General features: G+C 38.2%; 2 protein-coding genes, 1 long non-coding RNA gene and 2 pseudogenes across 3 annotated transcripts; all 5 read right to left on the reverse strand.

The window, feature by feature from the left end:
• Positions 1-20,880: 20,880 nt before the first annotated feature.
• LOC140161808 (uncharacterized) lies at positions 20,881-21,495 on the reverse strand. The gene has a single exon (XM_072185109.1). It carries the CDS (start codon positions 21,493-21,495, stop codon positions 20,881-20,883), a length of 615 nt encoding a protein of 204 aa, XP_072041210.1.
• A 5,757-nt stretch (positions 21,496-27,252) lies between these two features.
• Positions 27,253-81,348, reverse strand: LOC140161816 (uncharacterized; annotated as a pseudogene).
• LOC140149260 (uncharacterized) lies at positions 42,013-42,770 on the reverse strand. The gene is made up of 2 exons (XR_011858571.1): positions 42,432-42,770; positions 42,013-42,260 (listed from the first exon to the last, which is right to left on the reverse strand). It is a non-coding gene; the product is annotated as an uncharacterized lncRNA (long non-coding RNA).
• Positions 59,566-64,350, reverse strand: LOC140168282 (uncharacterized). Its single transcript, XM_072191639.1, is given in 6 exon segments — positions 59,566-59,670; positions 60,722-60,846; positions 61,343-61,400; positions 63,222-63,412; positions 63,415-63,795; positions 64,257-64,350. Coding segments are annotated over 6 exon segments (954 nt in total).
• A 4,299-nt stretch (positions 81,349-85,647) lies between the features above and the next one.
• On the reverse strand, positions 85,648-96,362 carry LOC140161827 (uncharacterized; annotated as a pseudogene).
• Positions 96,363-144,179: the final 47,817 nt, after the last annotated feature.

Raw genomic sequence — 144,179 nt, forward strand, 5'->3', positions numbered from 1 at the left:
GCAGATGAACAATTTGCTGCCATTTTCAAGAAAATCGACAACTTTATTTTGTTTACCCTGTACAAATAGAAGAGTTACCTCTGACCTTTTAAGCCACTTAACGTTAGAACCACAGGTCGGATTGAAAAAGCAAATATATTTTTGAAATCCATGAGCCAAAACGAATAATTTGGTATATTTTGAAGTAAAATTTAAGCACTTTTAATTTTGCCCCCCCCCTCCCCACAGGCAATTTTGGGGTCATTTATCTTAAAATGCTCAATGATGCCAAAGTGGTATCAGCCGGATTCCTTGTCAGGGGATGCCAGAGATACAAAATCAGCAAAAAAATCGCATATATGTACCATTTTTCAAGGTCACTGCATTGGTCTAATTATTCATCATTTGGACTAACATGTCTAACGTGGTCTACTGAAATAGCGTAGAGGCAATAATAGAAAGCATAACTATGTGTTGACTTGAGTGTGGTATTATGTCATAGGTCTGCATGTACTATATTCAGTGGATAGTAGTGCCAGAAAGCATACTCAGGGGTCCGGGATTACCTGCATCCACCCTATAGCTCAAGGATGTAAGTTAAGCTACGATTTGGCTATCTTCTGTAGAGGCAACGGATAGCCAAACCAGAGTTTACGCTGCAATGCTATCTTCAGTAGATATCAATACCAGAGTGTACAATGCTCTCTATTAAGTGTGTATAGCAGCAGTAGACAGTAATACCTGAGTGTATGTTAGAATTACATAGGCCTATTATCAGTAGATAGTAATTATAACAGACACTCTAATGTGTGTGCTATTCAGTGTAGCTACTGCTGCTATACACACTCTATTAAGTGTGTATAGCAGCAGTAGACAGTAATACCTGAGTGTATGTTAGAATTACGTCGGCCTAGTATCAGTAGATAGTAATTATAACATAGTGTCTGCTAATGTGTGTGCTATCGTCAGTAGATAGCAATACAGATATGAATATTTCAATTCAGTATTCAGTGCTGGTAGACAATTCAACTATCATGTATCGCGTAGTCAATGCTTGTCAAGTATCCCTTGCTAAATTCTTGCGTCTTATGCAAGTTTCTTTACTGTTACCAGCAGCGTGCTTGCGTGTGCTTGCAAAGTACTTGCAAGTAAGTGTGTTGTCATTTTTTTGAAGGGGGATGGTTGTCATGAAAATACTGGAGGGTCACAGTATTTTGTTAAACAAAGAATAAGGGGGGGTTATAGATTTTCTACACCAAAAATAGGGGGTCATAAAATTATTGAGGGTCTTGTGAATATTACCAGCAACATTTTTCCAATAAGCTACTACGGTAATAAATATATAGCACACTCAAAAATTTCATTTGCCTACCCAAGCGGACAAAGAAAAAGACTACTTTGCACTACCTCTGATGTCTCGTTCACACGTTATTTGATCAAAATGTCACAGGTCACCATTGAGTCAATGGTTAAATAACTTTTGTTTTCTCCTATCTCAGCAACTTGACATTGTAGATAGTGCAAACTATTATTTTTCTGAATCTCCTCTGGCAGATGAACAATTTGCTGCCATTTTCAAGAAAATCGGAGCATCTTTATTTTTTTACCCCTGTACAAATAGAAGAGTTACCTCTGACCTTTTAAGCCATAACGTTAGAACCACAGGTCGGATTGAAAAGCATCCTCAGGGGTCCGGGATTACCTGCATCCACCCTATAGCTTGAGGATGTAAGTTTAGCTCTGATTTGGCTATCTTCTGCAGAGGCAACTGATAGCCAAACGGGAGTTTACGCTGCAATGCTATCTTCAGTAGATAGCAATACCAGAGTGTACAATGCTCTCTATAAAGTGTGTATAGCAGCAGTAGACAGTAATACCTGAGTGTATGTTAGAGTGAGGTAGGCCTATTATCAGTAGATAGTAATTATAACAGAGTGTCTGCTAATGTGTGAGCTATCGTCAGTAGATAGCAATACAGATATGAATAATGAAATTCAGTATTCAGTGCTGGTAGACAATTCAACTATCGTAGTCAATGATTGTCAAGTATCCCTTGCTATATACTTGCGTCTTATGCAAGTTTCTTTACTGTTACCGGCAGCGTGCTTTGCGTGTGCTTGCAAAAGTACTTGCAAGTAAGTGTGTTGTCATTTTTTTTAAGGAGGGTGGGTGTCATGAAAATACTGGAGGAGTCACAATATTTTTAAGCAAAGAATAAGGGGGGGTTATAGATTTTCTACACCAAAAAGAGTGGGGGTCATAAAATTATTTAGGTCACATGTTATTTGATCAAAATATCACAGGTCACCATTGAGTCCATGGTCAATTAGCTTTGTTTTCTCGTATCTCGGCAACTTGACATTGATTGTAGATAGAGCAAACTATTATTTATTTGAATCTCCTCTGGCAGATGAATAATTTCCTGCCATTTTCAAGAAAAATTTTTTACCCCTGTACAAATAGAATAGTTACCTCTGACCTTTTATAAGCCACTTAACGTGAGAACCATAGGTCGGATTGAAAAAGCAAATATATTTTTGAAATCCATAAGCCAAAATGAATAATTTGGTATATTTTGAAGCGAAATTTGAGCACTTTTAATTTTAGCCCCCCCCCCAGCAATTTTGGGGTCATTTATCTCAAAATGCTCAATGATGCCAAAGTGGTATCAGCCGGATTCCTTGTTAGGGGATGCCAAAGAAACGAAATCAGCAAAAAAAATGGCATATGTACCATTTTCCAAGGTTACTGTATTGGTCTATTGTTTATCATTTGGACTAACATGTCTAATGTGTTCTACTGAAATAGCATAGAGGCAATAATAGAAAGCATAACTATGTGTTGACTTGAGTGTGTTATTATGTCATAGGTCTACATGTACTATCTTCAGTGGATAGTAGTGCCAGAAAGCATCCTCAGGGGTCCGGGATTACCTGCATCCACCCTATAGCTCAAGGATGTAAGTTAAGCTACGATTTGGCTATCTTCTGTAGAGGCAAGCGGATAGCCAAACCAGAGTTTACGCTGCAATGCTATCTTCAGTAGATAGCAATACCAGAGTGTACAATGCTCTCTATTTTGTGTATAGCAGCAGTAGACAGTAATACCTGAGTGTATGTTAGAATTACGTAGGCCTATTATCAGTAGATAGTAATTAAAATCAGCAAAGAAATATGGCATATGTACCATTTTTCAAGGTTACTGTATTGGTCTATTGTTTGTCATTTGGACTAACATGTCTAATGTGTTCTACTGAAATAGCATAGAGGCAATAATAGAAAGCATAACTATGTGTTGAGTTGAGTGTGTTATTATGTCATAGGTCTACATGTACTATCTTCAGTGGATAGTAGTGCCAGAAAGCATCCTCAGGTGTCTGGGATTACCTGTATCCATCCTATAGCTCGAGGATGTAAAGTTTAGCTACGATTTGGCTATCTTCTGTAGAGGCAACAGATAGCCAAACCGAAGTTTAAGCTGCAATGCTATCTTCAGTAGATAGCAATACCAGAGTGTACAATGCTCTCTATTAAGGTGGAATCCCCGGTTGTGGTCAAAAAGTTAACTTTACAAATTGGAGTTAAGGAAAAAATACCTTTCTTTTGCTTTTTGTTTGACAACAATCAGACTTCCATTCAAAAGTTATATTCAAAAACGTAACTTCGCGAGGCAATTTTTTTTAAATTAATTCTAATGTATTTTATTGTTTTCTCAAGCTGCTATATTTAACGTTTCTCCCTTTAAATATTCATATCTCAAAAAATAATCAAGATTTTGACCTCCAATCTTCACTATTATTTGTGATAATTCAAGTGTGTCTTTTCCAAATCAAAATTAAAGTAAAACAGTGTTACTAAAATATAAAAATCCTAAAAGAGTGTTTCTAGACTAAAGTTCACTAAATTGCTGATTTGCGAACGCATGTCCACACGGAACATAATATCTCAAAAAGTATTTGAGGTATGGACTTCAAATTTGAACTGAGTGTTGCTGATATGCAGGGATATAAATTGAACTAGAAATTTATAATTCCAAGCTTGGGAACTATGTTGTTGCTATGGCAGCATCAAAATAGCATACAACAATAATTATTAAATTTTGAATTTGACCTTTGACCTCCCAGTAGACCCCCAAGATTATCATAATTCTAGTTCAGATTCGAGTCCTGCCAATGAAAAACACATTCTCATAATTTAATTTCTATTGATAAAATACTTTTTGAGATATCATGTTCCAAAGATCTCTACCTTTGAAATTTACCAAATCGAATATGGCGGCCGTTACCATGGCAACGGGTGAAATGACTAACAATCTAAGTATTGGATTTGAATAAAAATTGTTTAAGTTATACATGCCATCTAGTTATGCGAAGTTTCATTCACTAAGTTAACCTATACAAGCTTTAGATGCCAGATCACCCAAACCGGGGGGATTCCACCTTAAGTGTGTATAGCAGTAGTAGGCAGTAATATCTGAGTCTATGTTAGAATTACGTAGGCCTATTATCAGTAGATAGTAATTATAACAGAGTGTCTGCTAATGTGTGTGTTATCGTCAGTAGATAGCAATACAGATATGAATATTTAAATTCAGTATTCAGTGGTGGTAGACAATTCAACTATCAGGTATTGCGTAGTCAATGATTGTCAAGTATCCCTTGCTAAATACTTGCGTCTTAATATGCAAGTTTCTTTACTGTTACCGGCAGCGTGCTTGCGTGTGCTTGCAAAGTACTTGCAAGTAAGTGTGTTGTCATTTTTAAGGGGGGAGGGTGTCATGAAAATACTGGAGGGTCACAGTATTTTTTAAACAAAGAATAAGGGGGGTTATAGATTTTTACACAAAAAATAGTGGGGTCATAAAATTATTGAGGGTCTTAATTATGAGTATTACCAGCAAAATTTTTCCAATAACCTACTACGGTAATAAATATATAGCACACTCAAAAATTTTGTTTGGCTACCCAAGCGGACAAAAGAAAAAGACTACTTTGCACTACCTCTGATGTCTCGTTCACGTGTTATTTGATCAAAATGTCACAGGTCACCATTGAGTCAATGATTAATAACATTTGTTTTCTCCTATCTCTGCAACTTGACATTGTAGAGTGTAGACATAGTGCAAACTATTATTTTTCTTAATCTCCTCTGGCAGAAGAACAATTTGCTGCAATTTTCAGAGCAAAAATCAGAGCAATTTGATTTTTTTACCCTTGTACAAATAGAATAGTTTCCTCTGACCTTATAAGCCACTTAACGTGAGAACCATAGGTCGCATTGAAAAAGCAAATACATTTTTAGAATCCATGAGCCAAATCGAATAACTTGGTATATTTTAAAGTGAAATGTGAGCACTCTTAATTTTTCTGAATCTCCTCTGGCAGATGAACAATTTGCTGCCATTTTCAAAAAAATTGGAGCAACTTTTTTTTACCCCTGTACAAATGTGAGCACTTTTAATTTTTGCCCCTTATAATAAATGGCCCTATAGGGGCAATTTTGGAGTCACTGATCTCAAAATGCTCAATAATTCCAAAGCGGTATCAGCCGGATTCCTTGCCAGAGAAACAAAATCAGCAAAAAAATCGCACATGTACCCTTTTTCAAGGTTACTGTTTTGATCTATTGGGCTATTCCAGATAAAACATGCACCCCCTATAGAGGGCAAATAAATTTATTCTAAAATGTCTGGAATTCCAAAGCATACTTGAGAAAGAAACCTGGATTTCGGACACCCTTTTGTGCATAAAGTATAGAGGGTTTTAAAAATACTAAAAAAAGTTGGACTTTTTCAATTGACTAACCAACAAAATTTGGAAATCCAGAGAGGGGTATAGAGGGTTTTTTAAAATACCCAAATAAAAAGATGGAATTTTTCAATGACTAGCAAACTGGAATTTCATGGAGGGGTATAGAGGGTTTCTAAAATTACACCAATAAAAAGATGGAATTTTTTAATTGACTACCAAAAAAGTCTGGAATTCCACAGAGGGTACAGAGGGTTTCTAAAATTACAAATAAAAGTTGGAATTTTTCAGTTCACTTCCAAAAGAATCTGGAATTCCATGTTAGCGTGTATAGAGTTATTGTATTTTCTCTGGTCTTTTCTGCTTCTATTTTGGAGATTGATAATAAAAGACATAGGCCTAATGTATTATTTTGGTACAAGTCTAATTTTGTTCTTCTTTTTTGTCAAAAATTATTACATAATATTGGTAACACTTCATCTGTCAAGGGGGTCTTCTGATCATTTTAACTAAGCGAAAATAAGTAAAAAGTAGGTAAAAAGTATTTTTAAAACTGACTTAGCCACGTAACTGTGGAGCTCTGGGGATCCCAGTTTTATTATAAAAACTCTTATTTTACTTCAGGCTTAGTCTTTTACATGGTATTTCAGATAGCATTAGGCAATACAATCATGTAAAAAGTACAAATTTGAGCAAAATGTGCAGCAAATGATAGCTTTACTGTACCAGAAGATGAAGAAGTATCTCTTCTGCTGATCAAGCAGTACCAGTTTTAACCAGATCTAATCGATTGGGTGTGCATAGCCTGGTCTGAAGACTGCATGTATTATACACAAGTATGTGTATCTTTGTTTGCCAGAGTCATGGAACCTATGTGTTTGAAGAGCATAATTATCTTTATCCATGGTTTAAAAACAAACAACCATGAACAAGATTTGGTTCAGTTACAATGTACTGCACTGTGGTTAAAGTTTTTGTAAGTTACCAGTTTAATTTGATTTTGCTAATCTTTTTTTAATCTCCATGTGTTATTCAACTTTTTTTCTGTTCACTCAGAATGTGTATGTTAACAAATGAAAGTTCTGTAATTTTTTTAAATTCTTCAATGCTAAGTATTCTTTTGGATATCATCAAATTGTAAATTTGTGTTGAAATTGTTGCTAAATATTGAGTATAAAATGCTTCCTCAAATGCAAACCTTCAGAATAGGTCTAGAGGTTCTCCAAAGTCGCTAAAAACTTTGAAAAAAATAAGAAAAAATGGATTTAAAAAAATAATAAAATTAACCTTTGTATTGTATTGTGCATCATATCAGAATACGTCTAGTGGTTCTCCAAAGTCAACAAAAACTTTGACATTTTTTTTTAAATGGATTTTTTTTTCTGAATTTTCAACTTTGTATTGTGCATCATATGTCCTATCAGTCATGTAGGCCTTGTTATAAAGCCAAAAAATCGCTTCAATGAATGTTCCTTATATACAAAAGTATAGGAAACTACATTTTTAAAAGCACATCCTCAAAGTGTATAAAAGCCTATGGCTTCATTTTCACCTTGTTATATGTATTTTTGTTTTTCTATAAAATGTGTCTTCTGTGAAGGTGCTTATAAGGGTTTTTACAGTGTAGAAACCCTCTAGCTTTGGGGGCTTTGCCCTCTCAACCCCACGGTGCTTTGCCCTGTACCCCCCACTGTCAGGGGCGATACTACGTTCGCCATGGACTCTGTTTTCTAGGTTTACAATGTTGGCAGGTATGCTCGTTTTGAGGTCTTATATTTGTTGGTGGACCGCGTAGCGGGAACACCTTAATAATATTAGTGTATGTTATAGTTAGCTTACTTTACTAGCTAAACTGACTACCCATTAGGTCTTAAATGGGCATATCCGGGGGAGGGGGGAGCACTCCCATATATTGACGGTCATGTGCTTATGAAAAGACCCCGGTATATTGGGCAAATCCTACACTCAATGACCCGTTTTTTCAGTAGCATACACTGAATGACCCCTTCCTTGAACAATTAGTCCTCAAAAATAAGATTTCGATGTGCTTCATGCACATTATGACCAAAATAAATGAGTTTTTTCTACTTTGTACTATAAAATTGGGTAAAAAGCTATTTTTGATTGTCAATGATGTGAAATTTTAGGCGCTCCCATAGAAAATCACCCCATTTTGACATTGCCAACACTGAATGACCCCCTTTTTCAGAAAATTTGGTGGGCACAGGTACGTCACTTTCATATCTCGAAATGCAACGAAGATATCGTATTCCAATGAATTTTCCGCTTTGTGACCAGACAATATTCGGCATGTACTTGCATTATAACACCAATGCTTGCGAACAAATGCCAGCACACTGCGAGTAAAATGCAAATCAAGGGTATTGATTTTAGTATCTCTGCTGTACCAAGTAATTATTAGCCAGGCGATGTTGGTGTGTCCGGGGACCATGTTGGCCGTCTCCAAACAGGGATTTTCCTTTTAACAAAAGAGCACCAGCGCAGTACAACGCAATGCCGCGTGTAGAATAGGCCTTATATATCGGCATAATCAAAATAACTGTCAATCATCAGAATAGTTAGATTGTGCCCTTTTTTCATACATGTACATGATTAATATTACAATAAATATAGGTGTGGTGTTTGCTAGACATCAGTGATTTGCAAAGAAAAAAAAAGACAATCAGGAGGTTAATTTAATTCAATTAATTTAATGCAAGATTGATCATTAATGGCAAAGTTGAACTTCACGCTTTTGGCTTGTGGCTAATCACGGCTTATTATGCAATTGTATGAATTACCGACATATGTTAATAGGCCCTTTAATCAACATTGATTTGACAATGATTTACAGACGAGATACAGATTAATTATACAGCATAATTATAAATCATATCTGTCAATCATTTCCGTATTGTGATTAGGGTTTTACTTTTTTATTGGCCTAGTGAAAGAAAGAAAGATCATTAAAAATATTTGAACTTGTCAATCTTTTCAATTGTGCTTTGACACTAATCATATAAATGATCATGATAATTAGGCCTACATGCATTTTAAATAGAAAAAGGAAAAAAAAATCTTCCAAATCTGAGTGTGTGTGAAATAGGTTTTGCAAAGGCCAGAAAGAATCATTTTGGGGTTCTTGCAATTTCTCATAACCTACACACTATTCTCTTTAGCTGTCCTGTAATACCCTTTTCTGACTGAAATACAGAAATTGAAAGAAGGGCTCTTTTCTTCCCTTTGGAAAGGTCTAATGGCGTCGGCAGGGGGTCGTGCCTGCCCGCCTTTGGCAATGACACTGATGCCTATTAAATAGTAGGCCTAAGTGCTAAAAACAGGGCGTGCTTTTTATAGGCCCGTCTAATAGTTGATGAGGCGTTTGTGATGCTATTATAATATAGTGAGCTCAAAAGGTACTTTTCCGCATAATGAGCTCAACATCTACCATCTATGCGCACAACACCAAAATACCTGACTTAAGAAATAATTAGGACAATCGTAGGAAAGAATCAGAGGATTTTTTGAATTCCTCATCAAATTTTCATCCAAAAAATTTAAACTTTTACAGCAGTGGGATAATTCCTTCAAGAAATATGGCCTTCAGAATATTTCGGAGCATAAATGAATACTTAACACAGTAACGTATAGGAAAAGCCTCGAACACATGACACAGAATGCAGCACACTTGCAACAAATTAACTTAGCTTGGAGTAAAACTGGTTACATTTCAAACTAGACATAAATACAAAAGCAATGCTACATAATCCATCTCAATACCTTGCTAGTTACAGTAAAAAATATATTTGTGAGGCACTGAAAATCAACATTCCCTATACTATGACACATGCCTCAACTGTAGGATCCTCTGTCAAGTTGCCGAGATACGAGAAAACAAAGGTTATTAACCATGGACTCAATGGTGACCTGTGACATTTTGATCAAGTAACATGTGAACTAAATAATTTTATGACCCCCACTCTTTTTGGTGTAGAAAATCTATAACCCCCCCCCCCTTATTCTTTGCTTAAAAAAATACTGTGACCCCTCCAGTATTTTCATGACACCCACCCTCCTTAAAAAAAATGACAACACACTTACTTGCAAGTACTTTTGCAAGCACACGCAAGCACGCTGCCGGTAACAGTAAAGAAACTTGCATAAGGCATGAAGTATTTAGCAAGGGATACTTGACAATCATTGACTCACATAATACATGATAGTTGAATTGTCTACCAGCACTGAATACTGAATTCAAATATTCATATCTGTATTGCTATCTACTGACGATAGCACACACATTAGCAGACACTCTGTTATAATTACTATCTACTGATAATAGGCCTATGTAATTCTAACATACACTCAGGTATTACTGTCTACTGCTGCTATACACACTTAATAGAGAGCATTGTACACTCTGGTATTGCTATCTACTGAAGATAGCATTGCAGCGTAAACTCCCGTTTGGCTATCAGTTGCCTCTGCAGAAGATAGCCAAATCGTAGCTAAACTTACATCCTCAAGCTATAGGGTGGATGCAGGTAATCCCGGACCCCTGAGGATGCTTTTCAATCCGACCTGTGGTTCTAACGTTAAGTGGCTTAAAAGGTCAGAGGTAACTCTTCTATTTGTACAGGGTAAAAAAATAAAGATGCTCGATTTTCTTGAAAATGGCAGCAAATTGTTCATCTGCCAGAGGAGATTCAGAAAAATAATAGTTTGTACTATCTACAATGTCAAGTTGACGAGATAGGAGAAAACAAAGGTTATTAACCATGACTCAATGGTGACCTGTGACATTTTGATCAAATAACACATGAACGAGACATCAGAGGTAGTGCAAAGTAGTCTTTTCTTTGTCCGCTTGGGTAGGCAAATGAAATATTTGAGTGTGCTATATATTTACTACCGTAGAAGCTTATTGGAAAAATTTTGCTGGTAATATTCACAAGACCCTCAATAGATTTATGACCCCCTATTTTTGGTGTAGAAAATCTGTAACCCCACCCCCCCTTATTCTTTGTTTAACAAAATACTGTGACCCCTCCAGTATTTTCATGACACCCATCCCCTTTAAAAAATGACAACAAACTGACTTGCAAGTACTTTGCAAGCACACTGCATAAGCACGCTACGGGTAACAGTAAAGAAACTTGCATAAGACGCAAGTATTTAGCAAGGGATACTTGACAATCATTGACTACATAATACATGATAGTTGAATTGTCTACCAGCACTGAATACTGAATTGAAATATTCATATCTGTATTGCTATCTACTGACGATAGCACACACATTAGCAGACACTCTGTTATAATTACTATCTACTGATAATAGGCCTATGTAATTCTAACATACACTCAGGTATTACTGTCTGCTGCTGCTATACACACTTAATAGAGAGCATTGTACACTCTGGTATTGCTATCTACTGAAGATAGCATTGCAGCGTAAACTCTGGTTTGGCTATCCGTTGCCTCTACAGAAGATAGCCAAATCGTAGCTTAACTTACATCCTTGAGCTATAGGGTGGATGCAGGTAATCCCGGACCCCTGAGGATGGTTTCTGGCACTACTATCCACTGAAGATAGTACATGTAGACCTATGACATAATACCACACTCAAGTCAACACATAGTTATGCTTTCTATTATTGCCTCTACGCTATTTCAGTAGACCACATTAGACATGTAAGTCCAAATGATAAACAATAGAAAATTAAAAGTGCTCAAATTTCACTTCAAAATATACCAAATTATTCGTTTTGGCTTATGGATTTCAAAAATATATTTGCTTTTTCAATCCGATCTATGGTTCTCACGTTAAGTGGCTTAAAAGGTCAGAGGTAACTATTCTATTTGTACAGGGGTAAAAAAATAAAGATGCTCCGATTTTCTTGAAAATGGCAGGAAATTATTCATCTGCCAGAGGAGATTCAAATGAATAATAGTTTGCTCTATCTACTATCAATGTCAAGTTGCCGAGATACGAGAAAACAAAAGGTTATTAACCATGGACTCAATGGTGACCTGTGACATTTTGATCAAATAACATGTGAACTAAATAATTTTATGACCCCCCACTCTTTTTGGTGTAGAAAATCTATAACACCCCCCTTATTCTTTGTTTAAAAAAATACTGTGACCCCTCCAGTATTTTCATGACACCCACCCTCCTTCAAAAAAAATGAAAACAAACTGACTTGCAAGTACTTTGCAAGCACACGCAAGCACGCTGCCGGTAACAGTAAAGAAACTAGCATAAGGCGCAAGTATTTAGCAAGGGATACTTGACAATCATTGGCTACATAATACATGATAGTTGAATTGTCTACCAGCACTGAATACTGAATTTCATTATTCATATCTGTATTGCTATCTACTGACGATAGCACACATATTAGCAGACACTCTGTTATAATTACTATCTACTGATAATAGGCCTACGAAATTCTAACATACACTCAGGTATTACTGTCTACTGCTGCTATACACACTTTATAGAGTGCATTGTACACTCTGGTATTGCTATCTACTGAAGATAGCATTGCAGCGTAAACTCCTGTTTGGCTATCAGTTGCCTCTGCAGAAGATAGCCAAATCGTAGCTAAACTTACATCCTCGAGCTATAGGGTGGATGCAGGTAACCCCTGAGGATGCTTTTCAATCCGACCTGTGGTTCTAACGTTAAGTGGCTTAAAAGGTCAGAGGTAACTCTTCTATTTGTACAGGAGTAAAAAAATAAAGATGCTCTGATTTTCTTGAAAATGGCAGCAAATTGTTCATCTGCCAGAGGAGATTCAGAAAAAAAATAGTTTGCACTATCTACAATGTCAAGTTGCAGAGATAGGAGAAAACAAAGGTTATTAACCATTGACTCAATGGTGACCTGTGACATTTTGATCAAATAACATGTGAACGAGACATCAGAGGTAGTTCAAAGTAGTCTTTTTCTTTGTCCGCTTGGGTAGGCAAATGAAATTGTTGAGTGTGCTATATATTTATTACCGTAGTAGCTTATTGGAAACATTTTGCTGGTAATATTCACAAGACCCTCAATAATTTTATGACCCCCTATTTTTGTGTAGAAAATCTATAACCCCCCCTTATTCTTTGTTTAACAAAATACTGTGACCCCTCCAGTATTTTCATGACACCCATCCCCTTAAAAAAATGACAACAAACTGACTTGCAAGTACTTTGCAAGCACTGCAAGCACGCCGCCGGTAACAGTAAAGAAACTTGCATAAGACGCAAGTATTTAGCAAGGGATACTTGACAATCATTGACTCCGCAATACAGTGATAGTTTAATTGTCTACCAGCACTGAATACTGAATTTAAATATCTGTATTGCTATCTACTGACGATAGCAAACACATAAGCAGACACCCTGTTATAATTACTATCTACTGATAATAGGCCTCACGTAATTCTAACATACACTCAGGTATTACTGTCTACTGCTGCTATACACACTTAATAGAGAACATTGTACACTCTGGTATTGCTATCTACTGAAGATAGCATTGCAGCGTAAACTCTGGTTTGGCTATCCATTGCCTCTACAGAAGATAGCCAAATCGTAGCTTAACTTACATCCTTGAGCTATAGGGTGGATGCAGGTAATCCCGGACCCCTGAGGATGGTTTCTGGCACTACTATCCACTGAAGATAGTACATGGTTATTGTAGACCTATGACATAATACCACACTCAAGTCAACACATAGTTATGCTTTCTATTATTGCTCTCACGCTATTTCAGTAGACCACATTAGACATGTTAGTCCAAATGATAAACAATAGACCAATACAGTAACCTTGAAAATGGTACATATGCCATTTTCTTTGCTGATTTTGTTTCTTTGGCATCCCCTGACAAGGAATCCGGCTGATACCACTTTGGCATCATTGAGCATTTTGAGATAAATGACCCCAAAATTGCTGGGGGGCTAAAATTAAAAGTGCTCAAATTTCGCTTCAAAATATACCAAATTATTCGTTTTGGCTTATGGATTTCAAAAATATATTTGCTTTTTCAATCTGATCTATGGTTCTCACGTTAAGTGGCTTAAAAGGTCAGAGGTATTTATTCTATTTGTACAGGGGTAAAAAAATAAAGATGCTCTGATTTTCTTGAAAATGGCAGGAAATTATTCATCTGCCAGAGGAGATTCAAATAAATAATAGTTTGCTCTATCTACAATCAATGTCAAGTTGCGAGATACGAGAAAACAAAGGTTATTAACCATGGACTCAATGGTGACCTGTGATATTTTGATCAAATAACATGTGAACTAAATAATTTTATGACCCCCCACTCTTTTTGGTGTAGAAAATCTATAACACCCCCCCCCCCCTTATTCTTTACTTAAAAATACTGTGACCCCTCCAGTATTTCATGACACCCACCCTCCTTCAAAAAAAATGAAAACACACTTACTTGCAAGTACTTTGCAAGCACACGCATAAGCACGCTGCGGTAACAGTAAAGAAACTAGCATAAGACGCAAGTATTTAGCAAGGGATACTTGACAATCATTGACTACATAATACATGATAGTTGAATTGTCTACCAGCACTGAATACTGAATTTCATTATTCATATCTGTATTGCTATCTACTGGCTATTGCTTACACATATTAGCAGACACTCTGTTATAATTACTATCTACTGATAATAGGCCTACGTAATTCTAACATACACTCAGGTATTACTGTCTACTGCTGCTATACACACTTTATAGAGAGCATTGTACACTCTGGTATTGCTATCTACTGAAGATAGCATTGCAGCGTAAACTCCCGTTTGGCTATCAGTTGCCTCTGCAGAAGATAGCCAAATCGTAGCTAAACTTACATCCTCAAGCTATAGGGTGGATGCAGGTAATCCCGGACCCTGAGGATGCTTTTCAATCCAACCCGTAGTTCTAACGTTAAGTGGCTTAAAAGGTCTTCTATTTGTACAGTGGTAAAAAAATAAAGATGCTCCGATTTTCTTGAAAATGGCAGCAAATTGTTCATCTGCCAGAGATTCAGAAAAATAATAGTTTGCACTATCTACAATGTCAAGTTGCCGAGTGTTTTGCGTGTGCTTGCAAAGTACTTGCAAGTAAGTGTGTTGTCATTTTTTTTTTGAAGGGGGATGGTTGTCATGAAAATACTGGAGGGGTCACAGTATTTTGTTAAACAAAGAATAAGGGGGGTGGGTTATAGATATTTTCTGCGCCAAAAATAAGGGGTCATAAAATTATTGAGGGTCTTGTGAGTATTAGCAGCAAAATTTTTCCAATAATCTACTACGGTAATAAATATATAGCACACTCAACAATTTCATTTGCCTACCCAAGCGGACAAAGAGAAAGACTACTTTGCACTACCTCTGATGTCTCGTTCACGCGTTATTTGATCAAAATGTCACACCAAATGTTATTGAGAATATCACATTTTTGACCAAAATTCACATTTTGACCAAAAATCACTTTTTGACCAAAAATAACATTTAAAACCAAAATTACATTTTTTGACCAAAAATATACTTTTTGATCAAAAATCAGGCAGTGTTGCCGTCATATTGTCTGTTTTGTTTACGCTATTGGCTGTTGCTGCATTAAATGACTGTCGGCCACCATCGTCTGGCTATTAAGCTTAATGCCTACATCTTTCACCAAATGCAATTGTGTTCCAAATCTTTTCAAGGTCATCAGAGGTCACTTCAAGGTCACGGCTGGACTTGAAGGCTGCAGTATATCTAGTTATGTTTTCTATTATTGCCTCGGCGCTTATTTCAGTAGACCACATTAGACATTAATCCAGATGATGAACAAGAGACCAACACAGTAACCTTGAAAAATGGTACATATGCGATTTTTTGGTGATTTTGTTTCTCTGGCATCCTATGACAAGGAATCCGGCTGATCAAATATGGCCATAAAGGGGGCAAAAATTAAAAATGCTCAATTCTCATTTTAAAATATATCAAATTATTTGCCTTGGCTCAGGGGTTTTGTTCCGAAAGGTTATTACTCCAAATCAGAGAAACAGACTTTTGGAACAAAATACCTACCTACGGAGCAAAAAACTTTTGGGAAAATACCATTGGGAATAAAAAAATTTTCGATTAAAAACCTTTGGGAATTAAAATCTTTTGGAACAATTAATTAACTTTGGATTAAAAACCTTTCGGATCAAATTGCACTTCAGAATCAAATCCCTTCGAAACAAATAACTTCTGGAACAAAAAGCTTTTGGAGCAAACATCTTTCGGAACAAAAATCTTTCAGAATATTGACCTGCAACCCATGAATGATCGTTTAGATAGGAGAGATGGCCAACAGAAGCTAACAGAGACATCTGCATGGGTTGTTTTGCAATGACAATACCAAATATTGATCATTACGCCACTGCTTTCTACTGAAGATAGCACAAAATCAAGCACATCTTAGGGGCTGTCATTTTTTTTGGGCAGAGGGGTCATGTATTATGTCGGTGACCAGAGACATTTTTATGACCCCTTATCTCGCATTGAAATATTTTATGATCCCCTATCATAGTTTGAAACAAAATTATGACATCCCCAACACACACCACAAATATTATACAAAAATGTCAAGAAATACATTATATATATTTTGTTCCCCTATAAGTTTACCCGAAAAGAATGTGCGTGCATCACACAGAATTTTTGAGTGTGCTCTATATTTATTACCGTAGTAGCTTATTGGAAAAATTTTGCTGGTAATACTCACAAGACCGTCAATAATGTTTTGACCCCCACTATTTTTGGTGTAAAAATCTATAACCCCCTTATTTTTGGTCAAAAAAACTGCGAACCTGGACAGTATTTTCATGACACCCACCCCCCCACCCCTTCAGAAAAAAAAAAGACAACCCACTTACTTGCAAGTACTTCTGGAGCACACACAAGCACGCTGCGGTAACAGGAAAGAAACTTGCATAAGGCGTAAGTTCTAGCGAGGACACTTGACAATCATTGACTACGCAATACCTGATAGTTGAATGGTCTACTTGCACTGAATACCCGCATTTATTCATTTATGTATTGCTATCTACTGACGATAACACATAAATTAGCAGACACACTGAACTTTCAGAACAAAAACCTTCGGAGTAAAAACCTTTCGCAAAAATAACCTTTCGGAAAAAATTCTTCGGATTAAAAACCTTTTGGAGTTAAAACTTTTCAGAACAATTAACTTTGGATCAAAAACATTTCGGATCAAAAGACATTCGGAGCAAAAAACTTCCACTCAAATTGCACTTCAGAATAAAAAAAACCTTCGGATACGATTAATATCAGAAATGGCAAATAGAAGTCATTGAAAGTTATTTTACAGGAGAAAAACTAAACTAAAAATAATAAAAATTCCTTACAAAAAGGCAGGCGTCCAATGGAAGCTTTGATGTGATGTGTCGATGTGTTGTGTAACAGTTTGGATAATAAAATTTAGTAAGCAAAGAAAAATTAGAAAATGTAAAGCATATTTATTGCAGTAGGAGAGGTGTAAAATCATACAGCATTGGATGTGAGAGGATTGGTTTCAAATAAAAGGAATAAAGCTCAGGTTACCATTTAGGTTACTAAATATAGTATAATGTACAGGGATTGTTGGAGTAGAATGATTTTATTCAGAATTATAAGGTTTGCATAATTCTTGGATTCCTTTCCAAGCGGGAGTATTTAGTTCTTATGAATGACTCCATCGATAAAGAAGACAAGAACAAACAATCTGAAAAGTGTTATTTAGTGATTTAAACTGAAAGAGATAAGAATACTAACATTTAAATAACAATGCTTTATACAAGACATACTAATCCTAGATAGAAATAGATCATATTTTAGAACTAAAAATTTTATGAATTTTATAAAAGTTTTTCACAAAATATTCAATACAGAATGGCTTATGTTCAGGGTATACATGTATGCCACATGCTTGTTATAGGCTTTTCAGCCTGGCTCAAGTTATAGGCCTATAATTTTCAATTTTGAACAGTGAACTTGGGCCTATCGCATGCAAACATGAGCTCACCCCAGCAAAGATCAAGTACCATGCATGAAACTTGAGTGCCTGCTCATCAGCTGCCCATGGACGCTTAATGGCAGTGTTAATTGACTGACACTGAGCCTCAATGTTTGTGAAAGACAAAATCTTGCTAATCAGAGTCCACACCGCTTGTCTGGCGATAAAGGCCGGGGATAAAGGGAGTATAATGACAGTAAGGCTGGTGCAGATCACACTCATGACGCTGTTGAAAAAAAACCCACTATGCCATTTTAAGTTAGTATGCAGGCAGCATTACAAATCAGTGGAAGCAGGGTCCGAAGCAGGGCTATGCACAGTCGATTTTTTTTTTATTTCAGAGATGTTGAGAGGGACAGAAGAACTTTAATAATGTAGTAAAATAGTAAATTTCATCACAGATTTTGATTATTTAAACTTCCGATCTCTGTTTGGAATATCAAAATTCAGAACTTTTTATGCACTGGTGTCATTGCAGTGGGCCGGGTCACTGCACACAAAATCACAGTAGCACTGTAAGAAGATTGATTGAAACTGAGATTATTTCCATTGTAAAATCTTGTTTCAGGTCAGCGTCAGCGGTCTTGCGATTAGGGCGTTTGTCAGGTTGAGTTTTGATTTTCCCTACCATAATTATGCAATGGTTATAGATTTCTAAGTTCTAGTCTCTAAAAAAATCCATGACTCTCAATCTTCTTTGTGTACATAATTCAGTTACTTGAGGTCACATAAATGAAGTCCTCTGATCCATTTATGTATAGACAACTCAACAGACATCATGCAGCTTAGGCAAAACAGAGCTCTGAACAGGGGTAGATGACCAAATTACAAATTAGCATATAACAGGGCAAGAACAATAATTGACAGGTGTCAATTATGAAACCTTGCATATATTTGCATAAAATTGCATAAAAAAGTCAAGTAAAATGCAAGTTGGTTACACTCCTCATGACCGTGGTCACTCAAGATTCACTCAAGAGACTTAAAAAATTAAAAAAAAGTGTCCGAAATACTAGCATTTGGATGCAAGCATTTGCAAGTATTTGAAAGTTTCCTTTGTTCTGAGGGTCAAGAACTTGCGCAAGAACTGATACTTGCATCCTCATTTTTACTAGGGTAGTTATTTTGGCTGTTTTGTTCTATAGGTTATAATTTCATGAATTATGACTTTATGTCGAACTTTGTTCTGTTGACCTACAAATACAACAATTTTGGCTGATTCCATTTAGGTGCAAGTTGGGACGGGTTTGGAAAAAAATTAACCAAATTCATATTATAAGATTGTACATTATGGCTTTAACCTAATCAGTGCTTAAAAGGTCTTACATGGTTCCCTGTGATTAAAACAGATTTACCTACATTTTTGTTGACATGTCTGACCTATTTGGACTTTTAATTATATAATATCATAGAGTTTGCTTTTAGTTATATTTTGAAACATTTTCAGGGGTATACATATGAAGCAATAATCAGGTGGCCCTTCAGGCTAGCTATGAAGGTTTCCAGCTGGCCCAAGGGCAAATCCACTGGCCCAGATTTGTTCTGCATTTTTGGGGGAGATCAATCTACACTTTATATATATTTAAACAAAAATATAGACCTTTCTTTGTAATACTGCAATACAAATATATCTTCTCTATACAATGCCTATTGAAAGAGAATTGTTTCTCACAGTCTGCATTTTTTCTTTGCCTTGTTTAGATTTCTTTGTTCCCGGCTCACTGTGGCTGGGTCCTCCTTGCAATTTGTACCCAAATAAAAATCATTCCATAGTAATTGTTCATTTAATAATCTGTGAAATAAAAGAGGAAAATTGCTCAACAATTGTAAAAAGTACCACAATAACTGCATCACTATGGTTACCTGTGGTGAGGGGGGTGCAGCTGCAGCACTAGCATAGTCTTTACCTGTGGTTACCTGTGGTGAGGGGGTACAGCCGCAGCACTAGCATAGTCTTTACCTTTGGTTACCTGTGGTGAGGGAGGTGCAGCTGCAGCATTAGCATAGTCTTTACCTGTGGTTACCTGTGGTGAGGGGGTGCAGCTGCAGCACTAGCAAAGTCTTTACCTGTGGTTACCTGTAGTGAGGGGGGTGCAGCTGCAGCACTAGTGAAGTCTTTACCTGTGGTTACCTGTAGTGAGGGGGGTGCAGCTGCAGCACTAGCAAAGTCTTTACCTGTGGTGAAGGGGTGCAGCTGCATCACTAGCAAAGTCTTTACCTGTGGTTACCTGTAGTGAGGGGGGTGCAGTTGCAGCACTAGCAAAGTCTTTACCTGTGGTGAGGGGGGTACAGATGCAGCACTAGCATAGTCTTTACCTGTGGTTAACTGTGGTGGGGGGTGCAGCCACAGCACTAGCATAGTCTTTACCTTTGGTTACCTGTGGTGAGCGGGGTGCAGCTGTAGAACTAGCATAGTTTTCATCTGTGGTTACCTGTGGTGACTGCAAATGTGCCGACTTAGATTGCTCTTTCCGATAAACAGTAACAAAGCCGTCAGCAGCCCTTATTTTTTAAGAAAAACCAGCAGATTTTTGACTTTTCCCTTGGCAAGTGTCCGACGATTCCGTCTTTTTTCAGAACTGCCATTGACTCCTTCGGCCATCAAATCTTGAATAACCCCAAGTCCCCTGCATGCAACTGCTTCGGAACCCCACTGTCTGCTACAATTTCCTTATCAGATTTTGAACCGGGCGGGATACAAGTCGCTGACAAATGTAATAACACCATTTGGTGCAACACCCACCAGCGCTTTAAAAGTGTTTCTTGATTTGTAGTTTGAGTATGTTTGTTTCTGTGTGTCCATATTGTCCCTTGCATTCGCTACCTGGAATTCTGTACAATCCTGGATTATCCTGCAGTTGGAAAACTCTGCAAAGCATCCAGATAGGCTTACTTAGCGAGTCTCTGCCATAGAACAGACTATTTTTAATGTGATTTTAAAGAGATTTCAATGATGTTGTTCTTGACCTATGCTGAGGTTTGAATAAAATATGATTGTCTTCAGAGTCCTTGAACCTTGAGTATGTTTTGATGTACATTCTTAATCAATGTTTATTTGGAATATAATAAGTGTCACACACACAAAAAGCATGCCTATAAATGATGCAAAACTTCACTTTGCATCCTCTCCACCCTCGTACTGTCCTGAAACTTCACTGATGAGTAGGTTCTGCAGATTCACAAGAGCAGCGCATACCTTAAACATAATTGAAGCATAGCAGCGCATATGTGAGGGAATTAAGTCCAAGACGGCGTATCTCTTTATGCGTCCAATTGCACGTTCAACATGAATTCTCGCTCTTGCAATTTTGATCATAAAAACCGATTCCTGTTTGGTGAACACACCATTTGTCAGAAATGGTGGTAAGTTGAGAGAGTCTCCATGGGGCATCAAATCTTGAATAAGGGACCCTTTGTCTGCTAACACAAGGTCCCCTGCATACAACTGCTTCAGAACCCCGCTGTCTGCCACAATTTCCTTATCAGATTTTGAACCGGGATACAAGTCGCTGACAAATGTAATAACACCATTTGGTGCAACACCCACCAGCGCTTTAAAAGTGTTTCTTGATTTGTAGTTCGAGTACGTTTGTTTCTGTGTGTCCATATTGTCCCTTGCGTTCGCTACCTGGAATTCTGTACAATCCAGGGTTATCCTGCAGTTGGAAAACTCTGCAAAGCATCCAGGTAGGCAAGCCTGATTCTTTTTCAGCAATGGTAACGTCATGAAATCAAGGACTAAAATCTCATTCAGCACATAAAACCAAGTATGAAACACATTGGCCACAGTTGGTTCTTGCAACCACCGTGAATGTCTTCAAGATTTGTCCTTTTTACATTTCTTCATCAAAGGTGTATTGTCCACATTGAGAGTTCCAACTGTTTTTTTGTTGTAAGTGTAAGTGTTCCTTAACAAGATATGCATTTCTCAACTAAGCAGGTCCAGCCATCAACCATGTGTACAACATTTACTTATCATACATCTAGTGTAAAGTTCTATAATCAAACAAGTATTTTACCTAGCATTGCCCTTTCTGCTCTTCTGAAAAGCTTTGGCAGTTCAGGTTTTAACATATTTGTAAGTTTGTGGGCTGATCCTGTTGTCCCATATGCTTGATGGGCTCTCGATCTGGTTCCCTGCGGGCCCCGGTATAATATCACCACATCATATTTGTGAGAATGGCCTTGGGACTCGCTAGCAGCCCCCGTAGGGACCGCCTGCTCGTCCGGGACCGGAGCCCCAGTGGTAGCTTTAGCGTGGCCCTTGGAAGCAGCCACACTTGAACCTACCTGATCAGTCTTACCTGCAGTTTTGGTCTTCTTGGGCTTCGTTTTGTCTTTATATAAATTTCTAAATAAATAAATTTTGGATTTATAAAGCGCCTTTCTCCAGATCTTAGAGGAATCAAAGCGCTGTAATTTCGCTGCAATGGTGAATCATCACAATCAGATCGCATCAACTAGGTTGCTGCGAGCAGCGCACACCTATCCGCATTTAGATTGTAACATCCACCAATTATCTGTGCAGCTCCCCAAATTCCATTGGGTGAAGGAAGTTTTGATAACCAAACAACTAATCACCGATTTTTGCGATACAGGAGGAAACCGGAGATCCCGGAGAAAACCTGCGAGAGCGAGCATGGAATCGGGACAAACCAAGTGCACATGAGTCCTTGGGCCGCGTCGGGGCTTGAACCCGGGACCTCCGTGGTGCAAAGCGCGGGAATCACCGCTGCGCTAACTCGCCCTCCCTTTATGACGATGGCGAAGGCCTAGTCGAGTACTGCTTTCTAGGTCATCGAAGTGAACCTCCGACAGACCTACACATAAAGAAGAACATCTGTTATGTCTGGAACACTCCCTGTGAGTGTAGCAGAGTGGATGTGGGTCCCACTTTTTGGCCTGTAGTTAGAATAATTAAACACAATTATATCATTCAGCTAATTAAATTAATATCTTAAATGTAAGCATAATGTACAGTACAACTTCTTCTTCAACCAAGAAGGTTTTTTTTGTACTCCCCAAGTTCCTTTTCTTCACAAAATCCTGTGAAAACATTCCCATGACAATGTTTTTTATTTGTATTTTCAGTTTGATACCAAAATCATGTCTGTGTTCATATGTTCATATTATCTAGGAAGGCGACAAATTCTCTTGGGTCTTCTTTCCCATTTTTAAAGAGAGCTTGTTCATTTACAGGACTTCTCCTCTAAATTCTTCAAGCTTTTAAATGGTTGAGTTAACATGAAGCAATTGAGTCTAAAGGATGTAAATGTCAGTACAGTTCATTCATTCAGAGATTTGCCCCACCCCCTATTGACTATCCTGATAGCAGCATGGTTAGATGCACACTAATGTTGTCTATCATCTTTTATCTGGTGTCTTGGAAATCATCTTGCCAGTTGAAATAAGTGTAAGTTTCACACAAATTGTCAATAGTATCACAGATATGTTGTGCATAGTCTTCGGCAATCCTACCAGCTAATTCATCAACAGCAGCAGCAACAGGCTCATCTTTGGTTGTGATACTGTTTACGTGGACCTCTTCTTGGGTTGTTGCATCAAAACCAACTGTCACATCCTAAGTACATCTGTAGCTGCTAGTTTGGCATTCTGGAAGCTGAAGTCCATCAAAACTCGCCTTTGGATAGATCATCCAAGTCAGACTTTTCATAACTATTTTTCCCAGCCGTTCTGCTCTCTGGCCTTCCATCTTCATCCGTTGTGCCATTACCATTACCATGGATGCCAGGTGAATTACTGTCAGAGTCATTCTCAGACTTTTCAGGTTCTCCTACTACTGGGGGATCATGAGGCAGCTTCAATGCGTCAGGTGATATGGGTTTCTTCTACGACTCGCTGGGCACTTTCTGTCCTTTCAGCGTTGACTTGTACAGGGAGTAGTTGTTATCTGTTGGTCAACAAAGATTGAAAATCATTATCATGATATTTAGATTATAAATGTAACTAAATTTAGTAACTTATTGAGTAACATGCGAATACATTGCACATTACATACTCGTACTGGTGTCCGCATTTTGCAGTTTTGAGTCCCCTGACATCTGACTAATGGGGTCTCTGGTTGCCTTAAGGTCATTGTAAAAATCCAATATGGCCTTGATGTTACAGATAGCTTCCTTCTCATGACGATAATGTCTACATGTATTCTCATTCACATTTTGTATCTAAAATGTCATTTGTCTGAAAAAGTTGGTTTCACTATTCAGGTTGGATTCAAATAGGTACTGACTATCAATGTTGTTGGTGCGGGCCGCCATAGACCTGTTGTGCACATTCCAAAACCTTGCTTACTTTCCATAAGCCTATTTATCCGCTGCTTGTTCAATTTGATTGATTTTGCCATATTTGTGGCTCATTCAAGCAGTTCTTTGTGCATAGTGCCATTAGTTGTGGCTATGCTGTTGTCCTTCGCTTCTTTGTCATTCAAATATGATTTGTGGTGCTTTTTTTTCTAGTTTGCCTTGATTTAAGCATATTACTGATGAAATATTCAAGATGTATTCACAGTCATTGTGGCAGATGGTTTTGTTGATCAATTTGCCTGCATCTTCTATAACCTGTGTGAATATTCTCCCATTTTGAAGTTTCAACCCTCTTTCCTCAAAAAGTGATACATACTTTGTGTCTGTCACACCTGGGCAAGTCACTCTATCATTAGCAAATCTGTGCAGTTCTTATGCCTGTGAGTTTAATTGTACAGGAATTTTTTTCTCATACTTTTTTAGTTAAATTACATCCGAGCAGATCACACATGTATGTCAATGGTGACACACCCAAATTAGCCGGCCCGTTCACTGTTGAAATTTGGCCTAGACCCACATTGCCAATACTACCTAGAAAATTCATTGAAAATGTTCTCTCACCAGTCACGTTTCCTGGCTGAAACACAGTATCAGCTTCCTGAGCCATCTCTTATTGTTGTTGCATAAAATCGTCTCGATATTCTGGCATTGGTGGGCCTCCGTCTCCTTGAATTTCGATGTTTCCTACCCCCGCCATCTCAACGCCACCCGCTTCAGCCATGGAACCTTGCATCATCACATCGTCATTCACAACACTCGCTGTAGCCCTGGTAGATAAAGCATTGGCCGCTACAGTCGCCGACCCAGCACTTGTTGCTATGGTTACTTGTGGTACGGCATTTGTGGCATGCATTGTACTATTCATGTTGTTGTTTACTTGACCCGTCAGTCGCTGTATGGCCCTTGACTGGGATCTGGTTTGCCTCTCTGGCGGATTGGTACTCACACAACTCGTATCTTGATTAAAACACCCACGGCCACAACCACCTCTAGAACCTCTTCTTGCACCTCTATTAGTTCTTTTCCTTTTCCCCATCTTCGTAATGTTTTGAGTAAGGGTGTGAGAGAGTCCCGGGATTTTGAGTCCCGCCCGAGAATCCTTACCCAGGCATGAAATTCCCTGCCGGGTACCCGAAATTTAAAAAAAAATGATATCAAAATGCATTCAAATTCAATGCATTTTGATATCATTAATAGAGTTTGACATGAATACAAATTATCAATTTTCATATTAAAAACACAAAAGTTGTGCAAAAAACAAACAAATAGTGTATGTATAGAGCACAAACGTTTACCTAACCTTGCTTTTTATAGATTTTGCCTCATCTTAGCATGTTGTGGTCTCATGAAGATTCCTCCACAACTGAAGGCACGTTCAACTGTTGCGCCAATAGCACACAGGGACAACACCTTTGTTGCTAGTTTAAATAGACTGGGGAACAGGGATGCATTTGTTGCCCAGAAACAAAGAGGATAAGTGGTTGAACTTGTCACTTCATAGGCATCGCAAATCTCAAAATATCGCTTAACCTGTCCATCAGAACTGCAGCTTTCTGGATGCTGAAGTCCATCATATACTATGGTGTCAGCGTTTTGCAGTCTCAAATCCCCTGACATCTGACTAATGGGGTATCTGGTTGCCTTAAGGTCATTGTAAAAATCCAATATTGCCTTTGTGTTATAGATAAGTTTTCTAGCTTCCTTCTCATGACGATAATGTCCATTCTTATTCACATAGTCGAGTTTCTTGTACTCAAGATTCTTTGCTTCACAAAATCCTGTGAAAACATTCCCATGACAATGTTCTTTACTTGGCAATCTGTTGGGATAAGTGCTTAATCCAGGGACCTCGCTCTATGCGCCGATACCAACCGCCCAGTCTGGTTATTGCAAAGTGGTTCACACTTTGGGCATGTGTCATCTGACAGATCGGGGAAAACTTTTTTGATGTTAATTGGATCCACCTCTTTTCGACTTCCTTCCTGCCTTTCTCCCTTTTTTTTCTGCCGATTATTGGCTGCTCTTCTGGAGATTGCAGCTGCAATCTCACCCTTTCTTTTCTTGTGAGTTGCATGTTTGTTCCTGGCTTGCCTGATTGACCAGTTCACAACTCTCTCACACTTATTCTGGTACATCATCAAGCCATGGTACGACATCATTGGTTAAATATCAAAGAATAAAGAATACTAAAGTTGTCAGCTATGGCCAAATGGTACTGACAGGGTCAAAATCCCAACATATTTTAACCCCTTATGTAATCTAATACTTACCAACAGCAATACGATGCGCTAGTATAAGGTATTTATGATGTTTCGTATTCCAAAACAGAATGATGTAGATTTCCCATTGGATGGCCAAGAAGTCACCATGATTTTCCTTTTGGGCATCTATGTGTACGAGCTGTAGAAGACTGTACCAGGCCATGCCTCTGGCATATTCGTTAAGGTGGTCTGGTGAAGTTGTGCATTTGATTTGAGCTTGTCTACAGCCTGTACTACGATACCAATCCCCTTTTGAAAAAGATTGATATAACTCCGCCAAATACACATTACTGGTACTTAATTATAGGAAGAAGCAATTCTCAGAATTTGGAGATTAAATTAAGCAAATAAAACACATATGAAATTGTTGCATTCACCCCCATATTCACTGTCTTGTGGAGCACCCCACTACGGGTTTCATCAAGATTGTCAAGATAGTTGACGGTTTTGATCTTGCTTTCATGTATTCTGCAGGATAAATAACACATGGTGGCATTAGGACACTTAGATTTTGCAGAGCTGAACATGCCCATTATTTCTTCTGCATCAATGTTATGAGACCTTTGATAATGCAGTCTCCTCCTGTAACGTTTGAGTGATATCAAATTCAAAGTACTTGGTGTACTGTCTTTATAAGACAGTGATGACTGCTTGGAGGCAGCTCATCATAATTGAGGTACATTGGGGATCCATTGGTAGACTGAAGGGCTGTAAAGGTGGCATCAGCATGCACCTGCTAAACAATGAAATTCTCAGTTGCCATAATCAGATTCACTGGGTTTTTTGAGGCTTTCTTCAGAGGGCCTGTCAGAAGGTTCCCAAGTAATCCTAACACCTGTAGTTGCACGTTGGAACTACAATGAAATTCTCATTTGCCATTATCAGGTTCATTGGGGTTTTTTAGGCTTCCTTCAGAGCTTCAACCACCCTTTTGACCTCTCTGATGTCGTCAACATGGTTGATTTGATATTGGCTGGACGTATAAAATCGCTGCATCCAAGGGCCTGTCAGAAGTTTTCCAAGTAATCCTAACACCTGTAGTTCCACATTGGCTGTACTCTTGGTGAAGTCAGACAGAATTGCACTTCTCAAACCTCACGATGTTCATGTGTTCAACAAAGTTATAATATTGTAATGTTCTATTAACTTTCCACTTATGAAGAACAGAACGTACAATCTGTTGCCACGGTAGCGTGGCAGGACACCTCTGTGGATGTTTATATCATCCAGGAAGGTGACAAATCCTCTTGGGTCACCTTTGCGATTTTTTGTCGTGGAGCTTGTTCATCTGCAGGACTATGTTTCCAGCTATATGGTCTTTCCCAAACACTTTGCCTCTAGATTCTTCAAGGTTTTAAGGGCTGAGTGAACAGATGAAGCAATTGAGTCTAAAGGATGCAAATGTCAGTACAGTTCATTCAGAGATTTGCCCCACCCGCTATTGACTATCCTGATAGCAGCATGGTTAGATGCACACCGGTCAGTAAGTGTATTACTGATGTTGTCTATCATCTTTTATCTGGTGTCTTGGAAATCAGCTTGCTCCTTGAAATAAGTGTAAGTTTCACACAAATTGTCAATAGTATCACAGATATGTTGTGCATAGTCCTCGGCAGTCCTACCAGCTAATTCTTCAACAGCAGCAGCAACACATTAATCTTTGGTTGTGAAGTGCATACTGTTAATGTGGACCTCTTATGGGTTGTTACAACTCAGCACTTGCCCCTAGCTCTCGAGCCATAAGTTCGACTGCACTGCATTGAGGAACACTTGGGGGTGCATAATGCTGTTGGTGAAAGATTCAAATATTACCTGCCTTCAAAATACTCTGCTGATATTTCTTTCAGCCTTTGGCTCCAAACTATGCACATGCCTGCAAGTATTAAGCAGGTCTTGATGTAACTGGTGCATCATAGAAGAAATTTCCACAAGGTTTGCTAAAGGCTTTTTCTTTTGCCGCCTTATACTTATTTTGGAAAAGGAATATTCACTATTCAGAAGTCTTTCTGCACAATTTCTTTTCTCAGACACAGATTTCAGGAAGGCATTTGTCGCTCTAAGTTGTTGACCTACATTGACTACATCAGTAGTCATGTCTTTAATCATACAGAGACATGGGCTTCTAAACTGCACAGCTTTGTGCATCTGCATCTTTCTGGATGCTGAAGTACATCATATACTACATGTATGGTGTTAGCATTTTGGAAGTCTCGAGTCCCCTGACATCTGACTAATGGGGTCTCTGGTTGCCTTATAAGGTCATTGTAAAAATTCAATATTGCCTTTGTGTTATAGATAAGTTTTCCAGCTTCTATTCTTTCTCATGGCGATAATGTCCATTCTTATTCACATAGTCGAGTTTCTTGTACTCGAGTTTCTTTTCTTCACAAAATCCTGTGAAAACATTCCCATGACAATGTTCTTTACTTGAATTTGTTGGGATAAGCGCTCAATTGAGCAACCTAGCTTAATCAAGTGACCTCAATCTATGCGCCGATACCAACCGCCCAGTCTAGTGATGTCAAAGTGGTTCTCACTTTGGGCATTGAGATCAGACAGGCATTGTCCTCTTCAGAAAATTTCATATCAGCGGTACTCAATGTGACTAGGTGTCGCCACGGCTTGCTGTGATGTCTTGCCTTCATCATGGTCATCTTGCTGGTATTTATTTGTTTCTTTTAAATGTGTCTGAACACCAACATTTCATTTGGCAGTAGATTTGGCTTGCTGACGTTGAGGGCATTTGCATATTCTAGTGAACGCCAATTTCTTCTGACTCCATTTGACCAGGTTGGTATTGTATCAACAGAAACTTCTGCTTCAGTTGTGTAGTGGATAGATTTTAAGATCTCTTTTGATCTTTTAAAGTATGCATCTGTTTTGTCTTTCCCCTTCCTGGCAAGAAATCACTGTCCATATGTATATCATAAACTCAAATGGTAAAGACAGAATGCCAGTACTGAATCTGTATAGAGTTAATGGACATATCACAAGACAAGTTCTACATATTTAACTTTGAGAATACCAGAAATCAAGTTACTTTGACAGTATTCAGAAAACAATCAAAACCATTCTGAGAGATGCAAAACCCTCCAACATACTGTAGTAGTAGACAGAGAAGGCAATATAGATGTGTGATTTTGATATCAGTTGTCAACAAGTAGATTCTATCACAACAACTAAGGTTGCTACCAACCTTATATGGCACCATAAAGAATAGACCCAACAGCTTCCAAACAAGGCTATAAAACTAAGTCAGATGTATGGATTCTTGGGATCACATTGAGACACTCCCATATAAGACAAAAAAAAACATGTTTGTTTCCTGAAGCTCTTCCAAAAAATGCAATGCAGAATGTGTTATTTTTTTTACTATTACAAAATCAGCAATGAGCAAGCACACTGGTTACATCACCATTTTTAGTGCCGCAATTGCTCGCTTCATTTAAGTCATTTCCCATTTCCGTTGCAGCTCTCGTTTGGTGGGTTTGTAGTTTTTGACCATTCTGTAGGAAGAAAAAGAAACAAAAAAATTTAAATATAAGTTTACATGAATTTCATGATAATAATAAAACATCTGTAACCTAAAACTGTAATTAACACATTTGATTCAACTGTAAAATGGCAAAACATAAAACATTAATTCCTTCAGCATGACTGATCTCGCTTTCTGAGCTTGTATAGAACTTCTGCATCCACTGGCCACAGAGCAGCTTGCCAATGAGACCTAGAACTTGCATTTCAGTACATGCGACAGTGCTACTGAAATCATTTATAAGACTCTTTACGAGACCACCACATGATACAGCTCCATTAGTAAAAAATTCTAGAAACAGTTTTATTGGTTCATTGTTTACCTGAACTTTGTTAACTTAGCCTATTCTGTTGTATTATACATTCAAATAAATCAAAAATGTATCATTAACATAATAAATGGTGAATTCAGTGAATAATATATTACCTTAGTGGTATTTGTTTACACAGGAGGCTATTTTTAAATCCAGACTGCTCCATACCAGGCACACCAACAACTTTGAGACTTTTGTAACTTGAAGAGCTGCATCAGGTAGTCTGTAATACTCCCTGCAACTTTGAGACTTTTGTAACTTGAAGAGCTTCGTCAGGTAGTCTGTAATACTCCCTGCAACTTTGAGACTTTTGTCACTTGAAGAGCTGCGTCAGGTAGTCTGTAATACTCCCTGCAACTTTGAGACTTTTGTAACTTGAAGTGCAGCATCAGGTAGTCTGTAATACTCCCTGCAACTTTGAGACTTTTGTCACTTGAAGAGCTGCATCAGGTAGTCTGTAATACTCCCTGTAACTTTGAGACTTTTGTCACTTGAAGAGCTGCATCAGGTAGTCTGTAATACTCCCTGCAACTTTGAGACTTTTGCCACTTGAAGAGCTGCATCAGGTAGTCTGTAATACTCCCTGCAACTTTGAGACTTTTGTAACTTGAAGAGCTGCGTCAGGTAGTCTGTAATACTCCCTGCAACTTTGAGACTTTTGTAACTTGAAGAGCTGCATCAGGTAGTCTGTAATACTCCCTGCAACTTTGAGACTTTTGTCACTTGAAGAGCTGCATCAGGTAGTCTGTAATACTCCCTGCAACTTTGAGACTTTTGTCACTTGAAGAGCTGCATCAGGTAGTCTGTAATACTCCCTGCAACTTTGAGACTTTTGTCACTTGAAGAGCTGCATTAGGTAGTCTGTAATACTCCCTGCAACTTTGAGACTTTTGTCACTTGAAGAGTAGCATCAGGTAGTCTGTAATACTCCCTGCAACTTTGAGACTTTTGTCACTTGAAGAGCTGCATCAGGTAGTCTGTAATACTCCCTGCAACTTTGAGACTTTTGTCACTTGAAGAGCTGCATCAGGCAGTCGATAATACTCTCTGTACCTGCACATCATGTCCTAGAAAGTTTGCAAGCACATCCAGCTCATTGTCCTTCAGATTCATGACCTGTGACACAACTGCAATATGCTTCCTTATACTTGTGGATCTTAGTAAGTCAGGTTTCTTGGCATTACACACCAAGGAAAATGTATGTAGAGTATCAGATCCATGGATGTGATATAATGGCAAATACAAAGATGTTGCTTGGGTTAACCCCCACACTTTGCATGTACTTGGTCAAGAAATCTACCTGCTGTTTCAATCAACAGAACTGGCTCAATATGTGGCCTCTCCCCTGTGCTTTTTCCAAATATTTCACACCGCCACATGACTTTCACTAGTTCCTGCTAAAATTTACTCATGAAGGTTGTATCAAACACCTCACTCTCACCATACTTTACATTACTGTAATCTTCTAGGGTTCGTTTTGACATCTCCCCTGCCATCTACGGTTGAACAGGATATTGCTCAGCCAGAGTAACTTTTGACAAGAAAGTTGTATCAAACACCTCACTCTCACCATACTTTACATTACTGTAATCTTCTAGGGTTCGTTTTGACATCTCTCCTGCCATCTACGGTTGAACAGGATATTGCTCAGCCAGAATAACTTTTGACAAGAAAGTTGTATCAAACACCTCACTCTCACCATACTTTACATTACTGTAATCTTCTAGGGTTCGTTTTGACATCTCCCCTGCCATCTACGGTTGAACAGGATTTTGCTCAGCCAGAGTAACTTTTGACAAGAAAGTTGTATCAAACACCTCACTCTCACCATACTTTACATTACTGTAATCTTCTAGGTTTCGTTTTGACATCTCCCCTGCCATCTACGGTTGAACAGGATATTGCTCAGCCAGAGTAACTTTTGACAAGAAAGTTGTATCAAACACTTCACTCTCTTCAGGTCTCTAGGAAGCCGGTGAATAGTGTGTCCGCCTTACAACACCAACATCCCCACTCAAACTTGGAATAAATCCAGCTGTTCCTCGCGTGTTGGATTTGGATTTCGCTATGCTATCATGTTTATCGGATCCGATGTGTCGGCCAGCATCATTGCGCCCACCGTATTTTACAGAGACATCACAAGAACATATCATGCAAAATGTGTATAGTTCACTCTTTGAAGATTTTCTGATACACAGCCATTCTTCATGGTATGCATCCTTGTACTTCTGCGAGTATTTCGGCTTTTTTTCTCGGGTTCTGTTCCTCCGGCACTTTCATTATGTGACGCCATTTTGTTTGTTGTGAAAATCCCATGCATTAGGCTAAGTCCTCCAATCAAATAACCTTTACGCACGATCGTTGCGCCGTGCTTTGCACACGCCATCAGCATTGTATGGAGTACATTATATACAGATAACATACACTTAGGCTAAATTTGTTTGTATTTTATTAAACATTACGCTTGGTAATTATTGCAGTAAATTCAGACACACAGACATACATGTAATTAATTTGTAATTTATTCATTGAGAACATTGAGAAGGATTGTTGTAAGCTGGTACATGTAGATCGCTGTTCTCCATCCCCACCAGACATGGCTTGTTGACGCCAATTGTTGAATTAGCCTGTCACATCTCTACAAGGTCCTCTAAACAATTAACATGTCAGTTCTTGTACAGTGTAGGCCAATCTGGTGCAAATTTTGTATGACCTGCGATCAGAAAATGAAGGTGAATAACTGTGTGCATCTTGTCCTTCATGCCAGATACCAAAGGCCGTATTTGTTTTTATTCTGGCCACTGCAGTTATCACAATGCAAGTGAACTCTGGTTTCTCTAAACCTGCACATGAGAAAAATAAGTCATATACGGAGGAAATGACTGAGTTTGATCCCTTGCTTACCACCATGCCTTCATCTTCTAAAATATATCAACAGCTATTGCACAGCCTCTCAACATGTACGGTACTCCAAAATATACCACACTTTGGGGGGGGGGGGCAAGAAATATATTGGCCCTGCTTGCTGGGGGTCTGATGGAAAAATGCGCTTGTCGTGCAAAATCAAAACCGTAGTTTATGGTGATTGAGCAGGGTGCTGTCTTAGAGTCTAGTGTGGATTTATTGCTGTATTGGCATCCTCATCCATTTGCCGGTAAATATCTCATTCACGGTCTACATGCATGAGATGTGCACATTGTGCATCAAGTTACAGCTGCTCTGCATCCCCCATGTATGACACGTGTAGGGCACTTTTAAGTGCCCTAAAACAAATGATAACAATATTGCAATTTTTGTAGGTTTGTACACATACATTGCTGTTCTCCATCTCCCCAGACATGGCTTGTTGACGCCTATTGTTGAACTAGCCTGTCACATCTCTACAAGGTCCTCTAAACAGTTAACATCTCAGTTCTTATAGGACTTTTTCAATAACCCAAAGCACCAATCTGGCGCTAATTTTGCATGACCTGCGATCAGAAAATGAAGGTGAATAACTGTGTTGCATCTTATCCTCCATGCCAGATACCAAAGGGGGCATTTGTTTTTATTCTGGCCACTGCGGTTATCGCAATGCAAGTGAACTTGTTCTACATCCCCACCAGACAGTTGACGCCTATTGTTGAACTATCCTGCCACATCTCTACAAGGTCCTCTAAACAGTTAACATGTCAGTTCTTGTAGGACTTTTTCAATAACCCAAAGCATCAATCTGGTGCAAATTTCATATAACCTGCGATCAGAAAATTAAGGTGAATAACTGTGTGCATCTTGTCTTCCATGCCAGATACCAAAAGGGGTATTTGTTTTTATTCTGGCCACTACAGTTATCACCATGCAAGTTGACACTTGTTTCTCTAAACCTGTGCATGAGAAAAAAATCTTATACAGAGGAAATGACTGAGTTTGATCCCTTGCTGACCACCATGCCTTTATCAATCAAATATATCTCTTGCTATGGCACAGCTTCTCTACATACGCCAAATATACCACACTTTCTTCAATGAAGATAGGTGGTCTTACAGCGGGCCGATCAGCTGCAATTCCTTTGCTCAAACTTTTAGCTAGTGTGGATTTAGGAACACCATACTGTTTACGCAGCTGCTTGTATAGTAAGTTTCTTGCAGAGTTTATATTGCCTAATTCTGTTTCCCAGAGTGTTGAGAGTTGCCCACCTCTCGCTTTCATTATTTCTCCATGAGGGCTGAGGGGTTTTTAGTTCATGTTTGTTGGCAAGGTTTATTAATCTTGTTTATGGCACCTGAAGTTTCTAGTATTAGATTATAGAGTGAGGTCAGCATTGTTGTTTAGCAGTCTGCTTAAGAGGCCTTCGTTTTTATTGGAGGAATATAGCAGCCCATCAGGTGTGCAGGCAGGTAAGTTGTGCCACCTTTTGACCTCTCATTTAAGCATTCTATCCATGATAATAAAGTTGCATTCTATGCCTTCACCTCCCTCTTTGAATCTGTATAGGATCTTGGGTAGTAGGAATTTGTTTAAAATGACATTTATCTACTTTTTTGAGTAGGTTCATTAATTGATCAGTGATGGTCACTCTGTCTGTGTCATGCCAAATTCCAACGCCACCTCCGTCACCCTCCTGTGGATGTGCCATTCTGACGCCACCTCCTCCGCCCTCTGGATGTGCCATTCAGACGCCACCTCCTTCACACTCCTGTGGATGTGCCATTCCGACGCCACCTCCTTCACCCTCCTGTGGATGTGCCATTTCAATGCCACCTCCTTCATTTTGAAATATGTCCCGCCCCCTGGTGTTTGCCTAACCACCACTTCCACCCCCTTCTGGTCAGCTCTTCCAGCTCCATGATTACAGGCTCAGACATTCTAAAACAAAAGAAAACAATTAATAGGTGGGGGGGGGGCAATGATTATTGGCAGGCTGAGGGGGAGGTGCTCTCTTCTATATCGGTCAAAAAACCAAAAAAAATTAATTTAAGAAAGTGTAGGCCTAACACCAATTGACATTTACTTTGGCATGAGGTTTATTTTAATTAAAAATAATCTTTTGTTTAAATCATAAAATATAAGACCATGAGAGAAAGTAAAAGCAGAATTGAAAAAGGGTGCAAGAAATTTATTGATAGTATTGTTATTTCGTATTTATTTATTTATTAGGCAAAAAAAAAGTGTGTCTCAAAGCTCACGAGTGGTTTGAAAACAAATGCGAAATGCAACTGGACTCACATTTTTTAGGTGTTTTGGGAAAAAAATCCATATCTTTCATGAAAAATCTTAACATGATCTGAAGTCTGAACATGTTGTCTGGATTTCCTCAGAGCCAATCCAGCTTCTCGAATGAGTAGTACCCTTTCTGATACATTTGGACTGCGTCAGTTCATGTCAGGACGATTATCAGATGAAGCACTTCCGGAGAGAGTAGAGGTTGTTGGCTTATTTCTGAGACCGTCATGGCCCGTTGCCTTTTAATTTGATCATAAGAGGATTCATGTTTAGTGCCAGCTTTGTAAGATGTTCAATGTTCTCTGAAGTTGTAAAGTGAATGATGCATTTCATTTTTGACTGGTGGAAATCAGTTAAGAGGATGGTGCTATCATTGACAAGACTTTCTGATGGAGTCTGGTGTACATTTGTCTGTGTAAAGAATGTTGATATCATTCTATATCTTCTGCATTAGAGGTGATGTGATTTGTTGATATATAGCCCATCTCTCTCATCCCAGCTAAAATGATGTCGTCTACCCAATAATAATTATGTTGATCGACTCAACACAAATGATTCATCAAATTCTGGTGTTCGGATGACTGAAACATTCAGTCATAAGATGAAATCTGTTAAAATTAATGATCACATTTTCTGGCCAATCGAGATGCCAATGTTAGGACGGGTTTGTCCAAATTGGATCCATCTTTTTATGTTAATCATAAAATTCTGTATGAAAGAGATAGTCTTCTGCAGCTTTGGCACATATGCCAGATTGAATACATAAAATGTAGCAGCTAAGTGCAGTAGTGATGTTATCTGTAGCACAGATCTCCATTTCTTCGGCCACAATTTTGAACTCTTCTGATTCAAAGATTCCTTTGAGTCCTTCCTTGCTCGTTTGAATATACACAGAGTTCATGTTCTGGTCATCCTGAAAAAAAAATGGTAGTAGTGGTGTTATTGAGGGAAAAGAGGGACAGGTGGCCCATGTGCTACCTTAGGATCAGGACCACCAAAAGATTTCTAACATATTTGAGAAAAGCTTTGTAACTATGTATACATGAAGTTCAATTTTGAAAAGTTTGAAAGCAATCTCTGTTTGAAATTACTTTCCTGATCAGCTATTGTAGACCTGCAAGGCTGCACCAAAATTTAGACCTGGTCTTGGAGAAATTTTGTCATCTTACTCAAATCTCTTCCTAAAGTAATTATCTGAAGATTCAGATATTACAGAATGACTATGGGAAACAATGGAACAAGTAATATGCTTTTTGGCAGAACTAAATTTCATTTAGACCAGGTCTCATTCTTTTTAATATGCATACGTACCATAGGGTTTCTAGCATCTCAACACACTACATTTGCATCAAAACCCTTCCCCATTTGCTACTGAGCTACTGAATGATCTTTTTCTACTTTGTGATTTGTTGATATATAGCCCATCTCTCTCATCCCAGCTAAAATGATGTCGTCTGGTTAAAGTCAAGACATTTGATGAACATTTCCTCACTCTTTCAATCAAGGGAGACACAGAGTGTGTTAAAATGTTGTCTGTGGTGATATGTAGCTGAGGAGTTGTGAAAAAGGCACAATGAACATGTTACCGCTGTAAGACTGGTGATGAGACTTGCATTGATTGTGGTGTGTATTGAGAATAGATCATAAAAGATTTTACATGAATATTAATTATCGGATATTAAATTTGCACAGTATTTTTGTGGGAGCTGAGAGTACATCAGACATATCGAATTGCATCCTGAATACGAGGAATGTCCTGATATCAAATAATTTAATTTTAATTTGTACTTTGAAGTTAAGGGATGGGGTATGAATGTTTGGACAGTATTTATTTTGGGACATTAGAGCACATCAGACATATCGAATCGCGTTCTGAATCGAAGAATGTCATTCTGATATCAAATAATTTTCATTTTTGAAATTGCAATTTAATACACATTTTATGGCAAATCATTAAAATTGATATTTTTGATATTTAACAGTACTTGAAGTAAACTTTATAAATCTGATGATTTATACTTAAAGTGTATGTAGGTGGAATGAAAAGCCGACGATCAATTGAAAATTTTGACCTTCGTATTGAAGATATGGATTTTTTTTCCCAAAACACCAAAAAAATTAGGTCTTTTGGGAAAAAAATCCATATCTTCAATATGAAAGGTCAAAATTTTCAATTGACTGTCTGCTTTTCCTCCCTGCTACATACACTTTAAGAATATATCATTAGATTTATATAATTTACTTCGAGGACTGTTATATATCAAATATTTGAAAAATATCAAATTTTTATAATTTGTCATAAAATTTGTATTATATTGTGATTTTCAAAAATGAAAATTATTTGATATCAGAAAGACATGCTTCAGTATTCAGAATGCAATTCGATAGGTCTGAGGTGCTCTCATGTCCCACAAAAAAAAATACTGTCGAAACATAATAAACGCTCATTTTAGATCCCTTAAACTGACCCCATCATTTTCATGCTACAATCCAGGAAAAAAAGGTTGGCACAGTTTGCCTGTCTTTTGGTATATCTCTGCCCCGCTCCCCCAATTCAATGTTGGACCAAGCCATGTTGTCAACAGGTCCGTGAGACCCTCCAACATTGAATGATGGGGAGTGGGGAAGGGTGAGATATAGGGGGGAGTCTGTACTTTCAATATAGTGCATGCATGTTTCTCTCGCCTCCCCAATTTTAATAGGGCACGCATATCCATTGTTTAGTGCAGGTGTGCCAACTATTAATTTCGCGGGTTGTCCGAATCAATTCCAAAAAAATGTATCTAATTTCATATTTTGGCTTGTAAAATTAAAACCATTAAAGGTATGGCCACCAAATTTTCAGGGAATAATCCTCACATTCATATTAATATATGAAATTAATATTAACAAAAAATATTGTGAAATAAGGTATAAGTCAAAAGAATATTATATAATTGCTGATTATTTTCGAAGTTTAAAGCCATGATAACTCGTCCAAAAATATGCATCTAATTTCATATTTTGGTTTATAAAATAAAAACCATAAAATGTATGACCACCAAATTTGTAGGGAGTAATCCACACATTCATATCAATATGTAAAGTTCATATTGATAAAAAACATATTGTGAAATAAGGGATTAGTCAAAAGAATATTATATGATTGCCGATTATTTTCGTAGTTTAAAGCTATGATAATTCTTCCAAAAATGATCGATTATCGATAATCAATCAATCCTTTTTAATATTCCATGTTTAAAAATGTATAGGCATATGCAAGCAACAAAACTGTATATCTGCAGAAATTTGAAAATATGACTTTCTCCTCAGTGCTATAAAAGCATCATTTTTTTCACCATTTATATGCACATCATATCTCATGCAACCTGAAGGAACGAAACTTGTTTCCGGTTTGGATTGTAACACCTTAAAATTCACATTTTTCGTAAAATACGGCTCAAATATTTTTTTCTGAATTGAAAAATCTCTCATCGTATATAATGGCCATATTAGACATTGTGATTGTCAATTTCAAACTTTTTTTTAGTTCAATCATCATGGCCGTGGACACGTGATGCTCTGTTTTGAAAGCCATCTCCGAGTTTCCATTTTGACAAACAACTCGGTGCGGCAATTATGGTGATATTTGTACAGTACCGTAAAATAAAGGTAGAAATACAGAAAAAAAAAAGAAGGACGGACATTGGCAAAAATTAATAGAATGACGAATATAACTGAATCATTAACTGAATATTTATCATATAGCAGGTGTTGGCTGACATTGTGCTCCACATTTAGTTCATTTTTTGTCCGGGATAAATAATTACGGGACAAAATCGGACGGTATACACGTCTTTAAAGAGTAACAAATTTTAATATAATATTACTTTATTTTTTATTTTTACAAACTTGTATATCGTTCGCTTTTGTCCCAAAATCATTTTACCTGTGGCAGATGCCGTATCCATTACGCCACAGAGCTGTGTTACTTCAACAGGCTTAAACTGTAATGCTATTCAAGATGCATGTATATAAATTTACGCTCTACAGACGGTAAACAGTCAAACAAATCACACTTTTACGGCATTTGTTTCATTAACTGAATATTTATCATATAGCAGGTGTTGGCTGACATTGTGCTCCACATTTATTTCAGTTTTGGGCCGGGGTAAAATGATTTTGGGACAAAAGCGAACGATATACACGTAAAAAAAAAAAAAATAAAGTAATATTATATTAAAATTCTTTACTCTTTAAAGACGTGTATACCGTCCGATTTTGTCCCGTAGTCATTTATCCCGGACAAAAAATGAACTAAATGTGTTGCACAATGTCAGCCAACACCTGCTATATGATAAATATTCAGTTAATGAAACAAATGCCGTAAAAAATGTATTTTTTTGGACTGTATATCGTATGTAGAGCGTATATTTATATACATGCATCTTGAATAGCATTATATTATAGTTTAAGCCTGTTGAAGTTACGCAGCTCTGTGGCGCAATGGATACGGCATCTGCCACAGGCGCAGTGGAACACGGGTTCGAGCCCCTGAATGTATTTAGATTTCTTTTTCATTATTATTTTACAATATTATTCATCATATTATATTTGTCATTCTATTAATCTTTGCCAATGTTCTCTTTTTTCTGTATGTCTACCTATATTTTACGCCACTGTACAAATATCATCGTAATTTCCGCACTGATGATGTTTTTATATTGACATACGTAAAATTGCCCTATCTATGATACGGGTGCAATTACCCCCAGACAGAAATAATTCGACCACAAACACCAATTGCGTATCTGTCAGGCATTCAGACAGACATTCATATATTTATTTGCATCAAATATCATATGTTACAATAAATTAGCATGCACATTAAGAAAACAGCTTCCACAATACTTTGAAAATATAGTTAGTATTATTACCAGGACCTAGATGAACCTACCTAAGATACCTCCCCAGTGAACTATCTACCTGGGAGCTGATTAAGTCATAACAAAACTATATTATTGGATATACCGCCCCAGTGAACAATCTACCTGGAATCTAGTACCTCCCCAGTGAACAATCTACCTGGGAGCTGAATTGATCATGAATCAGGACCTAGATGAACCTACCTAAGTTACCTCAACCCAGTGAACAACCTACCTGGGAACTGATCATGTCATAATGAATATATTATTGGATATACCGTCCCAGTGAACAATCTACCTGGAATCTAGTACCTCCCCAGTGAACAATCTACCTGGGAGCTGAATTGATCATGAATCAGGAGCTGATCATGTCATAACTAAACAAATGAATAATTATATTAGTGAATAGTGGGCTGAATCTTTACGATAACTGTGCATGAATACTGTTCTTCCAAGAGATTGCTTCCTGGAATCCTAGGAGAGAAATTCCTGAAAGGTTAATTTGGATATAAAATAGTATATTAATCCAATATGAAAATATATAAAGTATACATGTACATAATTAAATACATGTTAGAAAACATTGCCTTACTTGACTGTTTTAACATTGAGTAATCCTTGATAATATTATAGTGAAAGTTAAATCACACCCATAGAACAGTTCATTCAACATGTTAAACTAGCTCAGAGAAGAGTTACCGCTAAACTACTTTTTTCTACAAGATGAAGTACCTGCAAAATTTATTCTTTAATATAGCCAAGCACAGGGTGGTCTTATGACATTTTTATCGCAACGAACTTTGCTGATACCGCCATCATAATTATAAAAGAGCCCAGAGCATATGAATATATGTCAAATTGCACACCCCTAACTCTTGTAAGTAATTACATATTTCATTTCATTTTATTCGCCAGAAAAACGTTATAAAATACATATATTGCCCATCTATAAGCACTACATCAAAAACAATTAGATATTTAAAATGATTAAATAAGCCCTTGAAAAGATCATCAGGACTGTTAGATAACATACCAATGGTAAACTGCTCCACGAGTCCAACAATTCGATATTAATACATCTTTGCTATAATTGCTACTGGTACCACACTTATGTAGATAATATCCTGGTGTAGGTTATTCACCCAGTAGTTTAAATGAACAAACAAAGCAAAGTGAGTTGCACATTTTTTGTTAGAGTATTAAATTTAATTTACAATATAATCTTATTCAGATAATGTCACATATTTTATTAAATTTTCTTTGATTATCCAAGATTATTCTTTCTTATACATCAACATTTTTTAATTAGCCATAAACTTTCGGCTTTTATTATACTATTTTCAAACCTTTAATGGCTTTAAATGCACACCTTGCAATAGGGAGTGGTGGGTGGGAGAAAAATTCACCACATGACTTGTCTGCATGAATGTTGACAGAATAATGGTGGTACATACACACACACAAGAATCAAGCCTTGTTAAAGGTGATCGCTGATTGGCCCAATGAACACTGATGGTGCCCATGATAAACAAATAGACAATACACATGTATCACCTCATATTGATCTTATATCACTTCATATTGATCTTTTAGCAATAAACTAACAGGACCAAACCATTATTTCTGCAGGGGTCAAACTGGTTTTTAACCTGGTGGTTCAAAACGTTATTACCCCCAGACAGAAATAATTCGACCACAAACACCAATTGCGTATCTGTCAGGCATTCAGACAGACATTCATATATTTATTTGCATCAAATATCATATGTTACAATAAATTAGCATGCACATTAAGAAAACAGCTTCCACAATACTTTGAAAATATAGTTAGTATTATTACCAGGACCTAGATGAACCTACCTAAGATACCTCCCCAGTGAACTATCTACCTGGGAGCTGATTAAGTCATAACAAAACTATATTATTGGATATACCGCCCCAGTGAACAATCTACCTGGAATCTAGTACCTCCCAGTGAACAATCTACCTGGGAGCTGAATTGATCATGAATCAGGACCTAGATGAACCTACCTAAGTTACCTCAACCCAGTGAACAACCTACCTGGGAACTGATCATGTCATAATGAATATATTATTGGATATACCGTCCCAGTGAACAATCTACCTGGAATCTAGTACCTCCCCAGTGAACAATCTACCTGGGAGCTGAATTGATCATGAATCAGGAGCTGATCATGTCATAACTAAACAAATGAATAATTATATTAGTGAATAGTGGGCTGAATCTTTACGATAACTGTGCATGAATACTGTTCTTCCAAGAGATTGCTTCCTGGAATCCTAGGAGAGAAATTCCTGAAAGGTTAATTTGGATATAAAATAGTATATTAATCCAATATGAAAATATATAAAGTATACATGTACATAATTAAATACATGTTAGAAAACATTGCCAAAGGAGGCACTAGTCATACATTAAAATGTATGCAAGTGACTCCCTTAGCCCCCCTTTTTTTTTTTTTTTTCCCCCCCCCCTCCAGACCGCATAGTTTTGGTGCTCTTCCTTTTTTTTTTTTTTTTTTTTTTTTTGCATTATTTGGTATTGCCAAGAAATAGATGAGTGCATTTGAGTAACAAGTGTTAATAATCCAAGCAGTATCACCTGCATAATACGATTAACTTTAATACATTCATCGTCAATACAATGTAACTGTGGCTGAATAGTTATAGATGGAAAATTCGGCTAAACGTTATATTGTGAATACCTTTTGGTCAAACAATTTGTGAGTTTTTGTGACCCATTTGTAATCCATACCTTATAAAACTTTATAAAGTTTTGTAGCCAACATATTGTAGCCAACATATTGCGAGGGCCTTTTATAGATCTGTTATCGCCCGTTATGCATGATTATCAGATTATCAGCAACTTAATCTTATATAGCGCATTATATCAAAGACCACAAGGCGCTTTACAATTAAAACATGAGTACGTAAAAACAAAATGCCCATAGAACTATAAATATACATCATTAAAAATAACAATTAAATTTTAAATGAGGAACACGATGAACATTGCACAAAAGGGATTGCACGGAAAAATACATGCAAAATGAGCAAAGAAACAACTATGTGAAATGTTTAAAGTGACGGCAAAAGCAATAAAGCAAAATAAGCTTAACCAAAGTAATTTTTTATAAACAACGGCAATATACTGCAAACAGATATCAAACAGAAGATGAAATTAGAATCATAAAACACAATTTTTTTTTTTTTTTTTTTTTTTTTTAAAGCCAAGCTGTACACTACATAGATAACACGTGAGTTGAAAACTAAAAAATGAAAATGAAGTATACCATAAAGCAATTAAACACATGATCAATTCAATGCAATATCAAAATGGCAATTTAACACAGTATCAAATTAAATATGAAAAATTCCAAACAAATGGATACTTAACACAAACAATACCAAAGTGGTGAAACAAACATATTTACACCAGGTATAATACTCAATGAAAAGAGCAATCACGAGAACAACCAAGAAAATAACTTGAGTGAGTAGGAAAAATATTATGCGAAACATATTGCACACTTTTTTAAATATAATTAATAACCAAAATTGCACAATTATTAATAATACAATAATATCAAAATATGAACTAACAATACCAAAGTGGCGAAGCAAACATATCTACACCAGGTATAATGTTTAAATGAAAAGAGCAAGACACATCACGAGAGCGACCAAATACTATATCTGAAAACAATCTTGAAATTTGCGGGCACCGTAATTCTGTTTCTTAAGTTTCTGGAGAAAATGTGAAAATGTAGTTTGGTCACTGACTAACTTACGCCAACCTGACAATTGAATTCTTAATAATTATTGTTCTTGTACAATGTAAGTTATCCACTGCACAGTGTCAGCAAATGTAAACTTATAACTTGAGCACTCCAATTGCTAAATATACTTTCTCCATACTTCCATTAAGCAGACATTTGGAGTATACCGATACACAGCAACTGAAAGTAATATTTGATAATGCTGTATAATACATGCTGGTGAGCCAGTCAAATGTTCCGATAAATTGAATCACACGCAATTCCAGTACTTTGGTCCCATCTCAATAAGAAGTGAGTACATGTTTTTTTTTTTTTTTTTTTTTTAATACATGATTGCATGCCGTTTTATTTTATGCTTATTAACCCAAGCAATCGAAACAGTCCTTGTGTAGCTTATAAATGCAACATGCAATACTATACAATTTCTTCTTCACCTAGGCAGAAGTGCATCTATAGTGTTTAATTATACCATTATCATGTTAATCGAGTATATTTATTAATCTGTGCTGAATATATTGTACGCTGTTCTTGTATCATCCTTTGACTGCTTAATAACGGACCATGCAGTAACTTCTTCAGTGGTATTTGCATCCATCCTTAGCCTCCTTCGTAACATTCCATGTTATGTGCAAAACTATACCGGTCAATATAAGTCATTGTTATATGTGGCTAAAGTAAGCCCCTGTAGGTATTGTAGGTTAATGATGGGATCAACGTCAAGTAGCTGTGGTAATTGCGACTCTTAAAACAGGCAAAGCATCTTCCCTTCTGCTACCCGACTAGAAGTATTTAATCTGCAATGAAGAAGAGAGAAACAAGGAGGAGCAAATTGTGCAAGCATATAGTCCTTCACCTACATATACACACAAGCCTAATGAAAATACCTTACTCAAAGAAAAAACAAAATATTTACTCATTTTTTGAAAATCCGTACATAAAGATGTCACCGAGTGGAGTAAACAATTGAAGTAAACTATGCCGAGTTGGAACTCATTGATCAATAAGCATTCGGCAAATTAGCTGGAAGAATTCACCACATGACTTGTCTGCATGAATGTTGACAGAATAATGGTGGTACATACACACACACAAGAATCAAGCCTTGTTAAAGGTGATCGCTGATTGGCCCAATGAACACTGATGGTGCCCATGATAAACAAATAGACAATACACATGTATCACCTCATATTGATCTTATATCACTTCATATTGATCTTTTAGCAATAAACTAACAGGACCAAACCATTATTTCTGCAGGGGTCAAACTGGTTTTTAACCTGGTGGTTCAAAACGTTATTGGTCGTGTGTCTTGAGCTCGCCACCAAAAAAGGTGGCGACGTTACATTTTGCCAAAGTCGACTCAAAACAAATGATGATATCTCTGTCAAGCAAGAAGTTATTGTCATGCTTGTGGTCTCATTTTATTGCTAAATAAAATGCACTTTCAACCCTGTAAAAAGAAATACTTGAACTTTTTCAATACTGACACTGTGCTTCATAGAATTCAGAATGGGCAGGGTGGCGGTGGTGGGGATGTGGTGGTGGGGATGTGGTACACACAAACTCTATGGGATTGGTATTTTAGTGCGTAATCTGCTTCTGTAAAGGCTGTAAATTGGATTTGGACTCTATTTAGCATCTAAACGACTCACGGCCTTACAGCTAAACAATTCTACTAATTGTTTTTAATCATTTATGATTGGTGTAGTGTAGAAAATACACACTTTTCCATACAAAACTACCCGTTGTCATATTAAACACTGTAGTAAGTAATGCAGATGTCTTCAAAATCTGAAAGTTACTGTAAAATTTTAATTACTTATCCTATCATAGTCAAAGTATAGATTTTCTGAAGGAAATTTGATGAGGAATCTAAATATGGACATATTTTTTCTGTATGGGTTAGGGGAAAATGTTTAGGTTCAAAATATGTTGAATTGTAAAAAATCTAACATACTTTGGGACACCCTATATTCGAGATTACCAAACAGCTGTGATTTTGGTTTCTTCCGAAGTCAGTTGGCTCTCCATTTCCTCTAACCAAATGAATGTTGTTTACTTCCAGTTTATTACTGTAAGTTGGTAATAAGCAATGCATTGAGTGACCCATTTTTATCAAAATCCTTTTTATTCCACCCTGTATAACTTGCAGGTCACCCTGTATAATGAGTTGAAATGTATATATTGGAATTGCTGATGCCTTCAGCTTTCCAAAAATGTATACTTTTGCTAGTTTAGGGTTGATGATTGTCGAGATAATCTAATTAGAAACCCGGTTGGTGTAAACATTCATAATATTTGTCATGTAACGCTAAGGGTGGCGAGTTCAGGACACACGGCCTATTACATTAATTTTATGTAATAATAGCTGCTTGAAAATTGCTCATTCAGTTCTTCTTATTTATCATTTGAATTAGAAGCAATTCGATGTAATACTACATTTAAAAATCGTTCTTTCTTTTTTTGTCAAAGAGTTCTCGCGTAATTCAGGCCCAAGCCATGACGCAAAACCAGGCATTAGCGGTGTTTTTAATGACCACCCCCTAAAGAAACAAATACATTTTTTCAATTTTTTTTTTTTATCGTAAAGCCCTATCACTTATATGTTTTTGTGTGAAATATGAAGATAATACAATATTCCGTTGCAAAGTTATTGAGTAAAAACGGAAAACAGATGCAATATTTAGGATTTGACTCGGACAATCCAGGAAAAAAGGTTGGCACAGTTTGCCTGTCTTTTGGTATATCTCTGCCCCGCTCCCCCAATTCAATGTTGGACCAAGCCATGTTGTCAACAGGTCCGTGAGACCCTCCAACATTGAATGATGGGGAGTGGGGAAGGGTGAGATATAGGGGGGAGTCTGTACTTTCAATATAGTGCATGCATGTTTCTCTCGCCTCCCCAATTTTAATAGGGCACGCATATCCATTGTTTAGTGCAGGTGTGCCAACTATTAATTTCGCGGGTTGTAGCTTCTCCACTCTGAAAAGTTTTAACATAGACAATTTCCCTCTCATTGGTTGACTTATCCATTGTGCCGTCAGTGGAAATGGAGTGGTAGCAGTATTTTGTAGTTGGTGATGTCAGCAACTCTTGAAGAGGCTGACGAATTATTTGAGCATTGTGTTTGGTCAATTTTTTGCAAGCCAGGTTGTTATTATGATAAGCAGTACCCAGGTCAACATTAGGCCAAAAAAAAAAAATTGTGTTTTTTTTTTAATGTAAAGACTTTTTACAATGTGCCACGGCCCATTTGACCAGGCCGCTACCTGCACGTGTTTCAGTTCAAAATTCGCTAAACCATCTACGCTACCAGCTTCCACCCTTTCTCCATATATTTCTTGCAAGGTTTTCGTCAAAGATACAGTTTTGACAAAGCTAAATATGTGTTTTAGAGCCAGCAGTTGCAGTTATACATACCACGAAATCCATGGTAACGGTACATGTACCATAAACAACACGAATTCCGTATGCGAGATGCATCACATACTTTTTAATTTTGAAAATATATTTATGAACATTTGGAAGCGGTAAATACTATATAAATCATTTTCTTCATATTTTTATTCATCAATAAACATTTCAAGAATATTTTAGTGTATTTGGAGTAAAAATATTACATATTTATTTATTTTCTTCTTGAATTTTGATTTGATAAATTAATGAATATACAGATTAACAAAATATTACGCTTAATATTCCGATAGGCTTTAACACAGACTGGCTTGCACGTGGCGTGCACAGTTCGCGATCGAGAATTCAAGCAAGTGACAAGAGACTAGCTATGTACACAAAACAAGTCAGATTCATTGACGTTCGTTTTAAATTCGATCCACCGAGTCGGCAAGATTTTCAGTGAAAAACGGGGAAAAACACGTAAATATGAAAAATATGAGAAAAAGTGTATACAAAAATAAAAAATAAAAATAAAAATGCCGGTCGGGAATTTTCAAAATTTACGACCGGGCGCGTGAGTTAACACAACAACTTTTTTTTTTTTGGCCTTATGAAGCTTCTGTAGGGATACTAGTTATGACATGTGCATGAAAAGTAGTTCCTGTTTCGCTATGTAGTATGTGAAACAACCTCACAAATTTGTCAAATGCATTGCGATGTATGCATAGCGGAGTGCATTCTAATGGCACTGTAACTTGACACTGTAACTTTGTTAAAGGATGACTCCGGCAATCACAACATTATGCCATATGTTAAAAAAATATTTATCAAGCACGAATCACATAGTTTTATTTAAAACAAAGTCCTATATTGACAATAAAAATGAATAAATTTCGGCTCTGGAAATTTTAAATATTGCGTGTTGAGAGACTGCTGTATTACCCCAGATGAAATAAGGCACATTTTATTCAAAAAGTTTTGCTAGGCATATCCGTCTATCCGTCAAAGGAGTATCTCCATTTATTTGTAATCCAGAATTGGATTTAACTTCAGCTTATCCAATAAAATACGGACCCAAAGGGTACCGTTCCAATACATCAAACGTAGCTTAATTTTTCCAGAGAAAACTTCTCAAGAGAAGTTTACATACAAGTGCTTAATACATTAATCCTACTTTCCTGAAGCCGGAAACATTCAGGAAAGTAATCTGGATATTTGACATATTTCATTCAACTTCTCATGGAATTTCCTTTGTTGTCATCACATTGTCAGCTTGTTCTGGTTTGTTTAGTTTTTCAGTCTCTTCAAAATTTCTTAGTTTAGTTTTGAAGGTGGGGAATGTTATTTCTTCCTGGCTCTGGGACGCATTAATTGCGAAAGGCCATGGCCACCATCAACCCGTCACTAAGGGTTTCCCCTGCATTTCTTAGAGCTGTCATTATCTTTTTTGCTTTGATTATATAATCTGTTTTAGTGTCACCATTGTCCTTGGTTAGTCTAGTTAGTTCAATATGTTCAGTGTACAATGTTATCACTCTTGGTTTGCTACACCTGGCGTAATGGGATCTCAGAATTTATAAGGCTTTTCTCCCATCATCGGGAGCATCTCTCATGATAAGGCAAAAAAAAAAAGGTTTGTTTGTCCATAGAGGCTTATGAAACAGTTGGGTCGGTAGGTCAGATTTTTTTTTTTTACAGATATTGCACTTGAAACTGACAATTTGAAGACTGGTAAATAAGTCAAAACACACAGCACTTTACTGGTTTAACTCTTGAGATGGTTCTGCATGTTATACTGTTCATTTTCTTTACATTTTCTTTCTTTAAATTTATACTAACCACTGTTTTACTAGCACATTCAACGCAAATTAAAAAAAAGAAGAAAAAAAGACACGGTCGGGACCAGAGTACACGGTCGGTCGGACGTGGACAAACAAACAATTTTTTGGGGGGGCCTAAGGGCAAGGCTTTTATTGTCTAGGAGGTTTACTAATTCTGCATACCCACATTCATTTTTATGTATTTCTGCTGCAGCTTCTGGTGGTTGTTCTGCTACGATCACATCCCGAATATTCAGAGTACGCAGGTGGGATAAGAATCGAATTTGCCATATCTCGTACTTCTCACCGTCTCTGTTAAATGTCAATTTTTTCCACTTGTCAGCGTTGCTGGGCCCATAACCTGTTGACGTCGCCATCCCGAATATGTATACCAGGGGAATTAATAAAACATGATCTTACTCTGGAATATTAAAAGCTCATTTTTCTGTACTCAGCCAGAACACAATCCCTCCTGGGGGTGTAGGCCTACAATGTACTAATTTGTTGTCTGGCAGTTCTCAAATCTGTCCTTCTGGCCTCATATGCCTCAGCTTTGTTGGCGGCAAGCTTATCATTGGCATTGTGAAGACGGTCAGTTAGGCGTAATTATCTTGTATTGTGAGTGGAATGTATCTTGGGCAGACTGACATTGTAAATATCTTTGACAAGCAAGTCCTTCTGATGTACATACATGCTGTGTTGGTCCTTTAGTTTCTTATCCATTTCTTGATTAAGTTGGTGAATTTTAGACAAGTAATCGGTAGTACTTTTGGTAGATTTTAGTTTATCGACATCAACCTGGAGATTTACATTTTCCTGTTTTAAGTTGTTGGGGGATTCAATTAGCCTTTTCAAGATATGACTGCCCTCCTTTTTTGTGTACTGAAATACTTTGAAAAGGCTAATGGCTGCAGTGAGATCTTTGTGAACAAGGTTTAATTTGAGCTCATAGTTTTCTGCCATAACTCCACAGAGTTTATCAACTAGAGACTTCTCCAGATCCCTTACAGCTTGCAGAAAAGGTACTACTGCCTGTAACTATATCACACTATGTCTGAGTATCCTGGTTGAAAATAAAATGCCAGAAAGAATGCAGTTTGCAAATCATAAATTTATTGCATTTTTAATGCATCAGCTAGAAATGACCAATTTTCACAATTTTTTTTATGCACCCGCTTTCCAACAATTGTGTCAGTAGCAGTAATGAATGAATGTAGCTGATGCGGTGGGTTTGTTCTGTTATGTCCAAGAATTATTTATTTAACTTTAACATAACAACAAGTATTTATATGTGCCTTTGCCTAGGGATTCAAGGCACAAGAAAACAGAAAACAAACAAATTTAAACAAAAATACAGAAAGCAATGGCAGCAAAAACTTAAGGAATAAGTGAGTTTTGATCAATGACTTAAATGAGTCCAGGCTGATAGCATTCTTGATTGTAGATAGTAAGCCATTCCAAAACTTTGGAGCAGTCACTGAAGAGGCTCTATCCCCAGCACATTTCCTATAGATTATTATTGGCCAATGAAAAGTTATTATAGGCACCAAACAAGAGTGCTCAAATAATTAAATAAGTTTAGTAATACATGACCACTACCACTACTCAAGAGCACTGCATGTGGGGCCTGATCAAGTTCCGTTATATAGTACTCATCATTGTCTTCATCAATAATGGAGACACTGGCATTTGTTACAGTGATAATGCTAACATCTTCGATACGAAGTTTTCTTGTCTTTGCCTCCGTCATTATTTTTGCTAGTCTTTCCCCATGGCTGTTTTTTCCCGTCCTATTGGTCTTTTGAGGGTATCGTCTCCACCTTTGTCAGCACGATGAGAGGAAAGAGGATTGGGCTTAAACGGTGTTTGGTTGGGAGGAGTTGGACCCCCTTGTCCTGTCTTTTGCTGCTCCGTCAATTCCTCTGGTACTAGTCTGTTATTTTTCTATTCTGGTGTAATTCTACCTCCTGATTTCTTTCAGGCAATGATTTGCCTTTTCCTCTAGTAACCTTAAAAGATGAGGAGAAACATCTCAATTGGGCTTGCAATTTGAAACTTTTGCTGACATCATAGATGGCGGCCTCCAGGATGGATAGCCCCACACCTCCACTGGCGGCCATAGAGGAGTTTGACACTTCTGTCTGGTTGGTGTTCGGGGCATTGTCCATCCGGAAGGCATCCCTGACATGATTCCGTCTGCGATCCCACCATTCCAACCATGTCATCAGGTGGGAAATATGGGAATTAGTATTATTGGTTCATGTAAAAGGCAAATAATGCATTCAGGATGCCACTCACATGTCCCACTCTGTCTTCATCTTTGAAGGCATCTTTGGCTGCCAATTCCAGGCGCTGGTTCTGACAATGTATAACAATTAACCAAGGTCGCAGGGGGGGGAGGGGTCTGAATTCCCCACGGCCACTCCATTTCTTCGGCACATATTCACTGTAACTCCATCAGAACAGAAGGCTGTCATGCATTGTCATTTAGTCCATATTCAAGTAGTGTTGCATTGATGCATGATATTACCCCGAAGGCAGTGACATTTACAACAGGTTTTATGGCCAAGTACTTCATGTTTGGTTTTCCATCTTTGATATACAAGACGTACATTAATTCCTTCTCTTCGACGGACATGTCAGTGCTACCATCAATAAATAAGCTGTAGTATGAACTTTTTGCGAGATCTGCTTTAAGGTCATCTTCCATTACATTACATGATAGAGAGAAAAAAATATATAGTACATAAAGAACATATAGAACTTTTTCTCAAAAACCTAATTCATTGTATTCTGGGTTTCTGGCATCACCATCTTCTGTGATTTTCCTGATGAACCAACATGCACAAAACAATTTAGACTAGGTTTAATTATTATCTGGTGGTGGTTAGCCTATCAATGTTAGAAATATCTGTTGCCAGTTCTGCAAACTTACAGATGCTTCTGGAAATTCAACTCTTACAGATTAAAGTGGTAGTAAACCATGAATTCTCTAATGTTACCAGATTCTTTGGTAAATGCTGTCTCATAGACAATAATGTCCAGAAACTGCCAGAGAGCAGTATCCTGTGCTGGATATGCTAAGTAAAGGATTTGGTACATCTTATACCCAAGATGTATAGCATTCATCAGTATTGCGCATTGAAAAGCGGTCTTCTCCATTATTACAAAGCACTGTCCTGGATTCAACTTTCTTCCACAAATGACAAGTATGAATGGCTGTGTGCGTGCAGTGAAGCGAGGAACAAGTCCAAACCTGTGCATTCCTAAAATAAAAAATGTTATAAAGGACATTAAAGTCATAGGTTGTAAACATTCAAGTGAAATAAAGTTTCATCCATTACCTCCTCCTCAAGATCAGGAAATTTTCTTGGCCAGGTCCCTAATTGCTTTTAAGTTAATTTGCATCTTCTCTTTCTTTAGTTGTGGTTTCCTTCTGCACCATACTCACGCCTTGCAATCCAAGATTCAAGTCGGACATTACACATTCTGCTGGATTTTTCCACGAGTGATGTGGTGGCATTTGAACTAAAATCAAAAGATTCAAATTTCTATCCAAAAAATAGGCAAGCTGCCCAAGCTGTGTACGAGTAAATATGAAGTTGTGGTCTGGACCCCCATTATGGTAGTGGCACTCTATTGGATTTGAGGTCCCATCTGACATATGGCAAATTCAACTCTGTTGCATGGCGTAAAGCTGATGATGCTTCAAAAGCATTTTCTTTGCGTCCAACATGCACTTGGCCATGATGAAAACTTTCTTCTATTGTCTCGGGTACGTCCACGACCAGACTAACTGATGGGGACAGGGAGAATTTGGTGAAGTCATGATCTCCCACCTGAAGCGACCGATTTAGTCCTACTAGAACACATTGGCCCCTTTCAACTGCAGCTACTGGGAAGCTGTGTTCTCCTACTTTTATTGTGTGTTTATCATCTTTACACACACATATGTCGTGAGGTGGCGGAATCTGACAGCAAACTCTTTTTGGTATCTAGACATGGCAGATGCATATAGTGGGATGATTTGATGCATGCGCCACCTTATAGTGCTGCATAATGGTGAATCATAGCAAAAAAATTGTTCAATTTTTGTGAAAAGTGTGAAATTTGGCTCAGATGTAGTATTCAATCTGGTGAACAATTCTAGTTGTCTAATTCTGTTGTTTAAGACATTTCAAATCATGATATTCATGACCATCACGTTTAGGGCATACGGTACTCTTGACCATTTCATGGACATCTCCAAAGATACGTCCTATTTGCTTTTGTTTTTTTTAGTTCATTAATGCTCTAAATGCTTTCCTTCCCCTGACACTTACCTGACAGCAGCAAAGTTCCAAGTCACGCTGTGTAGCTGGACGAACAAAGAAAGGCGTGCACCACCTGAAGGTGCTTTCACTCGCTTTAACATCAGGGTTTTTTTGAAATAAAATCATCATATGAAGAGCTTTGTTGCAAAACCCCTTACATCCACTTTTGACTTTTTGAGAAAAACAGCTTTTTTTAATTGTGCAAGTATTACTTGTTCGATTTGATTCAATTTGGATTTAGATAAAGTGTTAATGAATAGAAACTAAAAGAATAGGTTTGGTATAATTTTCAAGCCTTCCTATTTTTTTTATTATTTCTTTTATATCGCACATTTTGTGGATGTAAGGGGTTTTGCAACAAATTGAATTTACCCCTTTTCTAGTAACCACCTTTGCAATCAAATTTGAGCCCATTTGTTTGCACTACTTTATGTAACTTGACTAATGCTATCAAAATCAAAAAGAAAAATTGAAATATCTCATTTACTTTTTTAATTATGAATTTTTAATTAAATTCAGGAAAATGGCATTTTTTGGATAATTCCGAAGCTACACCTTTTGTTAATTAAAATGATTGTTTTCAAACATAGTGACCCAAAAACAGTTCCTTTTGGTTTTAATTGGTAAAGAACATTCCAGGCTACTATTATACATCAAAAAATTAAAACAAAGCAATTCTATATTCATTTTAAGTTCAGATTTCGGAAATTCCTAAGATTTCCCAAACGGAAATATACGATATCTCGGAAGGGAAAGTGGTATGAAGGTCAAACTACCACCAAAATGTGTATTTTTACCCACACTATAATGTCATGTCAATAACTCAATTTCAGCCAAAAGTGGATGTAAGGGCTTTTGAAACAGAGCTCTTCATATACCTCCCTATATGATTTAATACAAACACGCGTGTGAGACTTGCACCCCATGTCTGGAGCAGGCTTTCCTGCATCTTGTGCAGCTTTCAGTATTTTCAAATACCGATTCAATGACACATGATGCACATAATATAATTTCCTACCTTCAAATATGTCCAGTAGATCTTCAAAACCCCAATCCACAAGCTTTGCAGCAACCCCTAATCGGCCATCTTGTTGTCTGTAATGCATTTGCATATTTTCTGCACAACACAAATGACCAATCACAGTTCGTATGTGACCATGGTTGGGCAAAACCATACTTTGCCCAACTTGATTGGCGGGAAAAGAATGTTCTTGACCAAGGTTGGTAAAAATATCATGAACTTTTAACCAACATTGGTAATTTTGAACTCTGAATTCGCCCAACCTACAATCCCCGAAATATGTCTTGAAACATAAAAGCGTCTTTAGGGGAAAGTAAGTCCCCCCACTCCCCCGTGCAATGTTGAAACGTGCAAATATGTTCAGCGTGTCTCCAAAGTATCGCAACATTGAATGATGGGGGTGGGGAAGGAAAAAATGTTAATTGATGGCCCAGCTTTCTTCTAATTCCAAATATTGAACATTTTTATCCACATTAAAAATACACCTTTGATTTCATTCAAGATGCCTAAAGCGTTTCAACGACATATTTCGGGGATTGTAGGTAAATACCATATTGACAGGTCCATTTAAACTGTATTTTGGCTAACTTCAAGAATCTTAACCATTGTTGGGCATTTTGTAACCAACTGTTTGCTGCCCATCCGTTTTTTATCCAATGTTCTGAGAGTGAATGCCTGGTAAAAAGAGTTCAAAAGGTGAAATATGGATTTTTTTTATATTTTATTCATTTGGCAACAAACATCAAAAATAGAAAATAACATAAAGGAGGCCTCCTGAGCTGCCAGGGAGCACTGAAAAGCACAGGAAAGCACTGTCGCCAAAAGGCGCAGTGGCCCCAACTCAGCAAACCTCAAAATAAATTTACACAAAAGTTATATACAATTTAACACAAGAGACTAGGAAAAAAAATGGCTACAGTGATGGAAAAAATTGAAGTTGAAGCTATGAGATGTTGTTTAGAAAAGCCCTGAGTTGTTTTTTGAATGTGGTAAAGGTGCACGTGACAAGTGAATTCCTGGTATCATTATTTATATTTGACCATATGGCTGGAAAAGAAACAAGCAATGTGTTTTTAAATGCATCTGTTTTGGCTGTGATTTCCTGTTTAAAAATGAGACTTCCATGCCGTTCATTTACACTCCACCTTATCAACTTCAACCTCATTTTCATCTTGCTCTCCTCCCTCATTGTCATCATCTCCCTTATCAACTTAACCTCATTTTCATCTTGCTCTCCTCCCTCATTGTCATCATCTCCATTCAACCCAAAGACTGTCTTGAAATGGCACACTATTTTGACAAGGACCCTCTTAGTGAACTTTGGTGTTCCATATAACGGGTGATTGGGTGTATGAAAGGGTACCCCTGATAGCCAGATACCTGGCACTGGAAGATCCTTCCACGATGACTTGTTAAGGGCATCTTTTCCTTTCACAACGACCGTAATGATATGCCTTAAAATTGGAACAGAATGCTTTATAGTTGGAATTTGGAGCAAGTCCTTGACAGTAGCTGCATTACTTTCAAAATCTTCTGTAATATCTGGTGCAGAGTTTGCTGATTGATGAGAGCCCATTCTTGACATCACATGTTGAGGAATTACCTCAGCTACCTCATTTTCCACTTGTTTCAGCACAGAGATCACAGGCTGTGCTCCAGCATAGCAAAATCTTTTGTCGGCCGAGATGTACGCAACGGTTCCGACACTTACATTATGCGCTCTTGAAAAGGAATTTATTCGTTTCTGTAGTTTCGTCCAGGCTCTTTTGGCCCTAGTTTCGGGTGTTTTTGGTGGCCACTTCGGCATTCTTGATGTTTTAAAGCCAGTCTCAGAATTCTATAAAATATATTCCAAAATATTTGGATACGAAAATAGTAGAGGTAGTCCACATCATTATATGATATAGATTTCTACTATAGATTATACACGAATTGGCACATCTATAACTCTTACCAAGTTGAGTACATCCTTGTATCTTGGAATGGAAGCAATTGGATGATCTCAGTAACTGAATCTTTACCTTTGATTTTTGCCTGCCGATACTGATGTGTCTGCACAAAATATTCTCTGATAGTTTGGAAGTTTTCTTTCGATAGGTTTGCATACTTAATCCACTCAACCTACAAAGTCAATAAATCCGGCCAATAAATATGAACTAAATTTTAGGTGGGGACAGAAGCACTTTTTTAAATCTTTTAAATTCAAGAGAAAAACACAACAAAAGTCTAATTCTTGCAGTTTTGATGGTTGCGTAGCATGGAGTTTATTAATTAGGGGAACATTTTCTAATCATTGTAATATGATTGATTTCCATGCACCTGGGCTAGGGCCCTATGACTCAAAATTATTCCCAGTTGATATAGCGGATTTTGGAAAGAATATTCTCCCCTGTATTGACCAGGGCTTTCCATTTTCTTGCCTCAGTGTCTTCCAATAATGCATCATCTATAGCTGCTTCTTCTTCATCATTTAGTGTCTTAGCCGATCTCTTCCTCATTCGCTTCTCCTGCAGTGTTCTTGAGTTCTTAATGTAAAATAAATTTGTTCAACTACTTTTTTCTTTTCAGTACTATTTCGCATAGGGCGGGCTTCTTCACCTGATGAAAAGTTGTCACAATTGTACTTGAAGTAAAAGTTTAGCATTATTACAGCCGTCCTCCATGCCTCATTCCTTTTGTTTAAAGAACATAAATCCAGTCTGTAGATGATAAAATATTTCTTTTCTATACATAAGTTTCATTTCTTGCTTGAAGTTGAGTATGATTTTGCCTTAGGGAGTAATTTATGTTTTTATCTTTAAGAGTCCATATGTATATTCACTGAGGGCGGTGGCATTTCTCTTTGTTTCATGTTTGAATTATGATAAATGTCCAGCATAGTGAGATTTAAATGAGTTCTCTGTAAGTCCTATGTAGATCTCAGAATTGTTATTGTCTTCACTGGTAACTAGCCTGGTAACAGCCTGGTTTGGCATTTCTTGTTGAGTGGGCATTGTAGTTTATCTCTGCAGTTACAATCCTTTTGTGGTTTATCTGTTTGTTTTGGTTCACATTTTTTGATAACAGATTTGTTGTATTTAGTGATGATGTTCTTCATATTCGGCATACAGCTATAACTAAGCTTTACTGTGCTCTTGATCTAATTATACTCAGTAAGGAGTGAAAGTCAGTTCACTCTTGACAACGAGTGAAAATTTCACTCTTTTACATTTAGAGAGTACAGTTGTAAGTAATAACCTGTGCCACTTCTGCTAAAATTCCTTGGGTTGATAAGATCTTTTGCACAACTGACATTTTCAGCCACTTCACGGGTATTTCCAGCAGCCTTGCCGCTTCGCATATTTTCTGCGAAACATAGTTATTGCAGCTTGGTGTATGTCCTGCCTTTTGCCTTCCCAATTTACAGATAAAATCATTATTTCTGATGATAAGCGTGATCTTGTCCTGATCCATACCTGTCAATATTTTGCGTAATTTCTTTGACACTTCGATGTTCAAAGGCATCAGTGCTGCCCCAGCACGTTGATGTCTCTGGTTCTCTCCAGTCTTATTTTTCTTCTTTCGCTTTCGGCATACTTTCTTGTGTCTGTAGAGACTCTTCTTCTTATACATACCAAGACAGTCACTACAGTATGTATACACCTTCATTGACCTTGTCGTGCCAGTCCGGTCTTTTATGCACAACTAGTTCTCCTTTGATTTCACCTTTAAGTACTAGCAGAGGGCTGACAGTAAATTTCGCTGATCCCTCCTTTTTTTTCTATGTAGATTTAAACACACGATTCCCACTGTTGTTTTGGTTCCACTTTAGCACCCCCGGTACACGCATGGAGGTCGCCATTTGAGGTTTTAGCACCCGGCTACCTTGACTACTGCGTTCAGCATCGCGTACAGTTCGCGTTCCCAACTGTCAATCATTGGAGGTCAATCACCTCGAGCTTGACAACGATATCTGAATAGGCTATCGCCAAGTCTTACGGGTATGCGCGAAATTTAGGTTAATTTTCGTGGTTGAAACAGTATTTTTCTTGTATAAATCTTGGCCCGAATAGCGGGATTGTTGGTTGATTTAATGCATTTGATAAATTAAGTTCATGGATGCGCTAAAAAATATAATTAAAAGTATCAAAAAAGCTGTTCAACATTTGAAAAAAAATGCACTGTAGCAGGCTTGAACAAGTCTAATCGTGGATGCAGCAAGCGCGATTTTTCATGACTTGAACGCGGAGCACGGACACGATTTAGCCGGTAGAAATCGCGGTAGTGTTCCAGGCCTACGCGATGGAAGGGTAATGGCGGCTTCCATACTTGTATTACTATTATAATGAGCTGTCTACCGCCTGGTACTAGTGTGTTGTGCATGTAATCCCCCTCCTTTTTCAGGTTGCCAATTGCTTCTCTTCTCTGCTTACTCCATTTCTTCATTGAGAGTATACGACAAACATCTGCTTCTGTATCATGCTTAACTTCCCAATGTTCAACTAATTTCTTTCAACCTTGATTGCAATATTTGCAGTAATGTACTTTGTCCCACACTCTTCTACCTGGGCGACTCGGTGCCTTTGACTTAATGAATGATCATTCGTTTTTGTAGGTGACGATCTCCTTTTTTTTCTTTCAGTTCTTTCATATGAGATGATGATTTTCTCTTTTTCCTTTTTGTTTTGTTGGTTTTGTTGATGTTACTTTGACTCTTTCATTTGATCTGTTAGAAGCAAAGGAACTCCTCGGTCCTTTTTGCCCCGAATATACACACAACTCAACCTCTGTATGCTCAACTGTTCAGAGAGAGGCAAAGCCTCCAACACATCTTTGTGTGCATTGGCACCCTTTGATAGTTTTTGTCTCACCTGAATGTTCAGGGAGTACTTAGTAATCACTGTGGTGTGTGTGTCCGTTCTCACAAGGCTATGCTTGTGTCTTTTTGTTGTTGTCACTGGTTGTTGCTTGTGTGCCTTTTTTAATACCTTCAAAAATGAGCTCTATACCCCCTGCAAGATCTTGCTTCTGTGCCTAGACACACAAGAAAAAATTGACACACAAGCCAGTTTTGTACTCAAAGAAAGGCACACAAGCATAGCCTCGTGAGAACGGACACACACACACCATAGTGATTACTAAGTCTCTCCCTGATCAAAGGGTGCCAATGCACACAAAGTCATAGTATGTATTGTTCTGTGTTTCATTGTCATTTTGAGTGGTCTCATTTGTACCTTTGTCAGTGGGTGTGCCCTGGGATAAAGCTTCCTATCCTATCCTATCCTATCATGTACATGTAAGGTGCCTGTCTCTGCATGTACATGTGTATCATCTTGTGGTGTGTGGTTGTCAAGTTCTGCACTGTCAGGTGCTGTATTGTAAGCTTCCATGTCAATTACAGCCTGTGTCCGGCTGCTTCATTCTGAACTCAACGTCACATCCTGTCCAGGCTTCAGTAATGAAACCTAATGTATAAGAGCGGATTGACGCAATATATTTCAAAGGCTCCTGACCTCTATGTGCATGCTTCAGCATGTAAACCCCCATAAAAATGATAAATGCATTGATCCAAGTACCAATATCTTTTATTTCCTTCTTAGATTGGAGTGTATGCTGGGCCACTAAAGCCCCCCCCCCCCCACCTGCTGAAAACACCAAGAGGTGGCTGAAACTGATGCCTGGCTATTTACTAACATTGCTGACATAGGTACATAATCCCCTTTTCAGTTTTTTCTTTTGTTGCCATTGCAATAAAGAAGATCCTTCAGAGGTTTGCCTTCGACCTGTGACGTAATATCCTCTTCACAGGTGAACAAACTTTTGCCGCATTAACATCAGTTGGCCTGATGATGCATCCGAGATAGGATGTGAAATATTGCCACTCACAAAAATGTAAGTCCAGTAGATCAGATTATAACTCATAGTTTTTTTTATTTCATAGTTTTTTATACCTGCATGAATGATAATCTTCATAATCGTATTTGTTGCCATTGGTAAATTTGCCCCTTCCAAGATCAATACTACGCTGTTTTGGACCCGCTTCGACAGTACCCTCCTGTCCAGAAAGTAGCAATGCTCCCCCTACTTGAGGGACATCACCCTGGCTCTCATGCATAGCCATATATGTGCCTACTGCAGTGTTATCTTGCCTAAGTCCAAGCACTACCACACCTGACTCACCTGGCGAGGACAACGTCTGCCCTGTGATATCTGGTGGATTTGTGTTAGCATTTGATGGTGGGTTATTAACTGAACCGTCACTCCTTCTGGAGCGACCCCGCTTGTTGCTGACTTTCTTTACATTTCATTGTTTGCATTTCGGCATGATATAATCTGTTTGAAGGAAAAATACAATTAGCGATGTATTCAAAAATTGTTTTCACCTATTGCTATGGTAGTTAATCTGATTACAATGTATTACGTTACTTCGCCATAATAATATAATATAATAAAAATTCCTGTCATCAGCTGCAATCAATGTAAGAATTCACTAGAAACTTACTGTTCATCAACTTCGGTTACTTCTATTTCACAGGTGATGGTCTCTTCTTCCAGGTGTTCTTCAACTTTCTGTATTGTTGTTATATGTCTGTGCTGTGTACTTCAACAGTTTTGTCTTTCTTGTTTACATTTGCTTCAACACAGTTGAATACATACTTTTGGTTCTCTTCAAGATCACTTAAGGTCTTTTCCCCCCAAAGCTTACACTTGATAGTGTCACTGGACTGATCAGTTAGCGTCAAGCAACATAATACGTTACCAAGCTGCAAGAAAAGGACCAGATGAGAAGTATTGTGATTTAGCTTTGTTTAGCAGACTATTGAGGCAAAAGAAAAGGCACAATAGAATGAAATTAGTGCTAGAATGTTTCGTTTTTGGCGCATAAATAATTTTGCTTTTAGCAGCTGTAGTGCATATAATTGTGCAATTTGTTTCCTGTAGCTCTTCCAAAAATGCAATACGGAATGTGTTAATTTTATTGGAATTTATTTTAGGATATAAAATTGCCAAAATTTGCGCCAAAACGCATGAAAAATAACTTTGGCAAAAGTTCCAAATTAGTAACAGCAAAGATAACCTTTCAATATCGATACTCAATGTTTTTCAACTAAAAAACCCTGTTTCTACATGGAAAAAGGCTGCCAAAATGCAATGTGGGGGCAATAGGAAATAAACTTTCTTTTGGGGGGGGGGGGGCTAACACAGGTGATACCATTATTCAGTAGAGGTGGAACTGAGTTATTATGAATAAGAGATAGATTGACAGCAATGTCAAATTCAAAATGGATTAAAAAATTGGTTTTAAAAACTAAACTTACTTTGACTGATGTCAGTATTGTAGTTTGTAAGGAATTTAAACTCCTGATGGTATCAATTTCTAAATTGTAAATGCTAAATTCGTATCCGTCGATTTGTTTAACGCCTTCAGCATATTTTCCCCAAAGTTTAATTTGCATTGGTGTTTGAGTACTTCCATCGCGGATTTTGATGATCCGGAATGTCCACCCAGTTCCTTTTTTGATCTCTTGAATCTAAAAATTTTAAATGAATATTCATTAATTTGTATGAATATTTTGATATTAATGAATATATTAAGATATTTAAAGCTTTAATGTACGATTTCTTTCAAATTTCAAATTTGTTATTATACTCAAAATGCTGATATAATGTTGGTAATAATTATGGGGAAGGGTTTCTGTCCATTTTGAGCTGAAATAACAGGTAAATTGAAAGAAACCTTGTTGGACATTTAACATGCAGTTCTATAGGAGGACATAATGTCATAATTCTTGAATTATGTCGGACTTGGCTCTGTTGACGTACAAACCCAACAAATTTGACCGATTCTATTTAGGTGTAAGTTGGGACATGTGTAAACATTACAAATATGCCAAAAAAATCCGGTTTGAAAAAAAATTAACCAATATGATATTATAAGATCGTACATTATGGCTTTAACACTTCGCAGTAAAATTTGATTTCGCTAACTACAGCATTGGCTTAGGAAGATTTAACATTGGAGGGGGGCTGAAACCTGAAAAACATTTTGGTGGTCCACCCTGGGAGGTGCCCGAGGGGTGTCTCCCCCTGTCAGAAAATTGTGCAAAATGTAGGTAAAAACACCCATTTTCCCTCTGTTTTATCACAATTGGTTAATTTCACCTAGGATTATTGGGGGGCGGTTCTTAAGCATATGCACAGGCGTGGCAAATGAACCTCCAGGTCTGCGCCAAATGCTCTGGTTTTAAATGCGGGGAACATTTATTGATAAACCATCCAATACCTATTTATTGATCAAAAATACTTTCAAGCAATAGCCGAATCAAAACAAATTGATGTCACTGGAAATCTCTTGCTACGTACATGTTTATATACGTACAATGTCTTGCATATTTATTCGTTTGACAAAAATATCTTGTAATGGAGCATAATTCAGAAATACAAAATCGTATAAATGAATAAGATCTAGTTGAATCATTAAAGGCAATTTCAACTCATAGGGACAAGCTTTTAGCAATGACCCTGCTCCTGCGAGAGTGAACCAACGAAAACGAAACGAAGCGGGTGTTCTTGCACTTCCCAACATCTAATTTGCATGCTACACAGAAGCAAAACAGGTTTCTTGTGGCAACCGTCCCTCCATTGACACTTTTAATGCTATGGAGCTTCCTCGTCCCGTTTACTGCTCTCACTATTCTGTTCTCTCTGTCCCAGTAAATTGCTTCACTCTGGACAAAAAACACAGACCTCCGAAATGGCAGGCAACACTTTTCTGCTCAATTGTCACATTTTCCTTCAGATAGTGGTAAAGCTGCTCTGGTGTGCTGATAATTGCTGTGCCTGCTTTGACAGAGGCCTTTCTCTTCACTACCCCACTATCTCCATCGCTGGCCCCTTTTGCATGTCTTGTCTTGAGAAGTTGTGATGTATTGTCATGTTCTTTCCCAAAGCTTATGTCTGAAATTGGCCCCTTACTCTTGTACTGACTAGCCGTTTCGTCAGAAAACATGTAAAATGTCTGGATGTGTAAATTTCTGGTTGATGTCAGGTGGTTTACTATCTGCTCATTGATGAGCCCAAATGTACTCCATCTTTTTCCGTTGCCTTTTGCAGTTTTTTTACTTGCCTGGCCAGCATCTGTCTTGCAAATTGGTATACCTTCTCATGGAAGGAAATGATTTTCGACTGTTGGATAGCGTGTAGTCAAGCTCTTTTTCTTTTTGCCAATTGAATTATGGACCTTATTGGGTCATAAGTCGCTAACAGTTCCAAGGCAATTTTTAGATCTCAGAGTTGTCTTATGAATAGTTCCATCAACCAATATCTGGTTACCAAATTGAATAAGAGACTTGCCAACTGTGCCATCATCTTTCACAAGTTTTTTGTGCCGTTCGTGTGGAATACCATAAAGACATTCAACTGGGACAATGTTTCTACCAATTTGATGACACCATTCGTGTTGAGGATCAAAGGGAAACTTTGTAGATTGGTCATTTGATGTGGCTCTAGATCTCTTCCAAATAGTCTTACCTTCCAGTGTTGTACGCTTTTCCTGAAAAACATTTTTAAATTAAGGCACCAGTTTATCAGCATCGGGTGCCATCGATGGCCAGTTTTACCACATGCTTGGGCTGCCTCCTGCTGATCCCAAAATAAGCTGCCAAGGGCTTCCATGGGATACAGGTTTTCAATGGAACCTTTAGACTGCTCCATGAATATCTGCAACATTGATGAGCCCAAATCTACTCCATCTTGTTCCGTCGCCTTTTGCAGTTTTTTTTACTTGCCTGGCCAGTTTCTGTTGCAATGCTCTATTGGCTTTGGAAAGGCTGCGGCATCTGTCTTGCAAATCAGTATTCCTTATTGTGGAAGGAAATGATCTTCGACTGTTGGATAGCGTGTAGTCAAGCTCTTTGGACTTTCTCTTTTTGCCAATTGAAATCATGGAGCTTAAATTGGGTCATAGGTCGCTACACTCTTACCAAGTGTAACTGTTGGCATAAACAGTTCCAAGGCAATTTTTGGATCTCATTGTCTTAAGAGTGCCAGCCGTCAACCAATATCTTGTAACCAAATTGAATCCGAGACTTGCCAACTGTGCAGTCGTCGTTAACAAAATTTCTTTTCCATTCGTCTGGAATACCATTACAGGTGTTCAACTGGGACAGTGTTTCTACAAGTTTGGTGATTCCATTCATGTTGAGGACCAGAAGGAAACTCTGTAGATGTTGGGTCATTTGGTGCGGCTCTAGGTCTCCTCCAAATAGTCTTACCTTCCACCCACCATCACTGTTTACTACTACTGACATTGTCATGAGGTGATCAATGTCTGGGGAAAAATCTGTGTTCAAACTCAAACCATCCTCTTAGCGATGGGGGAAAATGGGTGTTCTTTAAATAATTTAATCGCACAAGATATCACTATCATGATTATGAATCCTAAATCTGAAAGGAAAAAATACCACTTGGATTTTAAACTTCTTAGCTCTGTCATGCTTGATTAGGTCAGTCATAAATGCAAGGTGTTTGACCAAGCACTATCACATATTTCATCTATCAACTGTCAATATACCTAGTATTAAGAATCCTTCTTGTGTCTTGGAATAGGGGTGTAGCCCTAACCAACTGACTTTTGACTTTATGTTCGCTACTTTTATCTTCCACAATGTGCCTCCTTTGCTTTTACTCTTTACCTGCGCTTTCTGGACTACTTTCTTCCCGGGTGTTTTGTCCTTAGCAAAACAGTCCACAAAGAGACTTCTTATCTCTTTAATTTCATTCTCTTTCCACTTATGGGGCATACAGGTGTGATGTCACAAGCTGCAGTTGTCTTCAAACTGTCTACATTATCATTTGAAAGCCGGCTCCTAAATTTGGGCTTTATACGGTTCTGTCGAGAGAACGCTCTCTCACAGGCCACGCTGGCCATTGGTGTTGTCATGGCTATTGACAGCAACACAGTTACGTTGGGATATTCATCATGAAAAAGGGTCTGCATTTCTTCTGGAAAAGATTCCAGTGCTGAACATGAAGTGCCAGTGGTGGTCTTGACAAACTTACACTTCTTCTTATGGTGGGAAGGAGGTGGCGTACTGCTGGCCATTCCTCCTTCAAGGCAGATGGGTCAATGGGCCCAGGTTGAAATGGTGCATGGGCAGGGTGGTGTGCGTCTGCATCTGGCAGTGCTGCTACATAATTTATGATCAGCCGGTTCAGCCCCATCAGCAACTAAAGCTTCACCTTCAGGAGTATCAACTACATCAATTATATCGGGGTATACATTTCGTCGTTGTATAACATGTGCATAATGGATTGTGTAAATATGGGTATTGATGATCCCCATGACTCGAAAACCTCCAATTATGATAGGATCCTGTAGATCATACTGCACTGATTTGGAAAGCTGGTTGTTTTGTTTGTGAATCACAAATGATAAGTAAATGGTGTTGGTTGTGATGATGATGGTAGTATACCACTGCCCCATTTTCAAAAGGAACATTAAAATGGTTGTCATGGTAAGCTTCATTACCAATCCCCTCCAAATATCCTGTAAACTTATATGGAGATCCCATGGCCAAGTAAGTTGCTAATTCAGATTTCCTGCTCCAGGGTACATGATTCTCCCTACCCCAGTTTTCTCATCATGGATTCAACTCCCATTTCTTCATTGCAGCACCTGCATACTCCTGCAAATTTAAGATGATATATTTTCCGCATTAGAAGTTGTTGTTTGCTTTCAATGTATCTTTAATTTCATCACTTAGAATTTTCTTAGTACCTTCTCACCATTCTTCAAATAATTGAATAAACTTTTTGTTGACCACACAACAAACAGTCATGGTATTTTTTACTGACAGTCAGAGGAGTACATCAACCTCCATCTGAGTTGCATTGGTATCAAGATTTTCCAACACAAACACCAGCAACACCAGCTTTATGTGGGATCTACCTACTCACATCTATTAATGTACACCTTGGTGACCATTCGTAAATTCCTCTCCAAGACCTCTTCATCAATCCCATCATTTCCAAAGTTTGATCCGTGGATAGTGGACGGAATGATCTTATTGGCATGTGCTCGCGATATGCAGCCATTGATTTGTTCTACTTGGTTCAGATAACTACCACCAGCGTAGCGACTTGTTACTAGAGAACAGTATTTCCCCATGTTCAAATGCCATTCTGTCCAGAGGAATTGAACTTCGTTATGTGATGACCCTTCATCTGTCGGCCCATCAATGCGAATACAGTCAATCGGCTTCTGTAGGTCATCCTTATACTCATCCATTTCGCTCATCATATACAAATCAGCTTTGTGTTGTGCTGGGTTTTGGTGAAGAAGTGGTGAGCGTCTCCATTATGAGATGCATTGATGTTCGTAAGACACTCTTGTACTTGTTGACATAATCTGTCCACGTAGTAAGTTCAGCTTGATCTGATAGTTGGACATTTGTGTACTGTTTGTGGGTATAAGTAGTATCAAGTCTGAATCCAGCTGCATCATCTCTGTTAAGTATAAATTTGTTGGTTCCATCTTTAAGTTGTAAATAGTCTAGGTCAGTATAGAAAGCATTACTATAATGACTATCAGGGTTAAGACGTACATTCCATCCCTTACAAGCTTGTTGAGATTTGAGCCACTCCTTTATATCCTCCTTCTATTATGGGCCACACATAGTGTGTCTTGTAGAAGTCATGCAAGTACTCCCACATGTGCTAATATGTAACTCACTTTCCTCTCTTTAAGTTCCCATCGAAGATATAAACTCCAGTTCTTACTATATACTGCCTATTACCATCTGGATATTCAAATCGCTTCAACTGTTGAATCACAATGTCATGATGTTCTGTCACATCTTTTAGACATGTTTAGACAACCTGTACACTTGGTCCCATTGTAATCCAATAAGAACACAACATGAAATAGCTCATCATTCTGGTAATGCAGTTGATACTGGTAATCTTCTGGCTTATCAATTTGTAGATCTGGGTCTACTTCCACATCAATAGGTCTGTTGGATATATTATTTTTCCTTTCTGCTTCCTTTGACCGGGCTTCTTTCCAGAATTTTTTGGGCAGTGTTCATAAACGTTTGGGAAGATTTGCGATGGTTATGCGATGACCTTTCATCTGTAACCACATCAATGCGAATACCGTCAATCGGCTTCTGTAAGTCTTCCTTATACTCATCCATTTCACTCATCATATAGAAATCAGCTTTGTGTTGTGCTGGGTTTTTGGTGAAGAAGTGGTGAGCTTTGACAATTCCTTTTGACTTGTGGTGTGCATCTCCATTATGAGATGCATTGATGTTTTTAAGACACTCTTGTACTTGTTGACATAATCTGTCTGCGTAGTAAGTTCAGCTTGATCTGATAGTTGCACATTTGTGTACTGTTTGTGGGTATAAGTAGTATCAAGTCTAAATCCAGCTGCATCATCTCTGTTAAGTATAAATTTGTTGGTTCCATCTTTAAGTTGTAAATAGTCTAGGTCAGTATAGAAAGCATTACTATAATGACTATCAGGGTAAGACGTACATTCCATCCCTTTACGAGCTTGTCGAGATGTGATTTGAGCCACTCCTTTATATCTCTTAGCCGAGATCCTCCTTCTATTATGGGCCACACATAATTGTACTACAGTTCCGTAACTGAAGTGTGTCTTGTAGAAGTCCTGCAAGTAACTCGCTTTCCTCTCTTTAAGTTCCCATCGAAGGTATAAACTCCAGTTCTTACTATATACTGCCTGTCACCATTTGGATATTCAAATCGCTCCAAATGTTGAATCACAATGTCCTGAGGTTCTGTCACATCTTTTAGACATGTTTAGACAACCTGCACACTTGGTCCCATGGTAATCCAATGAGAATACAACATGAAATAGCTCATCATTGTGGTAATGCAGTTGATACTGGTAATCTTCTGGCTTATCAATTTGTAGATCTGGGTCTACTTCCACATCAATAGGTCTGCTGGATATATTGTTTTTCCTTTCTGCTTCCTTTGACCGGGCTTCTTTCCAGAATTTTTTTGGGGCAGTGTTCATAAACGTTTGGGAAGATTTGCAATGGTTATGTCATATGTGATGACCCTTCATCTGTCGGCCCATCAATGCGAATACAGTCAATCGGCTTCTGTAGGTCATCCTTATACTTATCCATTTCGCTCATCATATACAAATCAGCTTTGTGTTGTGCTCGGTTTTTGGTGAAGAAGTGGTTACATAATCTGTCCGCGTAGTAAGTTCAGCTTGATCTGATAGTTGCACATTTGTGTACTGTTTGTGGGTATAAGTAGTATCAAGTCTAAATCCAGTTGCATCATCTCTGTTAAGTATAAATTTGTTGGTTCCATCTTTTAGTTTTAAGGGTTAAGAGGTATCTCTTAGCTGAGATCCTCATTGTGGATTCAACTCTCATTTCTCCAAGTATCCTGTAAACTTATTTGGAGATCCCATGGCCAAGTAAGTTGCTGATTCAGTTTTCCTGCTCCAGGGTAAATGCTTCTCCCTGCCCAGTTTTCCCATCGTGAATTCAACTCCCATTTCTTCAGTGCAGCACCAGCATACTCATTCAAATTTAAGACGAGATGTTTTCCGCAATAGAAGTTGTTGTTTGCTGTCAATGTATCTTTATAATTTCATCACTTAGAATTTTCTTTGTAGTACCTTCTCTCACCATTCTTCAAATAATTGTATAAACTTTTTGTTGACCTCACAATGATCAATCATGTTATTTTTTACCGACAGTCAGAAGAGTTCCTTAACCTGCATCTGAGTTGCATTGGTATCAAGATTATCAAACACAAACAGTTCAGTCATTGCCTCTTCCAGAAAAGCATTGCCTTTTTCTGTTAAGACTACGGTAAGCCCTAATCCATACATGCCTGTCTCTGTAGATGCAAGCACATATGACAGGTGGTTTTGATGTGCCATCAGTCATCATGTTACTGCAGGTATCCTTTTGATTGTTGCCTCCTTTGCAATATGTATGAAGAGCAATGCTATCAGATTAACAAACATAACTCCTTTTTCAGAGGGTTGCGGTGTTTTCTCTTCATGTTCGGTTTGAGTGGCCATATTAGTGAACAAGATAACCACTTCTGGGTCTTCTCCTCCTGGTTCTACTGGAGTTCCTTAACCTGCATCTGAGTTGCATTGGTATCAAGATTTTCCAACACAAACAGTTCAGTCATTGCCTCTATTGCCTCTTCCAGAAAAGCATCACCTGTTTCTGTTCAGACAACCATGGAGAAGTAATGCAGCAGCTGATCATGTTGATGATGATGATGATGATATGTTCAACAAAGCAGAGCTGGTATAACTTCTTTTTCTAACCTGGGAGATTACTTTTCCAATATACCACTTGTAGCCATCCACTTGATCGAGACTCTGCCATAGCCCCCAATACATAATATCTTGCGTTTCTTTCTCTCTCTTTTGAACTTTCTTGCGCTGGAGTTGCTCTGCATGAGCAAGTTTGTCTAGGACACTTGCACGACGTGCTGCTTGAATTTCAAGCTGACATTTGTGGAATGTTGCCTTCATATCTTTCACTGATTTTCTGGCTTCACGAAAGATTTTTGCCTTTTCACCCGGTGTCTTTGCATCTAACCATACACCTGTCCTATTGTTTGCGAACATAATGCAAGCCTCAGCTGTAATTGTTGTAATGTCCTGTTTCTCTTGCATAATACGATCCAGATGACCAAACACACCTTCAGAGTATTTGTTGTGATTTGGTAAACCTGTCAACCGGTCCCGCTCTTCCCTATCTGCATCAACCCATTTTCCATCTTCAAGGTGATCGGTGAAGATCCTCTGCAGTAGTCTGATTATTGATGGCAGCATTACTCCCAAAATGACCATAACCTTGTCATCATGCTCCCAGGGTGTAATGATATGCCAGTAAATTACATTGTTCTCCAGTGAGTTTATGTTGCAAAATGACAGTTGAATAGACCCATTAATAAAGTCTTCAAGATGGCGGCTGGCCATTTTGATGAAGTCCAGGATTTCCTGGTATCTACTACCAATGTCAAGTATATGAATACTTGTATCCTCGATTGAGCACCAGAGGGGTACGGTGATCAAGAAAGATACCAATCCCAGGGCTTTGCAGCCAGCAAGGAACTGTGGGATTTTAATATCATGTAGTACAGCCTTTAGCAATTTGTTGTCTGCACCAGCATCTAAGTACTTCCTGATATCGTCAGCTAGGTAATATACTCCTGCAGCGTTTCTAAAAAGAACGTTGAAGCGGTTCCCTCTGAAACGCTCTACAGGTAGGGCTCGAAAACCTTAGGCCTTACAAAGTCCATGAAAGATCCGTAGCAACCACTCTTATTGTCGCCACCTTGGGACACCGCTTTGCAACTTGTACGTTTACCAGGCGCGTTGCACCCGGTTCGGAGGCTTTATGGAATGACCTATCAAATATGGCCGGTTCATCTTCGAAAGCTACTTTGTCGGTTTCCAACAAGGACGAGGATGCCGTTTCTGCAATATGTACGAGTGCGTGGAGGCCACAGAAAAAGTTGCACAGCTGACCCATTGATAACTTTTCTTGTGGTGATAAATCTTTATAGTTGTCAACAACTTCTGGGAGTATGTCACGCCTGTATTCCTCCAGGAGATCATTAAACTTGAGCTGCGTTGCAGCTCTTTCGGACATTGTGCTTGTGATTTTTGAGAGTATTATCTTGCCAACATTTTCACTTTCAAATGCTTGCTCATCAATGTCCTGTAGTATTTGCTGAAATGTTGAGAGCACATCGTGTCCTGCCTTGGAAGAAATATTTCTAAGCCCCAAGACATAAGTTCTACCACTTTCGTCCACTACATGATATCCTTCGATTTTCTTGCCATGTTTCATGGTTTCATCACTAAGAAGGCCTAAATGTGACGAGAGAGTTGCTCAGCAAGTTGCTAAAATTGTGATATGTACCCTCTCATTATATTCCAATCATTTACCGTGGATTTGGAAGGGAGAGCTGTGGCTGTCATCCCTGCTAATTTTAACACTTTTTCTATAACATGTGGCACTTGTGCAGTGCTGACCAGAGGTTGATTCAATGTAATCCCAGCATGCAGTATGGTTTTATGTGCAATGTAATAAAGGAGCCATTTCGACACCATTTCACATTCGAATTTATGTACAAAATAAGAACCAGTAGTTTTGATGGAATATTCATCGCGACTTTTATGTTTTGAATTGATAATTGGGTACGGCTAATGTTTGTGGATATATTGCCTCCAAGAAAGTTAAAAAGTCGTGTGTTTTTAAAACAATTTTAGATATTTTAAATGCTTGGGAAAAGAAGATGAAACCAGCAAAGTTTTCTTGCACATGCATGCATGCAGACACATAGCTTATCTTGTTGTATAACAACCTTGACCATGCACAGCAGGAGCCCAGTGTGATATTTTCTGAAAATAACCATGTGTTTTTCAAACATGCCATCAGTGGCTGCAATGTATTCTGGGGTTGCATTTAAACAACCTCTGAGTGCTGACATTGCTAGCCAGGAGGTTGCATGCACATTCCTTTACATCATCTGTGAAGTGGCCAGCATTATCTTGCGTTATTACTTTGTCTTGTACCATTTCCCGTAACCATTCGTTTTCCACTCTTCACTCGTTCCGTTCTGTCTGGCTTTCTTTTAACTGCACTTGCAGGTCTTTAATTTCTTCCTTGGTTTTGTTTACCTGAACTTTCCTTTTTTTTTACATTTTTCTTCCACTTTTGTCCCTTTTTCTTGAAGGTATGATATTTTTGAATGTCTTCTTTTAAGTTCTGCAGGTTTCTCTTTAATATTTTTTTGAGAGTCACATTCTCATTTCTCAGCTGTGCTGGAGTAGATAAATACACAGTTCTGCTGTTGTAGGGTGTGAAGTTTGATCTGGAATATGTTTACTCGGAAATTCAAAGTTCCTTTCTAAGAACTCCTCCCATTCTTGCTCTTTATTTTACCTGCTTTTGTTCCTACTGTAGTCTTGCATCTTTTCTTTTAATTTGTTTAATGCTTTTTGGTACGCAGATCTTGTCGGTTTGTTACTGGAATCGTGAGTGTGATGAAATAAGGAAATCCAATATGGAATTACTCATTGTGCCACTTTGGCACATTTGAACAACTTCCTTGTTCTTCATATTTGTGTTTATAGAAATGAAGTTCACGTTGCAGATCCAAAACTTGCTTTTTTAAGTCTTGGTTCTCGTCTGTTAATTTCTGTACTACTTCATGTACTTGGGCATCGAACGGAGCTGTGGTTTGCGTTGCCTTTCCATTACAAACAAGGACAAAGAAAGAAGCCAAAGGTTACAATGATATTGATGCAATAAAATGTTGTCTTGCACTGGCCTGAAATACATGGAGAGATACAATGTATAACAAAACACAAAAATAACAGCACATAACACATTATGATGAACAAAGTCTTCCCATCCCAGTACTGCAGAATATTTGGACATAAATGTTCATATATGGGCAGCGGCCTGATATGAAGCAATTTTGGACAACATAGCTTTCAGCTCATTAACCACTAGATCAGTCTTGATCAAAATCTGTAAGAAGTCAAAAAATGTGTAATGATAATCTCTTAGTAATTCAACTGCAAAAAAGGCACCATTAATGATAATAATCTTCGTTGACAAATTTATCAAACAATTTCATACGCTTTGGTGGCAGCTGCAAAAAAAAAAAACAAGAACACAGAATTATGCAAATGTGGTGTTTTTGAGCATTTGATTTTAAAATTTCTTCTTTTTAATAAAACAAAATATTTCCAACAGTCATCAGTTACACACTGTAAAATATATGTTACTGGCACATAATTACCTCATCTGGTGAAGATGAAGAATCTGAATTGTAGTTTACTAGTATGGTCTGCTGGCTCTCAGCCTGGTCAACCTGGAAGTATTTATAAAGAGATATAATAAAATTTAGCAAATCTAGCTATTGAGAAATTGAGAGTACATACACTGTATATATAGTGTGTTTTAATATACATTTGTAAACATTGATGCTTACATTATACCACCCTTGTGTGGGTCAATGTATGCCAGCCACATGGGGTCTTCTTCTTCTTCTGTACTCGAAAACGACATCCTGATGAGAAATTGAAATTAGTAACATTAAAAATATAACATAATATCACATTAATTTAATGACTGAAGTGTAGTTTATTTCTTCTCTTATCACTTGCCCCTAATTTCAATATGAAAGGGGGGGAAATATGATCAATCAATCAACATAGAAAGAAAGAGAGAAAATGTAGCATTTTAATAATGTTCTGAACTGCAATGCATCGTGGGAAGACATTCAATGCAATGACAGTAACCGTGGGCAATGGTTATACACATTACACATCCCATGGTGCTTCAGCACAAGCTAAATATACAAAAATATATACAAAAATGTAGCATATTGTTCTGTAAAGCAATGCATCATAGGAAGACATTCAATACAATGATAACCCCTTTCCATACATTGAGCAATAGTTAAATACATTACACAACCCATGGTGCTTCAGTACACCTAACAATTTTATTATACAAAAATGTAGCACTATGCCACAATGCATCATGGGAAGGCATTCGATGCACTGACAGTAAACCCCTAAATACTAGCACTGATAAATGGTTATACATTACGTATCCCAGAACACCTAACAATTTAATTATCAGATATTATTATATAGCACTGCCATTACTCGTACTGGTCTGAACCGCAATGCATTATGGGAAGACACAATATATACAATAACATTAACCCCTGTACATAATACACTGAGCAATGGTTATACATTACGCATCCCATGGTGCCTCAGCACAAGAAACATCGCAATGACAGGAGAGTCGGCCATATGCATCGCCAGCAATAACCCAGTTTCATGTACTATCACAATATATAGGTGAGGAATTTTGCGGAATCTCCAATTGTGACAAAACTTCGCAAGAATACGTAAAAAAGTCCATATTTTATTTTAATACCAGTTTCATATGAGTTTCATTGAGTCCTTCTATGTCATTTATACACATTTTTACCATGAAAATCATCAAAATTACCTTGTCTACAAGTACCTCGGCACTCATCAGATCAGACACGGCACCCAGTTCCCTTGCTGTCAATTCAACAGTGTTTCTGTGTGGTGCTTGGTTTAACTGACAACCTGCTCTTTTAGCAAAACTTTTGCTTGAGTCCAGGTACCTTGTTGGTTGGAACGTTATTGGTAATACAATCGTAAACAAACATTCTGGTATCTACCGAGTAGGACTTGCTGTCCTTCTGAAATTGTGATTGTTGACATTCAGCAGATTCAATTTGATCTTACAATTTTCATCCTCTAACCCTTCAATTTTCTCTTTCTTTTCCTTCATTTCTTTCTGAAGTTTCTCAACTTCATTATTGAGTTGTAACACAGACTTATCATGGTTCTTCTGCAGATTCTTCTTAGCAACCACATGTTGCTGCCTCTGATTTTTAGTTTCTTTTTCAGTTCATTAATTTCTTTAGCTTGTTCTGTGCTGTTTAACTTTGAATTCAGCTGCTGAATTTTGAGCTCTCTCTTTTTAACTGTCTTCATCTTTATGTGCCCTTTTCCGATTGAGCTTTTTTACTGGAATCTTCAATTCTTCCAACTGAAGCAGAAATCAAACTCAAAGAGCCATGTTTTTTTTCTTTCCACACCATCATTGAGCTATTATAGCACTGATACAAAACATTGGGTCAAATTAGTCACAAACAGTGAACCAATTTGCCAATGCATTACAGTCACCAATTTTGTTGTCCAGAGCATCATTCAGGCATGAGAATTCCCAGCCAAACACCTGAACCAACTTATATACTGTCAACATTCTGGCAATTTTATTTATTTTCAGTCCATTTTTACGTGTTTTTTGTCCAATTTGCTAAAGCATTACAGTAATCAATTATGTTGACCAGAGCATCATAACTTTCTTCTTGTAACCTGTTTAATGTCTGTAGGAATTGTGTTCACCTCAAAATTAGGCATTCATCTTCACATCACATTCTGACAGTCTTTGCAACACAAGTGATTTCAAACCTGAGAAGCACTGATCCAATACAGAGAAAAGATGGTCTAATCGAACCATTGTCATTTTGGTTTCTTCTGAAATAGGTAAATTTTCACACGTTTGCCACTTCTGAATGAAGGTAATATGAATTATTCACTTTGACATAGAACAGTATCAGTATTCACCAGTTACTCTTGTACATGAGGTATAGTCCTTGCGATTGCTTAGCATGATATGGACTTAAGGCCTTAGTGTTCTCATATTCCATTGTAAAATATTGGTTGAAATTAGTCACAAAAAGTGGACCAATTTGCCAAAGGGTACATGCAGGTAATATGGGACCATTAAGGACGTTTGCGGAATTTGCATAGAGATAGATAATGTGCACAAGACAAACTGTGTTTATGTGAATAAGTAACTATTAAACTGTCTTTTAATATAAAACTTTCAGTCATCCAATACAAATTATGAACATTATAAACAAATTATGACGTCACCTTAACTGTCCCATATTACCTGTACGTGCAGGTAATATGGGACAGCAATTCAGAACACATTTTCGATGTAAAATCTCATTTTTTTAACCTTGATTTTTTTACAAAATGTATCAAAACTGTTTGCTGAAATAACATTTAGTATTATTTAACATTCTTAAGCCTAAACATATAATCCAAGACCCTGGTTTAAAGAATTAAACATCTTTAATATGCCAAGCTTTAACACAAGCATGTTTGTCCGTTCCCACACAGAGACGGACATAGCATTTCCTTAATATTCTTCAGTTTTATGAATTGAAAGCACATAAATTCAACATGTTAAGCATTTTGAAAGAACAGAAGTAAGAAATCATTCCCAAAATAACACATTTACATTTTTAATACTAAACATTTTTGAGCCCTTCATTGCACTCAGACAAACCATGTCCTTAACATTTAATTCTGCATTTTTGATGAATAATTGTAAACACATATATTCAATGTGTGAAGCATTTTGAAAGTACATTAGAAGAAAATTATTCCCAAAATAACACATATACATTTTTAATACTGAACATTTTTTCTCAATTTCTCTCGACACAGATAATTATGGAGTTATTTTGCACTCCATTAAATGTTAATAATATGGCAATTGACGTGCCTATATGTAAACAAAGTATCTGTTTTATGCCGTACAATATTTATAATAATAATTATAATTGTGATTTAATATCATTTTTTCACTAAATAATTTGTTTTCATATTTCTAACATTTTATTTTTGATATTACAAACCCAAAATAGTGCATATATCAATGAAAAAGTAAGTGCAAACAGCATAGCAACATAGCACCCATGATGTAAACACTGACCCCAAAATCGGCCATTTAGGACCTGTCCCATATTACCTGCATCTTGTAGCACTACACCAGGTACCATTCAATGCATTGTAACTTATTTAAACTGCAATGCAAAGGCCAATCAGTTATGTACACGATTAATACAACCCATAAGCTTATCAAAAATGCACACATTTGAGATCATCCCATCAAACCATTTTTATGCCAGTACAATCTACAAAATACCTGATTTTACATCAGGGCAAAAACACACATGCAATTTTTCATACCTTGCTAGTTTTTGTGCTTTATTTCATCAAAGTTTTTCTCCGGTACCCAACTTCTCCAATAGTTTATGTGTGAAGTGATGTAGGAAGCTATAGATGGCGCTATTTTACTCTCTTGAGTTATGCAGGGGGTGCAAGAGCTATTTCTAAGTCAGGTGTCCCATATTACCTGCTGTCCCATATTACCTGCATGTACCCTAATAGTAATTTTCAGCAGTAGGTAAATTTTCACCCGTTTGCCACATACACATCTGAATGAGGGTAATATGAATTATTCACCTTGACTTGGAATGGTATCAGTACTCACCAGTTACTCTTGTACACAAGGTAATGGTCTTTGTGATTTCTTAGTATGACTTGAACTTGCGGCTTTAGTGTTCTCATATTCCAATTCCATTGGGTCAAAGTAGTCACAAAAAGTGAACCAATTTGCCAAAGCATTACAGTCATCAATTGTGAACTGGATTGAAGTTGGAAGATGGCAAAATTGGAAAAATCACCTTGTTGTAGTCTAACTAACAAACAAACAAAATCAGCTTGTTACACTAGCAAGTGCCACACCGTTGCAACAGTCCACCCGGGGTGATGTAAGGCAGCAGGCAGGACTAGTGTATAGCTATGAAAAGTGTCGTTGAGGAATATTTATAAGTGTCACTTGGCATATTTAGGTCTGAGTGTCTTGTGCTGGTTCGTTTTCTTTATCTTCATATGGAGATGGTTTCCAGCTTTGAATCGGGGCTATCTGTCAGAATGCTTTGATTTGACGGCATAACCATATCACATAGCTGGTTCTGAGTGCGATGTGTTGTAAATACCTCTGCTTCCAATTTCAATTGGGAAGTAGTGCGTACACTATCCCCTATTTTCGCAGTCGGCTGCAAGATCTTGGTATTTGCTTTTCTTTCTTGCATTAGCATTTGACAGGTTTTCTTCCATTGGGACTGTAAGCTCAATGATGATAATTGTTTTGGTCCTTTCAGAATAGATTGTAATATCAGGATGTTTTGCAGTCTCTGTGATTATGGGAGGAAATACTACTTGCTGAAAAATGGTTTCAACTTTTACCTCATTCAAATTATCTCTAATCGTACCTGTTGCCATCAAATACAGTGTGGGCCAAAAACAACTTTACCCAATTTAAAAGTTTCATATCTCAAAATTGAAAAGTCTGCTGCAAATTGTTTTCACATATTCGTAAAGAACATCTTCTTTAGAGTATTTGGTGAAAAAACTATCCAAAAATGTATTAAATTAAAAAGCGTGGCGCTAGTTTTAAATCAAAGAGTCATAATTAACTTTGTCCACGCGAAGGCCTACTGGTTGTCGCGTCGGATCACTTGCAATGGCGAGTTCGATAAAGAATGAGAACCACTCGGTATACACATAAATTTGTGCAGCAATTTTATATAACACAATCAAATAAATCAAACATGAAAAATTTAAATGTCAAGCTATGATATTTTTTCATGATATGCAGCTTTCACGCTGCAAAGATAAACACAATTCTCTTCAAATATACGCAAAGCATTTGTAACCTCAGACCTGGTATTTTTATCATTACGAAATGTATATCTACAAGAAAGTTTGAAGTTATTGGCGTTATTGCGTTATTCGGCAAATTGTTGCGTCGACAACTGTACTGACTCTGGGGTTAGCTGCAAGTTCCCTTTGAACCGCTGCAATATTTACCGCTGAACGACCAATTCTTGGACGTCCGCTCCGTGCTTTGCATCTATTCATCACCCTTCTGAGGTTGTGAAAGTTGTTCGTATGTAGATTTATGGTAGGTTTCGGTGGGATCTTACGTTCGGGAAACGAATCCGAAATTGACGCTGCACTACCAAAAAGCTCTCTGTTCTTAATTAAGTTTACCTTCTGCCATAACAGTCATCTCTTGTGTTGTGAATTGCCTTATCTTGACACCTTGCAAACATATTTAGAAATAAGCCACGCAGTCACAAAATGCACGAAGGCCTATTTAAAATTCAAAAATTGCGCCAGATAAAACCTTTGTAATTGTTTAATTTTTATGCTAATTATTGGTCAATGACAGGAGTGAAGTTCGAGTACATGACAATTAAATGGGGGCTAAAATCGATTGTATTTCTTTCATGCATGTAAAACAATCATCACTTTTCAAAGAGAAGCCAAACGTGTTTACCAATTACATGTATGCCTAACGCATATGTATGCTGTACTCTTAGCAATCGGACATATCCCATTGAATTACGTGTGGACAAAGTGATTTTTGACCCTCGGACGTAAAACTAGCACCATTTTGTTAATTTAGCTTCTATTGCTTTCATTTTTTCATCACATACTTTTAGAAATATATACATTTAGAATATGTAACAATATTATGAATAGCTCTTCTACAATTCGAGCAACCGCCCTCTGAAATTGGGTAAAGTTGTTTTTGGCCCACACTGTACAGATGACCGTTGCCACAAAGACTTGCAATATAGTCTCACCATCAAAAAGTGCATTAGGGGGCAGATTAGGTGTGAACACCCTGTTGTGGTCTGCTTTCACAATTTTGAACCCTGGTTTGGGGAGATGGTCTAATTTGTTGGGGAATAATTCCCGAATCAAGCTCTCCATATCATAATGGGTACAGGATGTCGTAAACTTAAAGCAGTTGACAATCCTGCAATTCTCATACAGCATGGCCCGATCTGTAGGGATTGATGTCTTTCCCCTAGAAGTATGACGTTTTTGGTGACCGTTTTCTCTTTTTTTTCTTTTTTTGCATGTGGTTGCCTTCCTGTGCTCATCCTCCTCCTTTTTGATGTGAAGACGCTTTGGAGTTCTTCATTAACAGTGTGAGAGGCATTATTCCGAAGCCGATTCATTTGCAGCATGGATTGCTGTAGAAATCATGGGACTAGATCAAAGAAATCTTACAATTTTGATGTCTAATAGCCTTTTCACTCTATAATTGATTCCATGTGAAAATCTTAAGTGTCCTGTTCAATGTGAGAATCTGAAACTCTCATCTGTTGCGGTCTGCCTTCACAATTTTGAACCCTGGTTTGGGGAGATGGCCTAATTTGTTGGGGAATAATTCCTGAATCAAGCTCTCCATTTCATAATGGGTATAAAGCAGTTGACAATTCTGCTATTCTCATACAGCATGGCCCGATCTGTAGGTATTGATGTCATTCCCATATCTAGTAGTATGACGTTTTTTTTGGTCACTGTTTTCTCTTTTTTTTTTTTTTGGCATTTAGTTGCCTTCCTGTGCTCATCCTCCTCCTTTTTGATGTGAAGACGCTTTGGAGTTCTTCATTAACAGTGTGTGAGGCATTATTCCGAAGCCGATTCATTTGCAGCATGGATTGCTGCTGAGGCCGGGGCTGCTGAGGCCAAGGCTGTTGTTATGTGTTTTCATTTTCCTTTGTAAAACATTGGGTCAAATTAGTCACAAAAAGTGGACCAATTTGCCATTCAATATTAATTAATGACTAGAGCTTGTACCATAGGTGTGACTGGTTATTTTTTGGTCGTCTCTTTGTTTGAAAATACAATTTCGTGCCGATATTTACTAGTAATTGTTAGCATAAGTAATAAAGAGTGATATTTTGAAAATTGTCAATGTACCTGTTGACCTTTTAGTTGTGTCTCTCTTTTCCCCGCTAAAGTGGGCTGCGAATCCTTCGCGTCCTTCCAATTAGTAAAGGGCTCACTGACCAGTTGTCCTCTGCAAACAGTTCCCGGAAAGAAAACGCAGAATTTGCAATAACATGCATTCTGTGATGGACTGTAGGCCAAACCATCAAATTCTTTGATCCATCTACACAGAAATTTCCTATTACAATCTCCTGATTTGTGAAGTATTTGACCATCTGACTCCCTGAGTTTCGTACGGGTTACAACGAGACAATATTTGCCAAAATAGTAATTTTCAGCAGTAGGTAAATTTTCACACGTTTGCCACGGCTGAATGAGGGTAATATGAATTATTCACCTTGACGTGAAATAGTATCAGTACTCACCAGTTTACTCTTGTACACAAGGTAATGGTCCTTGCGATTGCTTAGTATGATTTGAACTTGCGGCTTGAGTGTTCTCATATTCCATTGTAAAACATTAGGTCTAATTAGTCACAAAAAGTGAACCAATTTGCCAAAGCATTACAGTCATCAACTAGAAGGCTATATATTTGTACACAAATACGGCTATACCCGCATGTTATCGGTTTACATAAACTTACAGTCCTTATTTGCTGAGGACTTATTGTCAGTCTCTCTAAATTCACAGTGAAGCTATGCAATTTGATAGATTGAAATTCACAATATGCAATTCGATTAGGGAAAGCTATTCCAGAGGGAGTATGTAAATTAAATCGAACAGCCATTTCAGAGGGAGTATGTAAATTAAATAGAACAGCTATTTTGGGATCATTTCAGAGGGAGTATGTAAATTAAATGGAACAGCCAAAGGTATGTAAATTGAATGGAACAGCCTTAACGCTTCACACATGGTATTTCCAATTATCATCATCTATAATTATTATAGGCCTAATACGCTTTTGAAATTCACAATATGCAATTTGATTAGGGAAAGCTATTCCAGAGGGAGTATGTAAATTAAATGGAACAGTCATTTCAGAGGGAGTATGTAAATTAAATAGAACAGCCTATTTTGTGGCCATTTCAGAGGGAGTATGTAAATTAAATAGAACAGCCAATGGGTATGTAATTTAACTGGTACAGCCTTAACGTTTCTGTCATCTATATTATTATAATTACGCTATTGTCTGTGAATGGGGTGGGGTGGGTGTTATTAACAATATAATTGCAGGTGCAATCTGTGTACAAACTCCGAGCACTGAAGCTGCTTTATTTGATGATAAGCAGACGGCCCTTTTTAACATTTGGGGCCCTGGGGCCCATAATATTTGACTTATGAGGCTGTACACATGTTGAAGTATAATTCTCAAGTGCTATCAGTAAACTCAAGCTGGGCACTGTAGCTGCTTTATTTACTGAGTAACGGCTGGCCCTATGTTTTAGCGTTTGGGGCCCTGGGCCCATACTATGTGACATATGGGGCTCATATGTACATAAAACAATATAATTCTCAGGTGCAGTCTGTACAAACTATGAGCTCTGAAGCAGCTTTATTTGATGAAAAACGGCCGGGCCTTTGCTTTAACATTTGGGGCCCGGGCCCATAATATTTGACTTATGGGGCTCATGTGCATATGTTGAAATATAATTCTCAAGTGCTATCAGCAGACTCAAGCTGGACATTGTAGCTGCTTTTACGGAGTAACGGCCGGCCCTATGTTTTAGAGTTTGGGGCCCTGGGGCCCATATTATGTGACACATGGGGTTCATATATACGTATAACCAGAGAAGATGTAATAAAGAGGAGGGTCAACGGAATTATATCCTTGAGATAATCCCGTAGGTAATCCTGTCGCATCTATTCATAGTCCTTTATTCTCAAGTAGTTAGATATCCACTTGAAATATCCTATGATGTTATGTGTGTGACCGCCCATGGTTGACCAATTTTCACTTCAGAATTGAAAAATTTCCCATGTTTCTATAAAGAATTTGTTAAAAAGTATGAAACGTGTGTGTTAAGGACCTGCTGCTTGGATGGGATACCACATGTGGGTAATACAAGAAAGAAATCGAGTGCTGTAAAATTTCCCCCCAAATCCACCGTTTTTTGTAAATATATAAATTTCTAAAGAAGAAATTTTTAGGATTTTTTAGAGAGGTGATGATTGTTGATCATTTCTATTTTATTATTTTATATATTTTCCTGTCATTTCCTGCCAACCTAATAAAGATATTCTGATAATTGATAACATTCTTTATCAGCCCTCGAATTAAGGATCTGAAGGGGCACGGCAACTTTTTTAGGGCAAGTTGATAATTGCCTTGGATTTTCACTGAAAAGGCAAGGCAGCACGGCAATTTGTAATATTTCAAAAGGGCATCACGGCAACTATTGAAAATTTGAGAAGGGCACCAAGGCAATTTTTCAAAAGCGAATAGATGCATTGCTGTCAGCTGAATTCAACACCAAAGTAAAATTCGACTCTCAACTTTACACTAAAACTAACCTGATTGCTCAAAAAACCTGCTTAAATAATACAAAGCAATCAAAAATCAACAGTTTAATTTACTTAAATTTTTCGATCCCTAGTTCTGAGCTGCAACTTCTGACTTGAAACAGCGATGAAACAGCTGTAACTTTGTAATGATATTGATCAAATTCGCCGGGATAAAAACTATTTTGTGCAAAACATATCTAGAGATGGGCTCACATGTACAAGATAAGACGATACAGGAAGGGTATCGCCATCGGTTTGCAATGGGAAGTCAATGTTTGCTAATCGAGAGATCAATTGATTTGCCCAGCGCTCGGATTTTGTTCACGACATGAGGAAGCTTACATGTAGTTACTAACAGCGTTTCTGATTGGTCGATAGTACGCTGAAGGTATTTCTCTGACCAATCGAGAAAAATGAAGTCAGATTTCTAGCAACCAGATAATGTATAAAAGCCGATGTGATTGGCTGAATATGTAAGCTTACGTAGGGGTAATGAATATTAATTCACAACAAACTATTGTGTATACTGTGATTGATAGCTGGGTTACGATGCTCAAAATAGCGATCGTTTTTTTCGGGGAGTTTTAACCAGTACTTGTTAATGATTTTATAATGAAGGGGCAGGGCTGGCGGCTAGGGCACCCACGGCAACTTCATTAGAGGGCACGACAAGTGACTGCCGTCGGTAAAGGACATATTTTGAGGGCATTACGGCAATGGGGTGGGCACCACGGCAATATGCCGTCGGTGCCGTGGGTTAATTCGAGGGCTGTTCTTTATCTTAAATAATAGAGTCTGAAAGTGGCAACAAGTAGCAAAAATTATAATTTGCCATAGAACTTCAGTCATATTTTATCTGAAATCTGACAAGATGACAGGGTCTGCATGCATGCTGTGTATAGCATGATGACATGCACACACTGACCTATCCCTAAAAGCAGTTAGCTGCAACTTGTGTATCACACCCATCCCGGGTTCAAACCCTATTGTGGTATTCTATTGTTAAGCAGCTAAATAGGGTGATTCATCATTTACTTTGAGTGTAACGGTCTCACACATATTTTGTTTGAGGATAGCTTGATCAACCTCCTCTTTATTACATTTTCTCTGGTATAACAATATAATGCTGAAGACCTATTAGTGTACCAAATCTAAACCCTGTAGCTACTTTATTTGCTGAGAAACGACCGGCCCTTTGTTTTAACATTTGGGCCTCTGGGCCCCTAGTCTTAAACATCTGGGGCCAAAATGGGCAGAAGACACATTACAACTTAGGGCCCATACATGTGCCACATATGAGCCCTAGTGCCCTTGTAGTTTTATAGCTGGCCTTGTTAATCTGTTGCCCCTTATTTTAACATTTGGGGCCCTGGGGCCCATAATATATGACATATGGGACTCATGTATACTTGTATATATAGAGTACCCCTGGAGCTATCAGTGTACCACTTCAGGGCCCTGAGGCTGTTTCATTTGATGAGAAACAGCATGCTTTGTATTTTTACATTTGGGCCCCTGGGGCCCGTGACCTTTGACCTCTGGGGCCAAGATGGGCAAAGGATAAATCTGACGAGGTAGGGCCCATAAGTGTACCACATATGGGCCCTGTGGCCCTTGTAGTTTTAGCGCTAGCCTTGACAGAATGTTGTGTTTGATGGAGGAGAAGAAGGAGAAGGAGAAGAAACCATAGAATGGCAATATACCCGTTCATGCTTCGCATGCGGGTATAATTGTGAACCGGATTGAAGTTGTAGGCATGACCACTACTAAGTTACTGATACTTGATATCACCGTGATGGTCTGCTTAAAATAGTAAGCACATGTAACTTCAATCATGTAAGTAATCCTCATACACAAAGTTGAATGGTTTGCCATATGCTCCTGCACAGTCCTCGTGAGCCCGGCTTCACACAACTGGCATTCATTCCGCTGAACTTCACCTTCATCTTCATAAAAATATGTGTCGCAGTAGTGACAAAGATTGTGTGCATCTTTGTAGGAACTCATGGATGACATACCCATTGTACTAATTCTTCTAAGCCAGCAAAACCGACTCCAGCTGCCTTTATTGCTAAGATAAGGCACAAGTTTACATCAGATATCCTGGTATCTCCTACTATTTCTGAGGGAGACCACTTTTTGAACACACTACCCTCACATTTGTCACTACATCCATCTGATTTTGACAGCATGGCCCGATCTGTAGGTATTGATGTCATTCCCATATCTAGAAGTATGACGTTTTTTGGTGACCGTTTTTTTCTTTTTTTTTTTTTTGGCATTTGGTTGTCTTCCTGTGCTCATCCTCCTCCTTTTTGATGTGAAGACGCTTTGGAGTTCTTGATGTTGTCTAGGCCTGATGTCAACATCTGTCTGACATACTTGTAAATATCAGATTCTTTGTTATTAAAAGCGATAAGAGACCCTAAAATTTATGGGATTCAGTTTTGACTGAAGGTATAGCAGTCTCACCCAACTGATAAAGCAAATCGGATGACAAGCCACGAACAAGTGACAAATAACAACATTTGGCATGTTTGAGTTTCAGACCCATCGTGGTAGTAAGCGAGTTGATTTTGAATATCAAGCGCTGTTGAGTGCGCTTACTGCCAGTGATGAGGCAGAAATCGTCTGCAAAAGGAGTGGTAATAACTTTAGTGCCATTGATATCATATCCGTGGCTCATCTCAGATTCAAGAAATTGGGATTATGGGATCAAAACACATAATGAAAATGATTGGTGAGAATGGGTCACCCTGGAAGATGCCCGTTTAAACTGAAAGTTAACGGAAGACCATTGCTTGGTTGTAATCTTACCAGATATGTTGGCATACAAATTGAGGATGTACTTTTTGACTTCATTAGGAACATTGCATCTATTGAAAGAATACTCGATAAGATCATGTGGAGCGGAACCAAATGCATCTTCCAGGTCGAACCAAGTAAAATGAACAGTACGATTTTTACTCTTAGCATGGCGAATTATTTCATGCCCTACTTGGTTGTGCTCAATACAGCCATTTTTGCCTTTTAAGAATGCTTTTTGGAGCCGAGGATTAACAATTTTATTGTCCACAATGAAATTTTCAAGTCTATTGGAAATAATTTGGTGGTATAATTTTCCAATACATGAGGAAAGAGCGATCATCCTAAAGTTTGATGGAATGTCTATTTCACCCTTTTTGTGAAGAAGAACAACTTTGCTTTCAGTCCAGCTAGAAGGCGGTGTACCATTGGCAGAAATCTTGTTGAAAAGAGTCGCCATAAAGTGATGAGTGCACTGAAGCTTTTCTGATATAGACACAGATATTCTGTGTCTATTTTGTGTGGCAGTTATCTTATCCGCATGTTTGAGAGTAAGCTTCTTGCATACATTCTTAACTGCATGTCATCCGGACACATGATTGAATCCATTCAAGGTTGGGAATAAATAAAGATTGGTTTCTGGAATCTCACATTGTCTGCGCACATTGTTGTCAGCAATTCTCCGAAGTCCCACAATGCAATCTTGAGGAATCAAGACAGGAACTAACTGCATATGACGGTCACCTTTGCCAGTTTCGTACCCAATCTTCAGTGTTTTGGCTAATGCTCTATCAAGTGGATCCAAGTTGTTCACATGTCTCTGATCTAACCATGCTCCCGTGTGTGCATCTTCCCAGTTCTTCAGTTTCAGACAACTTGGTTCGCCTCCATGTCTGGCATTAAAAAGAGTTATATGACTTACTAAGCAATCTCTTAGTTCCACAAAGTCATGTTTATCAAACACTTCACTGCTGAGTACTCCAAGCTCACTTATCTTCTTCATGGTGTAGGATCTAACCTTCTGCAGGTCCTCTTCTTCTGGGTGTGTTTGTGGCCGTCGGAGCTTATCCTCACGATTTTTGCTTAAGTTGTACTCTGCATCACCGAATATCATATCTTTATTGATGTCAAGGATCACAACCCAGTTTGCAATATCGTTACTCTTTTCGTCTTCATCATCAATAAGATACATGGCTCTTAGTATCTTACTTGTACACTTTAACAGATAATAAAGAGCCACTTTGAGCCCTGCTTTTACACCTACTTCAATTCCTTCAGAAATATCCACCTTCGTATACATATCTACAGCTTCTTCAAAATGCCAAAATTGTTCCTTTTGAACATATCAGAGATATTGCCATCCTTGACAGGAAGTTGTCCCATGGTTTCTTCTGCCTTCTTCATGTTTGAATACAGCAAGAGCACGGTGGCCGAGCGGAACGGGCTAGGACTCATAATCGGAAGGTTGCGGGTTCGAGCCCCGGCGACGCCATCGTGTTGTGCCCTTGAGTAAGGCACTTTATCTCGATTACTCCTCTCCACCCAGGTGTGAAATGGGGAGCTGTTATGAATACTGTCCATTGAGCGCCGCCCAAGGGTATGAGCATGCCTTGGGCATTGTATGGCAGCTGACATATTCTAACGACGGCGGAATAAATGTAAAGCGCTTTGGTACATGTTCACATGTGAAAGGCGCTGTATAAATACCAACATTTAACATTTATTTTACAGCGAGGCTAGTCTCCACATATCACTCATTATCGACTTTCTAACTTCCTCTTCTGTTTATTCCACAATTTCTTTCCCACTTGGAGCAAAACAATGCCTGTGGTACATGTATTATAAACATCTTTATTCTCCCCTTCCCTGAATTTTGATAGAATTTCCTTCATGTAGTCTCCTCCAAACTCATGATCTCCCATATTTAACATGTTTGCAGGAACTGAGGTTTATTTACAAGCTGCATCTGAAGTGTTGCAGTGGTTTTTTTTGTGCCTTGATATGTACCGCTTCTCTATAAAGGCTTTGCACAAATGACACATGACCAGTCTACCATTTTCATTTGTATCTTTCCGTCTCTCCATTTCCAGCTTTGGATTTTTCGGATTTTTCCTCAATCTTATTTTGTTTTAGGCTTGTAAATGTGTAAATGTGTAACGGTATGACCGTTACACGAACGAAAAGGTTGTGTAACGTAAGGAACATGCGGTATAAGTGTACACAAACGTTTATTAAGCTTAACTTGAAGCTCTTCTTTTACAACAAAAAACGAACTTGGAGAATTAAATTGGACTAGAATATGAATTAAACATTATTTATTCACATCAAACCGAATATAAAAGTCAAACAAAACAATGATGCACCACTGTGGATAATAATGATGTCAACTCGCATCATTTTCGTCACAATCGTCAATTGCTGAACCCCTCTAGGAACAATTGCAATCGGTAAGTAATCCGAGCCTTTTTGGGCAGTGGAGTTTTCACAATTCGGATGATAATAAAATGTGATAGTAATTAACACATAAATGTTGTTGCTTCGATATTTGGGATGGGAGTTTTATATATGGTCTTAAAAAATACCATGAATACAGAATTTAGACTCTTCTTTTTTTTTAAACTTTTATGAATTACTAAAATAGACTTAAAATAAGTCTCAATAACATTTTTTCTTCTTCTTGTTTGCCTACTATACTATCTTTCTTTTATTATCTTTTTTTAAGCAGGCCTATAAAATTACAATACTTTGACGTGTTTAAGCTATGCATAATATTGGCCTATATTTATATTATAGGCCAATATTATGCATAGCTTAATCAAAACATGTTAAAGTATTGTAACTTTCTTGATTTAATATTTATTTATTAAAGAGTCATGCTGTCTTATAGCGGTCATGCGCTATAAGCTACGGAACATTTCTAATTTAGGGTTAACTCAAGTTGAGCTAGGCTACTTCAAATACTATGGCATATAACCATTAGAATTAGTCATGATAGTTCATACTATTAACTTGAACGAAGTTACTACTCAAACAGTTCCAGTTTCAACTACTTTACTTTGGGAGTTCAGTTTCTTGAACAGGGCACTACCCATATTTTTACTGAGAAAATTGTCTAGGTATTTCCTAGACAATTTTCCTAGTCGCGGATATTCTGAGCCTTGTTCTTTCCACCACTTAAGAGGATCTGATGTTGCTTTGATAGCGGGCAAACTGCGAAAACGCTTGATTTCATCATCTTCTTCATTCTCGTCTTCTTTTATAGAAAATATTTCATCATCATTACCCTCCCCCTCCCCCTGATTTTAAAAGACCCAAGCCTGGACCTAGAGCATAAAGCAATTTTAATGTTACGCACGCACGTGCTTGGCTTGGCAAGCCAACTTTTCCAAAAAGCCACATGGTCGGAGAATACTTTTTGTAAATGCTAGATGGCCTCAGTGCTATTGCATTACCACGGTTGATCAACAGAGCAACAGGGGATAAACAGGGGATTTCTGTACTAGTGTTTATTATGTTAATGTTTTGTCTATCGCCTGTCAATCTCATGCTGAATTTACATAATACATTCAATCGCTGAGTGACGGTCAGCTGGATTGTGGCCAATCAGGTATCACGCTTTAAAGTTCGTATTCCAAGTATCGTAAAACCTATTACGTGATTGGCTACAATCCAGCCGCCCGCCACTCAGTGATCGAGTGTAAATTCAGCATCAATAACATACTTGTTTCGTGAATCGTGATGATGAACATACTCAGTGTAAAATGAGAGCGGTAATTCCCAGTAAAGTAGGAGTCTATACATGTAACTTGTTTGGAAAGGATTTATTTATTTTATAACAACTTTTATAGTGATTTTAATCAACAATATCGGCCAAATTTTTCATGATGCTGGTGAGTAACTGAATAACTGATCGGCAGTAACTGAATAACTGATCGGCTGCATGTTGCTGCCCATGACAATGGTACATGTTTACAAACAGGGCACAGGACCGTATGGAGCTTTGCGTTCATAAAAATTCTCGGCTAAAAATGAAATACTGACTCACGTGTGATGATCATGATAATACGTGTCCACGTTCGTGTAACATGTAGTATGATGCATGTCACGTAAGGGATAATGCACAGGATAATAGAAGCCTATTTGGCTCAAATATGCCTTCTCTTCTGAATTCACCAAATCCCTCTCATGATTTTCAATTTACAATGCTTTGGAAACTCTCTCCTCATTTTTGTGCATTTTCTCTATGTGCAGTATCCAAAGCTTTGACCACAGTTTTCTACAGAAAATGCAAAAGCGATATGGCTTCTGGTACGCTCTTGATGTATGTAAGCCTTTGGTGTCCTTACACCTTGTTTCAGATGGCATCTTCTCTTTAGAGGGAGTGTTTGCTTGGTCTACTGGATCATTTGGTGTCTCACTTGCTTTGGAACTTGTTTGTAAACATATCAAATCTTTACATGGGGTGCTTGCTGTGATGTCACCTCCTTACCGCATTTTTTGCCTGCTTCAGCATAATTTGTGATTTCCAGGCATAGTTTTTTTACAGCGTTTTTCCGTGACTGTGCTTTTCTCTTATCAGTGCCAGTGACTAAATTGGCTGGAACACTACCACTTTCAAACTCAGATTCCGGATCGGATTCTGAAGCAGAATTTGGTACACAACAAAAAGCAAAATTAAACAAAACACAAGAAAACAGACACAATAATAAGACCATGTAGGAATGGTCATCATATTCTGACACTGAGTCATATCTGAAGACATCTCCATCTGTTTAAAACAAATAATACGGTGAACCCATTTTAGGTTCAAAGGAAAAAAAGAAGAAGCTACAAGCAAGAGAGTAAGGGAGGTGGTAGAAGGAGGTGGAGGATGAGGTGAAGGAAAATTAAAAAACATTGTATACATCAGAAAGGAGGAGGAAACTACACCAGCTCCACAACTCTCGTATACTATTGACTGCAAGAACTCCTACGCTCCACAGGATTATGGCTATATTCCACTTGTCCCCATACTCATAAGTATCTGGTTTTCCTGAAATTTCCTTTATGTAAGCTACAGAAATCTTAATTGAGCACAATTTGGTTCTCTTTATAACAAGAGTGCAGCAATGTGTAATGATATCACTCAACTTCCAAATAATGAAATTGAATAGAAAATGAATCAAGTTTATTTCATTTAATTAAATGAAACAGGAAACTAAAATGGAACTTTGTGCAGCATAAATAGCTGTTTTGAGAACTACTAGTCATTTAAGCTATACTTCATTATCCTTAATTAGACCCAAACATTCTTTTCAATAGAGGTTACACAGAAGTGCCTTAGGGTCAAAATCAAAACTCGACTGGCAGTTAACCGCCGGTTCCGTCCGGTTGCTATTGTTCTAAACGGTCGAGTTTTGATTTCATCCCTTAACAATAGCTCCAGATTGTTGAACATTTTGGGAAAGTGGTATTGAGGAGCTAGAGGATGGATCAGGATTGGTAATTGGTATCAGCGCTACTGCCGGTAAAGTATCTTCCTTGCGACGACTTTTGAAACCTAATCTTAAGCGCGTTATTGATTTATTTATGTTGAAGCATTGGCATCTTCTCCTCTTCAGAGTAATCAGAGTTTTGGGTATTGTTATCTGATGGTTAATAAGAAGGGTCACTATCATTCTCATATTGAAGAACTTCTCTTTCCTGTTCACATTGAGGATGATGATCTTCTTTCTTTTGCTCATGATCAGACTCTTTTCTAACTTACGTTTTGGATCATACAACCCACACTCACCCCAATTTAATCCCACATCCCACCACACCAAATGCCCAGTTGCAACTACAATAATGTACATGTATCACTTTTCATTTTGGAGAACAGTAATGACAATTTCAAATTGACTATGAAATTGAACATCAAGTCAGAGGTACTGTGCCCAGTGGTCCTCTTTTTCAACTTGAAACGGATACTTTCCCAGACAAATTTGATCAACATTTGGTGATTTTTTTATTCTGCTTTAACCCTGAAGTATCTGCTAAAGTGTTCATAGATCTCCTTCAGTCTTGGAAGCTTAATTTTAGTTAGCTGCTTCCTTTTCACAATCTCACACAAATTTGTGTCACCAATGAACAGGGGATGCTTGAATGAGAAAGAATTAGCAACAATTTCATGCAGCATTTCAATGATCATTTCTTCAGCAGGACATGAAATGTCATACCATTTTCTGCTTCTGCAGCAGCTCATGAGCAGCTGATGTCATGCTTTTGACTCTCCTGCAAGCACCTCTCGGGGAAAAGTAACTGGACATTTTTCTGGCTGTGAAAAGGTTTTGTGCATTATTGTCCTTGACTATTCTCATATCTTTTGAAGCATCTACTGGATCTAGTTTGTTGCCAGTTTCTTCCCCATATCTTTTTTTTGCATGTATAGCTGGTTGCATGCTTTTTACATGCTGCCTGACTGATGATAACCGTCTCCCTCTTTTTCTTCAAAACTGCTGATTCTGAGTTTTGCGACTTCGCCCCTCGTTGTTGCACACAAACCATGTCATGCTTTTGGGCAAGGACACTCTTTCACTTTGGTTTCTTCCTCTGACATTACCACCTGTGCATATCTATCCAGTTTTTTGCAAATCCGAAGTTTTGGGAATATGTTCCCTTTTGGTCAATCTTGGACATTCATCAGGGTTCAAATTCGTGGGGTTTTCTTGCATAGCAAAAACTGCTATGCAAGTTTTATCTTGCATAGCAGATCCAAAATTTTGTATAGCAGTTTCACTTCTTGACTGCCAGTTAGCTTGACTAATAAACATATTTCAGTAACAGACAAATTTGGCCAACACAACACGGCTGAAGAAAGAATGGCTGAATGATGAGTGATGATTCAAGATTAAAGACTGTCAAAACTAACAGTATTATTACTTTACTTAATTGTGAGTTGTGAACTTGTGATTGTGAAATTGTGACAATTGAAAAGTCAACTCTCAACAGACCTTTGAATTGAGACCAATCACCATTCATCAATGACCATAGCACAAAAGAGTCTGTCAAAACTACAACTAGTGTAATTTGCCATTATAAATAAAATTGAGTTGTCTGTTTCATATTTTCAATCAACGAGTCAATGATGAAACCAACACTGTCACACAGATAGTAAAATATTATTACAAGTTTATAACACTATTTAACAGTCAATAATTAGTAATTAACTAAGTGAACTCATCACAAAACTGGGTTTACTTGTTTAAATCTCACTCTATAAATAGAGTTCAGTTCAGATTATTCTTGTAATTCTTCCATAGGAAATAAGATTATTCTTCATATGGTCGAATCCAACCAAAAGTGTCCACGGGCCAAAAATAAAAGTCCGAAATAAAAATGTCTCCACAATTGTTTCCTTTTGCCCATTGATTGATGACATATTGGCCTTATAGGAACCAAAAGTGCCATTACTAATCTTGAAAAATAAATCCAGGACGTGTGATAGTAAATGTGATATCAAAACCCAATGTTACCTACGAATACCACTAGGATGCTTTCACTATCGCAATACTAATCAACCTAAAACAAATGGAATATTCCCATTAACGCTTTTTTTCGTGTAATGTAGACCACAGGGTGTGAGGAAAATGCTAGCTCAACCAGAAAATATTTGTTTTGATTTTTATAACGCGATCAATATGATCTTAGTCAATTTATGCTAGTTTATTTTTGAAAATGAGGTTTAGGTCAGTTTCTGTATTTTATTTATCAAATGAGTATGAATCAATTTACACATTGTATAAGAACGAGTAGGATATATGTTTTCAAGAATATTAGGAATTATACGCATACACCTAACGCTTTATACAATGAAAAGGTGAAGAAACCCGGTATTCAGTAGGTAACATGAGCGATTTAACAATATCTATATTGAGTTTAGAGGTTTAAATTTTGCTATTATGGTAATGAATTAATAAAATGGTAGTTTTAGATCTCTTTCAGATGGTACGTCCAAATGAATAAATGCTATTACCTTAGATCAAAAAATTTTTGATGCTTTTAGCAAGATTTTGACCACTTCATTTTGATATACAAGTAGTTAATCAGCAATTTTACATAATAAATAATTGTTGAATGAATCCGTATATGGGTAAGAATAGTGTCCTGGGGTACCGCTTAAAGTTTTTGACAATTAATTTCCATTGGTAGGGACACTTCATTACACATGTCATGTATTATGCTGTATTCGTAAGTAACATTTCAGTATTTGTAGGTAAGAATTAGACTTTTGGTGGATATCATAATCAAAACTTCATTTTATAAAGCACTTTGAATGTATTATTTTCTTTATGTGCGTTTATTGATACTTTAGACCCTATCATGTATTAATAATGTCGGTTCACAGCAGTTGAAAGAGGATTGAAGTAAGAAACAAAGGCACTAAAGTGACTTTAATTTGCTTAATTGCACACAAATCGCTAAAACCGTTATTGCAGACTTGTGAAGTCCATCTTGGAGTCAGTCTTGTGGCCTTTCGTTTGAGGGCAACTACAATTAGCTTTATACCAGGGTCCATCACGCTGTTGTCTAGATCATGAGACAATGAGAACAGTCGTTTTTCCATGGTATTCGTAGGGAACCTTAGCGAAAACGTCAAAAGTTACCTTCGAATAAATCAATTTGGACACAAATTACTCAGAAACCAGAAGGTCGGTAAACATTTAAAATGAAGCACACATGACAGTTGACAAATCCAAGTATTTATCCCTTCTAATCTTCTTTGAATCTGATTTTTCTTTCAAATGAGCAGACCGTCGTCTATTTCAGTACATATTTTTCAACAATTAAGCCGTATTCACTTTTACATGGTGGGCATGTATGTGAATTCGCAACTTTCATTGACATATGATTTGATAGCAAACATACAGGCCTTCGTTATGTACTAATATGGGCATTGGCATGAATGGCGGTGTTTCACAATACTGTCATGATGTCAAATTGTATTCGAGGTAACATTCGGTTACCGAAATTTACCTCTGAATACTTGCTTTTATTGTTGACATCTCAGAAATATTTAAACGCAGGCTATTGAAACTTGGTAGAAATAAAGAGTGTATTACTCTGCACCTATTGCTTAACTATTGTTTACTATTCTCTCACTTTGTGGAAATGACACAGCTTTTAACATGTATTCGGAGGTAATGCATATTTTTACCAAACCTACCTTTGTGCCATTTAGAATTTCTGGCAGCTAAACACAATAATAAAGATGTCCGAATGCAATGCATTTCAGTATTGGACATATCAAAGCTTGTATCAATTGCGCATTTATTAGTGATTTCCATTTTTAAAGATATATCTAGTGCTATGAAAAAATGTATCAGTAGGTAATGTAAAAAAATACCACTCAAAAATTATCACAAAAAATTCATAATTATGTACAAATATGTGAAAAATTGAACAGGCAATCTTTGAATACACACCTTTCAGGAAATCAATTTAGATTCAATCCAATGACTTCTTTTCATAACTGATTTAGATGTTTTTAAAAATACTTGAAGAAATATTTTGAAAAACGGGTAAAAGTAGCATGTTTTGGGGTCTCTGTGTCTAAGTTTTTCCGAGAAGGGGGTCTTATTATATATGGCGCGAAGCGTATGATCAAGGCGAATAAACACAATACAAAAACGAATGAGAATTGATTAATACTTTTAAGTGGCCCTGAACATGCCGTGTACACTTTTCGTTGGATTCGACCATATATCAAAATGATTGGTACCCATTAGTTTTCATTGATGATAATGGATGAGTCTGTCAGTCAAATACATACATAAGACCCAAATAATTTGTAGATGAATTGTATAACAAACTATATATTCTGGACTTTTCAAGAGTATCCAAAGTTGCATTTATTGGAAGAGGCAGGCTTTTCGATAAACATCAAAATTGACATGATTGTTTGATGGGTACCAATCATTTTGATACAGGCTGTATTAAAGTTTAGTGCCAAGTGCATTGGAAGCTATTGAAAATCCTGATCTTCTCTGTGCTTCAACATGTTGTTGAGTTACATTGGAGCCACATCAAGATCTTCTGTATCTTCATTCTCCGAATCGCTGACCTCTGTACTGTCACTTTCATCAATGCTTTCCTTTGACTTCTCACCATCCACAGTAACAACCAACTTGGTATTTACTGGAAAATTGCCTCCCACCGACTTCTCAATTGAGGATCTAGCTCTCGCCTCCATCTCTTCACTGTAGCCTTCAGCGCCATGTCAGATTTTGCAAGATACACACTGACACTTTCTCGGAAGCATGCCGCATCAAGTTTCTACATGTGCGGACGTTCATTGTATGAAAAGGGAGATTGGGAATCCGGCTGGCACGATAATACTTAAATACAACAATTATTTAAACTAAAATTATGAACTCATTTACCAGGGCTATTAATTATAGTTCATAATGGCCAATTAGTCCACAAAACGTCAAATGACACAAAGCTAGACCGTATTTCCTATTTAACTTATGTTATTATGTGTTACTAATAGTAGTACAACCTGACAGCCTGTACAGGGTATGGGTATCTGAGGTAAAGTTAAGCATGAACACAAACATTCTGTTAATTTAATACTGTTATTTCTGTTCTCTACTTCTCTTTCTTTAAATATGGCAAACAATGCCAAAAAGTTCAATCAACAGCTACATTACTACAACAAGCCTATCATGGCAACTCCATTCTGAGTACATGATTTGTCAGCTTTAGATAGTTGCCTTGTTCCATCAACAACGGAATCAAAGTAACGTCCATCTGTCAAGTCATGGAGTGATAATGTATCGTTTTGTTCAATTTCTCTCACTATTAGTACCAACCTCGATAGTTGCCTCATTTTTGAAGAAATATCATGACAACAAGCCGTCCCTTTTCTTTTTGATATGAACTGCGCAGCATCTGTGCCTAAAAAATTCCAATGAGTCGATGAGCGGCTTCCTCAACCTCCGATGAAGTCATTATTATGAGCGACGTTCTCCCAAATTATTTGCATAATTTATGAAGCAAAATCCTCAATATAGTTGTGTCGCCAGCTCAACTCATCTGACACTATTTCATCTGTAGCATTTCAGATATATTCTCTCACTTTCTTCACATCTGCCATTTTCATCAATTGGGGGAGGCGGTCTTTCTTTCCTGGATCTTGTGTTTTGGAACAGTACTGTACATGAATAAAACAATCAAAACAATACAAATTTATCATTTTAATACTGTTCAAAATAATAATTTATAGGCCAGGCCAGAGAAATGAAGTTTGGCTAGCCTCCTAATTTTTATTAATGAATATGGTCTTGCTTCGCTGGACTCGCCATCTTGATCTTCCAGGTCTTAGCAAGGTTCAAGTTCACAAAGATTTCCAGCGCATAGCAACAGCTCAGATAACAAATAAATTATAAAAATGGCTAAATAGGTTCAAAGGAATCACACACAACAATTTTAAGAAAACAATACTGTGTCACTTTTATTTTTAGGCGAAGTGCATCGTTTTGATATGGACGTACACATTTGTCTATTTTACCTGAACAATCTTCCACATTGTGGAATGTCGTTGCTGCCGAAAGGCCAACCGGCTTTTCCATTGCCTGATTCCACAGACTCCCTGTTGTTGGTGGAATTAAAAATCCCCTCGAGTCGATAGGCAAGTCGTTCTCAGCATCATGATCATCATTTACCCCGGATTTACCAATCTACTATATCTAGCACGCTTGTTACTAGAATCACCTAGAATACTTTGGCTGGGTGCCATTTCTTCATTTTCCGAATCGAAGGGGTCTTGCCTTGCTGGACTCGCCATCTTGATCTTCCAGGTCTTAGCAAGGTTCAAGTTCCCGCACATAGCAACAACTCAGATAACAAATAGCTGATTATAAAAATGGCTAAATAGGTTCAAAGGAATCACACACAACAATTTTAAGAAAACAATACTGTGTCACTTTTATTTTTAGGTGAAGTGCATCGTTTTGATATGGACGTACACATTTGTCTATTTTACCTGAACAATCTTCCACATTGTGGAATGTCGTTGCTGCCGAAAGGCCAACCGGCCTTTACATTGCCTGATTCCACAGACTCCCTGTTGTTGGTGGAATTACAAATCCCCTCGAGTCGATAGGCAAGTCGCTCTCAGCATCATGATCATCATTTACCCCCGGATTTACCAATCTACTATATCTAGCCCGATTGTTACTAGAATCACCTAGAATACTTTGGCTGGGTGCCATTTCTTCATTTTTCGAATCGAAGGGGTCTTGCCTCGCTGGACTCGCCATTTCATTTCATTTTATTTGCCAGAAAAAACACATAATACAAAATAAAATTCATACAATATAAAAGTACAATACAATCATGATAAAATACATTAAAAAATGAAAATAATGAGGGAAATCGATTTTAAATTAAATACAATCATTAAATTTAATTAAACAATAAATTGACATTCCTACCAATAAAATATCAACAGCAAAAAAGAGGGGAGCATTTGGGTGAGGTGTGTAGATGAACAGGATACAAGTCAAGAACACAGGAACGAACAAGAACGAGAGTGCCCTGGCAGGGAAGACCAAATAGTAGCAAATGCCACTTTCGAAGTGGTCAACCTAAAAGCACTCCATGAAGAAACAGAACAAAAGTGCATGCATGCTGTTCTCCAACCATCTCATCCAAAGGCTCCAAATCTAAAGAAAAAGAAAATAATGATATTGCACATAATAAATTATTTACATTTACATTTAGTTAAGAATCAACCAGCCAGCTGGATTGTTTAAAATGTAATTTACAGTTAGATAAAAAGCTAGAAAGACTGATTTTCAACTTATCTCTAATGTGGAGAGGTAATGATTGGACTCGCCATCTTGATCTTCCAGATCTTAGCAAGGTTCAAGTTCACAAAGTTTTTTCCGCGCATAGCAACAACTCAGATAACAAATAGCCTATTATAAAAATGGCTAAATAGGTTCAAAGGAATCACACACAACAATTTAATGTAAATAATATGCCCAATCAATTATATAATCTGACACTTTCTAACAGAGCATATTATTGGTTGAAAGTTAATTGAGAAAGAGACCACTTCTGTGATTGGTTGAAACTATTCAGTTTCAGATCGTCACAAAAATATTTAGCTGATGAATATTTAAATTACATTTTGGTGGAAAAAGCATCCATTTCTTCAAAACTGTTGCAGATTCATAAGTTTTAACAGTGTAATAAGAAAGTTAAGTTACTTGTTCCTGTTTCTGTACACACTACACAATTAATCCAATGAAGTGTTACAAGATTGTGCATCAGTAAATGTGACATAATATGGCGCTTCTATTGGGCACTGCCATGTGAGTTTGTCATTCACAAAAACAACACCAACGATGGATGTAGCATCATCATCGTCATCTGTTATAACATCCATGAAACAGGTACCACATGATTGTGTCCAGTGCTTGTTCCAGCTTTCGTTTCTGGTCAGCTTTCAGCACACATGCAGAATAACAGACCCTCCATTTGAGACAAAGAAGAAAGGGTCAAGCAATCATGTAATATTTCAGATATCTGTTAATTTTCCATGAACACATAACAAACCTAAGCATTTCCTTTGATTTAGAAATATGACCATGACTGAAATGATCAAACTCCACTCATAAGGGAATAGAAAGGACCCACATTCCTATATTATAAAACGTTTCCCTGTGATCACTACCTCTTATAATAGGTAAACGGCATTCAGGAGACAGGGCGCATCAACTATTTTGGCATACATTGTATACTGTGCACCTGACTGTGTGTGCGTGCTCAGGCGCTGCCGCTTTTCTTTTTAAAAGTGTTTGCATCCCCATTTAACATTTCAATATGTACATAGCAATTCTGAATAGAAGCGCTTGAGAGGAAACGGGGCCACCATTAAAGTATAATTTTGGCCACCATTAAAGTATAATATTAAACTTGAATAGTAAACTTGAAGGAAATGTTAATTCAAAATATCTCTAATTTTCATCATGTGGTCCTGTAATCGTATTGCTCTCCCCTTCTTCAGCATTGAAATTTTCACCAATAAGCGTCCAAGGTAGAGGCCTATGGATGGTGTCCATTCATTGTAACTGTGATAGCAGGTTTAGATAGCAATTTTGTTGCCTTTACCACTCTGCACTTATTAGATCACTTAAAGCCTTTCTTCTGTCTTGTTCAGGTAGCATTATGTTGTAGTATTGTCTGATCATTTTTGACTATCTCCTTGAATGACCCTTCCTGCATTCTTTCCACTACATGTTCTGTTACTTTCTTGTAGTTTGTTTGACAGTATACATGTACATGAGCTCTTTCTATCAGCATATACGACACTGCTTCAGAATTGTTTTGTCTGATGATTCATTTTTGTTCTTCCCATCATTAAACTTGCATAATTTAACATGCCTCCATAGCTCCTGTATCTCTACAAAGCTGTAACAATGGATACATGGTAGGTAGTCTTCCACTCTTTTATTTTTGTGTGATTTCCGAAGTACTCTGTATTCCCCTCTCCCTTCTCGTAAACTTCAAGGTTGTGATTGAAGTCTCCTAGCAGACGTAAGCTAGTCAAACGTTTATACAAATGTCACACATACTTACCATCAAGAGGGACTTCAATTTCAACCAACGTTTTCCCTGCAAAATCTGGAAGGTTGCCTTTTTCCAACAATGTAAGTATCTTTGCTGTCTTAGCTGTCTGTGCAGTTGCTTCAGGTAGACGGTAGTAACTGTGGTGTACAGGCTGAGTCAAAAAGAAGTAAACTCATGTTTGAGGGGCTGTAACTCAAGATCTGTAAAGAATATGCTAAATATGAAAATACCACTGGAAAGAGCAAATTCTACACGTCTAAATAAAAAAAAGAATTGTTGCAATTGCTCACAGCAAACTTAAGTTATACTCATTTGAATACAACCACCCATTTTTGTAGCTGCACACGGTTTCACTTCCCAAGTAGGGGCCTACCTATTATATTGATTTGTAAGGCGCGATTTTCAAATGCAAATAAAGTTCTGTGCAGGTGTGGTTTCGACCAATAATTCCTACATGTTAAATTGCTCTTTTCAATATGAATTTTACCTCATTGCACTACATAATAATAAAACGGGCTAAATGACAATATAACACCACAATTTACTGCACTGGAGCGCACATTTCTGTCGACGATTAAGTATCATGAACCTAAGAGTCCCACTGAAGTTCAGCGTCTTTAACATCTTTTTCGTCTACAGCTAACCGGGTTCTATGCAAGGGAGCATGATATAAGAATGTGAACAAACTCAATGTGCATGGGACACTAAGGAACATACAGCCGATAGCTTCAGGCAGACCACGATCGGCTAGATCACAAGTGAATATGGCTAGAGTTAGACATGCGTTACAGCAAGACCAAAGATCAGCTCAATCCTTTACCCAACATTCCCCAATCAAGCTTCTGCCGGATCGTTCGTAAAGACTTGAATTGGTATCCCTACAAACTATAGTACCGTCATGGACTTTGTTGAATATTAATTCAAAGCAAAAGTTGTCTTTTCAAGAATAAATCCTGTTAGCACTTTGCTGATTCGTCGAAATTGAAATGGATGAAAATCAATCAGCCGTGTGCAACTACTAAAATGGATGGTTGTATTCAAATGAGTATAACTTTAGTTTGCTGTGAGCAATTGCAACAATTCTTTTTGTTATGTAGACGTGTAGAATTTGCTCTTTCCAGTGGTATTTTTATTTTTAGCAGATTCCTTGCAGATCTCTAGTTACAGCCCCTCAAACATGAGTTTACTTCTTTTTGACTCAGCCTGTATTGCAATATCATGGCCAAGAAACTTTCAGTGAAAGAATTTATGACAGTACAGCTACCTGCTTCCTCAATCTTGTACTTGTAACGTGGTCTGGATGATCTGCCCCTGATGCTTTAGCACACTCCCTAATGATGTCAGATCCCTATAACAAGTGTATGTGTATAGTCTTGCATAGAGATCTATTGTCTTCCTTGACATTTGAACATCCTCTGCATTTAACCATAACTTCAATGCTGTTGACTATAGTCATCATCACAAAGGCCACTCTTGTCAATCACAAAATCACTCGGATCTACCACATTATCTGCATCAACATGTACCTTCACGCGGGTGTCGACTGCAGACGACATGTTTCAAAAAATGTTTAAAAGTTCAACAATTTCAGAAATGTAAATTTTCATGACCATATTTGCATGGAATCAGCACTCTGGTAGCATTGCAAGATCGTGCTCAATGTTGTCTATCTGAAAAGAACTAAGAATTGCCTGCCTAACACATTTCCCCTTCATGATTTCCTTTACTGCGTTTTTGATACATGGGCCCTGTTTCCATAGAGTGACTTTTGTGATGTACAAATAGGCTTTTGATGACAACCCGTCCCTCCCTCCCCTTCCAACCTCTTGCCATAAGTCGACCAATGAATTAGGGGTGTCCCAAATGACGACATCCTTATGTCTGCAATATCCACGCCAGCTGACAGAGCCAAAGTGGCTACCACCACTCTTGTTGTGCCACTGGAATCCATGAAATCATTTAAAATCAATTCCAAATCTTCTTTCTCGAGACATGAATGGTACTGCGATATCATTCTGCTGGCATCATTTTTAATATCTTTGTCTGAATGGGCATATTTCTTCAGGAGTCTCAGCATTGTGTACCAAATTTGCCCACATTGCGCCATATTCCTAAAACAAAATAGAAGACTCATATTAGCCATAACCATTTACGATGCATTACCATTGTAATGCATTTTCACATTGTTCGCAGCTCCCCAAAAAACCCTTTTACAGTGGTGGGCCGCGCCGTCAGGTCCCAAAGACCCAACACATGGTAAAACACAATAGATAACACATAAGAAACACTAAAACGCCTTTATTTTATATCCTACATGTGAAAATATTTGATGAGGCATTGCATACGATTAACACGATAACCTGTTTATATCGGTGATATAAACGTCTTGAAATGTTAATATTTCTTTGATCACAAATACTTCTATAGTGTTAATCGTAACCAACGCCTATACTTTTAGGTGTAAAATATAAAAAGAAATGTCTTTCAGTGTTTCTTTTTTCTCGTGTGTAGAGTTATTTTTAATGATAAGCATTATTGCAGATTTATATTTGATATGAAATATATCACACTTCATAACTTATAAGGAGTGTAAAATACTTTTAGTATGTATTTTTTCCTGTTTTCATTTCGTTTGGTACCATATTATGAGACAATTGTAACACACCTGACATATATGAGTGTTTGGGGACATTGTCGACCCATGCTTTTGACATCCCTGACAAGCGAGTCCAATTCATTCTCAAACTTCATGCCGGATTCACTTTCGAATTGTAATTAAGTATGTTTTGTCTGAAATTAACATAAGAAACTTGTCAAATAGTAGATATATATATATATAAATTAAAGAGTTAGTGTATAGCAAATGATGATGTAGGGTGATTTCTTGTTAAATGTTAATTTAGTTAATCTTTACTCAAAATATCAGATTATATATTGTAAGATCATACATGATGGGTTTATTCAAAATATCATACTATCATTTACAAAAACAGAGCATCCTCCTTGAGCTTGTTGAGGTTCTGATGTTGCTTTTATTGCCAGTCGTTTTATTTTACATTGTGTAGACCTATATGATGGTGCAATGAATTTATGTGCTACACATGTCAAATAAGATACATGTAGGCCTACCTGTCCAGGCTTGCTGATACTATATTAATATCGACCACATGGAGGATCTTTTTGATCTGTGTGTTGCAGGTGCTTCACAATCACAGCAGGCAGTACCTTGTGGCAAACACTCAGTTGAGACAATGTTTTGTGAATGTGTTGTCGATTGCCCTTCCAAGACTGTAGTATATGTCGCCGCCGTTCTCCATACTGGTTTATAGTCCGTCCATAGTCTCACTTTATGGCCATACACATACTTTTGGTTCCGTTAATTCTTTCTCAACCAGTTTCCGCTGGTGTAAGTGCTCGAGACAAGTAGGTAACCCGTTGACCATTCTGAAGCAATGCAAAACCAAGTCCCTTTTCGGAAGCATCTCCCTGACCCCGGTGTCTACTGTTGGATCAAAGTATTTCAAGATAGGTGCAGAAGTTACGCACTGTTTTATGTTCTAGAATGTCTGAGACTGTTCATCACTCCATTGCAATGGTTCACCTTTGTGAGTTAGCTTTCTAAGCGGTTCAATCAGATCAGACAAGTCCGGCAAGAACTTTGCGAGGTACTTAGTCATGCCATCTGTTGGTGCTCCCATTTTTGTCTCGCCTGATAAGGCAGGAGACTATATAATCACTTTTCCGTATGTATGTGGGGGGTGGGGGTGTGTGTGTATGTGACAAATTTGGTTAAAGTTTTGGTTAAAGTTTGCCTTCCGCCTATTTTCTCGGAGACTATGAGTCGCATACGTTCCTCAAACTTGGTGGGTGGGTGCATCTTGACCCGAGACAGAACCGGTTTGTATTGGTTAAAAGGCCAAGGTCACTGAGGTCATGTAGGGGTCATCTGAGGTCAAATTAGTAAAAACTGTCGTATGGGCATGAAACTTGGTTGGTACAGTCAACATTTAAAGCCAAATTTTTGGAAGGTCATTTCAAGGTCACCAGGGGTTATCTGAGGTCAAATTAGTAAAAACTGTCGTATGGGCATGAAACTTGGTTGGTACAGTCAACATTTAAAGCCAAATTTTGGAAGGTCATTTCAAGGTCACCAGGGGTCATCTGAGGTCAAATTAGTAAAACTGTCGTATGGGCATGAAACTTGGTGGGTACAGTCAACATTTAAAGCCAAATTTTTGGAAGGTCATTTCAAGGTCACCAGGGGTCATCTGAGGTCAAATTAGTAAAAACTGTTGTAACGGGCATGAAACTTGGTGGGTACAGTCAACATTTAAAGCCAAATTTTTGGAAGGTCATTTCAAGGTCACCAGGGGTCATCTGAGGTCAAATTAGTAAAACTGTTGTACGGGCATGAAACTTGGTGGGTACAGTCAACATTTAAAGCCAAATTTTTGGAAGGTCATTTCAAGGTCACCAGGGGTCATCTGATGTCAAATTAAGTAAAAACTGAACGGGCATGAAACTTGAAGGGTACAGTCAACATTTAAAGCCAAATTTTTGGAAGGTCATTTCGAGGTCACTAGGGGTCATCTGAGGTCAAATGAGTAAAAACTTGTCTGGGCATGAAACTTGGTGGGTACAGTCAACATTTAAAGCCAAATTTTTGGAAGGTCATTTCAAGGCCACCAGGGGTCATCTGAGGTCAAATGAGTAAAAACTGTTGTCTGGGCATGAAACTTGGTGGGTACAGTCAACATTTAAAGCCAAATTTTTGGAAGGTCATTTCGAGGCCACCAGGGGTCATCTGAGGTCAAATTAGTAAAAACTTTCAGATAGGCATGAAATTCGGTGGGTACAGTCAACATTTAAAGCCAAATTTTTGGAAGGTCATTTCAGGGTCACCAGGGTCATCTGAGGTCAAATTAGTAAAACCTGTTGCATGGCCATGAAACTTGATGGGTACGGTCACCATCAGCCAGATAATCGTGCCCAGCCGATAACCACCAAATTCATTTACCTCGACCAAAAGTAATCGCGAAAGCAGGCGAGACTCGTGGTTCGAGAACCGCCTTGTTATTACAGTTGTGACTTTGCTAGGATCCGGTTTTAACCCTTGTCTAACAATGAATTGTATTTGTTCTGTCTTAAACTCAAACCAGTCTCATTTAGCTTGATAACTTGTTCGAGACAGCGCTGGAGGAAGTTTAACATGTTACGATCATGGTCGCGGTATGCTTAGTTCTGTTAGCGTGTCACCTTGTCCTGTTATTAGTACATCATCTGCGATTGTGTATATACCTGTTAGACCGTCAAGACACTGGTCTAGCTTTGCTTGAAACAAGTCCGGTGACGGAGACAAACCAAATGGAGGTCGTTTATACCGATAACGTACCCATGGTGTCTGAAACGTTGTAAGTGCTGACGATGATTCATCCAATTCACATTGAAAGAACCCCTCTTTGCAGTCAGCCTTACTGAACACTTGTACCTTACTTAACTGGGGAAGTATATCTTCAATCACCGGAAGAAGGTAATGCTCTCTTTTGAGTGCCCAGTTTAATTGTTGCGGGTCGATACATACTCCACTTGGTTTTACTACTGTAACCAAGCTAGAGACACAGTGTGAAAGGTTGCCTGTCTCCAACAATGTAAGTATCTTTGCTGTCTTCGCTGTCTGTAAAGTTGTAGACAGTTAAACTGCCAGGACATCCAGCTCATTTTCTTTCAGTGAAAGAATTTGTGACAGTACAGCAACCTGCTTCCTCAATCTTGTACTTGTAATGTGGTCTGGATGATCTGCCTCTGATGCTTTAGCACATTCCCTAATGACATCAGATCCCCTATTCGCTGTTTTGCACGTTAGAATATGCCGTTGCTAGGTCAACTGGATCACACTTCCTCTCAAAATTGAACTTAAACCATCAACTTAACATAACCTTTGTAAACGTATCGCAACACAACAGCTATAGTTGCTCTTCATTGCTGATGTCTCTTGTTTCGTCCGCCATGACTGTAAACCATTTTGCATACTACTTTTAAAATCTCCTCTCTAATAACTTCCCCACAAATTTCGATTAGCTCATTCTGTATGGTTTTACTTATATAAGATGCATTCTTGGCATGTGATGCCAAATGCTTGTGAAGAGTCTTGTTAGCCCTTGCATGTAGTTTTGTTATCTCGACGAAATTTCCAGGATTGCGATGCTCGTCATCGTGGAATCTTCCGTCATCGCGGTGCCCTCTGAACGCCAGACCCTGTTTTCCCAATGTGATGACAACATCGGATATGGCTTTTTATCGTGCCTATCATAAGTTTGCTTTGCTGATAGTATCGACTAGTATACTTAAGGGGTAAGGTCCAAGTTTGTCACTGTGTATACTACTAAATTTTGTGACTTCTTGTGCAACGTTTTAGTGGTTTCTATACAATAGAGTAGGTCTGAGATTTGTTTTGAGTACTTTCCATGGCCCAACCATACCATTGAGTTTGTAATTTATAGGACCTAGTCCATTATTTTTTACGGGGCAATAGTACCAGACCAATTGTGCCAGGGTGCTTTCATGCCACACATTGATTGCCATATGAAAATTGAACTCTTCAACATGGATATTAGCAGCTGAAATGTGTATTAAGTTGTTAAGGTTCTTTGCTGTCAACCTGGACCTATATTTTGTTTTAATCCTGTTCTGGGTGGTGGAAAATACCCTGTCACATGAACAGCTGGCCATAGGAAGAGACATTGCTATGTGCATAAGTTTGATACAATTTGGAAACTTTCATATCTGTTACAATACAAATTCTTCAAGAAGAGACTCCCTCATCCAGACCTGCTTGTGTTTGTCCCTGTTACCACTACTAGGCTTCGCAAATCTTTGCTTTACTCCGTGAACATTCGCCCCGTGCTCCCCTGGTGTCGTAGTGTATGCTTTCATCTCCGTTTCTGCTGCTTCTGCACTTTTACAGACATCTATGCATGCATTTAAAGTTAGTTCTCGTTTTTGTAACAGTAGCTTTCTTGTGTTGTTGTTGTTAATGCCTACCACTATTCTGTCTCTCAACAGTGTGTCGCTCAAGCAGTTACAGAAATTGCATGTTTTTGCTAGTGTTCTTAATGTTGTCCAAGTAAGCCTCAAATGTTTCACCTTGTTCCTGGTTTCGCTTGTGAAATACATATCTTTCATATGTCTCGTTGATTTCACCTATGGCGTGCGTGTTGAACTTGGCAATTATTAAGTCTACAGTTTGATTCTCACCTTCAGCAAACTCAAAAGCATTGTAGGTTTCAAATGCATCGGGCCAGTTGTGTGTAAAAACAATGCCACTTGATACTCGGGCGTTTGCGTTGCTAACTGTGTTATGACGGCGTAATTTTTCCATCTCAGCCGCCAGGTTTTCCAGTTCTCTAGCACTCCTTTTTTGACTTGCAAATGTTCTGGGGCCTTAATTCCACCAACTGGTCGCATCGGCGCTGCTTGCTGCTGTTGATGACCCGCTTGGCCGTCACCGGCATTTCCTTCTTCTGGGCCGGGCATCGTGACTATTTCCACTCTTACACTTTTCTGAAACCTTCCTGCTACTGTCCGCTACAATTTGAAACAGTTTTTTGGGCGTTTGGTTAATTCCTAAAAGCGGCGAAAAATGTCAAATCCCACCGCTGTTCACCATGTACAAAACCACATGAACAGATTGACTTTTAACAGTGCTTTAATCTCTGACATATGACCTCTGAACTCGCACGTACGATGATGTACCAATTAGAACCTGTACTGTGCATGTACGTAAACAATAACATTACATTCATCATCACTCTGATCTGACATTATCTCTACTTTTTCAGTATTCCTATGTGAATGCAAGTGCGATGATCTACTGGTGGGATTGCTGAGTAATGCTGTGCTAAGGACTTGAATTGTCTTTGGTTGTGCTGGATAAATCCCTTGACCTTGTGATGCGTGGAATAGACACCTTGCTATCATCATTCTCATCAGAGTACTCTGAACTTAGGAAGCTTTCGTCATCACTCTGATCCAACATCTCTCTCTCTCTACTTGAATGCAACTGTGATGAACTACTGGTAGGCTTGCTGAGCAGGTTACCAAGTTGCTGTGTTGGAGCACTTGTACTATCTCATTAACATAACACACAAGAGGCCCTAAGATACTGCCCTGAGGTACCCCACATGTTATGGTAAGGGGATCACACTCAACCCTAATTATGTTAACAATGTGCTTTCTATCAGAAAGAAAAGAATGGAACCAATAGCAACACCTACAACCATTTACTTGGAAAATGTCTGTCCTCCCATTAATACAGTGTTTTTGTATGTTTGTCATCTACATTTCTGTAAGTTACACTTTGATTACCTTGGAAGTCGGAACAAAACCATTCCAAATCAGGCTGGTCATGCAGAAGGCCTAAGCAATCAGAGTGGAAGAGCTTGATAAGACAGTCATCATTTGCACACTGCATCATCCTTAATTGCAAGTGTATCCATTGAATTTACCAGCCAATTTGCGTGTATTGGTTTCAGGAACAAGAGTCTAAGGTCCACGTTTGAACAGGCTGACTCTTCATCAGCTTCATCTGCATCAACGATGTCTGCAACTTGGTCTGCGTACCAATTTGCGAACACGCCAGAAAGTAAGGCTTTGAATTTGCCATTAACACTTAAATCCAGTGGCTGAAGCTCCCCAGTGCAAGATACTGGTACAAAAACAGTACGCATGTTGTTCTCGTGCATTCTTGCAATCACTTCTTCAACACGGTGCGCGGCAAACAAATCCAAAATCACCAAACCTTGTTGGTGTTCAGGCAGGCCTAGTGCTTCCTTTGTCTTCGCCATATATGGCACCAGAACTTTATCAATGTAGCGTATATTGCAACTTTATTACTCCAGTGATTGGGAGTATGAAATTCATCCCAATCTGGAGGGAAGTTGAAGATGGGGTGGCATCAGGAGGTTGTTGGCACCAACAGCAAAGTCTTACTTTCATTCTGAATAACATCACACATGGTTTCATGCATAACTGGTTGTCCGGCTGAACTTGTGGTACATAGGGTTGCAGAGCTAACTGTTCATCACTGGGTTGCAAAAGTAACTGGTCATCTGGCTGATCTTGTGCTGCATGGGGTTGCATTGGCAACTGGTCATCATAGGGTTGTGCAAGTAACTGGTCACCCAGTTGATATTGTGCTGCATTTGGCTGAAGAGGCAGTTGGTCATCACTGGGTTGCAAAAGTAACTGGTCATCTGGCTGATCTTGTGCTGCACAGGGTTGTATTGGCAACTGGTCATCATAGGGTTGTGCAAGTAACTGGTCACCCAGCTGATCTTGTCCTGAATTGGGTTGCATAGGCAACTGGTTCTGACGCTGACCATGTGCTTCTGGTTAACAAAAACACAGAAGAGATATTCTGTAGAAATTTAATTATGTAACCTTTTGTTCAAACATCTTTTAAATATCTATTGACGAGTTAATTGTCCGAAAGCAAAATAATTTATAAGGTCAAATATCCGCAATCGCCCCACCTTAATTAGGAAAATTAGATGAAAAGTATTAACTGTGCAAAAGAATACCATATTGTTCCTAATAATTGTTCTCTATTAAACAGCAACCCAAAAGAAATCCCAACATGAAAATGCACTTTTGGATAGTATTCAGGGATTGCTGGTATTGCCGTTGGCGCCACTGTCAAGAATTTAGCTATTGCTGGATGAAAATGCACTTTAAGATAGTAAAGTCTGCACAAGAAGTAACACAGCTGTTATAAATGGGCCTATAGTTTCAGAACTAATAATTGTTTTCACAATATTTCAACATTAAAAGAAGGATAATTTATTTGTAAACGCACATTTTGATACCCATGTTTGTGTGGATGATGTTTGCTTCTTTCTTTTTATGGATTTCTTCTTCCTCTTCTTCTATGTCTTCCTCTTCTTCTGCACCACATGTTTCTTCTTGGGTGCCTCTGCTACTTGCAGTCCCCTGTTACAATCTGCTTTCTGTAATGAGGTCTGCGAACTGTACATCTTGTAGTTTGCACCTGACATATTTAGAAGATACATTCAAATCTTACATAAGCAGAATGTTTCCAATGTGTATTCTTTCTATGAAGCCACTCTTGGCTCTATAGTGCTCCAAAAGTTGGTCTAATTGAACCATTGTCATTATGTTTTCTTCTGTACACACTCCAATGTCTCTAGTTGAGGCGAACATGCATTCCAGTTTATTGCAGTATGGATGTATTGACTCCGAAACCAGTTCAGATAGCATACCAATGGTTCACATCCTGCGTACTTGGCTCGGTATCTCCACTGTCATCATGTGAAACTTGGAGTTAAGAAATGTCTGGGATATTACAAGGAAACCCACTGCCAAATTCCATGATGTTCAGACACAACTGTTCAACCTCATGTCTGCAGAGTGGTCAATTTTTGGTGTATAACATGCAACAAACATGAAATTTGGAGAGTAAATCAGTTACTTGCTTCACCATGTCCTCAGAACCAAAAACCTATTTACCAGAGGATTTTCTTTATAGTTGTATTTGTCTACACATAATTGTATATAGTGTAAGCTTTCTTTTGACTTTAAGCTTAAACGATGGAGAATATAATTTATTTTTGACTATAAATAAATTTTTACGTCCTCTCGATTTGCTGGTCAACAAATGCAATGATCAAAATCTGCGATCTCTGTGGCCAAGCCAACATGAAAAGAACGCTCTTATTGGCTGAAACGACGATGCAAAAACTGCAACCAAGGAAGCTCCCGGGGAAATACGATCTGACAAAACATGACCCGGAAGTATCTCTGCTTAAGGTCATATGGGTTGTCTAACTGTTTCACATACTGCACTATACTTTCTCCTTCTCTGTGTGCTGATGTTGAACATTACCGTTGGTATATTACATTTGTCTTTTCTTTACAAAAGTCCTCAAATTTCTGTAGGACTATCTTTATTTTGTTTTTGTCGCCCGCTTTTGACATGAGGTAAACATATTTAAAGAGCTGACACTACGTCTACGTTAAATTCCGGTACTAGGCAGGACCCATAAGTCGGGGTGTAGAGCCAAGGGTGATGTCTATGCTCATGTGCGGTGCATTGACCAAATGTGCAGGCAGTGCTTATGTACAATCTTGATGACACTTGATGCAGGGAAGGCATTCCACCAAATAACTCTGCAAGGAAAGTATGAGTACTGATAAAGTTGAGTGTGTGCTGGAATAATCTGGAATTGTTTTGGATGGTAGTATCTGGTGAAGGTTGTTGACATTGGAGTGAGGTAGTGCACTGGATTGATGGCGACCGGCGGTGTTTCTCGAGGGTGTCCCATTGAAGTTCTTCCAGCATGGCTGACACACTATCTTGATGTTGATATCTTTCAAGAGCGAGAGCGAGAAACACATAACATGACAGTTTTTGGTGTTAAATTGCATCTGCCATGTTGTTGACTACTGATGAAGACAATCTAGATCTTGTTGAAACATATTGTTAGTGATGGGTCGGTACATGAGGCAGTCATCTGCGAAGAGGCAGAGCTGGGATGTGATTCCAGATGGTAGGTCGTTAATGAATGTCAAAAACAAAAGTGGCCCAAGTATTGTCCCTTGCAGAACCCCTGATGTAATTGGGACCGATTCTGACGACTCCCCATCAATGACCACTCTTTGCGACCGCTTAGTGAGGAAATTCTGAATCCAGCATAGTAAAGACTTGTTAATTCCGTAGTGGTGGAGTTTAGCTGCTAAACTCCACTAAGTCTTTATCTAACAGTCCTTGGTGAGGAACACAGTCGAAAGCTTTGCTGAAGTCCAACACTACAGCATCCACTTGTTGGCGGACGTCCAAAGCTTTGGTAAGATCTTGGGTGGTAACGACAAGCTGAGTTTCACAAGACGGTCCTGGGCAAAATCCATACTGGGTGTCAACTAAAATGTGGTGGTTATCGTAATGTCCCATTATTTGGCTGAAGATTATATGTTCATTGACTTTAATACATATTGAGGTAATCGATACGGGGCGATAGTTAGATGGTATACTTTTATCCCCCTTCTTGTATATTGGTACAATGTTAGCAGTACGCCAGTCGGATGGCACCACACCAGAATCTAATGACTGTTGGAATATAAATGTCAAAATTGGGGATACTTTAGCAGCACACTCTTTGACATTCAAGATTTTCTACTCTTGCTTGTTTAGGCCTGCTTTCAGTCATGCTAGTACCACCTGTACTTACTTTTAGCTTTCTTTTCTTTGACATATGCTGCTTTAATGCACATTCTAGGATAGAGTCAAGATCTTTGCTGTCCAAAGCTTGTGGTTGTATCTAATAAGAAGGCAGTTTTCCATTGTCTCATGTTTCAAAGAGAGTCACTTATCAGACAACATGTTAGAAACCCTGCTCTACCTTTGAATTGCTGGGACCTAGACATAACACAATCTCCACAAGTTTTGTGACATTTGGAAATTCTTGTCTCCTTCCAGATATGATTTTCTGCCACATATCTAGCACCTTGAAATCTTTGTAATACCTTTCAACAATCATTTTCAGATTACGCCATTCTCTTTTTGTGCTAAATGTGATTTATCCAATGCACCCAGCACATGCATCAACATCTCAGTGTGTGTGCAGTTGAGTCTGATTTCTCTCTCAACAAGTGATAATCATTTGTAATTAGAAAGCATTAAAAATATGAATGCAGTAAACTCTATAAATCTGTGACCTACACATATGTGGCCCAAATTTTGCATGAGTTTCAGTTCAGTTTATTCACTCTCTTGAAAATCTCGCATCCAGTTGACACAGCCGTAAAAGTTGATGATTTTCAAAGGTTTCTCTGAGTCACCTGATAGTTTTCTCTTATTAGTATTGGGTCTAGTGATGTTGTCCACCTTGTTAACCAGTTGCTTCAATAGGCTCTCATAACCCAATCCCACAAGCATTCCTCCAATATCATCACCAAACGATTTGGGGTATTTGTTCACAATAGTCCGAGCAATACATCCCAAGTTGTTTAGTTCGGGGCAGTCCGAGGTTTGTTGAGATCATGTATTATTATCCACACCATTTCCCTTCTTAGCCTGGGATCTGGCCGCTGCTCTGCATCCAATGCTTGTTTTAGCTTTAGGGGCATCTTACTCCAAGGGATTTCGATGTCATCCGAACGGCCATTTCCACTACTGCTAGTGCTAGCACCAGTCGACTCGCCTTGCATGTCCATCGATGATGAATCTAACCAAGATTCTACAGAACTTTTTACGCATTGACTTTCTGACTTTTTGGTGATTTTCCGTTTGACTGTGGTGTTATGTTACAATTCTTAATGGGAATTAGCAGCAGTTTGGTTGACATTCTCAAACATTCACTGATTCTCAAATATTCAATAGGCTGTTTACATGAATCTTTGCTATAGGGGGCTATTATATAATTCTCATCACTGAATGGCAGAACATTTTCCAAAATCATGGATGTGGCACATTAGATATCACTTTTGAGAGGAACTTTGCCCTCAGTCACAAATGGTTCAAATTCACTACCCATCTTTCCCCAGTTTCTTTTGGCAAATCCTTAACTTTCTATGGGAGATGGATTTCATCAACCTTTGTGGGCATAATACAGCCTACTGGTTTTGACGCCTGTTGGCTTAAGCTTAAAACAATTATTGACATCACATGTCCATACTTTTTGCAGTGATGACATATAATTGTCATGGATGACTTGAACCTATTTCCAAAACTAGACTCATTCCCAGACTTGGTAAAATTAGTTTTGTTTTGATCACTTCTGTCTGACTTTTCACCATAAGATTTCTCATTTGTACTGTTTTGTTTATTTGTCACCAGTTTCTTTGGGAATTTGCTGTTATTTCTATTCTGCAATCTGTGTGTCAGAGCATAATCATCAGCACGTACCGCTGCATTGTGCAGGGTATCAACCTCATTTTCATCAAGATAGGTTTTAATATCGGGGTGTACCTGCCTCAGCTAAAATCAACTAACACAATTTAGTGTAGTCTTCATCTACATCTTTGGATGCAAACCACTGGCCAAAGCGCTGTTCTTTGACTGTTGCATACTCCACATGGGTCATATCTTCATTCTTTCCCAGATGACAGAATTTTTGATGGTACGCTTCAGGAACCAACTCGTAACCTTTTAACACAGCTTGTTTTACTGAATCATAGTCATTAGCTGACTCTTTTGGCATAGAAATGTATGTTTCTCTTGCCTTTCCCTTAAAAACGCTGCTTTCTTCTTTTTCTCCCATTCAGATGCTTCTCCTTGTCTCTTTCTATTGAAAAGGATAACTCTGGCTAGTGTCAACTGCGATAATGTTGAATAAGCACCAGTATTTTCAGGATCTTCCTTCACTTACTTGATAGCCAATTCTGATTGCTTGGTCAGGTGTTTATATGGACCCAGCCTTACAAGGTCAGTCATTGATGCTAGTCTTTCTCTCATCTTCAATACATGAGACACTACATTCTGTGATCCTGATACAGAACCGGACCAAACCTCTTTCATCACATCTAGAGGGCCTCTGACTTTCCAACCATACATCAATTCGAAAGGGGAAAATCCTGTTGACTCTTGCGGAACCTCACAATAGGCAAACAACAAGTACGGAAGCATCTCATCCCAGCCTTGAGGATCATCATCAACAAACTTATGTATCATAGACTTCAACGTTCCATTAAAGCGTTCCACTTAACCATCTGTTTGTGGATGATAAGAGGTTGTAGTCACACCCTTAATTGACAACATCTGATAAATTTCCTTCAACAATTTTGAGGTAAAGTGGGATCCTTGATCTGTAAGAATTTCCTTAGGGATGCCTACCCTGGAAAACAACTTCACCAACTCATTGGCAATTTTCTTAGCCTCAATGCTTCTCAAGGGGATGGCCTCTGGATATGTGGTTCCATAATCACAGATTACCTACACATACTTATTTCCAGGTTTAGATCTGTCTAAAGGACCAACTATGTCCATAGCAATCTTCTACCAATGGTAACGGAATCATTGAACTTTGTTTGATACTTGGATGTCAGTTGACACACTTCACAACTCCTGCAATACTCAGTCACATCTTTCCTAATTCCCCATCTGGTCCTCTACTTCTTTTCTGTCTTTGATGTTGCTATGGGATATCACAAATTTCTGGGTAAGCTTCTCAGCTGTCAGCTCTTCCTGCGCTGAACAGCACAAGGTCTGCAGGGCCACTACATGATTGTCCAGTACCTTGGAGAGCCCACAGTGTCTCAGGCCTTTTCTCACTTGTTCATAAGCAGCAGCATGTATGCCGATTACCAAATTCCACAGCAATGTATCAAGAAGCTCCCGCTTCCCAACATTGACATCTTTATATACACGACTTGCTGAAGATAGTGGTATGCCTGGAATTGAGCTTGCCACCTGCGATAGCATTTTCATGGTCTGTGCATTTTCAATCCTGTTAGCAAACTCCATCTCTTCCAGTGCGATTGCCCCATGAGGTACATAGATCGTATGAGTGCAATCATATAATTGGATGTTTCAAGCCAACTTTGTCTTGCTTCCACACACAAGTTGATATGATTTTCTTGAACATTTCCTCTTGTAATATCTTCTTATTCGGCTGTGATGTCTACAGCAGCTGCACCTTTCACTTTTATAGTTCTACTGAAATTTGCTTTGAAGAGAGAAATTCTGGTATAGAAAAAAGAGACATCATCTATTATTGTCTTTAGCATATCTCATCTCTTTTGCTACCAAGTCAGACTCTGTTTTTCAACCGGAACTCTGTCCAACCTGGAATATCCTTTCCAGGAAAGCCTTTTGTTTGGCATTAGATCTAGAAACTAGCCTCTTGGTTGGTAATGCCCATCTTAAAATCTCCTCACATTATAGAAAGTCATAACATAGCTTAACATTAACAGACATTTAAATTGTACATGATATTCAAATAAATACATACCCAGAAATATATTACTTTAAGAGCTTTGCAACAGGGTCTTATGTCTTCACTTGAATGACCTTAAATTGAGTTGTAATTGAAACTACAACCATTAAAGCAGCAAACAGATTTAATGGCACTTTGGAACTTTCCATTTTGTGTCAAAAATCAGTGCATTTTTTTCACATCTTTAAATATTTGCAAAACCTCTAACATCGCCCGATTGAGCGCTTATCCTCAACTGTGTATCCTGTTGACTTGGCTAACCAATTTCAGCATAGGTCGTGTTGGGAGCATGTTGGGAGCATCGAATGGCTTAAAAGCCCTAAATATGTGTCTTCGTCTATCATCCCACCACTTCAACCATGCTGACAGCCCACATGGCCTTGCATATTGTGGCCAGATTTGCAAGAATTAGGGTGTAGTCCTCTTTAGTGCACACTGTCAGTAGATTGTCACAAAGGCGCTTGAACTGGAATAAAATACTAGGTTCACCTACTTAAAATTCTTACCTTCATTTGGATCAAGCTCAATCTCTTGGAGACTTTTCCCAGCAAGTCCTTCCAGCTCACCCCTTTCCATCTTTAGGAGCACTTTTGATACTTTTGCCACCTGGAGACACAAGTCTGGTAGCCTATCGAGTTTGTTATCCTGTACAATGTGTAGGTTCATGATTTGGGATATGATTGCAATGTGTTTCCTAAGTTTTGTGGCTCTGGTTTGCCAGGCATTCTGCATTGCAGGTATTGGCATGTATCCTGATAGCATCTGTGCCTCTCAGATGTCCATACCCATACTGTGTGCTGAAAATATATGTGTTAGTGTTGTCTACTCCTGCTGCTTCTCTATTACTCATGAGTGTGTCCATCACACTTTTCATGTTGTTTGTGAGCAATACCACTACAGTGTTTCCCATTTTGCCCACTATTTCAACTCGCCACAGCACTTTACTTAGAGCAACCTCCCATGGAGACAGTGCACCCTCTACTATTGTACTTGCTCCACATGTTATCTTCAATAGCAAAATCATCAGCTTTCATCTTTGATACCTCCCCTGGCCTTTTCCTGTTGAACATTTCCTCTTGTAATGTCTTCTTATTCGGCTGTGATGTCTACAGCAGCTGCACCTCTCACTTTTATAGTTCTACTGAAATTTGCTTTGAAGAGAGAAATTCTGGTATAGAAAAAAGAGACTTAGTCTATTATTGTCTTTCTGCTTCTCAACAGGAACTCTGTCCAACCTGGAATATCCTTTCACGGAAAGGCTTTTGTGTGGCATTAAATCTAGCAACTAGCTTCTTGGTTGGTAATGCCCATCCTTGTGGTAACCTGTTCCTTTCTGTCAGCTCTTGTATAATCGACATTATATTGACATAGCTTGACGATGGGGGGAGGGCTGGTTGGTAAGAAGAATGATTTTCAGAATACATGATCTTCACTTTGTCATGCAATGTTTCCTTGTCTGGTGCTTTGACATGTTTCCCAAACATTATGTGATTCTGAACTGCTTGTATTCAATTAGTTTTCCCAAAGGAACTTTATCTCTCTTACCACAAGAGCAATAAAAAAGTGGGGGGTTGTGTGTGTATGTCCTCTAGGCTTGTTACTTCCTTGTGCAGATCTGACTTGTTTTAATCATTCTGCTGATGCATTAGGATCCCTATAAGCTGAGCCACTAAGGTTGCCTTGCGAACTGGGCCAATGTGGGGAACATGAACTGATGGTGGTATTCTTTCGGAAACATCAGCTACATTAGAAATGTAAATTTTAGGGATTAGACTGAATTGTAAATTGGTCTTCTTGCTGGTATAATGTACCCTTTGTTTTGTTTCAGAACTTGCAAGTTGCAGGCTTGGTTTCCCTTATTCCTTATTAGAGTCAACCAATTTTCCCATTCACTGCTTTTTTTGGCAAAGAGATGGCGTGGGCAACTTCAGTCTCATTTTTGTGCACTGCTTCCAGATGTCTGGGTAGTTTGGCCACTTCCATCACACAGTAAGGGCAAAACTAATGTTTATCCCACTTAAAATTGTTTGTTTTTTTATTAATTTGTAGCAATTCTAGTTGATGATGGCATAAGATTGCTGCTACTTAAAATCTTCTCACATTTTAGAAAGTCATAACATTAACAGACATTTAAATTGTACATGATATTCAATACCCAGTAACTGCAGTGGCTAGATATAACACTTTATCCACATCTGGTCTCGTAGCTTGCAATCTGCTGCTGAATTAAAGCGAATCACACAAACAGAGCATACTTTTTTGTTGTATCAACCATTCTTTGGTGGCGGGGGACCTCTTGCAGGGGCGGCAGATGTCGATGGTACACTAACGCTTTTTCTTGGTGTTGTGCAGTGGCGGCAGATGTCGATGGTACACTAACTCTTTTTCTTGGTGTTGTTGCAGCCGGAGCTGCAACTTGCTGATGCTCAACTTTGTTTTCTCGTTCATTACTTGAAGTAAATCACACTGAATAGCGACATGCTGTCGATAATCGCTAGATTTGGTCTGCAGGTTTAAGCCGTTTCCGGGAGTTACATATTGTCTCCTTACACCATTCGGCTATGTTGGAATTATATCTATTTTCACTTCTGCCTTCGTTATGAGGTGAAGGGCTTGACCTGATTTGACAAGTCTTTTTGAACGTTTTAAGTACGCATTGGTTTTATCTTTCCCTTCCCTTACGTCATTTGTATTAACTCTACCATTTTGTATGTTGCGCAATTAAGGTTTTCTTCTTCGCATCAGCTGGGGGTGGAGGTTCCACGGCAGCGGTTTCAGCTAATAGATATATTTATTTTTTCATTCATAAACCACTGCACCCCCTTAAACTAAGTGAGGTCAAGTGCTGGATGTTACCGTATTTGGCAAGGTCAGTGCGAGCGTCCAAACAATTGTGTTTTGTTCAAGGTTACTGGCAAATACATATGATGTATTGTGTCGTTGCATTTGCATTTTTTAAGTTACATTTTAATATTTTATTTTTCTATACCTCAAGAAATTTAAAGACAATTTACCATCGTCCAAATGGGCGTCTCGCTGTACTGGGCGACAGCAGGACATCGCCCGATTGAACGCTTATCCCCGACTGTGTATCCTGTTGACTTGGTTAACCATGCATGACCAATTTCAGCAAAGTTCATGTTGGGAGCATCGAATGGCTTAAAAGCCCTGAAGATGTGTCTTTGTCTTATATCATCCCACTACTTCAACCATGCTGATAGCCCATATGCCTTGCATTTTGTGGTCAAATTTGCGAGGATTAGGAAGTAGTCCTCTTTAGTGCACACTGTCAGTAGATCATCACAAAGGCGCTTGGCTTGAACTGGTCTTTTTTGTCTCCAGCCTTGCCATCATGCCTTATCACACTCTGCTTGTAATGAATTTCGCATGAGTACAAAAGGCTGATGGCTTGGAGACCAAACACTTCAGTTCCTCGATGCTCTTCCAATTGGCAGGGCCTTTATCGACTATCCAGCCAACTAGATTGAAATGAAGACTTGAAACTCAAAATTCAAGACTTAAAACTCAAAGACTCAAAAATTTGACTGGAGACTCAAAGATTTTACTCCAGACTCAAAGATGCAGGCTTTGGGGTAAACCTTATCCCAGACATAGTACATGACATTATGAAATTGACATATTCCAGCTTGCTGTTTTTAAAGACTAGTTTTGATTGGTTTGATGTTTTTCAGTATAATCTTCTGTGGAGCCTTTATGACGAATGATTATAAGGTGAGGTGCATTACCTTCCTTTCTTGATTGACACTCTCTGGACTGAAAATAAAATTAAAAAATAAACTCAGCTTTTGTTTAAAAATGCTTTTACATGAGAAACAAACATTTTTGATGCATTCCTTTCAAATAAAAAAAAACAATGATAAAAGACTAACAAAATGTTATATTCATTTTTTCCAAATAATAAAAATGCCTGCATAACAAGTTACTTGTATGGGAAGCCATTACTGTCAATAACCTGTTGCTATCACTAATGCGTTACTTCACAAATATAATGTTATGAATGTGTTGCTAATTTGAATATTGTGAGGACTGCCACCATTTAAATGTACAGGGGTCAACAAACTTTAGTCCCTTTGCATTTGAATGCATTCCAATGATGGAGTACCAGAGAAGGCCTTGACTGTAAGAAAATGGATCTACAGAGTTGCAATTCTTGGTAACATATAATTGTCTCAAGACATCAGGAAAACACAACAAAGCAATGATTTAGACTCAGCATTGGCCCCACGATCATGAGGACCATTTAATAAGAGCTTATTAACCATTCAACAATTTTATAGACATAAATATGATTAAGATAAACAATGATACAATTCCATAGAAATTAAGACATAAGCACAAATTGAGATATTTAACAACAGCAAGCATTTTCAAATTATTTATCTTTCAACAAATTATTGAAATACAAGAATTATAAATAATTAGGCATCTCCAAATGAAGGAATAATGCCATACAAGTTAACCCCCCCCTCCCCCTAAAATGCACTTTACAAAGGTGGAAACCGTAAAGCCTGAAGATGCTCCCTAAAAAATGCAAGGCATGCTGCAAATGTGCCCTGAACCAATCCAATCCCTGCTCTGACAAATGAGGCCATCAAATCTAAATGGTGCCCCTCCATCATCTCTTGATGTTAGCCAGTAATTTCCGTGGACAATGATTTTGGCATTGGGTAAGCTTTTACAGATTTTGTGCACATGTTAGTTAGCATTTCTCCGGCATTTTGTACTGGCACCCAACTTCTTCTGTCCATAATAGAACAATCTGGATAAAATATCCGAATATGTAATAATTTCATAAAAAGATTTTGTGCAGCTTGCACAAAGCTTTGATTACTACATTACATTACAAGTTCCTCAGGAATTACAAACTCAATACTATTCAGAATGTTTTCTAACAGTTTGTCTCAGCAAATTCTCTCAATCCAAAATGTGAAAATGGATTTCTTTATGTCATTGCTGTACTTGCTCAACAAATCATTACTTTGTTTTGCTTTATAGCGCATCTATTGTTTTTTCTGGTTCCTGGATTCCCGCCCAAAAATTCGGAACATGTAATGGTAACACTTGCACCTGAAACTTACTAAATTCCTGGTGTTTATTGAGCATCTGAGGATGAATGCAGCTCAAATCAGTACCTGTGTCTAGCAATGGAAAAAAATGAGATTTTAGAAAACGGTAAACTTCGGACTCTAGCTTATCCCCGACTGTGTATCCTGTTGACTTGGCTAACCAAGCATGGCCAATTTCAGCATAGTTTGTGTTTGGAGCATTAAATGGCTTAAAAGCCCTGAAGATGTGTCTTTGTCTATTATCCCAACACTTCCACCATGCTGACAGCCCACATGCCTTGCATTTTGTGGTCAGATTTGCAAGGAATAGGAAGTACTCCTTTTAGTGCAGATTGTCAGTATATTGTCACAAGGCGCTTGAACTGGTCTTTGTTGTCTCCAGCTTTGCCAACATGCCTTTAATATCACACTCTGCTTGTAGTGAAATTCGCATGCGTACACACGGCTGATGGCTTGGGGACCAAACACCTCTTTAATGCTCTTCCAATTGGCAAGCCCTTCATCAACTATCCAACCAACTGGATTGAAATGGTAGGCAATATCAATGCAGCAACTTTCTCTCTAATAGCACCAGTTAACTCAGCTACAAATTCAGAGCATAGTTTGGAACTGTCAGTACCTTGAATTAATTTTACACCATTCTGTTTTTGTACCGTGACAAATGTTTTAAAGCTGGAAAGGGGGAGTCCTGCTTTTGCCAACTCAAATGCTGTAGCGAGTAATTTCCGATATGCGTCTCAAATTAAAAGCCAACCCAGTACAAGTGATAGCACCCAGAGGACAAAGGCACCCCTCAAAAAGCAAACAAACTTGCTTTAATTTTGCCTTTAGTTTTCAGACCTTGTACAAATAAAAAGAAAGTGTCCATTATGTGTTCATGTGCCAGTACTGACTGACTGGGCAAGAAACAGTAAGACCTAAATAAATTTAGACATAGTACATGAACATTATGAAATTGACACATTCCAGCTTGCTGTTTTTAAAGACTAGTTGAATTGGTTTGATGTGTTTCATCATAACCTTTTTGTGGTACCTTTATGATGAATGATAAATAAGATGGGTGCATTACATTCCCTTCTTGATTTACACTCTCTGGACTGAAAATAAAATTGAAAAATAAAATTATTAGCTTTTGTTAAAAATGCTTTTACATGAGAAACAAACATTTAATCATGCATTCATGTCAAATTAATAAACTAATAGACTAAGAAAATGTTAAATTCATTATTTCCAACAATAAAACTGTGGCTTTGTTTGAACCTGTGTGTATGGCAGCCATTACTGCCATTAATTTTGAATAGGGGTCAACAAACTTTTCAATCCCTTTGCATTTAAATGCATTCCAATGATGGAGTACCAGAAAATGAGTTTTTGACCCATTTTACAATCTAAATCACTTGTGCTTGCTAATGTTTTATACTGTTCAGCTACAGCTTTGGAAACCGCACAGACTTTGGATGATAGATGCTGTCCCAATTCTAATTCAGGCTAATTCAGACACTTCATTGACACTGATTTGACCTGCCTTTAAGAGTATTATTGTTTCATCAATTGTGTTTTTGTTTGTTTCATTTTCTGTCGCTGTCGGTTCAACTTTGTATGTAAGTTCAACTTTGTATGTAAGTTCAACTTTGTCGATTCAACATCTTCAAGTTCATCATGCATGTTACTGTCAAGCTCCTCATTGCACAAACTGCAGACATACAGGTGATCCTGTAGCTGTGCTCCTGATCACCTTCCTGGTTTTTGGCAGCGTCATCATCTACATCTGTCACACAATTCTCTTTCTCAGCCTTTAAAAGAGCAAATCACTCAGACTTGAACTCAGGTGCCGTACACCCTTCTCCCAAATTAGAATAATATCTACAGCGATTTCTGCCCCAGTTGTCATAAAAAGATTTTGTACCGCTTGCACAAGGCTCTTTGATCTTTTGTAGTTCCTACATTACATAACAAGTTCTTCGGGAATTACAAACTCAAGGCTATTCAGATTGTTTTCTAGCAGTTTGTCTGAGCAAATTCTCTCAATCCAAAATGTGAAAATGGATTTCTTTATGTCATTGCTGTACTTGCTCAACAAATCATTGATTTGTTTTGCTTTATAGCACATCTTGATTTAAATTAACCAAATTAATAAGTTAAATAATGGAATTCATGAAAATCCTCTGGACGAGAACCAAAACATTTTTATACGGCCTAAGCCATGTAGTACAACTTAAAAGATATCTCATTTTATTAGCTATAGACCTATTTTATATCTAAAGGACTTTTTTTTTACTGCACAACAGGCATGATGACCCGTCATTTTGTTTATGTAAACCAACATGACCAATGGGTCCCATCTTCCCTTATTGTGGCTGTGTTGGGTCCGGTGTTGGGTAAAATGAAACAAACCATTTTCACCGAAAACTCTTATCCTAAAGCTAAATCAATTGAATCAAAATAAAATATGAGACACCATTGAAGGCATAGGGCACATGTATGCCTACTATTAATTATAAAAGGTATCCCATAGTCAAATCTAAAAACGACATCTGGGTAGGGCCTATGCGTAATGCCTCTTGTGTAATTAAGACTACAATATTTACCCAATGCTTCCCTCCAGATTTCACTTCAAAGTGTTCTATATTTTGCAGTTTAATACTAGCTTTTAGATATTTCTGCACTGCAAAAATCGGTGACTTTCCCTGCCATTTCATCTACTTTTACGTTTCAAACTATCTACTTTGCCTTCCACTTTAACGATCAAAGCTCTTGAGCTTTCCGCTCCCGGTGTATTTCCTTGCGCCGACATCTTGTTTTTTAAAATATTAAAATATTAAAATATTAAAATATTAAAATATTAAAATATTAAAATATTAAAATATTAAAAATATTAAAAATATTAAAAATATTAAAAATATTAAAAATATTAAAATATTAAAATACATGCAAACTCGTCTCACGGTAATTTACTGAGAATCAAAACAATCCAAAATGATTAAAAATTGTTAATTGGCTAATTGCGCCAAAATGCACTGACCGGGGGAGCACACTATCTACTGGACATGTCCAACTTCAGCCGGGCATTTAGGTCCCATTTTTTTCAGGAGGATAATAACTTGATGGAACAAAATGTTTAATGTTTTTGAACTTTCATTTCTTTAAAAAATAATGAAAAGCATGAATAAATCTTTCATTTTCTTAATGACTAAACAGGTCTCGTTGGTTAAAAGCAGAGACCCCTGTAAGATCTGGGCTGTGATTAGGTCCCTCGATTTGCCTGTCAAATTGTTGGAAAATTGACCCATCTCTACATCGCGGATTGTTGGTTGCTCTTTCTAATCATTGGTACTTCCATTTCTATCACCACCTGTCATGAATGGACCTGAAAGACACTCAGCTCTATAGTGACCGTACTGTCCACATGAAAAACACTGTATGTTTGCTCTTGAACCTTTAAGACACTCAGTTTTATAGTGACAGTATCGTCCACATGAAAAACACTATGTTTGCTCTTGGGGTGCGAGATCTGCGGTTATTACTCTGTGGGGCTATTTGCAGTCCTTGGTACGACTGAAACCGTTTTTCATCACGAGTGTAGGGGGCAAAGCGACCGGAGCATCGCGCCATGCCCCCAGGAGTTAAGGGCAACGCCCCGGTGGGGGTTGATTTGCCCCCCCCCCCCAAAAGCTAGAGGGTTTCTTCACTGTAAAAACTCTTTAATTTTTATAGAAAAACAAACAGCTTTGGTCACAGGAACAGTCTTTTCAGTTGTTTTAGGTTGCAACTTTTCCTTCCTCTCCTTTTCCTTCTTCTGGTCTTCTTTATTATGCGGATGCCGCATTCATCATGTGTCATCATCTTCATCAAGTTGTATTTACTGGTCAGAAATGCTTCAATGGGTGACCTTCCTGCCAACCAATACTTAACTGTTTGTATGGAGTTAAATGTTGAGGTTTTCATCCGCTTGGATCTACAATCAAGTACATTGTTCATCATTCTGAAGCTGTTTTCTACTTGAGGCCCATGAAATATTGTCATGGCAGCTTTAACTACTTTACCTAACACAGGATATTTCGTAAGTACATCTGCAAATGTCAATTCTTTCACCATCCTTGTACGGAGGCAGCCTGCTGTCTATTTGAAATTGCTGCACCTGCAACTCAAACATATCATGCTCGTCATCTTTCAATCCTGCTGGGATCTCTATTAGCTTCTTCATGTAGCTACAAGTTAAGCTGTCACCTCTTGCACATTGATCAATGGCAGATAATGCCTTTAGCATTGGATTAGTCAATGACAATTTCTTTTGCAAATACTTGCCGCACATCATGTAAGCTTTGGCTGCGGACTTGTAGATCTGTCAGTCGTTCTTTAATTATTTGCCAACAAACACTTGATGGTCTTTCATGTACATGCTCATGTCCTCCAAGTCGAGTGATTTGAGGTCTTTGCTTGATTTTCCAACAAGATATTGCACTTTGATGTAGCAATCCAAGAGTTTCTCTTGCTCATCATGCAATTTATGTACAAGAGGATGGTTACTTGCTTGAAACAAAGCTTCATCTGCAGCCCTTCTTTTGTGGTCAGATTTGGTCACAGGAACAGTCTTTTCAGTTCTTTTAGGTTGCAACTTTTCTTTCCTCTCCTTTTCCTTCTTCTGGTCTTTATATGCTGATACCACATTCATCATGTTCTTTATCAAGTTGTGTTTACTGGTCAGAAACGCTTCAATTGGTGACTCTCCTGTCAACCAATACTTAACTGTTTGTATAGAGTTAAATGTTGAGGTTTTCATCCGCATGGATCTACAATCCAGAGTTTCTCGGAACTAGAGATAGATGCCGTTGGTGGTGTCTGGCCAGATGAAGGGGGCTATATCCAACTACATGTACATGTATAGACCTGTGACTTCATACAGACGTCACAGGTCTATTAGATCTGTTGATTAAATGCACTGTGGCCCAGATCTGTGCTGTTTCGTATTTTTATCAGCGTTTCCAACCCTTTTGAAACCATTCTAAGGCATTCCATGCGCTACAATGTCAAAATTGTGGCTACATCATAGATATATGGGGCATCTCAGATCATCTGATGACTGTAACTCATCCAGAAGCGAGTCCAGCGCCTGTGATATTTCTGGCTTGATGGAAGCGAGTGTTTGCGACCGGAGCTCTGTTCCATAATGTTGTTTGACGAGTCGGGGTAGATCAGAATGAAGCCAGCGTAACCAGGTGAGGACTACAAAGTTCTCAGGGAAGGGGCGAGTTCTTTGTCTTCTGTGACTGCTTGACCATGGTGTGTGATTCCTCCACCCTGAACCAACAGGTTGTCCTCTACGAACGCCATTAATCGTTGGTATAGGTCTTCTGGGCGTTCATTTGGGTTGAGGTATATATTGGCAAAGTCAATGAAGTGACCCCCGGTACTTTGAAATCTGTAGTGGAGTCTGATGGTCTGCCAAATATCGTTCAGGGACTTTGAGTTTTTGACGATGGTGCTACGTGAAATAATGGGACAATAATTTGCAATTTGTCCTAGCATCAGGTCGAGCATAGTGCTCTTCTGGATGGCAGTCAGTCTTTTGGGTTCTGGAACGTCTCCACCGTCATCTGTCATTCCACGTTGAGGAGATGTCTTGGACTTTTTGCCCCACTCGTAACCTTCTACTAAGAAGGGAGCAAAGTTTTGGTCTAGTGAGAGGGTGTATTGCAAGTTCTGCTTCCAGTTTTCAAACAAATTCACAGTTTCAGTCTTGCTAAGGCACCATTGCTTGGGCGCACGATTTATTGTAGCCAACTAGCCATGATGTCAGGTTTACACTCACAAGAAACTATAAGTCAGTGTTGTTAAACAGCTCTGTACTAGCTGCCTGGTTGTCCACAAATTGAATGTGAGTGTTCTTGTAGCATGTGGTTAAACTCAAACATACCATACTCTTCATCTTTCAAACCTGCAGGGATATCTATTAGCTTCTTCCAAAACTTTTTCAGCCTTCTCCTCCTTTACCCTCACTGCCTCCTGTTCCTCTTGTTTAATTACATACCTATACTCCATTTCCTCCCCTCCTTCCATCTCCTCCAATGCCCTTTCATTCTCCACATCCCTCCTCCGCCATTCTAAACTCTCCCTAATCTGACTCGTCCTTAACTGATTTTCTTCCAGTTCCTTTCATCTTTCCCTAATCACCACTTTCATTCTATCCAACTCATGCTGTCGTCCTAGGGATGGGCAGTTCCTGAGGACATGCCCCCTCTCGTAACAATAAAAACAACCTATTGAATAACAAAACAGACAACCAAATATAGTACACGCATGATACAATCTTTTTTGTTTTGTTTTGTTTTGTTTTTGGATTTTTTTTGTTTGCTTTTAGTAACAATATTGATCTATTCTCCTCTACTCCACTACTTCAACTCTAGTTTCCTCAGTGGCATCCACCAGCCCTTTTCCGCCACATTTTCCCCCTTCTCTAGGTATACAGCTTCACAGGGGTCAGGCAACATGCATCCGTTTTAGATCCCTCCTTTTCGCCTCCTCCTACTCCCTCCTCATCCTACACCTCATATCAGCCAGCCAAACCTTCTCACTGTTCCTTAATTCTTCCCTTATCTTATTCAACTGTCTCCTTGCCACATACTTATAGTACTCTCAGCCTCCTACTCCGGTCTTGCCTCTTTCTCTGCCCATCACTCCATCTTTACCTGTACCTCCTCCCTTACATCTGCTACCGCACTCACCGTTACCTGCATTTCTCTTTCCATCCTCCTCTCTACCCGACTCACACTGCTAGACACTATCAGGAGTTCTAGCGGTTGGGCTAGCCCCAGGCCAAGACCCAATACTCCAGGCGCATTGGCCTGTATTCCCACTATGGGCGTACATGTACCTGGACTGGGTCCATGCCCTCCTTGTCCTCTTCCATGACCACGCTCTTTCCTCTTCCTCGGCTATCCCCCATTCTTCCTGTAACACATTCAGAAATGCGAAACAAAACATTACAAAATAAAATTAGTAAACAAGTCTAATATCAGTATCTAGCTGGTTTCTCCCTCACCCGGAATGGACATATGCTGAAGTTCAACTCTTCGTTGGTGCATTTTGTGCGAACAAGTCTACTGCCTTATCTAGGGAAACTGGAAAGTTGTATTGCACGTTAATAAACGCTAATCTAGTCAGTCGCTCGTCTGTCATACTGGATCTCATGAAATTGTGTAAGTATCGCAATACTGAGGCAGCCCTCTCACACTCGCAAGAAGTTACATTGGAAGTGCATACCATTTGAAGAAGCACGTAAATGTTCTCAAATGACTTCTTATTGCATGCCTTCATAGCCTCTGTGCACGATTTTGGCACTTCATCTCCGTTTTCCCTCGCATTTCCCCACTTACAGCGCCATCTGAATAGTTCTTGGTCTATAAGTTCTGGACTAGGCAAATCATCACTGTACAATTCAACTGCATTACAAATGTCAATGGGTTGTTGTCTATCATTAATCTGGAGCATCACATCGAATTTCAACCCCAGCATACATTCTCTGTTGCTAAACCTATTGAATAATTTTAAATTTGAATTCAAAGATTACAATTTGACATTGTTGGTGTTCACTATTTAGTCACTTGAATGTGGCCAATTTCCAAAGAGTATGGTGGTTGAAAATAAGGCTGTTTAATTCAGAATGTCCATTATGGACACTCAATATATCAATATGCTGAGTTATGGAGGAGGCAGTTACATTGTGAGTTATGGAGGAGGCAGTTCCCTAGCTTCCAAGTTAAGGAGCAGGAGGCAGTTCCCTACTGAGTTATGGTGGATTCTTTCATCTTTGCTTTCTTCTTTTCCTTGTTCATCCTACCATAGGCTGTATGTACATGATAGCAAAGTGGTTTGTCTACAGGTAAAAACTGTACATCCAGATGGTGATAAAATCAAGAGATGTCTTAATTTGAGGCTGTACTTGATTGTCTGAATAGCATTGAAAGATTTAATACCATGTCTATTTGTCTTGGCATTGATCACATTGTTCATAATGCTAAAACTTTGTTCCACAATAGGATAAGTCATGATTGAAAGGCATACCGTTACTACAAGTGTTAGTGTTGGGTAAAGATCTATTGAAATACGCTCCACCTCATTTGTGTTGGTAAATTCAACCAAAACATACATTCTCTGTTGCTAAACCTATTGAATAATTTTGAGTTTGAATTCAAAGATTACAATTTGACATTGTTGGAGTTCACTATATAGTCACTTGAATGTGGCCAATTTCCAAAGAGTATGATACTTGAAAATAAGGCGATGTTTAATTCAGAGTGTCCATTATGGACACTCTGACTATATCAATACACCTTGAATCCAGTAGGTACAAAAAGAATGATTATGAAGAAAGAAATTGATTGTAGATTATATACTCTTGATTTGTACCGAAATACGTTCCTAATGAGTACAACATCAGATCCCAAGTATACACAGTTGTCTCCACTTCTCTAGCTCATGACATGTACACTCACTGAAGATATCATCTCTAAACTGAGTGCATGGTATGTAATTCCCAGCTGGTAAAGGGCGATATCCATTTGCAAAACGTTAAGCATGCTATGCGGGCCTGGCATGTCACAAAGCACATACATGAGCACTTTACGGCATGTCGCCGCATCTTGTGAAATTCGGTAAGCTCCACGTCATTTGTGTTGGTAAATTCAACCACAGCATACATTCTCTGTTGCTAAACCTATTGAATAATTTTAAATTTGAATTCAAAGATTACAATTTGACATTGTTGGTGTTCACTATATAGTCACTTGAATGTGGCCAATTTCCAAAGAGTATGGTACTTGAAAATAAGGCTATGTTTAATTCAGAGTGTCCATTATGGACACTCAATATAATCAACATGCCTTGAATCCAGTAGGTACAAAAAGAATGATTCTGAAGAAAAAAAATTGATTGTAGATTATACACTCTTGATCTGTAACGAAATCCGTTCCTAATGAGTACAACATCAGATCCCAAGTATACACAGTTGTCTCCACTTCTCTAGCTCATGACATGTACACTCACTGAAGATAGCATCTCTAAACTGAGTGCATGGTTTGTAATTCCCAGCTGGTAAAGGGCGATATCTTTGATTCCTTCTTGTCATGGAGTACTAATGGAAGTAGAGGATGCCATATTGAGTGAGCGGTTGCACTTGCTATTACATGTATGTGGCATGTTATGATAGTATACACAGATTACACACAGTAAAAGTTACTGTGCTGGTTACGTTGTTGAAAGTGATGAAAATTCGTTGATTTGATGAGAAAGTTATAAGAGTTATGGAGCTGTTGTAGCTCTTCCCCAATGCCTTCAGAATGATCATGGAATAATTTGCTGACTGTTCTCATCAACGCCCGCGCCATGCTCTCTCCACAGTGCTGAAATGGCACAGCATTGTAGTTGTTGACAATGTCTTTTGCTAACTCCTTCTTGCACTCCTTGTGGAAGCTTTCCATTGGATGCAAGCCGAATCGGTTGAAGGCTTTTCCATTCCCTTGCTCCCGGAGGGTAGCTACACCACTGTTGAAAATATGGCGGTCTGTCATTGTGTTGCTGATATTTGCAAGGATGTCACCAGAGCTGTCAAGATCTTTTATTGTTTCCTTAATTGTATCTGCATATATACCCTGCTGCAGTTGCTGATGACTGTGCACGCAAGCCTACCAGGAACATCTCGGACTCTGTTGCCATCTCCACTTCTGTGATATGGTGACCAACCCTGTCTGTCGTTCCATCATATTTTAGAGTTATATTCTCTTTACCTGCCAACCCTTCTTTTGCTGCTTGCAAGCCCAACGCTCTGGAAGGGAGTTCACCACTTATTGTGTTGTCAGTCACTGCCTCGATTACAAGTTTGATCGCCTGGCTAATATTGTGTTCCGCCAACCCGAAGTTATCAAATGTTGCAATTAGTTTATTAAATAATATTTCTAATGTGAACTCAGCTAGCAAATAAACTGTTAATTTTTAGCTCCATGAATCTAACACCTGATAAACCATATAAACTCAACTGTGAAAATAAATACCTGGTGAAACACAGAAATATATATAAATAGCTTATGTTTTTAATAGATTATAATATAGAGTTTGCATCAAAATAAAGCATTAGAAATGAATAAGTTAATTGATGTTAAAATTCAAAATTGAATATAGCTGACACATATCTCATTCCCTTTGATCATGTAACAAGTTACCTTTGCTCCTTTCTTCTCTTTTTTTCCTCCCTCCGGAGCGATCGCTCAAGTACTTTAAATGCCATCAACTTCTGATTCTGATATTCTAGATACATGTATCTTAATGTTATCATATCTGGTATATTGTTCAAGTGAATCGAGTTTGTATTTGCTGACAAGTTGTTTTGCATGCTCTTTATTGGGTCAAGTTTATCCTTAATCATAGTCGTCATCTTGATGAACTCGGCATTAATAGTATTATGAACGATTTTCCTCAAGTTGTCGAGGTAGTAGCATCAGGAGGAGAATGTACACAATTTCGTTATCAAATTTTTGAGACAGTGATTTTTTTAATTCTTTGATTTCTTCTTGTCATTTGGAGTACTAATGGAAGTAGAGGTTGACATGAGCGGTTGCGCTTGCTATTATATGTATGTGGCATGTTTATATGATAGGATACACAGATTACACACAGTAAAAGTTACTATGCTGGTTACGTTGTTGAAAGTGATGAAAATTTGTTGATTTGATGAGAAAGTTATAAGAGTTATGGAGCTGTTGTAGCTCTTCCCCAATGCCTACAGAATGATCATGGAATAATTTGCTGTCTGTTCTCATCAACGCCTGCGCCATGCTCTCTCCACGGTACTGAAATGACACAGCATTGTAGTTGTAGACTATGTCTGTTGTTAACTCCTTCTTGCACTCATTGTGGAAGCTTTCCATTGGATGCAAGCCACATCGGAATCGGGTGAAGGCTTTTCCATTCCCTTGCTCCCGGAGGGTATCTACACCACTGTTGAAAATATGGCGGTCTGTCATTGTGTTGCTGATATTTGAAAGGATGTCACCAGAGCTGTCAAGATCTTTTATTGTTTCCTCAATTGTATCTGCATATATACCCTGCTGCAGTTGCTGATGACTGTGCACGCAAGCCTACCAGGAACGTCTATTGATAATTCTTTGCTACTCCTGCCAATAATATCAAATATAAGTTGAAGGTTGACAGGCCCAACCTTGATAAATAAATAAATAAATAAATAAATAAATAAATAAATAAATAAATAAATAAATAAATAAAAATTAACAAAATGAGAAAAAAATTTCAAAGGCCTTTATCAAACACAATTTACAGCTTTAAAAGTAAAAACAATCCCTACCTACCTTATTAGTATATTTTTTTATATTACGCCAATCAAACATTTTTTATGCCTTGTTGTGGTTGAGATGAGATGTCTTGCAAAAATGTTTTCTTCTTCTAATGAGTAACCTGAGCCTCTCCTGCAACTCCCTATCTATCTCCAATGTTTGCCTTTCTATCTCCTCTGCCTCCTCCCTCAACTCCTTTGCCCTCTTCTCCTCCTTCTCTCTCTCCTCCTTCTCCTTCTTCCTCTCCTCCTGTCTCCTCTCCATCTCCTGTCGCTTCCTCTCCAAACCCAATTCCGCCTCCTTTACTCTCTCCTGGCACCTCCTTAATTCCTCTGCGTCTCCTCTTCGTTCCCTTGCAGCTGTCTTGTCGAATGTCTGTGGTATCTGTTGTTTGGACATGTAAACGCCTTGTGGCCGTACCCCTGGCAGCGGAAGCATCTTGGTGGTCCGTCTCGCATGGCCAGTCGCATAGGTCTTGAAGTTGTGCCGCCCCCACCTGTCTTTGGCATGTCCTTCTGGGGTCTCTGTGGTGTCCTACTGGTCGCACAGGGGTCAGTCCTATCTCGTCGCGTCTTCATCCTCTCTTCCCTCCTCCAGTCTCTTTTGGTTTTGCTATCAGTATCGCTCATCATAACAGTTCTCCTGGTCTCAATCTAATAATAATAGAAAAGATAAAAAAACACAACACAAACTTAACAACAACAGTATAATGTTATTCACACAAAATTTATATCTACTTATCCTGTCTCCCTACATGTATTTCAAGTAGGGGCATAAACACCCCTGGCCCCGGGATCACCTCCCCACCCCTCAGCACAACTGTGTTTCTGGAGTCCGGGGCGAATATAACCGCTGTCTCCTCCCGTGTCACTTTGCCTCTGGCTCTACTTCCACCTCCTCCCTCCTCCCTCCTCCCTCCTCCCTTACTATCGACAACTCCCCCATCTCCTTCTCTACCTTCCTCCTCACCCCATCCAACCGTACCCTCTCTCTCTTCCTCAACTCTCCCCTAAACGACTCAAGTCGCCTCTCCTCTTCCTCCTTCTAAACTTCCCCCTTTCCTTTCTCGCCATTTTTCGCTCCGCTGCCCAATCTCCCCTTTCTTTCTCCATCTGTGCCCTGAAGTGCTTCATTGCTGACCTCATCTCTTCCTGCTCCGCTTTCAGCTTCTCCCTCTCCTCCCGCAGTGTTGCCACCAAGGTGATGCTACTTAGTCCTCTTATTTTATTCATCTCCTTCTTCATTAGCGCTTGCTCCCTCTCCTCTCCTATTCTTACATGATGTACATAGGGAATTTGTTTAGAGCATGTAGGGCAAGAGACATTGAACAATTTGAAGGTTAACTCTAAAAGTAGGCCAGACCTTGATTTTTTTAATTATTTTTTTGCAAATAATTAATTGAATAAATAGATGATTTTTTTTTTTTTTAATTAAAAAAGGAGAAAAAAAAGGCCTTTATCAAACACAATTTACAGCTTTAAAAAAAAAAATCAGGAGTGTAACTTGATGTTGGGTTAATTGTTGGAAGTGGACATATTCAGTGCACATCCCAGTTATATTGTGTGATATTAAATGTTTCCCAGCTAATATGGAGGTGTGTTGTATTATTTGCCTGTTTAATAATATCCTACAATATGTACTGCCTAAGTAAGAGATCATGCAAATCTGTGCTGTGACACATTTGTGTATCTTGCCATACATTGACACCTAACATCTATTTGCTACGATAGATGTGCATTGCACTGCAACTCTAAGGTAAGCTTTCCTAGCTTTTAAAAGCGACAGCCACATATTCGGCATAGCTTGGAACCTTTCAAACCTTTGAAAAAGTTTGTGAATCTGGACTCTGTCAGATAGAGTTCTATGATGGCCATCAATGTACCACAAGATGTCCAGGAGTAATTGCACAAAGGCTTTGGTATCATCAGGAGACCCCATCCTGGCTTCAGGTGAATCAGTATGAGATTCTGAACACTGGTGCAACATCTTGAGTATAGCATTAAACAACCTGTCCTTATATAGGTACTTGGCACCAGGTTGTTTGGGTGCTTGTATATTATGTATGCGAGCCCCGGTCATGATGTTGAATGCATTGGGCTGATTGGCGTTGCTGGTTTCTGGACGTTCACTGTCACCAACACTCGGCTGTGCCGACTCGTCACTCTTCACCTCAAACTTCACAAAATTCCCAAAGACAGCACACACGTCTTCCATGTCTAAAGTTTCTTTCACGACATGACAATTTACTTTCTCCTACACTACATCTCACGATTAAGAGATCTACATCACGATTCATTGACAGTCCAGCAAATAACATGTTGAATGACTGGCCAGTGTCATTGGTAACAATAGTCCATGGCAGTCTGACCTTCCCCTCCTCCACCTTCACAGAAACCAACATATTCATGAATGTAAAAAGACTAAAACATATTTTGACAAGGACAAACACATGAACACTGAAAGCAGACAAGGTATTAAACTAAATTTGACATTCGAATGTTCACATGAGGTAGCTGGTAAAATCATCATGTGTAAATAATAAAACAACAAATATAATACGTAATAACATATATTTGTAAGAAAAACAGAATAATTTGACTTTAAAATTGAATTTATTTTATTTATTTTGATGTTGTCCATATATAGCATGCTACACAATGCACGGTATAAATGCTTTCATATTTATTCATACGCTGATTCCAGCGAACTTGGCTGCCTCTCTTCGTGTTCAGTCTGTCCATTTTCAGTGGTAGGAGAAAATTAGACGCAGGAAATTTTAGTCTCCAGTAAATGTGCCGTACAATATCGCTATTTTACAACATAGTTTAACCCAGCATTTACAAAGACTATTCAGGTTTATCAGTCAGCGTTTTACGATACAATATGATGGCCAAGTTGGTGTAAAAGTGCTTAAAATATGTCTCGGACATGAAAGATGACATTAAAACTATCCTTTTTTTCTTAAAAACTTGCAAAAATGTGAAATAATGGAAAATAATTAAGTATTTGATCGGCATTTCTTTCTGACCGGAGTCGAGTAACAGGAAACTGGGAATCAACTTTCATTAGCCTAATACATTTGCATGTGCAACATCGGTGATGACAAGAAAATTGCTCCAGTATTAGCTAAATTCAAAGAATTCTGCTCACCGAAGAAGAACATTACATAGTATATGAGCGTTATGTTACTTACGTATTTAACTCGCGATTGCACAAGGAAGGCAAATCCATCAAAGGCAAATCCATCGACTCATTTGCCACAAACCTTCAACAGTTATCTGACACTTGTGAGTAGGCGCAGTGGCTCAGTTAGCGTTACAAGATCTGGAATAAAGTGTGCACAGTAGTTCACCATACCGAGAAGACTGTGGACTTCCTCTTTGCTCTACAATTTAATTTTTTAACCCCTCCCCTTGACATCTGTACACCAAAACAAAATGTCATCATTTTCTGAAAATTGTTTTGGCATTTTACCTCTCTCAAAATTATTTTTGTTTTTTGTTTTGTAGACCCACTTCTTTTCAAAATGTTGAATTTGTCGATGTTTGTGAATGGCTGTTTGTTTGTATTTGTTTAATTGCTTTTGAATTTGTAGAGTACTTAAATTTAATTGCTTTTGAATTTGTAGAATGCTTAAAAACTTTTAGTAACATTTATTTCAAGTTCAACTTGTCAGTTTTTTCATCTTTCGGTAAAACAATGACCATCAACATTCAAATGTCAGAGTCATGCGTAGACATGAGTGGTGAGTCAATATTCAAAGCGGAGAACAGGCATATTTCCTTTTATAATTTCCTTTTATCATCAGCAGCATTTCAGCTCTGTCAGGTTGCAGACTTTGACGTCTTTGACCCGCGTCACTGAACATGCGTTCGCTAGGAAGGCTGCTTGCAGGAGCTGATAAGAACTTTCTTGCCAGCTTAGAAAGATTAGGATATTTAGCTGCGTGCAATCCAACGGGGTACTCTTTTGGGTGCCGGCTCACCAGCACAAAATATAAAAATCCTCAAAAATACTGCGACATATATTTAAAATAATAATAAAAACAAGGCTATACTGCACACTCGATCTGACACTCGAAGCTATTACAAAGAAATGTCGTAATTGTCAGCATAAGCCTGACTACAGCCGACGTAATCCGTATCAGCTTATTGGTTGGCGGCTGCTTCAACATGCCGCTGTTTAGGATTGAGTTGCATGCAGAATCCACTGCTTTTGCATTGTTAAGTGGCTGTTTTGGTTGCCTAGTTTTTGGCAGATGCTTTGCCATGCCATGACCTACATCCTTTGACTGCAAACCGATTGCAAGTTTCACAGTTTATACTCTCATGTGGCTGCCATTTGACAACTGGTTTTCCACATGGCTTCTTGAATGAGGCAACATAGCTCTTACATATGTGCATTGGATGGATATCACTATCGTCTGTCTCTGTATCAATTCTATATACATTTAGCAGTTCCCTTTTGTATCTGCCTGCCTCTATTATCTTCGCAGTTTGTGATTGTGCCCACTTTTGGCATTGTTTCCCACAGACTTTTCAAAGGATTGCTAAAACAAAAACCTGCAAAATACCATACCAATAGAACAATAAATTAATGTTACATTGAAGGTTTTATAATACAGATGACAAATGTTAAATAAACTTAATACTTGTTAATGATAAATATAACAAATGTTAAATAAACTTTTCAGAGTGGCCTACAGGTAGGTCCTGTTAGTTAATTATTTTATTTCCATCATTAAAAAACATACAAAATAGAAAACTGACAAAATACAATAAGATTTAAGAGGTACAACGAAAGGCAATGACTGACTGATAACTTGAATAGCGTCCGGAAATTCAAGTTTCTTCTCCCAGCTTCCCTTCAGTTTCTTCTGAAACTCCAACAGGATGTTGAGATCGTTATAATCACCCTGCAAAAGATTTGGTTTTATTAGCTTGACATCTGTCACATGTTTGGCAATATTAAAACCTCCATAAATTGAGTGTATCTGGAGGCAACTCCTCTAATCAAAGAAAACACTTTATGAAAATGGTGGGAAATTTAAAATAAACATTTTACAGGTGTCAGTTAAATAGACTTTTACAAAGTTTTTAACAGCAATGAACTCTATAACAGTACGATCAATCCACAAAATCAGTGCAGTGTTACATCAGCAAAGCAAATGTTAAGTTGATGATTTGATTACCAACTTTGGCCACTCTTGGTAGATGCTATCCTTGTTCAGTCGGAGGGCCATCGTGCGCGTTTTCCGTTAAAGGTCAAATTATTAACGTACGCGACCTTTGCAAAAATGACCGTCGCACTCTTGGGTATGCTTTTTTACCTTTCCCGCGGAAAGTTTCGATTTTAAATGTATCGTATTATGTGTAGCCAATCATCTTGGGCAATTTACAAATATGCTTGTATTGAAAATATCTTCACAATTCTCTACTTGATTCCCATTTTGTCTACTTTTGTTGTTAGAATTCGTGATTTTTGCGTTTGCTTTATCTTCATATTTATTTTCGTTGCTAAGGACTTCTAACCGGATATTTTCTGTCTTAACGCTTTAATCATTCTAATTTTTAGCCAGACAAGTAATTTCAACCTTTATCTATCGATTAGTCTTTGTCCCAAATATTGAACTTAAAAATTTAAGTTGTTATAATGGTTTAAATTGGTTACCCAGATTCGGCCCATGCAGGGAAATTAAGTAAACAACTTCATAACAATACCGCGTGACTTGACACCATGAGCGATTACCTTGTAGCGACTTTGTTGCTGCCCAAGCGCGCCATTCATCTGCGTTCAGTGAAATACGCGCGCAGTTTAACACTGCTCGCTTGAACTTTCTCAATGTTGTTGTCGCATGGCCTACTGAATACTGGTATTTTTCCGTCTTGTAAAATACCCTTTTCATCCCGGCAGGTTTTTGTCTTAACCAACCAAAAATCTTGATTTTTTAATATGAGGATAATAAGCCATGTTTCTAATCATATGCAAATTCCTGATTTATGAACTCGCACCAGTTTTAAAATATAGTAGTTTTTGTTACTCTTTTATCTCAATTCATGACAAAAATGTGTGTTTATGTGCCCCATATCATATTCCTTGCAAAGTTATGATATTTTTTGTGGACATATATGGAATGTTGAAAGCCTTTCTTATAGTTATTTATAAAATATATAGCTATTAGGAGTTGTAGAGAGAATTTTGGAAGCTTTTAAAACTGCAACCCAAACCAAGCAAATTTGAATTTTCGTTGTGTGCGTATTCATAGCGTACAGTTTAATAATAGCGCGTCAAAGTTGAATGGCCCTCCAACTGTGTTTGGGAATATGGCAGCATAATTCTGTTCAATCTGTAATAACACAGAAATAAAGAAAATGTACCTTAAGTTTTGACTAAGTGCTCGTGATCTAAATTTCCAATCAGGTGAACTAATTAATGGAAATGTATTCCTTTTATTCTAAAATCTTTAAACAATTGTAAAAGTTTAGCTTAAACTTGGAAAGTTTCCATGAAACTTCCGAAGTCCCTGATAGTGCTGGATGTTGGAGTGCTCCCAGTAAGGGATACTGGAAGTTCATAAATGTCCTCCATGAATTGCCACGCTGCAAAGCATTGTGGCTGGTAGTTCAGGTCGAAAATGTAGATGAAGGTGAAATCCATGGATGGCAGCTATTGTAAAAGCTGGGGCCAATTGCAGGGGGAACACTTTGTGGTCACAGGATCCTTGCAACAGCTTGCCACTCTGTGCAAATAGCAGGTACTCTGTAAATTCTCTATCTGCAGATGTTGCAAAAAACTCTGTCCAAAATATTGTGTACGCATCACTGGATATTCCCGCTGGAGCCTGACCTGCTTCATGTACAAACTCCAACTTGAGCCCTACATTTAGGGTTTTTGAAACATGAAATTAATTGGTCTTTGATCTGCACCCTGTTAACTTTTACTGTGACATATCGATTTTCCTCTCCATCTGAGGACACATTCTCATTTGCATGTTCTTCACCTTTTGACAGGGTGTTCTTGATCTGTTATCATGGTGTGGATTGGTGTTACTAAGATATTAGACTTCAATGTTACCATACTGTATAACATAGAGCACAGGCCTGATAGAGCAAGTAAGTCCTCCCAAAGGCTCTCACAATCAGTTCAATGACTCATGTCCTGTGTGCATGGGCTGACACAGCCTGAGCTATTATCTACAAACCTCTACTTGGACTTCTACTACCATCAACAAATGGCAGTTTGGAGTTACACATCTGCGACCCAGTCATCTGGTTGATATTTTTCCTGACTTTGGTGCAGAGATTCGGGAAGTGCCTCTGCGGCATCATTGTGGGTCGAGTTATTCTTAGGTGTGGAACTGGATCGAGTAAGATTGAGTAACCTAACTGTCACACATACTGTCCGTTGGCTTTATTTCATGTGTAAGATTAATGGGCAAGTCTTACCATGACTTTACTCTTGTCCCCATACTTAAGGTGTTTCTGGACACCTCTCTTGATGAGTTAACTTCTTATGCTGACCCCAGTATAAGTTCATGGCAGACTTCACAACATTATCGCAGTGGTTTATGCCTGGTCCATTCATGGCCACCTCCATCTCTGCTAAGCCCCTTTCTTCTTGAAGAGTCCTTGTCATGTCAAAGTGTGCTTCATACCTACTCACTACTGATTCTAAAACTGACTCCACTGAGAATGACACAGCAGCAACAGCTATTCCAAGCAAGATCATTTCTATTCCTTGATAATGTCTATTTTGGACTTAAAATAGTGTCTTTATGATCTCCTTTGAATCATTCGAAGGTGGCAGGGTAGTCAACTTCCACAGCAACTTGCTGAATTGGGTTGTTATCTGGTACCTCATTCAAGCTTTTCAGAGGTAGGTTCCTAAGTACCTGAATATAAGCTTGTGTGTGGGTTGCTTCCACCTTGGTTGGCCCATCTTTCTGCGCAAGTTGATGTAATGTGTGCCAATAGTCTTTGTGCATGCGACACATTGTCGGTCTTCTTGTTGGTACACATCTGTCTCAAGGCCTGAGGCAGCATATTAACATTTTGCAAGACATTGATGATGGTGCCATAACAGTCGTAGAGATCTGCCTCACCTGCAACTCAAAGAAGGAATCTCTGATTGTGCAGCTTTGCCTTCAGAGATGATGGTATCTTCTGCCTTCTTTTTGTCTCTGGAAGTGGCACCCTCCCTCTCTGCGGCTGCACAAGCCTCATCCAGACATGCCACTACTGCTTGTAGATCCTTCAGTAAGTTGATGTAGATGTATCGCTTGCTGTTGGCGAAGCGGGTATCACTTGTTCTGGTCCACTGTGTGCCTTAACAATTGGACTACCTAGCAAGATATACTGAATTAGTTTGTCTGGCACAACAGTGAATGCTGACACAAATTGACATGTTCTATGTTTATATGTTGCCTTGTCAGTGCTAACGTTCAGAGGTAGTCTATGGCTAGATTGGAGTAGTGGCAATGATATGAAACTATTGACTCTTCTGGAAACCACCTCAGCCACATGTGGGAGAAAATTTCTGGCAAAGTCCTGCCCATGGTTGATGTTACTGATTGAAATTCCATTCAACTCTTGCAAAAACAGCAAATTCTCAAAATCGGCAAACGGTCTGACCTTGCTGTAGAGATGGTAGCATGTTCTACCAATGGCTATACCCACTACAATAGTCTTTGCTGTTTATGCAGCCACCTTGTTTATGGCTTTGACAGAGTTTTTTGGTATAAGGCCAGGGAGGGCATCCCAAGCCATACGCCTCTCTTACCAGAGCTAATAACTTCTTCAGAATTATCTGTGACTTGAATTGGATGGAATTGTTGAAGAATTAAAGCTTCTTGGATGTGGCTGTAGATATAGGGTGGTGCGTTTAAATGTACACTAGCAATTAAACGTTTTGGTAAACAAAGCATTAACAGTGTTTTATACCATTGGAAACCTTCTAAATGTTATTGTCAAATGTTTGTATGCTTACATTTATACATTTGCTTAGGAACTGGCACCTCCCTGGTTTTCAATAACTTTTTGGCATCTATTTTTCCATCCTCTCTCGCCTTCCAGCAAATTTGGGAGAACTTACGGCTTTTCCGCTTCCGCTTCCGGTCCTTTGGTTTTGGATGAAATCTCCTGGCCCAAGCCTTACAGACAAAACTACGGCTGCGATTCATTATCTTAGCCACTTCTGTCAAGCTATTGCCATCACTGTGAAGCTTAACAACACGATCCAGTTCAGCATCGGAGGACGATTTCCCTCTCTTTCCTCCCATCATGTGACTTTGTTTATGTTCTGTCCCTTTAAATTTAAGGCCGGAAGGAGCTTTTTCCTCACCAATCACAAAGACAGCGAAAAAATTATGAAAATCCGTTCAGAATTAGTTGAGTTCGGTATGGAATGAAAGCTTAAGGGCTGGGGTATGAACGTTTGGACAGTATTTATTTTGGGACATTAGAGCACATCAGACATATCGAATTGCATTCTGAATACGAAGAATGTCATTCTGATATCAAATAATTTTGGTTTTTGAAATTCGCAATTTAATACACATTTTATGGCAAATCATTAAAATTGATATTTTTGATATTTAACAGTACTAAAGTAAACTTTATAAATCTGATGATTTATACTTAGCGATGTATGTAGGTGGGATGAAATGCTGACGATCAATTGAAAATTTTGACCTTTCGTATTGAAGATATGGATTTTTTTTCCAAAAACACCCAAAAAAAATAGGTCGTTTTGGGAAAAAATTCTATATCTTCAATATGAAAGGTCAAAATTTTCAAAACCGTCGGCTTTTCCTCCCTGCTACATACACTTTAAGAATATATCATTAGATTTATATAATTTACTTCGAGGACTGTTATATATCAAAAATTTGAAAAATATCAAATTTTTATAATTTGTCATAAAATTTGTATTATATTGTGATTTTCAAAAATAAAATTATTTGATATCAGAAAGACATGCTTCAGTATTCAGAACAGCCCGTCAAGGCCAAATGCCAGAGGGCGACAAAGCAACTTCCAGCTAGTGTACATTTAAACGCACCACCCTATATTTCAAGTTTACATTCATTTGGCACTACATTAATTCCTTTTTTCCACATTGCTGGTATTAAATATCAAATGGTCATAATTGGCGGTCACTTCAAATCATCCCCAACTGAACGAGGTTCAGAAATGTCCTCTCATTGTTAATTGTTGGTTAACCCACCACTTGAACAGGATTTAGCTAAAGCAAACAAAGACTTAAGCTTTTTACTAATGATATACATAAGTATAAGCTTATCCTCTTCAACAATAGGATTAAAGATTGGTGTTTGGCTGGACTAAAATGAGAAACATGTCAGACAAATATTAGGGACATATGAATACAACCTCTATGCATATTTTGCACTGTAACTCGAAATACAATTTGCAGACTTTACGAGGGGTTTGAGATGGATGGTCACATATACCTGTTAATCGTTTCGAAAAATACTTGTATTTATCTTGTGTACCAACAAGTTAACAACTGCGATATTTCTCTGTAGTGTCACAATCAACTGTTATTTTCTATATAAACATATTGAGTTGGGTTTTTTTTTCAATTTTTTTTTTCAAAATTGTTATAGGACATAGGATGTTAATTTTTTAGAGTATCTCTCTACTTTTAATGATTAGCAATTAACTATTAAAGTATGTAACAATATGTTAATCAATGTTACAGTGCTGGCAGCTGTCAATGTGGAAATGCCAATCTTCCAACCAGTAAACAACTAAATTATCAGACATATTTTATGTCTACACTCTACAATTTATATACTGCCTTTAAATACATGCTTAGTATATTACATGACACAGTTGCTAAAATGGACTACTTGGGATTATATAAGATTTAGATTTTAATTTAATGCTTACCTGTCTCTTGTCCACATGGCCGTCCAGAATCTGGGCGCCAAATTTTGCCATTATCTGCTTGTCGATTACAGCAAATTTAGACTTTTGCTTTGGCTGTTATAAACAAGACAAATAAAAATATGTGGACACATGAGTGTTTATTG

This window comes from Amphiura filiformis, chromosome 1 (assembly GCF_039555335.1).
Source record: "Amphiura filiformis chromosome 1, Afil_fr2py, whole genome shotgun sequence".
Classification (NCBI taxonomy): Eukaryota; Metazoa; Echinodermata; class Ophiuroidea; order Amphilepidida; family Amphiuridae; genus Amphiura; species Amphiura filiformis.

What these genes read in the sequence shown, in the direction of transcription:
- LOC140161808 (XM_072185109.1), bottom strand. Translation starts at nt 21,495, where the DNA reads ATGACGTTACCATTGCTGAAAAAGAATCAGGCTTGCCTACCTGGATGC.